A 109349-nucleotide genomic window follows, 5' to 3' on the forward strand; every position below is an offset into this window, starting at 1 on the left:
CGTTAGCCGCCACAGCTAGTATCGGAATACTTGGCGTCGATATTTTAAGCCTCGTTCAGTTCCGCGGTCAATTGGAAGGCAAAGCTAAATTGCCATCAAAAAAGCTCGGTCTGCTCAGCAAGGCAAGACAGTATTTCACGTCGGCCCATCGCCTAAGACTATACAAGGTACAAATTCGGCCACACATGGAGTACTGCTCTCACCTCTGGGAGGGTGCTCCCCAGTACCAGCTCCTTCCATTTGACCGTATCCAACGTAGAGCGGCTCGAATTATCGACGATCAAGCTCTTTCCGATTTGCTCGATCCTTTGGCTTTGCGTAGAGATGTTGGATCGCTCTGCATATTCTAAAGAATTTTTCACGGGGAATGTTCCGAGGAATTGTTTGGATTAATCCCAGCTGCTGAATTTCACCTTCGGACATCTAGTCAAAATTCCAAATATCACCCGCACCACCTAGATGTCCGAAAATCCACAACAGCGCGATTTTTAAGACATTTTCTGCCTCGCACAACCACTCTGTGGAACCAGCTTTCGCCGGCGGTTTTACCGAACCGATACGACTTGGGAACCTTCAAGGAAAAGAGCGTAATCCTTCCTGAAAGGCCGGCAACGCACCTGCAAGCCCCTCGGTGTTGCAGATGTCCATGTGCGGTTATAGTCACTTTCCATCAGGTGAGCCTCCTACTCGTTTGGTACCTATAACATAAAAAAATAAATGAAAAAATTTAAAAAACAAAAAACTTCCGGTAGCAGGTTCAGAGCAGATAAAAAATAAATAGGATATCTTTGCACGTGCTGCTGAGTTATATAGTTCCTGATACTTTTTAGTAATGGTTTCGGCAATTCTACAGTTTGTATCGTTGAAGAAATATTTATAATAGGATCGTAAATAAAAAACAATATTAATCTAGACTATAGACAATTTAAAACTCCTTTCTTTCCTTGCTCGGAATTGCAACATGGAAATAGAAAACCCGTTTACGAAAATATTATTTTATTGCATGCCCGCCCAGACGCACATTTAATTTTGATCTGCTGGACACATAAATCAATGTGTTCGGGCCACGTCCAGTGCGTAGTGAATTTATATCGTTGATATATTAATACATTAATTTTAAATTAGTTATTTCATTAGTCAATGTTTTTAGCGTGTACAGTGTAATTGAATTTTGTACTCGGTAATGTGTTAATTAGAAATGCTTAGTACGTTTAAAGGTTTAAGTAGAAAATAACTTTATATTTGATAAAATCGTTGAAGACAATATGACTTATTTCGTTTTGTTATGTAAGTTTTTTTTTTTAATGTTTTTGAAATGAAAGATGTGTGTCGTTAGCCTTTATATTTTAACATATATATATATATATAAAAAAACTTAGATTGAATTTATATTAGGTAGCTGTTAGTTATTGGTTTTTTTCCACTATATATAAATGTATATGTAGTATTACATTTCTATGGCGATTATGACGTAATAGTAATATATTATGATCACTACATAGTATAAATCAAAGTAGCTTCCCGCTGTCTGTCTGTCCCTGTGTGCATTTAATATAGATCAATATGGCCTTTCACAACGTGTATTTAAATGAATATTTTCGAAGATATTACAGACTGGCTTCGCACGGGTACAATTCTTATACTAAATATACTACATAATGTTTTTATATACAATGTTCACAGCTTTTTTTGTCATTAGACAATACAAACCGCTATATCCCTGCACTTTCAATCTGCAGTATCTTCGAAAATATCCATTTAGATTTAAACCGTGTAATAAAAATAATGATGAAATTCCAGGTCTTGCGAATGGTGTTTTCTCATCGATTCCACCCATTAACGAACGTTTAGAAGCATTCACTCATTCAATTAAGAGAAGTACAGATCAGAAAGAATATAAAAAAGAAAATATTCTACCTCCTCTTAAAGATTTTAATGACAGATACTACCAGGATCAGATTCAAGATGGTTTCCGTAAAAGAGATAACGAAAGGCGAATATTGGATTGGATTAATAATATAATCACGAGTAATGATTCAGAAAAAACAGTTGAAAGTGCTAAGGAACCGAAAACTGAAGACGCTGCTGATGTAACGAAGAATTTCCGTGATATAGAACGTAACTTAACAGTTACTCTCACAAAATTGAGTCACGTTTTGACCCAAATACTAAATATAGTCAAATATACGAAACACGGTCATTTAAAAAGTCTTAATAATGTGATGAAATCATCTATTTATAGTAAAAATCGTTACAAAAGAGACGTTAATGAAACGATCAAAGAAGAAAAGAAAAATTTAAATAATACTAAGGAACGTGTTGAAAAAGGGAAAGATGTTGAGGATAATCAGGAGTTAGAAAAGGATGGAAGACGAACGATGCAAGGGAACCCTTTTGTAAGCAATGAAGTCAAAGAGAGACTATTACATTATATCAATGAAGGTTTTGATGAGATTAAAAATAAAATCGAATCTCTTCGACAGTTAAAGAATATGTTTTCAAATAATGTCAATTATAAAATCGGTTACATAATAGCCAATCTTGATTCCTTGGATGCTAATATGAGAAAATTGAATGAACATCTGAATGTTAATGAGCGTACGTTGAACGATACGAAGATATTAAGTCTGTATGATACTGTGAAGTCATCAACAACAGCTGTCAGAAATTTAATGGACGTACTTAAGAAATACGTTAATACAAATGTGAATTAAACTGTGAGCATCGTTTTGTATTTCATTGTTTTTTTATATGATGCAAGCGCACGGGTAAATATTCCACCTGATGGTTAGTGGTCAGCACCGCTCATGTACATTAGCGTTGTAAGAAATATTAATTAATACAACGCCAATGTGACAGGAACTTTGAAGCTAAGATGTTATGTCCCTTGTGCCTTTAGTTACGCTGGCTGACTTACCTTTTGAATACAACAATACTAATTATTTCTGCTTGGTGGTAGAATATATGGCGAGTGGTACCTACTCAGGCGTGCTTGCACAAAACCCTTCCAAGTAGAAGTTATGTAGATTTCGTTTTCCTCAGTCATATCAGAGTTGAACTGAGATTGGATGATACAATGCTTAATCTTGCAAGAACTCGTTTCATATCGAAAATGCCTTAAGATGATTCCTAAAAGTATTGTATTGAAACGTCATTGGACAAATGACCGTAAGATGATTATTTAATGTTAGCTTAAAATTTTGAACATGATTAGTGTACTATCAGTAGTTCGGGATGGCAAAATAAAATTATGTTTTACAATGATTCTCCAATATCTCTCTATTTCTTTACAATGCCTCACAATCATCCAATTATAAACACAATTAATAATTTTTAAAACAAAAAGTAGTGTTACATTCCAGTATTAAATGTTATTCCATATCTGGACCGGACAATAATTCTCCTATATTATTCCAGAGTAATGCACAGAAACTATCATTTCCCTTAACTTTAATATTCAATATGTCTCTAAAAACTGGAAAATTCCCTAATCAATGTAAGGAAACCAATATCACACCGATTTACAAGGACGGTGACAAGTCTCTTATTACTAACTACAGACCAATTGCTATTCTGTCAGTTTTAGCAAAAGTTTTTGAAAAGCTCATATGTCCATTTCTTACTTGGCATGTATCTCAGTTAATAATTGAGGCCCAGCACGGTTTTTACAAGGGGCGATCAACTGCAACTAACTTGACTTCATACGTCGAAGACCTAATTGATGCTGTAGATAGACGAATCCAGGTAGACGCGGTGTACACCGACTTCAGTAAGGCCTTCGATACCGTAAATCATGTTATTCTATTAGACAAATTAAAATCTTACGGGATATCGAATCCTTTGCTTAGTTGGTTTGATTCTTATCTGATCAATCGCAATGCTAGAGTAGTGGTAAATGGTTATACTTCCAATTCCTTTCAGTTTTTGTCTGGTATCCCGCAGGGTTCCCATCTAGGACCACAATTGTTTACAATTTTTGTAAACGATATCGGTGAATGCTTTAAAAACTCACAAATATATCTTCGCATTCGCAGATGATTTAAAAGCTAAGGCTAGGATTAAGGATACTTGCGAGTCTATTTTATTTCAAAATGATTTAGATAGACTTGCAGAGTGGTGCACAAAAAACAAAATGGCTTTATCAAAATGTAAACATATTAAATTCACAAAAAACAAATATAAAAAACCGACAGTATATAATATAAACGGGGAAGTACTTAAAGAGGTAGAAATTTATCGGGATTTGGGTATAAATTTGGACCAAAAACTTAAATTTGATAAACATATCGAAATTTTAGTCCTCAAGGCATCAATAATACTAGGATTTTTAATAAGAGAATCTAAGAACTTCAAGCAAGCAGCTACAAAAATTGTTATGTACAATGCATTGGTGAGAAGTAATTTAGAGTACTGTAGTGTAGTTCGGTCTCCTAAATACAAGAATCATATCGAAAGACTTGAATCCATCCAGAAGAAATTCATTAGACATTTAACTTTTAGTTGCAAGCTTAGCAAAGTTCTAAAATCTTACGATGAACGTATTGAATTTTTCAAACTCTCTCCATTGTCGAAACGTTGAAGTCTGTTTCACTTAATATTTCTAAGTAGAATCGTTACTGGGTCTATTATTCATTCTGACCTATTACAAAAGCTTACTTTTAATGTTCCCACCAGATTACCTAGGTCAAATAATTTACACTTGTTTAATAAAGCAAAGCATCGCACAAATCTGAAACTACATAGCCCACTTTCACAAATGTACAATGCTTATGATGAATATCAAAACAGTGTCGATCTAAATGTTACGTCCATTGCTTCCATGAAAAAGATCGTCTGGGCAGCAAAAATAATGTCTGAGTTGATACATCTTTGTATTTTTATTACATAGTTTTTTTTTTTACTTTTATTTCCTTTTAATTAAATACTTATTTAAATTTTATTTAAATAATTTTCAAATTAGGTTAAGATGTTGATTGTTTTCTTTTTGTGCATGCTGTGTTCTTCTTTAAGTAATTGTGACACTTAGAATATAATTTTACTTTGTTATATTATATTATTATAATCAGTGTACACATTGTTGAAGAACCAAATAAAATAAAATAAAAAAAAAAAATAAATATAAAATAATATTAATTAAAGTTGTACAAATTATTGATCAATTAATTACAATAATAATTGTATATATAATAAAGTAAATTTAATATAATTAATTATATAATGCAATGACAAAACACCATATTGGAGGCTAGGGCTACTTGCTAACATTAGTTTAATTGGCCCTTAAATCTATTTTATTTAAGTGAATTAGATTTATTTTATCGTTGTAATAAGATTAAGAATCACTTGTATGAACGAAAAATAAAAAAGGGCGTAGAATGGAACCCTACGGAACACCTATTTTTTACCCATTTTTAGTACAAAGCCCGATAACTTTTCTATAAAATAATTCCTGAACTACGACCACGCACTAGAGATTACATTAAACAGTAAAGTTTGTTTAGATAAAACAACAATTTAATGTGTTTTATGTACGAGCTCAGACAGTCTAATGGTTAGATCACTTGGATTTTAACACATGATTACAGATTCAAGCCCACTCAAGCACTACTGGATATTAAAGTGGTTAATTGTGTTTATAATTCATTTCGTACTCGGTGATAAAGGAAAACAACGTGAAGAAAACGGCATGTGACAAATTTAAATTAAATTCTGCCAAATGTGTGTCTACCACCCGCATTGGACAGCGTTGTAGAATAAGTTACTGTATTTAAAGTAACGTTTTGACGCAGAAATTTACCCCACCGACTACGTTCTGAGCCGAGGTGCGATCTCATAGGAGGCACCCTCAGGACGAACGTCACTTTCGAGCCCAAAAGGGTTTACCTTAAGGCAGAGTCTTGCACTCGCCTCAACGTTCGATGACGCTGTAAAGGCCAGTAGGGCCAACAGCAATACACAACTACAGATACAAAAAAAAAAAAAAGCAGAAATTTATATTTATTACACAACACTCTTCGGAAACTTGTCACAATATTATTTTTCCAAAAAACTAATTTTGAAGTATGTTGTAATATTATTATTTACTGTATACTCTATTCCAACTATAAAAGGAAAAAAGCCAAATAAACAACATTTGACAGTAAATTGCAATTGATGCGATATCATTGGTTTTATCGACAAAATAGCGTTTTGAATGAAACTGTTATCGGAATTTTGGAAGTATAATTAAAGTGGAAATAAGTTGTTAAGTGCGCTAGTGTTGTATTATAAATAAAGATATATTAATCATAAACTCTCAGTAGTGCACAACATAGCTGAGTTATTAGCGAATCGCATGAAAAACGTAAATCAAAGGTTTTGTTTATATTTTTTACCACTTCCATTGGAATAGGCTATTGTTAGCGAGTAGCCCTAGCCAATACGGGGTTACGTCATAGGATGTCATAATTAATTGTATCACATTAATATATATAACGATCATAATCGAATCTATTTATTTTACATGATTATGTACTTGTACAATTATTGTTATGATTAGTTGTTTAATAATTTGTTAAACTTTAATTAATACTATTTTATTTGGCACACTATTTAAGACCGGCACAAATACGTATACATATTTTTTTTTTTTTTTTAAAAGTTTGATCTGTCACGTGAAACAATGAGATCGCAAGTTATTGAAAGATATATTTGTTCGAGAATTATTATGAAACGTGATTTTACTGTTATCCAAAGCAACTCAATAAACAGATTAATATAGATGCTTGTAAATTTTAGAGAATATTAGTGCGGAAATATCAAAAATAAATACGAGCCGTGTCTACATCAATCAATAAGCTTATGTTTCTTTGAATCTTGCCAATATAATATGATTACGATGGTCCCATTAGAGATTAGAATTTATGATAATAACACTGAATTGTGTTCTTTCCAAAATATTTAACGCTTCCCCTTTTGAAATACACACCAGATATCCTACATACGGTAATTTAATTGGATTTTGTTGCGGTAACATGCGAAAACTAACCTGTGATTAAGCTTTTAATTTATTAAGCTTTAAGCTCAGAGCCGCATCTACTGTATGGCTTTTTGGGCTCCAGCCCAGGGCCCCGTGGATTCAAGGGGCCCCGGGCGGGTGGGGGCATGCAGCTAAGTCAAGTCAAAGTCAAAAATAGACGATGATGCGAAATAATCCATCATTCTATTAAATTAATCAGATCGTATGGTTTGCAGCCCTGCGAATCCTGCAATTAATCAAACCCATGCAATTAATTTAATTCAAGTCAACGTTCAGGTGCGTCTTATGTGGGCCTCTAAATAGTATTAGCCCAGGGCCCCTAAACTCACGGTCCGGCTCTGGCTTTTCTCAACTTAAACAATTTCAATATTAAATAGTTCAACTTAGATTAGTTTAAGTTGTGACTTCTGTCGGGCGTCCCGAGACCACACGTATTTTTTTATTACATTAGCTGATACTTATTGTATTAAATATTAATACATTTTCTACAAAATAATAATTTTTTTATAGAATTGACGCCATTTTGCCCCACGTACCGTAGCTGTAAACAGCCACGTTAAAAAAAGAATATCCCATCGTAAACAGTTCACTGGCGCGAGCAAATAAAAAGGTTTAATGTCTTTAATCGTGTCGAGCTTACTACGAACAGACAAAATTATTCTACTGTAATATTTTCTTCGACTGCTCGACAGATATTTCCTGTTAGGAATATGGTCATATACACATCACATGTACACATCTGGTGACCCATTTTCCCGAAGAAATGTCTCCGTGGCAAGTTCTGTAACGGCGGTCAACCTCAAAGTTTTCGATATTACAGGACAGTGTGTGCATAAGAATATGTGCTCTTTAAGGTCGGGGCAGGGATGTGGTCAAACCGGAACACAACAATACTGAGTACTACTATTTGGTGGTAGAATATATTATGATGAGTGGGTGGTACTTACCCCGACGGGCTTGCACAAAGTTTTATACCAAGTATAATGTAGTGAGGTTATTATTTAACGTTATATAATTAAATTGTGGAACCCTAAGTTCTTACGGAACCATTCAATCCCAAAAACTAGATCTGGTGCCTCGCAAATTTCCTTTAACGGATAACGGTAAAGTTTTGTTAACGCATGCGCGATAATCAGCTGCCCTACATCGTGGTCCGGTGACACTTTTAAGCTAAACGAAAGTTCAAATGATTTGACATTATACTTGGCTTAGTAAAGCAATGGGTAGAATTGTGATAAAAAAAATTCCAGAACTGTTTTGTTTATTTGCACTATATTCTGATTTAACTTTATCGAAATTTACGGCAAGAAATAACTTAAATGATATCACATAATATTTATAAAATTCTATTCGAAAAATTATAGCACACAAACGATCCTAGAAAAAAATAAGCAAAAAAAAAACAATATACAAATCGAATGAACTTAGAACCTTGGTCCCTTTTATAAAAAAAAAAAAAGATTTTATGTAATATTTGTTTATTATCTGTACTTGAATTACGTTTAGAGAAATAATGTCACTTGCCAGTTAGTGTTCTTAACGCTAATTTTAAGTTAAATAAAACAAATATTATTTGTGAATTGTGTTTTTACGAATTTGTTACTGTGACAAAATATGACGATGTTTTTTTAGACCTCGACATAATAAAAATTTCAATTAGGCTGTATGATTATTGCAAGCGATACTTTGACAAAGATCTTTTAAAAAGTATCCTTATTGGTTGTGCAAGCCTTTCTGGGCAATACGTAGCAATCCTTAGTTGTGTTCCGGTTGGAAGGGCGAGTGAACCACTGTAATTACTGACAGAACAGACATAAAATCTTAGTTCAAAATATTCGTGCGTTGGCGTTGTAAGGAATAGTTAAGATTTCTAACGGAGGCCTGTTAAAAAAAAATATTAAAATATTTACTAATAATCTTCATCTAACTTTTACAAGTAAACGATACTAGGTAATATATTTCTTATTCACTGTATTTACAAGCAAAATTAAAGTTTTAAATGTCACATGAAGTTTTTTATAATTTGATATGACAATAATCTCTACATGGCGAAATCGCTTCCCGCAGTCTGTGCGCTTTGCTCTTTTAAAGTATGCGCGCGGTTTTCATCAATAAACAGACCGACTCACGAGGGAAGTTTATATGTGTAATCATTGCATACTATAGTAGAGCAAAGGCCGAGAATTTCATCTTTGCTAGCCAGAAAAAACAATAAGTTTTCTTTTTTTTGGTTTGTTCTTTAAATTAAACTAGCGACACGCCCCGGCTTCACACGGATGTGTGCTGAAAGACCTTTTAAAGGTGTACAATACTGTAGAACATAATTTTTATCTATCTCGTAGGGTTCAGCCAGCGTTTGCAATTTAAGCGCAAAAAAATGTCTATTTACGACATCACTTTAGAAATCTCTATAATTATCAGTGTTTCTCTTCTATATTGTACATGTATTATACATATAAACCTCCCTTTTGAATCAATCTATCTATTAAAAAAAACCGCATCAAAATCCGTTGCGTAATTTTAGAGATCTAAGCATATATAGGGACAGACAGCGGTAAGCGACTTTGTTTTATACTATGTAATGAAGATGTATAGACCTTTATTAAACCGGTGTTAAGTCGGATGGATACCTAAAGCATAATAAAAATAATTGTATTATTTAAAAGTGTATATATACTAAATTTTATTATACGAATAAATTAAAAAGAAAGCTTAAACTATGACATTTAGCTGGCTATTAATAGCGTTAAATTAAACAGGTTAGTAATTGTGAATTTTGTTTACACATCACAAGAGAATCACTACTTTCACAAACACTGTCCTCTAAATAACTTGTGCCGTGCGGAGTGTAACATGTTGTTATAATGATAGAAAGAGTTAGATATAAATATGACATACGAACTCTTGGAATCGTTTTTATATATTTATAGATAGTAGGTAAGTTATTTAAAATTAGGTAGGTCATTGATCATCATTGACAATTGAGTTATATGATGGCTGTATACGGCAAAAACAAAAGAAAAAACAGCCCATAGACACTGATACTGTACGAAATATTAATCATCCTTTATATTATAGTTAATAGTAGCCTTGAGAGCTATGATTGCTACCGACTTTAGATATTTAGATTTATAGCCTATTCCAATGGAATAGGAAAAAAATAAACAAACCTTAGATTTACGTATTTCTTTCGATTTGCTAATAACTCAGCTATATTGTGCACTACTGAGAGTTTATGATTAATATATGTTTATTTATAATACAACACTATTGCACTTAACCACTTATTTCCACTTTAATTTTAATTCCGAAATTCCGATAACAGTTTCGTCGTCGATCAAAACGCCATTTTTTCGCAAATCCATAGTGAAAATTATAGATTAATCAAGCTCTCGACCAATAATATCGCGTCATTTCGCTGTCAAATGTTGTTTATTTGGTTTTTTCTTGTTATGGTTGGAATAGAGTATAGATACATTAGTTAATAAAGCGTAAATATATAATATTTTAACAAATCACAAACTATATCCTACAAATATTTTAGTATTTCAATTGAATCTTTTCCTTTAGATTAAAATATTTAATTTCATTGATAGTATGGTTTTTATTTTGACTCGAAGTTAAGCTCGTAAAAGTCGGAACCAGACATTCGTTTGGTTAGATACGAACAAGAAAGATGTGCTGTCAAATAAATACCTATTTTATAAAAATAGTGTCTTTAATTATAATTAAAAACTTATCGTCCCCAAAGTGTAATAGTGAAAAATAAAGTGTTGTGCAGTTTGTGCGACTAAGATAATAAGGCCGTAACATGATGTTATGTCCTTAGTTAGCCTTGTTCACAAACCCTTCAAACCGGAATAATGCTAATTATTGCTGTTTGATGGTAGAATATCTAACAATCTGTTGTTTACACAAGGCGGGAGTGCACAAAGCCTTACCATCAAGAAAAGTGGCTAAAAGATGGGAATTTTAAACATTGATTCTGAATCTGTACCCGGGCAAGCTGTATCGGTACTTGTGCTCAATGGTGAAGGAAAACATCGTTAGAAAATCTATATGTGGTGGACGACAATTCGCCACATGTGTCCACCAACCCGTGTCAGAGCTCCGTCATGAAATGAGCTTCAAACCTTCTCCTCTAAAGAGAGAGATTATAAATTAGCCCATATAGATTTACAGGCTGTTAATTCTAATTTTTTAGGTTAGTCTCCAGTGTGTTTGGTTTTCGTGACTGAAATCTTGCGATGAAATCTTCTCTGAAAAGGAGGACATCATCAATGTATTTTATAAATAATTAAAGTAATACTAATAATATCAAATGTATTTGTTACATGTACATAATAAATGATTCAGTCGATAACAAATTCATATAAACAAAGTTAAATCAATGAACGCAATCTCGTGATGATTTGAATCAAGAAAATTATAAATGAAATTATAGATAGATATTTAGATTCGTATTCATTAATATAACGGCAGTGAATAACTACACAATTTCTTACTAATTCGTCTCTGTAGAATCTACAAACGATTTTAATATTTAATTAGACGTTCCGTCTTACGTGGTTACGTTTTACGTGGTTTCACAAACCTAAAGTGTTACTGCCAGGATCGGATTTGGAGGTCTGGAGGTTCTGGGGCCACAAAGGAGTTTGGTCCTGGGCAACAGAAGATTGGAGGCCCCTTATTATTATTTCACTAATTCATTTGAACAATGTCATTTCCATCTGTCAAAATTTTCAATAATTTATTTAATATTTGTATCCGTGTCTTTTAAAACAGTAATTAGTAATGTTACTATAGTTTAACTATATCCAGATATCTGAATGTATATTACATTAAAATTCTTAACTCTTCAGAACCTCTCTTGTGGAGGCCCTAGTGGTCTCCTCTAAGTACGGTCCTGGTTACTGATCCAGTCCCGTGGTAGCGTAATGTTGTATCGGTTAAGACTTGTCTTAGTAAATGGATGGGGGTAAATTCTACTAATAACTGTGATGATACGTTCCGTTTCAACTTCCTCGTAAAAATTAAGCTCAGTTTGTTCGTAACTAAATACTTATTTATATCGGTTACGATTATATATCGATCAACTTTGTCAGAACCACTGGATATTTGCGTTTGTAGAATACGAACACGGCTGAACGACGTTTCGATTGCGATAAACTGTCAATTGATTAGAAGAATTGAGGTCCTGGTTGATCCTGAGATAATGACCTCCAGTTCCATGACATCGACAATTTCAGCCAAAACCTTAATTTTTGTCTTTCCGTAAGTCCTAAAAAATATTATTTTATTTTTATTTTTAGTTCAATAGCTGATTCTAATTTTGAAGTCTGTTTAATTTTTTTATAATATATTTTTATGTATATGCCGATGGGGTTTCTTATGTACATAAATAAATAAGCGTACTCAAACAAATAAGGCCTTTAACTTTGTATTAGTATACATAGCTTTGAGGTACATCTAGAGTACATCCAATTATTTAATTCAATCAAAAAGATAGAAAAATACACTTCTCTTTTTTTCGAGTGGACTATAAACGAACAAAAATATATATTAATTTAAATTACTATAAGTCGATACTAATATTATAAATGCGAAAGTAACTCTGTTTGTCTCCGTGTCATTTACGTTTTTACGGCCAAACTACTGTATAAATTGCAAGGAAATGATTAGGCTAACCTAACACCTGACGACCAACCCATAACACAACTAATTTAGTATAAATAACAATTGAAGTTCTCATGAAAGCCTACTCTATTTTATTGTAATATTTTGATTTGCTGCGCTCAGCGATTAGTTACGGTCAATTTTTCTAATTGCGTAATCTGATTTACCGATTACTACTAACACCAATTTTGTGGTTTTTTTACGTTTAAGATAGGAGATGTTAGCGCACTGGTACCGTAATCGGGTAGGCATATGACTCTACTCCACCACATGGTAAGGGGTAGTAGAGTCCAAACGCGAAGACGGCCAGTACAATCAGAGAGAATGAACTGTACTAGTCGCCCTGGCATACTACATTTATACTTTAAAAAATAGTTATTCTTCAAATCACCAACCTTGAGAACTCAGAAGATATATCCCTTCTCTGTAGTTAAACTAGCTCACAAACTTTTCAAATTAGAACACCACAGTACTATTGCTATTGTTACGGTAGTATCTACCCAGGTGGGCTTGTACAAAACCCTAGTAACAAGGAATATTGTGGTATATTCGCTTTAAAGAGCGAGTGAGCTAGGTCCATAGTATAAGCCGAGATAGCCCAGTAGCTTAAATAATATTCTAACATAATACAGAAACATAATTATACTGAGTATTTCTGTTTGTCGGAATATACGATGAAGTCTGACGAGACGGAGAGGGTACTACTGGTTTTTTAGTGGGTATTCCGGAATACCAGGGCGCACAGGGTATGTGCCAGGGTGTGTCGACTTCCTGGGCACCGGCGAGTCACACTTTCACTTCCACGTGGGGGAAACGCGTAACGCGTTTTACCAGCGAGACAAAACAGGACGGGTTGGGTATGGCGGTTTTATAAGTAAGTCTACACCTATGGGGCAGGCGCAGTGCCAAATATCAGATATAATATACTATTTCTCGCCCGCGTTTACGTTTTAAATATAAAAAAGCCTATGTCCTTTCTTGAGGTTTAAACTTGCATCCCACCAAATTTCTTCAAATACGGTTTAGTCTTTTAGCCCATAAAGCGTAACAGACAGACAGATTATCTTTCGCATTTATAATATTGTTATATATTATACTGTCACATATTTCAATAGAAAGACAGATGTATTCATTGAAACGAGACTATCTTTCGGTCTGGGATGTGATGACCGAGAAATATTCGCAGATTTTATTGAATACTAGCTGTGCCCGCGGATTTAACTGCAGCTATTTCAGTTTGTAACTGTAAGAATCTTATTGTTACTGAATTTTGTTTTTGGATAATCGGTTCAACAGATTCAGATTTTATCTATTAGAAACAAACAAATCTTTATTTATAATATTATTATGTACGATTCGGACCGCACGGTCCACGCTAAAATATTTTTTATTGTTATAATAAAACATCCCTCCTTATAGTAAGTAGTTGTGTTTAATAATTCTTATACTTAAATACCATTTAAAATACTTCTGCCATGATTACGTTAACTTCAATAACATTGGACTTTCATACAAACCATGCTCGTTTTAACCCCAAAAGGGGGTTGATTTCTAAAGATAAACAACACCTCCACACCATATATAGAGCATACATTTTAAATTTCGAGTCTCTTACTTCAAAAACGTAGGACTTTCGTACAAACTTCTAAGCCCCGTTTTATCCCCTTAGGGGTGGAGTTTTGTAAGATCCATTCTTAGCGGATGTCTACACCCTATAATGTGAACACACTTCGAACTTCCATACTCCGGGCTTTAACTGAGAATTTTTGGATAGAAAAAATATACCCGACCTGGGGTTTAATCCGGCATTTCGGGATCTGCGGCCTTATGTCTAGTTAATGTCTTGCTACTACACCAACGAGATTAAGTAACATTAGTGTTATTGATAACTTATATAAGTAGTTAATATAAATTTCGTAATATTACGTAAACAAACGTTATTTTTGGGTAATAAACTTCTATATATATAAAAGCGAAATACCACTCACTGATTAATCACGAAAGCTCAGAAACTGTAACACATACAAACTTGAAATTTGGCAGGTAGGTTCCTTATAACATAACATAAAAACATAATCAGCCTGTAAATTTCCCACTGCTGGGCTAAGGCCTCCTCTCCCGTTGAGGAGAAGGTATGGAGCATATTCCACCACGCTGCTCCAAAGCGAGTTGGTGGAATACACATGTGGCAGAATTTCGTTGAAATTAGACACATGCAGTTTTCCTCGCGATGTTTTCCTTCACCGCCGAGCACGAGATGAATTATAAACACAAATTAAGCACATGAAAATTCAGTGGTGCCTGCCTGGGTTTGAACCCGAAATCATCGGTTAAGATGCACGTGTTCTAACCACTGGGCCATCTCGGCTTTATAGGGTATAGAAATTTCTAAAACCGGATTTTACGAAACTCCTTCCCTAAGGGCTTAAAAAGGGGGTCGGAAGTTTGTGTTTTATATATTACGCGCGGGTAAAGCCGCAGGTTCACCTACTGTCTCTATAAACCTAAGGTTCTAGATTTAAATCAGTTAATTATATTTATTTCTTGTTAGGTGATGTTCCAGTACCACGAACACCATTTAAAACCGTTAGTCTTCAGCTTCTCCAGTGTCAGATCGATTGAGAATAAAAAAAAATCTTTAAAAAGACATGACATTACACTGCCATATTCGCAACTTTGAGATTGACCGCCGTTACTGAAAATGATACTTGGACGGACATATGAATTATGTTTCTTAGATCCGATCCGATCGAGTCTATAATTTGTCAAAATTTTCTTCGTATGAGAGATTCGTAGCCCTGTTTTTATTATTCTTATTTTTATAATATAGTTATTCGGACGGTCAAACGGGCCACCAGATGGTAAGATGTCATTAAGGGTCATATACATTGGCGCTGTTAGAAATGTTAACCATTCATTACATCGCCAATGCGTTACTAACTTTGGGAATTTATCGTTTTCGTTAGATCTTCTGTCCCTTGTACGTGTAGTTATACTGCCTAACTCACCGTTTATGCCGGAAAATCAAATTAAATCAATTTTATTCAAGTAAACTTCACAATGAAGCGATTTTAATCGACAATATTTAAATACTACCACCGTTAGGCAAAGCAGCCGCCAGCGAGAAGAAACGGCAAGAAACTCGCATAGTTGCTCTTTTCAAATAAACAGATTTACAATGCTGTTTTTTTTACAATAATTAGTGTCCTGTGATGGAACCCGAGCCTAAATCCAAGCGTTTTTTTCTAAAAAGTACTCTTTTAATTAATAATAAGATTTATTTATTAATTTAGTCTTAATAAACAATACAATATTTAGTATCGGTGTTTGGTGGTAGAAAATATGAAGAGTGGGTGGTACCTACCCTACAGGCTTGCACAGAGCCCTACCATCAAGTATGTTTTGTATGTCTGTACTTCAATGTATACGTTTTATATCAACCCTTATTCTACCTGAAAGCCCGGACGGTTAGCTATTATTATTAATAAATGAATATTTTAAATTGAAAATGAAAAGATTTATTACATATGACATTTACAAATAAACCTGTAAATTAAATAGTCATAGTCTGTATAAAATATGCAATAAAAAAAAAAACAAAGTCGCAGCACGCGCGGTCCATGCTACAATCCTGTCTCCAAGAATAACTGTTGTTGAAATTCGTTTAGTCGAGCAAAAACCGTCGTCGTGAACGTACGTGCATTTAACACGAACCCGTTTTGTTTATTTACGTTTATTTTAAAAATACATAACATTAAATAGTTAGTTAAGTGATGTTATATAAATATCTGTAGTGATTATATTTGGGGTGAGTTGTATTTATTATAATTATAGAAGTGTTATTTAAATTACAATTTCCTTTAAACGGTTTTAATTGGTACTGCATAAGACATTCTACGGTTGTTTTCTTTTTAAATTTTTAAATGTAGACTGTATAGAGATCAACTTTCGATGTAGTTTTAAGATTATCAAAAGCTGTATAATGTTTAAATTAAAAAAAGAAGTTATATTAGGTACTTATGTTATAATTTATTTATTAATAACAATAAATCAAATGTTAGTAACAATATTTTAACTTTTGAATATTTACTTAATCATAGTACAATTTAGACAATTATATTAAACTATTTTAATAAATGGAACATTTTTTGTATCCAAAGTAATACATAATAAAAAAATTTAGACTTTAGTACCTTTCACTTGACCTATCAACCGATTTTAGTTCTTTTTTTTTAGCCTTTGACGAGCTTTAGTGTTGTCAATATTTTAGACATCTGTATCTATAAAAAAATATCGCTGTTTTTTTTAACGCGCGTCACGCAAAAACCGCCTAAAATTATGAAATGAAATTCGTACCATTATATTCAGCGTAGTTCAAAGGCTAAAAATTATCATACATTATATTTAACGTAGCCTAAATGGCGATCGTACCCTGAAAATTTTTGTACATTATTTTGATCTATCTCGTAGGTTTTAGCCAGCGTTTACAATGTGAGCGCAAAGAAATGTGTTTATATATGACATTACATTAGAAACCTCTAAAATGTTCAGTATTCCATTATGCATGTATTATACATATAAACCTTCATCTCGAATCGCTCTATCTATTAAAAAGAACCGCATCAAAATCTGTTGCGTAATTTTAAAGATCTCAGCATACATAGGGACAGACAGACAGTGGGAAGCGTCTTTGTTTTATATTATGTAGTTATGTTTATTAAATACTAGCGACCCGCCCTGGCTTCGCACGGCTATGATGTTGATACTAAATATACTACAGAATATCTTACAACGTTCACAGTTTTTCAGTCATTAGACAAAACAAACCGCTTCAAAAAAATATTTATTTAAATTACATGCTGTAAAGGGCCATATTGATCTATATTAAATTCACAATGTATTTAAGGTACTTAATTGGATCCGGATTAATGCTGTACTGCTTAAAATTGCTTCGAATATAAGCCATTATTTCTCGTAAAGAGTAAAGGATAAAAATAGTTATTGAGGGTTATCCCTATACATACACATAAACCATCGCGGACTTTTCTGTAGACCTTTTAAATGTGTACAATACTGTAGTACATTATTTTGTTCTATCTCGTAGGGTTCAGCCAGCGTTTACAATGTAAACCATCCTCTTGAATCAATCTATCTATTGAAAACCCATCAAAATCCGTTGCGTAGTTTTTTAAGATCTAAGCATACACAGGGACAGACAGCGGTAAGCGACTTTGTTTTATACTATGTAATGATAATGTAGTTACGTTTATTAAATATACAATTGTATTGTTGAATAATTTATATCAAACCGTATTACATGAAGCGGTCTTGACTTTTTTTTTTATGTAGAACGTATTCGAAATGGCGTATGAGCCACCTGATGGTAAGAGGTCATTTCATTCATGTCAGCCGAAGGACGTCCACTGCTGGACATAGGCCTCCCCCAAAGATCGCAACAACGACCGGTCTTGTACAGCCCGCAACCAACGCAGAGGTCACCACCGCCCAAAAATCATTCCTTACATCGCGCACCACCAACTTTGAGAACTAAGTTATTATGTCCCTTGTGCCCGTAGTGACACGGACTCACTCACCCTTCAAACCGAAGCACACCTAAACTAAATATTGCTGTTTGGTGGTATAATATATGTGGGTGGTACCTACCCCGGGCTTGGACAAAGCTCTTAATCTTTAGTGCATGGCGAGACTACCTATAAAAAGAACATTTGTCAAGATAATTTTGAAATGTATTTTTTTTTTATTTTGATGTGATATTGTATCTACTGTTGGTTGTCCTATCAGTATAATTACACAGTATAAAACAAAGTCGCTTACCGCTGTCTGTCTGTCCCTATATATGCTTAGATCTTTAAAATTAAACAACGGATATTGATGCGGTTTTTTTTTAATAGGTCACTGCTAATTTTAGAGCTTTCTGAAGTTATGTCGTAATTAAACACACTTTTTGCGTTTACATGGCAAATGGCTGACTGAACCCTACGAGATAGATCAAAATAATGTACTATAGTATTGTACACCTGAAAAAGGTCTTATATACATATGTATATCTCTTAGGGATAACCCACAATAAACACACACACACAATATCCTTTACTTTTACGAGAAACGATGACTTATTTTCGAAGCGATTTCAAACAATACAGCATTAATCCTTATCCAATTAAGTATATTTAGTACATTGTAAATTTAGTATAGATCAATATGGCCCTTTGCACTATGAAATTTAAATGAATATTTTTATAGATATTACAGATTTAAAACGCAGGGACATAGCGGTCTGTCTAATGATTGAAAAACAGCATACGTTGCACCCGTGCGAAGCCGGGGCGGGTCGCTAGTTGAAAATAAAATAAAATATCATGAAGGGAGACCAGTCAACTACTTAGGACATATTATAGGGCAGGTGTGTGCAAAAACACTGGCAGGACCAACAGCTGTACTTACCGAGGGAGGGATACATACCATGGATGTTACTTTGAGGAATTTTCGACAGAAAACAGGACCCAGGACCTTGGGACCTGTGGCTTTGTATCTGTATCTAGCCACTACTAAAGCAGTCGAGCGAGTGAGATACGAAATGACTTCTCACAGTGTCACGGCTGATACGAAATGTTTTGCGGTTAGAGAAAGTATATGGTAAATGTCTATGGTACTAAATCACGAGCTTGTGACTTACGATTTCATTGTGAAGACGTTGTAACGCTCCTAGATATATTATTGTTATTTAAACACAAGCTACGCGCCCGGTTTCGCATATAGAATAAGAGTCTACATTAGTAATATGCTCATCAAAACTTTGGCCGACTAACCGACTATTCGGCAAAACCGATCACGGTTGATTTTTTCTTTGCAAATGTCAGAGCGTTGTTTTTGTGTAAAATTAAATAAAGTGTTATTGTTCATTAATGTGAAGGAGTTTAAGATGATTAAAATAAGGCTTGAGAGCTTGAGATAATTAACATTTAATCATGTCAAAGAGAAAATTTTATCAAGATATCATTACATAGTATAAAACAAAGTCGCTTACCGCTGTCTGTCCCTGTGTATGCTTAGATCTTTAAAATTACACAACGGATTTCGATGCGGTTTTTATATTAGATAGATTGATTCAAGAGGAAGGTTTATATGTATAATACATGCACAATATAGTAGAGGAACGCTGATAATTTTAGATGTTTCTAATGTAAAGTCGTAAATAAACACATTTTATTGCGCTTACATTGCAAACGCTGGCTGTAACCTACGAGATAGATCAAAATAATGTACTACAGTATTGTACACCTTAACAAGGTCTACAAAAAAGTCCGCGATGGTATATGTCTATCTGATAGGGATAACCCACAATAACAATTTTTTTATCCTATAATTTTTACGAGAAATAATGACTTGTTTTCGAAGCGATGTTAAGCAATACAGCCTTAATCCTTATCCAATTAAAAACATTGTGCATATAATATAGATCAATATGGTCCATGCAATTTAAATGAATATTTTCGAAGATATTACAGATTTAATATGCACGGACATAGCGGTCTGTATTGTCAACTGAAAAACTGTGAACGTTGTAAGACATTCTGTAGTATATTTAGTGGCTGCATTGCACGCGTGCGAAGCCGGGGCGGGTCGCTAGTAATCAAATACTATCAGATTTAGACAAAGAAAATTTAACTACTTATACTTAAATCACAATACTTAGTACTAGTCTAGTATTAGTTCAGCGTTATAACCTTCTTAGAACTTCTTAGAACTTCTTAGAACATTCTTAAATGAAAAAAATATTTCTTAGAACGTAACTAAAATACGATACGCTTATGTCGCAATTAAAATAACAAATATTATTTAATATGCAAACGAACGAATACGGGCTATTGTTTTAAAATTCACATTCGTGTAAAATATTCGAATTGGTTCCGCCATTTTGAATTACCGTATTGATTATGTTTATCAAAGATTACAATTGTTGTATTTGTTTTGAAACATTAATCCGTTTTTGATATGTTTGTGTGGTTTAAGATTTTATTATTCAACTAGCTAAGCCGGCGGCTTTGCACGCAACTTATAAAACTTTCACACGAACACACGTCCCATTTTTACCTTTCGAGGGGTGAAATAAAGATGTCCTATGACGTTCCCTGCCACTCAATTGTATGTTTAATAAACATATCATTATATAAGTAAGTATTAGAAATGTATTCACGATTGTTCGCTAAATTGTTAAAAATATGTGTACGTACGCGCGTGCGAAGTTCTACGTTTTGGACGTAATTAGAAATTGTTTTTAATTACTAGCGAATAATTTTACATACGGCTCGTAAATTTCCCACTGCCGGGCTAAGGCCTCCTGTCCCTTCGAGGAGAAGGTTCGAGCATGTTCCACCACGCTGCTCCAATGCGGGTTGGTGCAATACACATGTGGCAGAGTTTCGTTGAAATTAGACACATGCAGGTTTCCTCACGATGTTTTCCTTCACCGCCGAGCACGAGATGAATTATAAACACAAATTAAGCACATGAATATTCAGTGGTGCTTGCCTGGGTTTGAACCCGAAATCATCGGTTAAGATGCACGAGTTCTGACCACTGGGCCGTCTCGGCTTAGTGGTTTTAAATACATTACAATAAAATAATCATTATTGTAATTTCTTACACTCACACGCAGATATAAATATTGACAATTTAAATTTTGTAACAAAATAAAAATTGTTAAATAAGCTAACGTGTAAAGTTGTCTATTTCGAGGCGACTTGACACCACCTCACACACACCTGTTCTCAAAATGGAGATGAGGTCAGTACGTCAATTCATATTAATTAAAATAGTTATAAATTTTACACAAGGCGTATTTTTTTTTTATTTTCCATAATACGACTCGCATTGGACTAGCGTGACGGAAGTTCTTCACGTTTGGGAAATTTACAAACTGTTAATAATTTTCCTTGCCTGGTAGTGCCATCTATTGTTAGATATTTGAACTTATAAAGTTTGACCTCTTTTTAAAAAACCCGGTCATATGGAATATACACAAATAAAGACTTTAATGTCCGTTCACGTAACTCGTTACGTTTTTAAGGTTAATCAATGAGATATTGTATTTTTGCATGTCGATCGATTATTTGCGTTGAGAAATGTCGATTTTATTAACTCAACTTGCGACCCGCCCCGACTTCGCGCAGGTTCAATGCTGATACTAAAATATACTACAGAATGTCTTACAACGTTCACGGTTTTTCAGTCGCTAGACAATACAAACCGCTGTGTCCTTGTGTTTTAAATCTGTAACACCTTCGAAAATATTCATTTAAGAGGACTACAAGAGCTAGGTGCCCTTGAAAATCGCACGCACACACTTACAAAATCGACAAAAACGGCAAGCCCGTGAACTAGTGGTTAAGCGAGGAGACGAGGTTACGCGCGAATATTCTAATAGATGGCGCCAACCGAGCGAAGTAAGATCAATCATAAATCTCATAAAAAATAGATAGGACAACAGAATTGTTTTTATTTCTTTCGATGTTAGTTAACAAATGATTATAAAATAAAACTGACTTAATTTAGTAAAAAATAAATATATGTTAATAATTATATTTTTATTAATTATAAAAGTATGTATTTAAAAAATATGTATCTAAATATGCCCCATAGTACTTTTATTGCATGTTGTAAAGGGAAATATTGGTCTATATTAAATATACAATTTACTTCAGGTTCTTAATTGGATAAGGATTAATGCTGTATAGCCTAAAATCTCTTCGTAAATAAGCCATTATTTTTCGTAAAAAATAAAGGATAAAAAATGCTTTTTGTGATTTATCCCTAAGAGATAGATATATACCATCGCGGACGTTTTTGTAGATCTTTCTAAGGTTTACTGTAGTAGGTACATTATTTTGATCTATCTCGCAGGGTTCTACCAGCGTTTGCAATGTAAGCGCAAAAAATGTGTCTATTTACATCACATTAGAAAACTCTTAAATGATCAGTGTTCCTCTACTATATTGTGCATGTATTATACATATAAACTTTCCTCTTGAATCAATCTATCTATTAAAAAAACCGCATCAAAATCCGTTGCGTAATTTTAAAGATCTAAGCATACATAGCGATAGACAGACAGCGGTAAGCGACTTTGTTTTATACTTTGTAGTAATGTTTTAGTAATATTTATAAACGGAGAGCAGTTTTTTGTAATACCTAACTGTAAAACTAATAAACCGATGTACATAAAACTTATACAAGAAGGTAAAGCGCGTTGCGGTGAAGGTTTTGGTATATAACATTGTTATATAAGGAGCTTTCAGTTTTACCTAATTTAAAAAGACAAGCGTGACTTTCGTGTTGTCGTGTGTTATGTAACTGTATGTAATAAGGAAATGTTTTTATTTTATGTACGAATTTAAACAATTTTAACCAAGGAGGTCACCCATTCGTTTTTTTTTTTTTGACAGTGATCTCAATTTACTCTACCAGGTAAAGCTAGGCAAAGGAACTTATTTGATTCCAAAATGTTACGAATTTGCTCAATTAATTTTACTAACGTAATAATTTTCTTTGGATTTGAAAATGATGAATTTGCGAGCACTTTAGAATCATTTTATATGATTAAAACTAATGCTACCACCGGTTCGGAATGTAGATTCTGACGACAACCGGTATGATACTCAGTAGACACTTTTCCGGCAATAAATTACAATACTATGAAACACAATAATTTAATTATTACCTACTTATTTTAGTATTTATTTTATTATATTAAATTATGTAATTTGTCTGATAAAAGTATCTACTGAGTTTCTTGCCGGTTCTTATCAGTAGAATCTGCATTCCGAACCGGTCGTGACATTTAATTTTTCTTTTAATATTACTATTGAAAAGTGCTCATATTTGTTTGTTTGTTTGTTAGTTATTTCTTTCGTTCGTCCGTTCGATACCCTCCCATAAGAAGTTATCACTTCAAAATTTTGCAAAAACGAGGGAAAATGATTATAGCTTTGTGCAAGCCCTAGGTAAACCCTCTAGGGAGGTATCATCAACTCATCGGTTCTACCGCCAAACAGAATTACTCAGTATTGTTGTGTTCCGGTTTGAAGGGCGAGTGAGTCCCCTTGTGCTTGTCCAAAGACAGGCACAAGGGGCATAACTTGGTTTCCAAGGTTGGAACTTAGTGCCGCAGTGGCTAAGTAGGGAATGATTATTATTTCTTACAGCGCCATTGTCTATGGGCGTGGTGACCAGTTACCATTAGGTGACCCATTTGCTCGTCCGCCTACCGATATCATATAAAAAGAATGTGTGTGAGACCGCGTCTCGGCAAACGTAGTGTAGGACGTCAGGCACGGTGGGGTGACGATTTGAGCAAGACGGCTGGCAGGAGCTGGATGCGAGTTGCCGAAGAAAGACCACAGTGGCGTGCATTTGGAGAGGCCTATGTCCAGCAGTGGACGAATGCGGGCTGATCTGTGTGTGTGTGGTACCTAACCAGACGGACTTGCACAAAGCTTCAAGTGTCGTTGGTCACAAGTAGTGGTAACAATATCCGTTTAAATTGTACATTGTCATACGCTAAGGTAATTTAAGGTGCTATAAATGATAGTACAAATACGTTACTCATGTAATTTAAATTTTCACAGGATTATAAACTATATTAAAAAAATAATAAGGACCACCTATATAAAAAAAAAATGAGCCGCCAGTTGAGGTATAATTTGATTCATTTCATTTAGAATGGCGGCAAAATTTAAATCTTGCTGAATCTCAATCAGTCACAGAATACTTTCGCTAAATTCTCAGTAACAGCTCGAAGTCTGGAAGTTGGAAGTATGTACACTCCCGTGTTCCAACGTTCCACCAACCCGCATTGGAGCAGCGTGGTGGAATATGCTCCATACCTTCTCCTCAACGGGAGAGGAGGCCTTAGCCCAGCAGTGGGAAATTGACAGGCTGATTATGTACACTCCCGTGCCTCGGGAAGAGCGTAAAGCCATTGATCACTTATCATCAACTGGACCATTGCCCGTGCCTATACAATAATAAAAAAAAAAAAACATAAATCTTTATTATAAGTAACTACACTCATTGCTTATGTCAAATTACTTTTTTGTCCCATTTGCTGTCGAAACACTTGGTCCTTGGAGTAGTGGTGCAAAAAGCTTCATCAAAGGTATAACACCTCGCCTCATTGCCTCCACTGGTGACACGGCTGGTTCGTTTTTAGCCCAGAGGAACGGAATTGCGATTCAACGGGGAAATGCTGCTAGCATTCTTGCCACCATTCCACGCGGTCAAGATTTATACAGTGACTATTTTTAATTCATATTTGTATATATTTAAGCACTTAATGTTATTAAAAGTAATAAATTTATTTTATTGCTCCAAACAGCTTGACACTTTGTCCGGTTAGTATGAATTAAAAAAAAAAAAAATGTTTTATTAAAGTCGTTAAAGTCTAAACTAGAACGTTCGCCCCTGAGAACCAGATTCGACGTAAATTATTTAAGGTCTCAAAATATATACTAGGTGACATTGTTATATGTTAGCTTTTAAGGCCGCAGAACGCGAGGTCCTAGTTTCAAACATGAGGTTAAGTCAATGAAAAAGTTAAAAGGATTTTTCGGGCCATAAGCTAACACTACGGAGCTTGAACTCGTTCCTTATACGAAACCCTTAATCGTAAATTTAATATTTTTAGAGCGTCAATAGCATAAGGGTAAGTGCCAATTACGGGCCAATGTAAAAAGTCGCAGGATCGATTCCGACCTCATGGGGTATTGTCGTCCCCACTCACACACAAGTGATAAGTTTAAAGGAGGGGTAAATAGGAATAATAGTGATTCCTTAATTAATTTGGGGCATTGCTAGTATACTTTAAAAATAATCGAAACGTTATCCGGAACGAATTTGGAGGTCCGGAGGCCCTAGGGCAACAGAGAAGTGGGGGGGGGGGGCTAGTTATTTTTTTTATATGTCGCATCCTCCGCACGTTCGGGCTCAGATCGCTCTTCCTCCGTTACTCGGTGCTCAAATAAACCCGTTAACGAACTTATCAATATCTTTTTTTACGGAATCAAATCGGTAATAACAAATGAAATGAATGACAGCTCCATCAAAAATGCAGTGTTGCCGTATCGCAGAATCGATTCCATCCAATTGTCCACTTGACATTACGATATCGAGAATTTATTAAATAGCAACACCGAGGCATAGTTCTTGATCGTATTAGCAAATGGCGTTGCTCGTTCCTCGACAATATACATTTTAAGAAACTCATTTCTGTCATTAAGGTTTCTTTTATAATGTATCTATTCTTTGTATCAGTAACTTTTAAAACAGCAATACTATAATATAACTATTGCTATCATTTGACTTTATCTAGATATATAAACATATGTTATTATTATTATCTCTTGTGTAATGTAATGTAATGTAATGTAATGTAATTAAGTGAAGCCACCGTTTCGGAATGTAGATTCTAACGAAAAGAACCTGCAGGAAACTCAGTAGTCACTCTTTAGCAACATTTAAAATACAAAGTTAATTGATCGCAGCGAATTGTAATAATATTTTAATCTTTAAAAATGCTTATTCTCTTTTGAAGATTTTTGATAATTTATTTATTTCCAACGACGGTTAACTTATGACCGACGCTGATCCAGTCGCTGCTCCATCTACTTCACTTAAGCGTACTAAATATATACATATATATATTTATGTAACGCTTATATATAATTATGTTAACGAATGCAGAATACGTTAATGTGCACATTAACTAGGTAACCTGCAGATTTCCTGATACCATCCGTTAAAGTGTGAAATTTAAATCAAAAAGAGCTTATATTTCCACTTTATCTAGCAGGGTAACGTAAAAATAATACATCGTCAAATTGCGAAGACTGTCCTAAAAAAATGTCGACTTAAGCCTGTCAAATTCAGACAGAGAGTTTTTTCTAGTTGATTTAATCTGTTATATATTATCATTGGAGTAACGTTTTAGTTAAAATTTGATATTTTGTCTCTTCGTTTTACGTCCTAAAAATTATATTAAATAATTGCCTAATTTACATGTTTTATTCAAACGATAATCTGATTTATGCAATTTATCGTATGCACGGTCGTTAGTCTGCGGATTACATTGGTATTCTGCAGATTACCTAGTTGATGTGAGAATTGAATAATTTCTGGATACTATATGGATATGTATGTATATGTTTTTTTTTATGTAGTTTTATATAAGTATGTGCATATATTGTTATATATTGTTAATTAATTTTTAATTAAATTTAATTACCGCCTTCATGGTTTTTCTGTTTGACCTAAAGGTTGACTGGCAGAGAATGCCTTCAGGCATTAAGTCCGCCTTTTGTCCGATTAACTTTATGGTGGTCAATAAAGCATTTAAATAAAATAATTTTTTTTTTTTCACTTTAACTGACTTGGCCAGGTAATCTGCAGAATCCCTTGTTGATCTGCACTCGTAACTGATTTATGCAAATTAACGGTAACATATATTTAAACTACCACCAAAATTTCTTACTGCTTTTATCTTTGAGAATGATTCAAGACGAATGTTTATATGTACAATTAACAAAGGTATTTTTATTTAAACCGTACGCAGTCGAAGCCGCCATTTTGATTGTTGATAATTATTACTGTTGATTGTTTTGTTTTTTAATCGGACAACATCACATACATTACTCTGATCCCAATGTTAGTAGCTAAAGTAGTTGTGTTATGGAAAATCAGAATTAACGACGGTACCACGAACACCCAGACCTGAGACAACATAGAAAACTAATGAACTTTTTCTACATCGACTCCCAATGAACCCGGGACCTCGGAGTGGCGTACCCATGAAAACCGGTGTACACTTGACCACGGAGGTCGTCAAATTGTTTAATAATTTAGTAAGATAATTGTGGCAAGTGTTACTGAAAATGAGAACACACTAAGATATCAAAGTCACAGTTACGGTTAAACTCTACCGTTATGGAATTTAAATATCTGAAGCTAGGTATTTTAAAATAATTCTAGTTTTAAATACCAAGCTTTGTGCTACATTTATAAATAGCTTTTATTTTATAAAACGGCATAAAAGCTTGGAAAAAGTACTTTAAGCTCTAAAGCGAAAGGCATACGGTACAAAACCATTCAACCTTGCCTTTATTCTTGTGTAGAAATTTGTGATTCAAAACGAGAATGTGATGGCTTTGAGTCTGCGTTCCGGACACTTCCAGGGCTGGATTTAGGGGGACGGTGCCCCGGACAATCGCACCGGGTCTCCACCACGGAGGGAGCCCCATGATAGAGATAAAAAAATATATAATTTCGATGAGTTAATTTAAGTAAGTTGCTTTTACAAAAATAAGATATTAATTTGTAAAAAGAAAAGGGGCCTCCAGTACACAGAGCCCCAAAGCCTCCATCTTTGAATCCAACATCCATTCCATTAAATAAGTTTGGATATTTAAGAACACATAGATGGAGTGAGAGATGGATGACGATCAGATGACGAATAATAGAGAAGAACTAGCTGTGCCCGCGACTTCGTGCGCGTTTCAATTTAACGAAAAAGTTATTTTTGTAGCTTAAGTTACTCCTTCTTACATCAGCTATCTGCCAGTGAAAGTCCCGTCAAAATCGGTCCATGCAGTACAGATATTAGCCGGAACAAATTTACAGACAAAAATTGTAAAAAATATTATTCTGGTATATGTACCGCGTATACATACATACATATGCATTTCGTAAAAAACGGGATATTAAGTATTTTAATATTATAAACAGACACTCCAATTTTATGATATGTATATAATATGGCAAGCGTATGATCTCTTCCGACCGAATGAATGTCGTAAATCAAAAAATATTTTTTTTTACATAAAATTTCTTACGAGTCGTATTTGGGCGATAAGCAAATTGCTATTTATAGACTCCATCCCGAAATCCTTACGTGTGACGTCAGTGTCGATAAAAGAAAAAATATCGACGGGTCAACGGGTCGACTGTTGACATCATTGTTTCTCAGTTATTTTAAGTTGATTTAAAAATGGAACAGGATCATATATTTTTACGAAGTGAAACTTTTTTAGAATAGTTGTTTTGAAACGGAAACTAGTCAAAGATATAAATGAAAAAAATAAATTGACGATGATAGAATTTAATAAATTTAAAAATACGAACGTTTTTTTTTTTAATGTTTTTAATCTTTTGTTTTATTAATTGAAGTCGAAAGAAATAGGTCCTTCAAAATAGATTGTTGCGTTTATTTAATTTGAATTAAAAAAAAAAACTTCTGACAAATAAAATTCCTCTATTGCTAAACTTATTTTTTAATAGTTTCTCTGACTAAAAATTACATCAATGCATATATTGATAATAAAATTAACAGTCATGTACATACTTCTACTAGCTGCGGCGAGATATATGTATTAGAGGCAGCCATTTTTTTTAAAATCTTAACTGTCAAACTCAAAATAATCCATCAAAATCAGTCCAGGCATCTAGAAAGTCAAGCTTCGTACAGATGATTGTCTAAAGAAAAACTACAACACAGCGCTGGCCTTATGCAAATAAGTAGCAGCCGTTTTAAAAAAAAAAAACTATTTTGTTCCGAATTTATGGTTTTAACTTTGATTATTTATACATATTTCTATAGACTACACAAGATTTTATTGATGACAAAAAAACGTGGAGTTAATGCTCGTTGACTTCCAGGCAGAAGACACAAAATACATATATAATTGTATTTAACTAACATGACTGTATTTCTAGATGTTCAAGAAGAGTAACTACTGAGTTTCTTGCCGGTTCTTCTCGGTAGAATCTACCGACGAACATATTATTAATTTAATGATTTTAAAAATAGTAATAATATTTAAAAAAAAATACATATAATACAAAAGTCCCTAAAGATTCAAGCGTTATCCGAAAATATTGCTTCAAAGTAAATTTTAAATAATAGACGTTTGTACAATGTTACATCGGTCGGACGGTAGGGACACGAAAGACAGTAATTGTTCCAAATATTGATTACAAAAAATCATTATAAGATCATTGTTAAGTTATTGTTACGAACGGAGGGTCCTTTTGGTTGGAGTCTCTTTAGCTCGTATAACTCTTTTTAGAAAAATAAGGTAAAAAAAATTGAATTCTAATTTGAATTACGAATTCCATTATTCCATCGACTGTTATATATGTTATATTTTTCTGTTTCCCATCACTAGCCCGTCTGTCAAAAAGATCAAGCTAACTTGAACAGGGTATAGTTATATTTTTTGATGTATGAATAGTCTACATAAGGTCTTTGTTTTCATTTCTTAGGGCAATCATTAAAACTTAAATGTTCATTATAATTTAAATATTTTCATTCTATCAAGCTGGTGAGATTTATTTTATTTCAAATATATTCATAGATATTTATTTTAACATTGTATTTTTGACATAATAACTTTTTATTCTCATATGCACAGATCCAATCGTGTAAGGTCTAATTTTATTAAATGTTTTGAATCGTCAGAAATGAATGATTTCAATTGGGCGAGTTATTTGAACTCTTTGATTACTATTTTATTATTGACTTTTGATGAGGGTGATTTTTTTTATGACGCGCGCGCACACGTTGACGTGTAAACTACACGATGAAGTTGCTCGCTAAACTGACAGTTAAGTGTCAAGTCGCTCGAAATAGACAACTTCACACCTTACCTTATTGTACAATTTTTATTTTATTACAAATTCTAAATGTCGCCGAAGATGTACAACATCTCAACGCTACTAAGTACATGCATCATTTTTCTGGTTAATATTTCTTACAATACTTTAAATATATATATAAATATATTGGACAACATCACATACATTACTCTGATTCCAATGTAAGTAGCTAAAGCACTTGTGTTTAGGGAAATCAGAAGTAACGACGGTACCACGAACATCCAGACCCAAGACAACAGAGAAAACTAATTAACTTTTTCTACATCGACTCGGCCGGGAATCGAGCCTGGGACCTCGGAGTGGCGTACCCATGAAAACCGGTGTACACACTACTCGACCACGGAGGTCGTCACACTTAGTAATCAAGTAAAAGATTTTGACATATGTCACGATAGCCGCCCTCGGTTCAATCGAAAAACAAATAATTTTATCTGTGGTCATTTCTTAGTTTATGGTAAATCTTATTGGTTTTATTATTTATTATATTATATTTAAAAAAAAAATGTTCAGTATAGTTCTCATCTCGGATCATTGATTATGTTTAATTTATATAGTTATGTGATAGTCCATGGTGAGACTACCTGTAAATAGAAGAACATTTGCCAAGATAATTTTGTATCTGTTGTTGGTTGTCCTACTGAAAAAAAAAACACCAAATGTCTATGGGCGGTAGAGTCCACTTGCTATTAAAGATAAACGGACTGACCTTGAAAATTGTCTCATAGCGAATGAGTTTCTCTAAGCCTAGCACATATATTATCTGAGTCGGGCATCGAACCCAATACGGATGCGAGATGCAAGTAGAGCATAGCGTCAAGACATAACTAGGAAGAAATTTAAGATGAAACCATGCATGAGCGGTTTCGTTCATGCTTGTTGATATCACGTATGAGAGAAGAGGATAGAACGCTGTTTGTCCGTTTCGTTTGAACGATCTTGTGATTGGTCATAATTTTAGGTTTTAAAGTCTTTGAACGGCTTTGAAGGAACCTGTATGGTTGATATTTGAATTCTATGATATAGGCCTTCTGTGAAAACTTCAGGCGAAAGATTATTCCTTAGCCGGTATGTTAACAACATGCCAAGCAACATGTTAAGTAAAAATAACAGTCTATAAACATCCCACTGCTGGGCTAAAGCCTCTCCCTACACCTCGGTTTCCTCGCGATGTTTTTCGCACAAAGCACGAGGTGAATTCTTGCCCCGGGTTTGAACTTAGAATCATCTATTAAGATTCTACTCTATTCCAACCATATGAAATAAATATAACAGACACCAAATTGACGCGATATCATTGGTCGAGAGCTTGATTAATCTATAATAGTCTATCAATCATCAAATATTGAAAAAAATATACACAAGTAACAATCATATACAGCCAAATAACAAAAACATTAAAGAACTCGTATCATAAGCAACCGACTATTCAATTCTATCTATTCTGTCAAATAAAATATGGCTGCCTCGCCGCCCGTCTGTCATATATTTTCTTCTTCCACGTCGTCTGTCCGGTGACGTCACTTCCCCGGCGACGTCACTCAAACTTCGTTCAACAATACTATGATATTCACTATGGATTTGCGAAATGGCGTTTCGAACGTCGATGAAAATCGTAATTATGGAATTAAAATCAAAGTGGAAATAAGTAGTTAAGCGCAGTAGTGTTGTATTATAACATTAACAGTAAGCATGGAGCATGTTCCACCACGCTGCACCAATGAGGGTTGGTGAAATACACATGTGGCAGAATTTCGTTGATATGCAGGTTTCCTCACGATTTTTTCCTTCATCGCCGATGACGAAATGAATTATAAAAACAAATTAGGCACATGAAAATTCAGTGGTGCTTGCCTAGGTTTGAACCCGAAATCGACGGTTAAGATGCACGCATTCTAACCACTGGGCCATCTCGGTTGTATTATAAATAAATATATATTAATCATAAACTCTCAGTAGTGCACAACATAGCTGAGTTATTAGCGAATCGCATGAAATACGTAAATCTAAGGTTTGTTTATCTTTTCTCCTACTTCCATTGGAATAGGCTGTATGATTAACAAGATCTCGTACCTTACCCAGAACTCGTGGTAAATTTAATTTCTTAAATAAAATGTAGCGACCAGACTAGCGTCATTATGCAGGTAACACAGATGTGACCGTAGCGTAACAGCGGTGTAACGTTACAAAATAATAAGTTCTCACGATTCCTAAAGCGATTTCACGCTGCGCTGAATATTCGCACGCGTGTTACATGTAACTGTTGTTCGTATATAATATATATTATTCTATGTGACATATATTTATTTCATCATATATATCCCGTTTTATATATAAGGGAATATATTTACTTAAGAATTAAAAAATAGTTACTGTATAAATCTTGACCGCGTGGAATGGCGGCAAGAATGCTAGCCGCATTTCCCCGTTGAATCTCAATTCCGTTCCTCTGGGCTAAAAACGAACCAGCCCTCCTGTCACCAGTAGAACCAATAAGGCGAGGTGTTATCTATGCATTAGCATTAGCAGCCTGTAAATTTTCCCAGTGCTGGGCTAAAGGCCTCCTCTCCCTTAGAGGAGAAGGTTTGGAGCATATTCCACCACGCTGCTCCAATGCGGGTTGGCGAAATACACATGTGGCAGAATTTCGTTGAAATTAGACACATGCAGGTTTCCTCACGATGTTTTCCTTCACCGCCGAGCACGAGATGAATTATAAACACAAATTAAGCACATGAAAATTCAGTGGTGCCTGCCTGGGTTTGAACCCGAAATCATCGGTTAAGATGCACGCGTTCTAACCACTGGGCCATCTCGGCTCTCATATTACAAACAGACACTCCAATTTTTTTATTATATGTATAGATATCGATATTAAATTTTTGTTTCAGATAAAAGATGTTCCAATACGAATATGAAAAGCGTCCGCCATCGCGCGACAGTCGCACGACGGTTTCGCCGCACTGGCATTCGAGACCGCTACCGCCAAGACCTGAAGACATCCTGCCCGCTAAAACCAGTGTAAGTTGACGTTGCACCTATAGGGATCAAACAAAAATTTATGTGAAGATTTTAAGAGGTCTTAGTGCAAGCCCGTCTGGGTAGGTATCATCAGATATTCTCAGGGCCGGATCTACCATATGGCTTTTTGGGCTTCAGCCCAGGGCCCCGTGGATTTAAGAGGGCCCCAGCTAAGTCAAGTCAAAGTCAAAAATAGACGATATGGCGAAACAATCCAAATACAAGATCGTATGGTTTGCAGCCTTTCGAGTCCTGCAATTAATCAAACCCATTCAATTAATTTAATTCAAGTCTACGTTCAGGTGGGCCCCTAAGTAGTGTTAGCCCTGGACCCCTAAAGTAACGGTCCGGCCCTGGATATTCTATCGCCAAATCGTATCACTTAGTTGTTGTGTTCTGGTTTGAAGGGTGAGAGAGTTTAACTACAGACACGAGGGGTATAACGTAATGACGCCCAAGGTTGGTGGTGTTTTTCGCTATCAAAACGCAAAATCTAAATATACTTTATTCGAGTAGGCCTTCACAGGCACTTCGTCATTTTACAGAGTTAATATTAAAAGTAATGCTATCACCGGTTTTGGACGTAGATTCTGCGGTACCGGCCAGAAACTCAATAGTTACTTTTTTCCAACATTTGAAATACAATATGCAATAAGGCGTAGGACCAAAGATTTAACTTATAACTTTTTAAAATAATAACTATTAGTAGGTAGGAGTTTTACGTATAATAATGTTTCATACAAAATTACATCAAATTAGTTCACAGTTTTTCAGTCATTAGACAATACAAACCGCTATGTCCCTTCGTTTTAAATCTAATATATCTTTTGAAAATATTCATTTAAATTACTTACTATAAAGAGCCATATTGATCTATATTAAATGCACAATGTATTTAAGGTACTTAATTGGATAAGGATTAATGCTATATTGCTTAAAATCGCTTCAAAAATAAGCCATTATTTCTCGTAAAATGTAAAGGATAAAAAAATTGTTGTTGTGGGCTATCCCTAAGTTAAGATTTAATTACCTCTATTTCTTAACTCGGTAAGATACTATTTTTAAGTTATAATAAATTCGTCATCAACACACATTAAGTTGAAGGCGAAGGTGACAATATTACTTTACAAAACCTTTAAACGAAACTCACATAAATTCTCTTTAAGAAAAACCTTTGTACTTGCGAGGATTCAACGAGTAACCAGTAACTATTATGTAGCATGTCCAGACGTACCGTATTCCCGGGACGTCCCGTATTTCAGGCATTATAATAAATGTCCCGACGGGACATACTCTGTATTTATTTCAACAATGTTGCAATACATGACGAATTTTAATAAAACATAAGTTATTTACCTAATTGTTACAACTAGAATATTTATATAGGCGACCAGTTCTAGACCGTGGCTTCGCTCGCATTTAGGAGTTGTTCATCAGGTTTAAGGTAGAAAAATGTCTTTGGGATTTAAGCTTGCTTCCGTTCAGTGGTTTGGCCATGAAACAGAGAGACACTTTCGCATTTATAATATTTGCTAGCTGTGCCTATGAATCAACCCAAAAAAAATTGTTAGTAATTGCACTTGTAAATGGTCATGTTAGTGTTGATTTAAATGTAAAGATACCACCGGTTCGGAAAGTAGAAGAACCAGCAAGAAATTCAATAGTTAATCTTTTCCACCATTACAATTACAAAGTATGTCAATGAAGTACAATTAAATTTATATAATACCCTAGAAATGAACAAATACTGAGTCCAATCTAATTTGTCACTAATTTGTGCCCGTGACTCCGTGCGCGTGACTTTAAGCCTCAAAAGTAAATAAAAAAATACCCCCAGGTATTTTGGTTGACATTTCTATGTATCATTGCGCCTGTCGTGGCATTGTTGTTCCCAAATGGATGAGAGGTAACAGTGCCTGCGTTCTGGGTACAATGCCACAGGACAATCTTTTGGATGGCGTGTTTTCTCTAGAATTAATGCCCGTTAGTTCATGGGGGCCATTCATTTATTACGTAAGATGATTTAGGGGGAGAGGGGCGTGGACCATGTCTTATGTTTTCTTACAAGGGGGTGGGAAGGAGTTTCGATAGTTCTTACGTAAGATCAAAAAAATTAAAATTATTTAAAAAAAACGCGGGAAACCGCGCGATTGCTGAGGTTCGCACGGATGCGAACCTTTAGAATCTTTGAAATTACAAATAAACACATATCAAAAGTTATTACTTTGACAAATAAACAGTAAAATAAACCAAACGTGTATTCATTTTCTCCTTTAGATTCTTACGTAATAAATATTAAAGAGGGAGGGAGGGGATCGGCCAGTTCTTATTTTTTTCTATATTAGGGGGGGAGGGGGTCAAAAACTAGCGAAAATAGTCTTACATAATAAATGGATGGTCCCATGCCCGTATAGTTATTCAATTAATTTAATTTAGTTTTTTTTTATTGTTGCTAAATAATACATTTAAGTCCTCTGTAAAATGTTATATAAATAAATATAAATAAATATTGGACAACATCACATACATTACTCTGATCCCAATGTAAGTAGCTAAAGCACTTGTGTTATGGACATCAGAAGTAACGACGGTACCACAAACACCCAGACCCAAGACAACATAGAAAACTAATGAAGTCTTTCTACATCGACTCGGCCGGGAATGGAACCCGGGACCTCGGAGTGGCGTACCCATGAAAACCGGTGTACACACTACTCGACCACGGAGGTCGTCGATATAAATATGTTTATTGGCAATTTCTATTGTACTAACTAGCATCGAGAATTTAAATCAACGACCCCAACTCAAATATCGTTCCTCCCGGGTAAACCCGGTTCGCTTTTAAACGGAGACTTGTCCCTGACATTTTCAAAAAGTCTGGCGACTCTACTTGTAAGAGAACTCCAAGTACGCGTTACCGTTAAGTAATTATGTGGTAACGATAGACGGAAGCTGTTACCGTCGGTTTACAGCGGTCGTTAGATTCTAATAATGATACTACGCAAGAGGTTTTATTCATTAAAATATCATGCTTATTATTCAATGATGATTTTTGATTTATTTAACTTCAAATACCTACATTTAAGCCCACAAACTAGATCTCTATTGATGTTTATTAGAATTTATTTATTTGGTATAAGATTTTTTAAACCACATATCAACAAAAACATTTATAAATATATAAACATATAACTCCATACAAGATTATATTAAGAATAAAAGGGGTTGATTTAGTATTTGTTGACTTTCTTTGATATATAAAATTAATTGTTGTTTACATATATTCTAATTATACTCTAATTAAATGGTGGAAAAGAGTTACTACTGAGTTTCTCGCCGGTTCTTCATCTCTGTAACTTGACGTTTCAGAAGTGCTTTTATAAGCATACTTCGATAAAGAATATTTTGACTTTGATTTACTTGAATATATGTGTATATATACGTACAGTATATATGTTACTGTAAAAGCTCGAACTAAGGTAAACCTTAAGATTTTCTAGTAAAACCTAAGATTTACCGACTAGAGTTGGTAAATGTAAGTAATTATTATAAAGGGACGACTTTTTCGGACTTTTACCATTCCAACCTAACCTAACCTAACATGTAAATCCTGAGATTTACCAAGTGAATGATGGTAAAAGTTCGAATCCAAAATTTTTATGGACATTTACCATTCATAATCGGTAAATCTTAGGTTTTACTGGAACATCTTAAGATTTACCGTAGTTCGAGCTTTTACAGTAACATATATATATGTAATATATTCCAATTGAAGAAGGAATTAATATAAACAACCCTGAAAATCACGTATTGCATTTGCTAATAGGACAGTTATTTGCATAACAAATAATTCTCGATGAATATATCTGTTGCGGATTTTGATAGTATTTAACGAGGAGACATTAAAAAAGGCGTAGTTTAGTTGCAATGAAAATTTTTATTTTTTTATTGCGTTACATATTTTATGACGGGATAGATAATAAATTACAATAAATAAAGCGCCTTATATCTAAATCGTTCCGTAACGTCCATATACTAAATTGCTTCACAATTTTAACAGGCGCTTGCGCCAACAATATCTTTATTTATACTACAGCACTATCCCGCTTAACTGCTTATATCCACTTTAATTTTCACGTCCAAAGTTCCTTAAAGATACTTAATGAGCCGGAATAAATGAAATTAATAATACTAGAACATTCTAAACGATTTTGCTTTGTTATGACGAAGGCACGCGACGGGAAAATGGGCCACATGATGGTAAGTGGTCACTAAATCCCATAGACAGTACTGTAAGAAATATTAACCATTCCCTACATCGTCAATGCGCCTCAAACCTTAGGAAATGAGATGTTATGTCCCTTGTGCTTGTCTATAGTTACACTGGCTCACTCCGATACACAATAATACTAAATTATGCTGTTTGGCGATAAAATGTCTGATGAGTGGATGGTACCTACCCTTGCACAAAGCCCCCCGGTGTTGCAGATGTCCATGGGCGGTGGTAGACACTTTTCATCAGCTGAGCCTCCTGTCCACCACCGATCACATAAAAAAAACCACCTGTTGCTTAAAGGACAGCGATTATTTGATTACAATATTTCGACTTTCCAGGTGCCTTTGAAGGTCTGGATTATAGCAAGTGCGTCATGCTTTGCGGTATGCGGTGCGCTGGTTCTTGCGACCATCGTTATCACCAGATGGGGCACCAGTGAAAGCTACGCTCCGAGGGAAGTATATGCTGAAGCCAGGGTTAGTGATTGTGTTATGTTATCCTAGTCCCTGCAGCCTCTCCAACCCGTGACGACAACGGCCATTTAGTGGAGAAAATCCATTTAACCATCCCCAGGTACCCGGTACCTTTCCGAAGGTTTCCAATTCGTGGATAAAAAAATACATTTGAATAAACTGAAACTCCCATGTCGTGGTTTTACACCAGAATGGTATATAGATCAGTTAAGTGATTATCCGTCACTGTGGCTTATCAGGAAGTGTAATATTTGGTATTTAATTTTGAGCTGATTTTCATGTAAATTAGTAAATATATATATGTTTTAAATTTGCATCAGAAAAGGTCAGAAGCTCTATTCTGTAATTCGAAACTAACCAAACTCAATCGTGAATTGTCAGTAATATCCGAGGTTGACTGTTATCGTATTTATCTCACTGTTAGTCTTTCGACATTTAACGAGCAAGATAGATTTATGTAAATTGTTTCAGAATAGTTCTATGACACTAATACTTTACTATGTTTCTGGGTGTGTTTTGCTTGGTGTAAGGTTTTGTGTAAGCCCAGACACTCATCAGATATACAGACAGCAATACTTAGTAAAATTATGTTGCGGTTTGAAGGGTGAATCAGCCAATGCATAAGGCACATGGGACTTAACACCTTAGTTCCTAAGGTTTTTTTTTTTTTTTATTATTTATTTATTTAAGCACGCTAACAATATATATATTTAACACACTTACATAATTTCAGAAGTAGACAATCATGTTCTTAATATATACATCAATAACTAGCGTTCATGACTTTCACAAACAACTCGACACGGAACAATTATACATATATATTAAATTTATTGAATATAAAATTAGAAAAATTAAAACCTAATAGAAAATACCTAAATAGAAGTTTAACAAGCTAAAACTATTTAAATAAAATGATTGAAAAGTTTTCTTTTAAAAGCATTCAAGGAATCACTAAATATGTCAATGCCAGGTATATTTTTTTTAATGGTGTTGTAACTTATGCATAACCTTGCGATAGGTGCTTGATTTCCCATTTGTGTTCTTGTTTTCGGAATATGAAATGGTTGGGGGTGCTTGGGTTATATAAGGATGTCTCGGTTGGTTAGTGGTGACCACTTACTATCAGATAACCCATTTACTAGTGTACCAACCAGTTTTAAAAATAAAGTCCAAAAATCTGTAAAAAATAATTATTTTTAAATTTTAGGAACCAATATACGCAAATCTTCACCCTGAGCGACGACCAACAACAACAGAGGCTGAAGTCTCAACATCCCAAGAGATAGACAATGAAATCCAATTCCCCATCCTCGAAAAACTATCCATATTCAAGAACATAGTCGCAAACCGGGGTAAAAAGAAACCAGACGACAATCTTATAACCAAACCGCAACTTCATCCCATTCACGACACATCCCTACATCACCCCGAGAAGAAAATCGAGAAGAAGGACCAAGCGAAGTTACCGCAAGAGTTTATCCATGCAAACGTGCCAGAATTTAAACCTACACTACCGGACGTCTTCGTAGACGATTCGGAAACGAAACTCTCCGACAACTACATCGCTGGTCTGAAAAGAACCGAATATAACTACGAAGAATATTATAACGACGATAATTTATACGACGATTACATGCAAAGTAACACAATGACCAGCTACTTGATAGAAAAAGTACAGGAACTGCACGACTGGATCACAACTGATCCGGATTTCGAGGACAAGAGTGCAGATAAACCAAAGACCGGTAACGAATTTGGACAATTGCTTAAAGCTCTGAACGAAAGTCTCATCGAAGGTAACGTTACGATCGTAATGAGTAAACTGAAAGATATATATTTGGGAGAGGATTTCACAATATCGAATCAAAGCAGGAAAATGATATTAAGCAATAATACGAATTTGCTGTCGTTTGGTATACTTACGTTGGACGTGATGCTGCTACATAATATACAACTAATGGCGTGGGAATCTCAGGTAAGCTCATCTGTCGACTGTGACTCCCGCACAGATTAAAAAGTTTTTGATTAGGTCGGCATTTTTCAGTACAGAAATTAGTTTACATGGCGTTGGTTCTGTACTTCATCTAGTTGCATTATATGGTCGGACTCCAGACTATGAGAATGAATAGGTTCAAATAGCATTAAAAATTACACTCACTTGTTTTTTTTTGGAACGAATTCCTATAACGCGGCTCACAGTAGAGTGAACTGGGAGAAATCGCCACGTAGGAAGGCGTTATGCCTCCTCCAGTTGACCTTCTTTGTTTCTTTCTAATATATGCGGTTTTAAAATTATATTTTGTTATTATTTAAATTGGTATTCTCAAAACATTTCATAATTGTCTAACGTTGTTAATTAATAATTATTGTTAATTAATAATTATAAACGGAGCAGCGTTATGGAATATGCTCCAAAACTTCTCCTCAAAGGGAGTGGAGATCTTAGCCCAGGAGTAGGATATTTACAGGCTGATAATGTAAAAAAAACCTATGTAAAACACTGTTTTCACATAAAAAATATAACAGATGACGCAGTGGATCTCGAAGATGGTTTTAGAATATCCAGCTGCGGTTCCCAATTTCAATCGCTTCAAATTAAGTCTATTGACGTCAAATGTGTTACCAAAATTTGTATTTTCATTGTCGAAGGAGTCAGCTCGTTACAAAATGTTGAAAGATCCCGATGTCTTTGCGTTCAATGCACTTTTCATGGAGCCCAGCAAAGTCGAAACGAAGCGCAATGAAATTTTCCATCAATACGATAATTCGGCTGCTTTTGGGTGAGTACTGGTTTTTAAAGATTTAAAATATGTATTGGAAAACGTGGTTTCGACACCAGGCAAGTATCACTGACTTTTCATACGCTTAATTTTTGTTTGTAATTCCTCTTGTAATCTCGTCGTGCACAAGATGATTTATCTTTGTAACAAGATAAAAGTACACAAATTTTGACCTTGAAATAACTTGACGTCATTGGTTAAGATATTAATAATTTGCGGCCTTTATTGAAAGTGGCGTTTTTATATAATATTTTTTATTAAAGATTGAGTTTCATAAATATAAAAATCAATCTTAATATGATTTCGTTATTTTATTTCTGTCGTTTCTTTCGCCTTTATAAAGTAACGCAGGATAAAAAGCAAGCACTAATAAAACTCCATTAATTTTTGTTTATAATTCATCTCGTGCTCGGTGAAAGAAAACATCGTGCGGAAACCTGCATGTGTCTAATTTCAATGAAATTCTGCCAAGTGTTTATCCTACAACCCGCTTTGTAGCAGCGTGATATAAGCTCCAAACTTCCTCATCGAAAGGAGAGAAGGCCTTAGCCCAGCAATGGAAAATTTACAGGCTGTTACGTTAAATTAAAGATATTTACCATCAGCGACTTCAACCGCGTGTGTGGTTAACTCTGGTGTTTAGTACCCTTTATACTTTATATATTTTCATGATGTGAGAAAAATTTAAACCACCTTACATTAACAGCCTGTAAATTTCCCACTGCTGGGCTAAGGCATCCTCTCCCTTTGAGGAGAACGGCTCAGAATTTCGTTGAAATTAGACACATGCAGGTTTCCTCACGATGTAATCCTTCACCGCCGAGCACAAGATGAATTATAAACACAAATTAAGCACATGAAAATTCAGTGGTTCTTGCCTGGGTTTGAACCCGAAAAAATCGGTTAAGATGCACGCGTTCTAACCACTGGGCCATCTCGGCTCTCCAACTAGAAACTTGTTATTAATTGTATAAATCGAAAAACTTAACTAGGCCATCGTCATAAATAACATTGCCAATGCCTCGCAAACGCTTGCCAAATATTTCCTTTGACTTTTTGCACAATGCACCGATACTCATCCTAGTCGCAAAGCTAGAGAAGGATAATCAAAAGCTAGATCCACACATTGGAGTGTCAGTAAGGATTTCCCAAATTTGGCAAGAGTGTGGATATGCCATTAAGATCACCCATAACAAACTTTAGGCTAGATACAATAGTTGTTCACGTATAACAAGTTTATTGTTACTGTTGAATAAGAATATTTTGATTTCGTTAAAGGAAAAGTGTAAAGGTAATTTTAACCTCGTATTAATTACTTGTTAAATTTACAGGAAACGTCAAAATCGTCTAGACAATGAAGATCTTGACATGGGAAAGAACCTTCTAGAAAATGTATTGGAAATAGGAATGAGCACCGCCCGTGCTGCGATACATTTGGGCAGAGCATTCAAAAATACAAAGTACGTTTAAGTCAGCTTGATCTTCCATCAATTTTCGTTAAGCATTTGATTATATCTTGCAAAATTTTTTTCATAGCTTTACAGTCCATTTTCATTCTTGTGTTTTTATCTTTTTACACAATTGAGAAGATTTATCTTCAATACAGTGATTAATCTTAATTCCTTCAAAATATCCGAGTAGGGAGTTCCTCAAGGGTTATATCTAGGTCCTATTGAACCTGAGTGTTTTATTTTGGTCTCAACTGAATTATTGTAGTAACACAACGCTGACTATCAGACGACTGTAACTGTTTTGTAATGGGTATTTTTACTCTGTTTTATAATATGACTAGCGAATCGCCCCAGCTTCGCAAGGGTTAATTAATAATTAAGAAAACGATATAATATAAAAATAATGTACCCTATCATAGCAATCAGGAATAACGAAATCCACGATGAAATTTTCTTTAGAATTAGATCATTAGTTCCATAAATTACGACCTACACACAAACAAAAAAAATTTAACTATATAAAATCGAATGAGGCGTGTAGTTTTGAATTTCGTTTTACTTTCTTACAGAATTGTTCTAAATCAGCTCTCGAACAGAGAATCGTTAAATGCCAACATACAGAATCAAATATCTCGCAACATTGATGCCAACACTCACGCGCTGAATCACCTTCAAACGTCATTCAACAAAAATGACAGTTACAGTGTTGCCAGCAATAATAACGGAATTTACACTGATTTGGATTGCGTTTGGTTGTTGTATTGTAAAAATCTTGTCGCCACAGCGAAATTAAGTCCTCCGTATGGAACAATGGCTAGGATCAATGGGTACGTATTTGATATGAAGTTATTTTATTAAAAATATTAAACCAAGCTCGATCATCACATGATGATCGTGGTCGTCACCGCCTATAGACATCGGCGCTATGAGAAATATTAACCATGACATCACCAATGCGCCACCAACCTTGGAAACTAAGATGTTATGTTCCTTGTGCCTGTAGTTACACTGGCTCACTCACCCTTTAGTTATCTTACACTTTTTTTAAATATATTATTATATACTATCACATACATTACTCTGATCCCAATGTAAGTAGCTAAAGCACTTGTGTTATGGAAAATCAGAAGTAACGACGGCACCACATACACCCAGACCCAAGACAACATAGAAAACTAATGAACTTTTTCTACATCGACTCGGGAATCACACCCGAGAATGTGGCGTACCCATGAAAACCGGTGTACACACTACTCAAACACACTTAGAAGTTATAGAAATAAATTAACAAAGTGATCTGTTTATTGTCTTTTGCTCTGAAGTTATCTATCACCAGATTAATACAATGAGTCACAATCTTCGGCTAATTTTAGCAATAATTTTTTCGTCATATTTTTCAATGATTGCTTACGTAATTAAAGCGCGTTAATCGTGCATCCTCCGTCGCCTATCAAATCAGTAAGAGACGAGACGTCACTTCTAACTGACCTTCAGTACTTTTCCCAACAAACATAGGACACCGGATGAAACTTGGGACTTGGGACGTTATTAGTAACGCCGAATCCAGTAATTTGGATGTCGTACCTCTTAAGCAAAAGTCTGGCAGTGCCATAAATTGTTTCTTTAGTTTTTTAATTATTTCGAATGTTCTAGGTTAGCTCTACGCATGCTCACCGGCGAACTGCCAACCGATCGTGCGCTGGATACCATGCTCAATGAAGTACTGACTGGATGGACGGAGCTTAATTGTTCAGAAATGTTTCCAAGGTAAGGCAAATCATCGTCGATGGAGCCGAAAGCAGAACCGAGATTGTTTGAATCGAATTTCAATGCAGCAACACTGAATTTTCATGTGCTTAATTTGATAATTAAGGTGTAGGAACTCTTCGTGAGGTCAACTTCATACGTCTAATTGCAAAAAAAAATTGTCACACGTGTATAATCAACCCGCATTGGAGCAGCGTGGGCAAGCTCCGAAACTTCTCCTCTAAGAGAGAGTCTAGGCCAGCAGTGGAATGTTAACAGGCTGTTACTTTTACTTCACATCTGTATGCTTGGCATGTCGGTAATTTACGTATCAGCTGAGGAATCTTCCTTGAGGTTTTCCTGGAGGGCTTTAATATGGGAGATTTCTAACGTCAATTGTACAGGTACGTTCAAAGCCGGCAACTGTCATTATTTTGCAGATGTCCTTGACCATCAGTACGTACTCTTCTTATACGATAAAAAAAAACAATAACAATTTCCAGTCCAATTAGTTCACAGCGAATTACTTAAGCGATAACAGCCATCACGTTATAATGTAATTAATATACGAAAAGAGTTCACTTGAGACAAACGAGAAAAAAAATCTCAAACTCGTGTGTCATATTTGTCCACACGATTCAATAGTAGTTTCAAATTAAACTGATGTTAAAACTACTTAATGTATTTTTTTCTTTGCAGATGCAGCAAAGCAAATGCAGCGAACGTCGTTTTAGAATCCATCATTCAGCCGCTAAGGAAATCTCAAACGAATAATAGATTATAATATTTAAAAATAAATATATAATGTTGCAACATTTATTTTGACGTCTAATGTCAAATTTGAAAAGCAACTTTTCGCGCCAAATGTTATCCAGTGACATATTTGATTATGGGACCAATGTTTTTTAGTACTTTTAACATTTATTATCTGTTTTATTTTGATATATCTATCAAATATTATTTAAGGAGTACAAAAGTAAAAGTTTAGTTTTATAATTTTGACTGTTGTAGAGAGGCAATTTTTTAAGGTTATATTTAAGTTAAGAATTATAAGACATTAAAATATGATGTCTTTTTAATTTATTTAAATTTAAAATCGAATTTTGGTGTCTTTTAAATGCTATTTTTTTTATGACCATAGACTTCTTTGATTGTTATATAATCAATGATATTCGTTTCTTTTTTAATCTAGCTCATGAATTAAATATACATCTATTTTAACTAGAACAAAGTCGGATCAACAAAATGAAACTGAACAAAAATTAAAGTTAGTCTATGGTCAAACGTTATGGTAAGGAGGATTTATATAATGAATTTAGTTTTTTATACACTATTTTATCATAAGCGAATATGTGACAAGCGTGAGCTGAATTGTTATAGACTGATGTAATAAATAGTTTTTATATGTTTATACGTCTTTTAATTTAACTACGATATTTATACAATGGTATACACTAGATCAATTAATTTATTTAAGAACCAAACAATTATAAGAACACCTCTTTAAAGAATAAAAAAATAAATCAATTAAGTTTGCACTTAAAATGTATGCAAATAAATGACAACTTTTATAAAATAAAAATAAAAACAGAAATCATATAAAACATCGAAATTGACATATGGTTTGGTACACTTGGTGGTAGGGCTTCGTGCGAGCCCGTCTGAGTAGGTGCCACCCACTCATCAGATATTCTAACGCCAAATTCTTAGTTGTATTCCGGTCCTTCCTCTAGGATGAGTGATCCAGTGTAACTATGAGCACAAGGGACATAACATCTTAGCTCTCAAGTCAGTCAGTTCATTAATTCATGACTACCTATAATAGAGGACTTAGTAACCCGCGCTCAATAATTCGTCCACGTGTAAGAGGGAGCGGTTATGCAGATGTTTGGTTCATTTTTCCGGGATAAAAAGTACCCTATGTGACTGCACTATAATCTATCTCTGTGCTAAATTTCATTCAGACACGTTCAGCCGTTATGAAGTGATTGAGTAACAAACACACAAACCAAATTTATAATAATACTAAGTTTACCTTAATATCTTAAATATAGTGTAATTTCAGAAGTTTAAGATGACAAAATTACATCACGTTTTATAATAATTCTCCAACAAATGTATTTTTCAATCACTTCCAATCATCTCAATATTTCTCGTGACAGATAAATGTTTTTAAAAAAAGAATTGTGTATATGTATTTGTGCCAGTCTTAAATAGTACCAAACAAAATAGTATGAATTAAAGTTTAACAAATTATTAAACAACTAATCATAACAATAATTGTACAAGTACATAATTATGTAAAATAAATATATTCGATTATGATCGTTGTATATAATAATGGGGTATAATTAATTATGACATCCTATGACGTAACCCCGTAGTGGAGGCTAGGGCTAGTCGCTAACACCTAGCTAGGATAGCCAATACTTGACCTGTGTTTCGTTTGATGACCATTTTGTTATACATTAGGACTTTTGTCATAGTTCAACTTTGTAATTGTTTTTAAAGATGATTTTTGTGTGGAATAAATGTTATTATAATTATTAATATAATCAAAGAGAGCCGAGACGGCCCAGTGGTTAGAACCTGTGCATCTTAACCGATGATTTCGGGTTCAAACCCAGGCAAGCACTACTGAATTTCATGTGCTTAATTTGTGTTTACAATTCATGTCGTGCTTAGCGGTGAAGGAAAACATCGTGAGGAAACCTGCATGTGTCTAATTTCAACGAAAGTCTGCCACATGTCTATTCCACCAAACCGCATTGGAGCAGCGTGGTGGAATATGCTCCAAGCCTTCTCCTCAAAGGAAGATGAGGCCTTAGCCCAGCAGTGGGAAATTTACAGGCTGCTAATGTAATGTATGTGATAATCAAAAAGTATAAACCATTGCTAACGATGCTTGGCTTACTTTGTGTTCTAAGGTGTTACGTACATTTGCCTGTAATTAAGTTAAAAAAAAAACACAAAACTTACCTCGCATGTGTGGGTGGTACTTACTCAGACTAGTTTGAACCTCACCACCAAGCAACTTAAATAAGCTTATAGTTCGTCCATCCCATAAAGTAATACAATTTAAAATACTAAAGCCCATTCCACGAATCAAACTCCTAGGGAACAAATACTGGCACATCATTGGTCGATTTGCGCGGCTACTCGATAAGTAATATTATATTTATCCAATGAAAGCAATTACAGCATAATGGCAATTCCCTTTGATAGTTCGTTCCGCGGAATGTAATTTAGTCCGATTATAAATAAAAGCCAGTTAGAAGTATATCAATAATTTTAATTCTGTTAAAATAATTTAGTTTAGAAATAGTGTACATTAGAAATGAGCGCGTCGCACACTAACCGTCAGTTTCTGAAACGCTGATCAGTCGTGATTGGTCGTTGGCAACAAATGACGTAATATTCGACCAATGAAAATTTAATATTTTGACAGATTTCAAACATCCGACGTTGATCATTGGTTCAGAAACATTTGGTATATAAATAATACATGATGATTTTATTTAAACATAACAGTATCTTAAGACACCACACATCGATACATAACCTTAAATAAAATAATTTTCTTCTTCTAATTATTTCTGAAATTATAGTTGGTTTTCCTTGAGATCGGCAAAGGTGGTCAATCTCAAGGGAAAAACCAACTATACAGGACATATTAGTGCTCATGTGTGTGTCCACACAGATACACTCTTTATTCCAAAACATAATTAATCCAATGATACGCTATGGACGCTTCTGTGCGAAAGGTTATTACACAATTAGTGAGTTTATGATTACATATTATAGCACACCTTGGGAATGAAACGATCGCCTCCTGGCTATTTCTATTCGTATTCAATATTTGTAAATAATAAAATTGACAAAAAAAAGACCCGCTGAGTTCCTTTCGCCGGTTCTTCTCAGGGTGTTTCCTTTTCCGAACCGGTGGTAGTGTTTGATTTGACTATCAATAAGTAAGTGTAATGCTTCTATTTTGAATTAAGGAATTTGACCGTTTTTTTTGTTTTTTTTTTAATGCTTTTTTAAGTCCTTTCCGAGGCACGGGAATAAACACCCCCAACATCCATATCGACGATAAATAAAATTCTGTAATTTTTAAAAGACAATACAATAACAATCCAATAGCATACAATTTTTTTACATGAAATATTACAAAGTGTTTAAATCTCATTTTTCAAAAGCATCATTATGGCGCTTAAGCTTTTCTTTCTTTGCACAATCAAATATTTTACTAAAGTTTAATTCAAAAGTATTCTTCATTGTTGTATCTTAAGATACTATGATATTTGTTTTAAGATATCGGAACTTAAAATCCTGATTATAATTATAATGATAGTGGTTAGTGGTGGTGCTGATGACGGTGGTGGTGGTGTTGGTGATGATGATTCGTGTTAGTGATGATGGTTGTGGTGGTGATGATGACGGTGGTGGTGGTGGTGGTGGTGGTGGTGATGATGGTTCTTGTGTTAGTGAAGATGGTTATGGTGGTGATGATGACGGTGGTGGTGGTGGTGGTGGTGGTGGTGGTGATGATGACGGTGGTGGTGGTGGTGGTGATGATGACGGTGGTGGTGGTGGTGGTGATGATGAAGAAAACGATGATGATAACCTATATTTGAGACTAGACAACAAAACTAAAGATATAATTGTTCACAAGTGTGTGTGAACTATTCCTTCGCTCCGATAAAATCTTATATCAAACTTACAAACTCCGACCTTCCACTGAGACATATCTCAACATGAAAAAAAAATATCACAATATAATTAAACCATATAATACTATTATGGCGCGTGTTTTTGTGTGCGACACGCTTCGGCTTGTGCAAATAATATTAGAAATCTAATTTGATTATTAATTCTAGATGGATGACAATACAATTACAGAACTTAAAGACTAATTATTTATTTATAATTAATTAATATCGCAGGTGGATTTATAAAACAACACATTATCGAACCAAGTCCCCCCCCCACAGTCTTCCTGCCTCAACGCGATGGACTCAAAACCTACCGAAAACATTGTCATACTATTCCGACCTATAAAAATTAAGATATATTTTGGTTCTTTCCTGTTCTCATTGGAATAGAGTATTGGTATAATTTATACGATTTTGAATAAATTATACGCGTACTACGCTGTAAATGTTAATAAATTAATGAAATTACGAGTTTGTTTTAGAGTTTTTAAAACTGAACGCATCCGTAGGAAGACGAATATGTATGTAATTTAATTCATCAACTTTTATAATAATACTCTATGTATAAATTGGCAAAGATTAGGCAACAAAGGTAAAACGGTTTAGTGCCGTTTTCACCGTTTTAAATGTTTTTTTTGCACGTTGGAATTTGACTTGAAGACTGCATTATGAAATTGCTGAACCGCCAGTTAAGCGTATTTTTTCTTAAGCTTAAATAGTGAATGTTTACATTTTCGAATGAGTTTTATAATAATAGTGAAAAAAATAAATTTCCTGTATCAGAATCATAATTATTATCTTCTTGTAATTCATTATTTGAACGCAATTATAAACTATTTTGAATTACGCCAAGGAAGTAGATCAACACAAGCACGATTATTAAATATTTTTTATAGTACTTTAGAGTTATCAATAAAAATAATGACATATGAATAGAAAAAAAATGTTCGAAACATAAAAAAATAATATTCTCTTCTCTCCAAATATTCAAAAATGTTATGGATTTGAACAAAACAAGGACGAGAAAAAAAAATCCTTTACTATAATGCCAAATAAAAAAAAAATACTATGGATGAGTCATTCCATTTATTTAATAATCATCAATTCGATATTATGATCAAATTCGACAATCAAGAGATATTTTAAGATTCCTAGGGTTACGTTAAATTTGAACTCAGCAAGGTCGGTTCAAGGTAGGCTTGCCAGGTGCCCGGGAAATCCGGGATTGTCCCGGAATTTTGCGTCTTGTCCCGTGTCCAGTAATTAGACCTTATTGTCCCGAATTCTGATAACCTACCAGTTTTGTAATAATCAAAATAAGTTTTAAGCCTAAACTGCATCTTAAAATTATAACTGGCGTTAATTACCTGCTATGTACGTAGATACCTATCTAATAAAAGTATGTATTTGAGAATGAATGGCATTTTCCTTTTCAAATACAAATATAAATCCTTTAAAAATAAAAAAAAACAAGATACTTTTTACTATGGCCACGACCCGACACCGTTGTCCTAGAATTGTCCCGGATTTGATAAGGTTCTATCTGGCCACCCTAGTTCAAGGTCGAATTTCGACCACCAAGCAAGTTCAAATACATTTTTCTACCATGTAAATTCACTTTTATATTTAATATATATTAACAATCCTCTTGATAGATTTAATATAAATATTCTACCGACTACTGAGTAACTACTGAGTTTCTTGGGTACTGAGTTTAAACTGGGCTATTGTCGTCCTCACTCCTAGCACAAGTGATAAGTTTGAAGGGGTAAATAGGAAAAGTAATATTTAAAAACAAAACCAATCCAAACCGATGGTTTCTTTACTTTCAACAAAGTTCTGTTAAAATCACGATTCAAAAGTGTAAAAGCGTACTTGAATAAATTATATTTTAGTTTTGATCGTGTTCCAGTTCAGCTCAGTGCACACGTAACTGCACCAGGAACATAACATCTCAGTTAACAAGTTTGATGACGCATTGACGTAAGGGATCAACATTTATTACAGCGCCGATGTCTATGGACGTAAACATTTGCCCCTCTGCGTAACAATTAAAAAAAAAAAAAAACTTGTTTGATATTATAAATGCATCCTGCTTGTGTCAAATCGTAATATAATTTACACATTTGGGATATAAAAATACCATCCCCTAATCAATAATCACTTCAAAATCCCACTACGATATCAACAAATTACTTTTTCTAATTCTTATATACAAGTATACACTCAGATGAAAAACTACACGAAATCTACATTCCAATTTCTACCTTCTCTCATTTCCATTCCAAAGTCGCTTACACAATAATAGCACTTTGACATTGTCCAAACTCCAGTTTATGAAACATCAATTAAAAAACTATTAAGATAGAAGCACACCGTTAAAACATCACGCTGTTCAGTTATGTGCGATGTCGTGACGGCAAAATCTCCATCCGCTCTCTACCATCTTGTTACACACAAGTACTTATCTATACTAATATTATAAATGCGAAAGCAACTCTGTCTGTGTTCAATGGTCTGTCTGTATAAGAGCAACACATGCTCTTTTACAGACAGACCATTGAACGAAATTTGTTGAAATTTGGTATGAAGTCATGTTAAAGGTTGCCTTTTGTCTTACACGCGAGCAAAACCGCGGGGCACTATTATAAACTCCGTTGTTACATATTATATAATAATAATAACAAGAAAATAGATAAATTTTAGTAACGAAACTATGTCTTTATTTATTTATATTTTTTTTTCAATAACCATCCGTTTCGATGTTATACATCTAATGGCGGCTACATTATTCCATTCGATATTTCAATTTGTTGTGTAAATAATGTATTATTTTTTTGCAATTCAAGCGTCAGCGTAGAGTGTTTGTGATTTAAAACCGGCCTCGGTTATTTGAAGTATGGAGAGCTAAAATTAACTTCTTTGACGTCGCTGGCTAGAATCTTACCTATATTCAGTCATTTTGCCGTAAAAATAGATTTAATATTCATACAATATTTAGTGAGATAGCTCAGCGAGTGTTTATTTTTCATGCAACATAAATACATCATAAGGAAACCTACATGACCTCCAGATTGAACGGAGAGTTCGTTTGCCCGACAGTGGGATATTAACTGGTTCCGTTATTATAATCCACGATGAAGAGATTTTATTAAAATTTCTTTAATATTTGTTTTTTCATGCAGCGTGTCGTTTTAACAGTATGCATCCACCTTTACATTTATTACACCGATACACTTAGAACATTTAATCAAAATATCATTAACTATAAACTACTGTTTATGATAATAATTTATTATAATAATTTTGAAACGTTCCGAGATGAGGTCCGATGATTTCCTTTTAAAGATTTCAAACATTAAAAAAAAATATCCATTAAAACCTTCATGTCGGTCTATATCGATTAAAATTCGAGTAAAATTAAAATCAATTAGTGAGATCTGTTTACAGGCGTACGATGAATGCAAATTAATCCATATTATCTTTGTATTTGCTAAAAATCAATTCGCAATCCGGTCGAATGCCTCGGAAATTCTCCGCGCCGTTTTCGCTGATGTTTGTGTCCGTGAAATCGATCCTCGTCAAATTCGGAGCGGCTGTCGCGAGGTGAACTAGACTCCGATCCGTGATATTCCTATAACCGGTAACGGACAGAAAACGTAGATTCGACCGGTCCGGTCTAGAACCGGTATCGTGACCGACGACCATCGGACCATTGGGACCGATGTGGATTATGTTAACGTCCTCCCCGTCAGCGCGACCGAAACGTCGCATCGCGAAATCCGTGACGAGCGAACTCGAGTCCACGTGCGTGGAACGAAAGTTCAAATTCAAATGGCGATCTAATTCGGACGAATCGCGGGGAAAGCGGTACGTGTTCAGTTGCGGGCCGACGCTGACGTACAGGACGTGGTGTCGCGGCTCAATCTGGTACTGGATTGGCGGCAGCGGTTCCCGCCTCTGATTCTGCTGGTTCTGATTGGCCGCATTCTCGGGCAGGCAATTCACGTAGACCGGCTCTTGATTTTTCCGAAAACAGACATACTTCTCTTTCGGTTCGTCGGATTTCTCTCCGTCCTTCGAAGTCGACGCGCCCTCGTTAACGTTCTCATTCGGACGTTTTAGATTCTGCTTGGGTTCCGGATCGTTCCGTTCATCCTTTTTTGGCTTCGCGGCTTCCTCAACTTTAACATTATCAGCCTGCCCGGCCTCCTGTTTCTGGCCTCCTGGTGTGGATTGGTGACCGTCCTCCTGGCGAGCTGTATTGTTCACTTTGGCTCGCGATGTACTCGCTATTACGATAACTTCGTTCTGCCTTCCACATCTGAGTTCCCCGACGTCGATTAACTGATCGATTTTAATACAATCGACTATACAATCAGGACTGCCGCCTCTAGCGTTCTGCATACGAAAATTTTCATTCCGAGCATTATCGTTGCCTTGAGCTTCTCTATTTAAATTTTGAACATTTTGCGCGTTCGGTTCTGCACTGTTACCGTTTTCGTCATTCCTCGGGTTATCGTTCTCGTTCCTCGGTTCAGGGTTATCGAATCTATCGATATCGTCCTCGTTTATCGCGTCGGGATCGTCACTATCGGTCTCGATCACGCCGATAACATTTACGTTTATCTCGCAGTTGATCTTCATAATCCTGTTCTTGGGATATTCTTCGTTTTTCGAATCATTGCTCTGATTCTGAGCATCATTGGCGACGTTCATTGGGCCCGCGTTTTGTGTGTTACCGTTCTTCGTTTCATTCGAATCATTATTGACCTTCTGACGTTTGCTCAGCGGGGATTTACCGTTCACATCGGCGCTTTCGCCGCTACCGTCTTCAGGTTTTCTCTTCGAGGAACCTTCTTTATCCCTGTCGGTCTTAGTGTTGGACGCTTCCGATCTGAAAGAATTATTTTTTGCACATTAATATCTACTTTTATTAACTAATATTACAAAGCGAAAGTTAATCTGTCTGTCTGTCTGCCATACCACTGTCAAACCACTGAATTAAATTTGAACAAACTTGAACTGAAAGGCTACATTTTTTTACCTAACACCAAATGACCAACCCCCAAAAACGCAAGCGAAACCGCAGACGACACTTAGTATTAAATGAATGAGTAAAATATTTATAATGTAAACCCATATATAAGAAGTTTTAATATATAATATTATATGTATATAAGGACCTGCGATTCGCAGATTAATTTGCCTTAAATTAAGACTATAGACATGACGAGAATTTCTGACTTGGTAGTGGTTCTTAACCTAAACACAATCAGACAAACTACTGACAAATGCATCATCTAAATAGTGCTCGATGTAGGAAAACATCGTGAAGCTGTCGCTCGCGTTGAATAAATAACGTATCATTCTAAACAATGTTTAATCAAATTCAATCAATATAATTTTTAAATTGGACCGTTTCCAAAAAATTCAGAAAGTAACCGATCTTTATCGGTATTATTCATATATCAATAAAGCAAAAAATTCCAAGACCTGGTTATGGTTCTGTTATTCTAATGTTTTAAACAAACCGTATTAACACTCATGTTGGTTATTAGCAGATCGTTAAAACAAATCGTACTCCTCTGCATGGGTTAACGGTGTTTCCATTAGAAGCAATTTTACGCAAACTACACTTGACCATGAAAAATTTCTTTTGTGAAAAATCTTTACCCTTCCTAAGGGTATCCTCCCAACAATTTTTTATACGGGGTCCGCCAAGGCACGCTACGCTTTTGGTTTCCCAGCAGTGGTCTCACTCATGGGCCGTTATGTTATACTAAATTAAATTTAAATTCATAAACAAATACTACCCTACTATATATATATAATCTTAGGTTTTACTGGAAAATCTTAAGATTAACCGTAGTTCGAACATTTACAGTAACATATATACTATATCTTACCTGTTAACTGTGACGATATGTTTTGTGTTCCATATTTAAAATAATAATAAATAAATACGCAAATTTGAAGACTAAGTAACATTACGTCCGGTGAGCTTATAAACGCAAGATCTAAGTATAAATTAAACTACGTATGTGTTAGTTTACATCTATGTGTGTGTAAGTTTATATATTTAAATAATATATACTTATAATGTACCTTGGTTATATATATAATAAACTATAATTTACTAACGTTTCGTTTTTTGCACGACCCCCAGCGACCGGCACCGCACGGCTGCTCGACGGCTGAGGATTGTCCATCTCGGTGCATTCGCTCGAATCCGAACTAGATTTCGATTTGAAGTAATCCGGTTCCTGTAAAGCGTAAAAACATTAAGAAATTACAACTTCAATGAACTTATTGTAGGATATATACGAAGGATCGTTTGGCAAACAATCGAGATTAAACGACTAGACGAATGTCAGGAGTAGTGGGGGGGGGGGGGGATTTAGTTAAGATTTTAGTTTCCTCATGGCCTTTTTTCTGTATTAAAATTTATGAAACTGGATATTCTAGATGCAAATATTAGCCTCAAATATCAGCCTGCTACTGAGAATATTTTGTCAGGATTGGATTTGAATGCAGAGCGTCTCACGAGCTAGGCACTCGGGCAACGACGCAGCCGTATAGCAATGACGGGTGCATCTGAAAGGCAAGCGGTGTCCACCCACCCGCGCCTCCCAGCGGTCGAGCTGGTGGTGCGCGACGCGAGGGTCGTCGGCGTAGTGCGCGTGGTGGTGCTTGAAGCGCACGGAGCGGTGCCGCCGCGCCGCCAGCCACAGGTTCTCCAGGTTGGGCAGCCAGCCCAGCGCCGACACCTCGGAGTCGCCCACCGGCGAGCCGCGCAGGTCCAGGGACTGCAAGTCGCACGGGGTTCGTGAGAGTTGGGCCCCACACATAAGTCAAGTTGTTTTTGGAACGAAGTTCTTTAACGCGGCATACAGTGGAGTTAACTCGCGTAAGGAAAAAGCGTATACCTTCTCTTTCTCTATATATCTGTCTCTTTCCATTATACACGATTTAATATAACATTATTTAAACTTTCAACGAGATTTTAACACTGACTAAACCAGCGGCCTTATCCGTGCGAAATTGATAACACGCAAACTTCCAATCCCCGTCTTACCCCCTCAGGGGTGGAGTTTCGTAAAATCCCTTCTTAGACATCCTCTACACCCTATAAGGAACCTACCTGCCAAATGTCAAGTTTGTAAGTGTTATAGTTTCAGAGATTTCGAGATTGATCAGTGAGTGGTATTTCATTTATGTATATATAAATATATAAAATATAATATCTCTTGTCATTGAATTATTCTCAAACATTGTTAGTTTATTTCATTGTATCTGTTATTTAATACATAATATATAGAGATTCAAGACAACATCGTCCTAACCGCGTGTCCCACGACAATTAAATAAAACAATTTGTCGAAATCACCCACCCTCAAAGTCCTGAACCCGTATCTGGATGTCAGGGAAGCGTACGCCACGAACTCGGCCAGCTTGGGACAGTCACGCATGAACAGCTCTTCGAGTTTCGGCATCTTGCTTAGCGGCAGCAGCGTCGCTGGATCCATCCACTCGCACTCCGAAACGTTGAGACTCTGTAACCAAAACAATAGTACCACTATATTCCACTGGAAGTAGGAAAAAAGATAAACAAACCTTAGATTTATATATTTCATGCGATTCGCTAATAACTCAGCTATATAGTCCACTATTAAGAATTTATGATTAATATATCTTTATTTATAATACAACTCTATTGCACTTAACCACTAATTTCCATTTTAATTTTACTTCCAAAATTCCGATAACAGTTTAGTCGACGTTCGAAACGCCATTTTTTCGCAAATCCACAGTGAATATCATAGATTAATCAAGCTCTCGACCAATGATATCGCGGCAATTTGCTTTCAAATGTTGTTTATATAGCTTTTATCCTTTTATGGTTGGAATAATACTTGTTATAAATAAATAATACTTGTTGCCGTTCAGATAGGATATATTATATACATATATAATTGCATTTAACTAACACAATTTTGTATTTTAAACTATAGAAAAGAGTAATTACTGAATAAGCTATTTGACAATGCGAAAAATAAAGCGTCAATTATTGTAATCAGCATATATTATGAGTTTAAAAATGGTTATTTAATAACGAAAGTTGAAAACTAATTATTAATTTATATAAAAATCCATAAATAAAAATGCATTTGTTTAAACGTTTGTCACGTGACACAAAACGACCCTGATTGGTCGGGTTTATGATGACGTCACTTGCTTGTTAACCACGTTTGCCTACTGTACGTGGATTATATGTGTCACAGATTACAAAACAGGCAAGTGACGTCACCGACCCCATTGCAGCGCCATATTGTCAAAGTAGCGTTTTCGCGCGCTATTTAAAAATTGAATTTTTAATTTGATATTTTTCAGCAAATATATACTAGAATTAAAAAAAAAAACAACTTTTATTAGGTTCCTTAACCTCTACTAAAGAATATAAAATTTTAAAAACCAGTCAAATAGCCTATTTTTGACGTTTCTTCTCGATGAAATCTACATTCCGTACCGGTGTTAGTTTCATTCAACATAGTTCTAGTAAAATTACGCTTGAAAAGTGTTTGTAAGAACCTACACGAATAAAGTATATTTAGATTTTTACTCTCACCCGCAAAAACGTCTGTCTGAATACCGAACGGATATTAATACTATTTTCAACAACGAACGGAGTGATTCATAAGGGTTTAATCTGTTTATTTTTTTTTTTAAGAATAGTAGCAATGCCGCGTATCAATTAAGGAATTTACGACTTGTGTTAGGAGTGGGGACAACAATAGCCCAAGGGGTCAGGATCGATCCTACGAACTTTTACATCGCATCAAACCATTGCGCAAACTCTTCGACAATCAAAATCAAAAATCAAAAATCAAAATAAAAATCTAAATCAAAAATCAAAAATCAAAATAAAAATCTAAATCAAAAATCAAAATCAAAAATCAAAAAACAAAATCAAAAATCAAAATCAAAAATCAAAATCAAAAATCAAAATATACTCTATTCAAGTAGGCTTTTACAAGCACTTTTGAATCATCATTTAACAAACTGTTTAAAGTAAAACTACCACCGGTTCGGAATGTACATTCTACCGAGAAGAACCGGCAAGAAACTCATTAGTTACTCTTTTTCAACGTCTAAAACCACAGTCATTAGTTAAATACAATTATATATGTATGTCATGTCTCCTGCCTGGAAGTCAACGAGCATTAACTCCACGCTTTTTTATCATCAATATAATCTTGTATCGTAATTCGTATAATCACTAAAGTTTTCGTGTAAAATGACTAAAATATTACATCGACTGTGAGCCTTACTAACGCCGCGTAAACCAAATGCTATACGTATTAAAACGAACAGACTACAAGGCTATAAATAACAATAGTCAACTCACCTCCAAAAACGGTAGATGATCTTGAATCTTGAACAGGAACGATTTATCGACGGTCATATTGAAGCACCTCGTCCCGCGGAGCGAAAGCTTCTTCAACATCTTCGGAAAGTGACCGAGGGTCGTCTGGAACAGAGACGAAGAACGAAATGTCACTGAAAAATTCTTTACAATCTCTCTATAATCTCAGTCCGATTAGCATATTGACGACGACCTCCGTGGTCGAGTAGTCTGTACACCGGTTTTCATGGGTACGCCGCTCCGAGTCGATGTAGAAAAAGTTCATTAGTTTTCTATGTTGTCTCGGGTCTGGGTGTTCGTGGTGCCGTCGTTACGTCTGATTTTCCATAACACGAGTGCTTTGGCTACTTACATTGGGATCAGAGTAATGTATGTGATGTTGTCCAATATATAAAAAAAAATAATTAAAAAATGCCATTTCAAGGTATGTTATGACATTGCAAACGATACCATACCCTCTCCTCCTCTAAACTTTAGAGGGAGCCACTGGTAAACTAACTCAAAACAGCAACCAAATACCTCTTCAAATTCAAGATTGTAGGCTAATCCCCCCCCCCCCAAACACACACAGACCGTGGACGAAAAGTGGTAAATAATTGTTAATTCAAAAGAAGTTGATTAGTAGGAAGGTATAATTAATAATTACCCGATTACAATCAATATTACAGTAATCCACGGCGAGCGTGGTCAACTGCGTGCAGGTGGCGACCAGCTGCTGGAGGAGCTTCGGCGAGAACGAGAACTGCGGCCCGTTGCACCGCTGCGGCCCACTGCGGCCCAGGTCGGTCTCGTCGGTCCACGACGGGAAGCCACGATATCTATAAATAGAACATTGACATTACAAAATGACACCAATGCTTCAGTAACTAAGTAAATATCCCACTGCTGGGCTAAGGCCTGCCCTCCCTTTAAGGAGATGGTTTAGAGCCATTCCAATGAGGGTTGGTGGATACATGGATGGATGTGGCAGAATTAGATTAAAATTAGACAAGAGCAGGTTACCTCACTATGTTTTCCGTCACAGGAAACGCGATGAATTATAAACACAAATTAAGCAATCGTAGGTTAAGAAGCACGAGTTCTAACCATTGGGTTATATCTCGGTTTGTCAAGGGATGAGTGAGCCAGTGTAAGTAAGAGTTGGGAGAACGTAACGTCTTATAGTCCATTCCACGAAACGAGCTCCCAGGAGAAATTGCTCATGTGCGCTCATTGGTTAATACCCGATCGTGATTACATTCCTTAGGATTGTCTTACATGCCGGTTTGGTCTTTCTTATCGGGTACATCGACCAATGCCATGCGAGTATTTTCTTCCCTAGGAGTTCGACTCGTGGAACGGACCAATGTTATCTTCTTATATACATGGTGTCTCAAAATTCAACGACAATTTTGAACCAGGTAAGCAGCCATTTTATGTCTAAAAAAAATACATTTTTTTACATTTATCAATACTACAGATCTGCAAATTTTGTAGTCACGATTGTCCCTAAAAAAACAGCTATTGAACCATACCGCGCTACACTTCTGCTGTAAATTGGTGACGAGTTGGAGATCCTGCTGGTAAAATGGTCATAGCATCGGGTCACGACCATGTTATTGTGATATCATTAAAGTCAAGTCAAAGGGTACATTAACAATATACACATATTTTACACTAAATAAGAGATATAAAATAAAATACGTAATAAATCCTTTACGATGCCACAAATACACTTATTAAACTCATACCCCCAATCTGGGGGGGTTTAAAAATTGAAACACTCACCTCGGCAGATTTGGAGTCCTCTGGGCACTGATGAAGAGCCTCGCGTGATGTCTCTCCAAGTGCACCGGGATCGGGATTTCGTGGATCTGTTCTGAAGACAAGATACGTATTCTTAGAACGATCAACCCATTATTTTCTCGTACTAGTATCGCCAATAAATAAATTCATCAGCTGTTTAAAGAGCTAATTTTATAAACACCTATTGGTGATTTCTTGGGTTTCCGCAATCATCGGTTAGACCGGCCAAGTGCGAGTCGGAATCGCGCACAAAGGGTTCCGTACCATCTATAAAAAACGGCAAAAATGTCTGTTGTACGGAAGCCCACTGAAATATTTATTTTATTCTGTTTTTAGTATTTGCTGTTATACCGGCAACAGAAATACATCATCTGTGAAAATTTCAACTGTCTAACTATCACGGTTCATGAGATACAGCCTGGTGACAGACGGACAGACAGCGGAGTCTTAGTAATGGGGTTCCGTGTTACCCATTGGTTACGGAACCCAAAAAAACACTTAATAGTTCTCAAATTTACGTTAAGCTAACTAATATTAACATGAGTTTGTTAATTCGTTTGTTACGCTTTAACGTTTAAGCTACTCAACCGATTGACATGGGGTGTCTACCACCGTACCCCCCCCCCCCTCCTAACTATAAGCAGCTTTTTAATGGCCCACTGCTGAGCTATGCCCTCCTCTACCTTTGAGAAGAAATTTAACTTTGCTTGCCTGATTTTGAATCCGCTGACACCGATTAAGATGCACGATGTTCTAACCGCTCTGCCATCTCAAGAGATTACATATAATAAAAAACTCACCACATATATTAGGTTCATTGTTCGTACCTGCTTCGCTTTCGCTGGACTCGTCCTTCTCCTCGGCGGCTTCCTTGCGCGTGACGTTTATGAGTCCAAGACATCTAGGAACAGCTTGAAAATTAATCACGACAACCCTGGATAGGGCCCGACAACTCAAACGGCTCATATTTCATATACCGATTTGAAGACCGGTGCCAATGTAACCGCCGAACATCAATACTGAGTATTCTTGTGTTCCGGTTTGAGGAGTTAGTCAGTTTAACTACAGGCACAAGGGACATAATTCCCAAGTTTGCTGGCAAATCGTTTACGCAAGGGACGCTTGATATGATAACAGCCAATGTCTGTAGGCGATGGTGACCACTTACCATCAATTATATTACCTCAAAAATCTTCGATCACAACCGCTAGGTACATACATACAACGATAAACAAACCTTAGATATATACATACCATTAGATTTGATTCAAAAACAGTTCTTGATTAATATATCTTGATTTATAATACAAAACTATTCTAATTGACTTATACAGACTCAAATTCTTCTTCAAAAGTTCCAATCAAATACGTCGACATTCAAATCGCCATTCACGAATCCAAAATGAAAACCACAGATCATTTAAATATCGACCAATGACGTCGCGTCGATTCAAGGTCAAAGTTTATTATTAATCATGAGTCATCCTGCCATCGAAATAGACCACACTCACCCGTCAGCGTTCCTAGCGTATCCAGTGATCATTAATGCACGGGTATCTTGATGGAGGGTGTTATCGAGGAGCCATTTCAGCCTCGCTTGGCTGCAGGGTACCGCGGTCGTGTCGACTCGCCTCCACAACGAGCGCTCACGAACAAGACGCCCGAGACGAATGCACGAGCTATGAAATACGTTCACAGATATCAGCTTGTGAATGTCCCACTGGTGGGCTTAGTCTTACTACTGGGAAGGCTTGTATGTTATTACACCACGCTGCTCCAGGTGGCAGTTTTACAATAAAAATTCTGGCTTCGACTAGCAAGGGATGTATTTTTAAAAATAATCTTCTAAACCACTCGGTGGTAGGGCTTCGCGCAAGCCCGTCTGGGTAGGTAGCACCCACTCACTAGGTATTCTGCCGCCAAACAGTAAAACTTGGTATCGTTTTGTTCCAGTTTGAAAGGTGAGTGAGCCAGTGTACAATGGTCATAATATAATATTGGCGGTGTAAGGGATGGTTAATATTCCTATCAGCGCCAATGTCTATAGGCGGTGGTGACCACTTAAAATCAGGTGGCACATTTGCCGGTCCCCCTACATATTACATTTAAAAAATAACACAATCTTATCAAACGTATTCGGTTGCTTTAAATAAATAAATAATAAATATTGGACAACATCACATACATTACTCTGATCCAAATGTAAGTAGCCAAAGCACTTGTGTTATGGAAAAAAAGGAAATAACGACGGCACCACAAACACTCAGACCCAAAACAACATAGAAAACTAATGAACTTTTTCTACATCGACTCGGCCGCGAATCGGACCCGGGACCTCGGAGTGGCGTACCCATGAAAACCGGTGTACACACTACTCGACCACGGAGGTCGTCATACATTTGCTTTACATTTCCTAATAAAACTAACGAGATTGTAAGGCGACCTAAAATTATGAGATTCAATACATCTGAGCTGTTTAGTTATCAATAAACTAAAGCTTATCTAAACCAAAGGCAGATTCATCAGAGGCTTTAGCCTGGGAAGGAAGACTCGACAGGCAGCGAATTGAGGAGTTTTATTTTTTATTTTTAGCAAGAAGGACATCGTTCCAATTATACTATACCTTTATAGTAATTATAAAAGTGGTAGATGGTGGAAAATGGTAGACATAAAAACTAGCTCAAGTATTTCTTTGGATTTCGAGCTCACTTTATAATAATTTTCATCAAATTCTGTTCAGGCTTTCTGCCGCGATAGTGAGATAGACAGACACAAAGTTACTTTCGCAATTATAACATTGGACTAATTAAAAAAAACTTATAAAATTGGAAGCTTTACATAAATGACAATGGTGCATGTTCCTACGTATGTGTTATTGGGAAAGAGCACCAAACCTTAAACTCGGAAAATGTGTAAATCCAACATTTATAGTCCATTCCACGAGTCGAACTCCTAGGGAACAAAATACTCGTCCATCATTGGTCAATGCGCGCGGCTAGACATAAGCGAGATTAATCAAATGTATAAGACGATCCAAAGAAATGATTTGGCCAATGAAAGTCAAGCGTATTAACCAATGAGAGGACAAAGGTAATTCCCTTTGGGAACTCGTTTAATGGAATGGACTATAGGTTCTAATTTGTTTATAGTTCATATCGTGCTCGGCGATGAATGAAAATTTTCTGCTACCAACAAAACCTTCAATGGTCATAACATTTTTAAAAGTTCTTATTATTTCGCCAAATGCTATATATACTACAGGAACGCGAGCAAGGAGTACGTGTCACGCAACAAGTCGATACAGATTGCGCTATTGACGTATATACTTATAACTAATATTATATATGCGAAAGTAACTCTGTCTGTCTGTCTGTATGTTACGCTTTCACGACCAAATAACAGACTTTAATGTAATATGATATGGAGCAAGCTTGAACTCATAGGAAGCCCATAGGCTTCTTTTCACCTAAGAAATACGACCTACACCCCTAACAGGCAGGCGAAAGGGGCCATTCATTTATTACATAAGACAACTTAGGGGGGGGTGAAGGTTTCAACCACGTTATATTTTTTCTTACAAGGGGTTGGGTGTCTTGATATATGATATAGTCTTACGTAAGATCACAAATATAGACAAAGTTAATATTTGAAAAAGCGTCGGCAACTGCGCGATGGCCGAGATGCGCTCGGATGCGCATAGTTAACTGTTTCCATGGCAACCTCGAACGTCGATACAAAACCAACCAAGCGTATATTCATTTCTATCCTCTATATTCTTACGTAATAAATAGTAAACGGGGAGAAGGGGTCGGCGTATTCTTATTTTTTCTAATTTAGGGGAGAGGGGTTCAAAATCTAGTAAAAATCGTATCATTACATAGTATAAAACAAAGTCGCTTCCCGCTGTCTGTCCCTGTGTATGCTTAGATCTTAACTACGCAACTGATTTTGATGCTGAGGTTTTTTTTTATTGATAGAATGATTCGAGGGGAAGGTTTAGATGTATAACACATGCATTATATAGTTGAGAAATACTTATAATTTTAGAGGTTTCTAATGAGATGTCGTAAATAAACACATTTTTTGCGCCTAAATTGCAAACGCTGGCTGAACCCTACGAGATAGATCAAAATAATGTACTACAGTATTGTACACCTTAAAAAGGTCTTCAAAAAAGTCCGCGATGGTATATGTCTATCTCTTAGCCCACATTGCACCCGTGCGAAGCCGGGGCGGGTCGCTAGTTACGTAATAAATGAATGGCCACAAATAGGTAAAAGGGGGGCTGGATTAGGTAAGATCTGGATATATTTATACATCACTATAATTGAAAATAAAATCGAATTATATATTATATAAGCCCTTTCCAAACACGCCAATTAACTCATTAACTTTATAAACACTCATCCGCACGGAATCTTGGTCAAATACTTATTTCTACATGGCAACAATTTTTAAATAAAAAAAAAAAAAACTTTTTTGAATTATTTCTTATGAAAAAGGTCGGATAAGTGTTTAGCATAATTTTAAATTGGTAATTCGTTACGTATAAGTGTTTATATATATGACATTTGAATGTTAGTTAAATCGCATTGCACCTTTATGTGCATGATGACACACAATTAATGCTATGAATGGGTGTGGTACTGATTGCTCTCACCATCCAGTTCGATTAAATAGTATCAAAATTTTAATATAAACAGTGTTGCCAGCGAGATCGTAGAAAATCAAACAATTATTATAGATATAGAATTAAAAAATATAATATTAACTAGGCAAAGTATTAACTATACTTACAATCCAAGCGCTTTCAAATCTCTTGGTGAACAATAACGTAGAACGTACAGTAGAACATCATCGGATAAATCCAATAAATTTATTTGATTGTAGCTGTTGTGGACGAAATCTGTGGACAATTCATTAATTTGTAAAATTGGCTTTATGCTGGCTTTTTGCAAATCTGGGTGGTACCAGGTACATCTCATCATAAATTCTACCACCAAACAGCAATACTATTTATGTGTTCCGTTTGAAGGGTTAGTGTGCCCATGTCTTAGTAACCAAGGCACATTGGCAATAAAAGTAATTGTCAAAATTTCTCACAGCACCAACGTCTATGGGCGATAGAGAGCCCTTACCATCAGTTTGTCTGAATATAAATTAACATATTTAAAAAATATATAAATATTATGTATATTTTCCAGTATGAAAACCCACCTATGTGGATTAATAACCCTTCAATATGAATGCCTTTAATATTAAAACAGTTCAATAACATTTTAATATATCTACCTCTTATATTAATAATACTATAAGTTACTTGACCTAATGTAATTATACAAGGGATATAACATCTCAGATAGCATAGTCGATTTATGCCCTAACAACACCAAACCTCTTTGCTTAAGGACATTCAATCAAGCCTATTTACTTTGATTATTGATATCTATAAATGTATAGACTGTCAACGGTCAAAGGACTGAGACCGTGTCGAGAAAATTAGTGGCCAACAGTTAGCCACCAAATACACCAAACAGTTGGCTCCTTTGGTTAAATTCTTTTGTAAAGTACTATGTAGACAATATAGACTATATAGACAAATAAATTATCTTTGCCTATATAAGAAAGAATTAAAGTTAATTATTTTCCTGTCGGGTAATATCCCAAGCAACTCATTAGTGTTCAAAAATTATTTCAGTAATATTCAGAATGAACTTGGATGGGTAAAGGTATCTAGCATAGTAATTTCATAATTATGATGTTTATGGTATTTAATTATTGGCAATTTTTTATTATCTGTGCCTCAGCAAAATTTTCTTTGTGTATATTGTCTTGTATGATTTACAACACAAATTATATGTTATCAACTTTTGAAGTAGACTGTGTAACAAATATCATTGGCCACATTAGTTAAAAAAAAAATCAAATGTTTTATCTTTCCAATTTTTTTAATTAATCATTCAATATAGTATAAGAATTCCTTATCATTAAAACGTCAGACTTAATGATTGATAAAAAAATAAAACAAAGTAGTAAAAGAAGATATAACTTCTAGAAAATGAACTTGTAAATTCTCCTTCACAAATAAAAATAAATTAATGTCACCAGTACAATATTAATATATATTTATATGGAGTAACTGTGCCTATAGTTAGCCTATAAATAGAAATTTAGCTAAGAAAATTATTTATTAATTAAAAGAAAACATTTTACTTCACTTCCATATTTATAGGAAATTTGACAACAAATTAGTATAATTATTGTGGCAAAATACTTAGCATAGCACATTTTAATAATTAATGTGCACAGCCTAATCCAATCACAGGACGAGTACACACACAAACAACTTTAACCTCGATTTTATGCAATATCATTGGCCGAGATCTAAATAATCTATGATATTAACAATAGATTCGTTAATAAATGGTAATTTGAAAATTGCAAAGCTGTTAATGAAACTTTAAAAGCAAAATTAAAATGTATATAAGTAATTATGTAAAATAGTGCACTATATTGCAGAGCTAGTAGCAAATAGCATGGAATATGTAAATCTATGGTTTGTTTACACTTTTTTCTTTTGTTTTCTATAACATGCAAAGCAGACTAGCACAACTCTGGACTATACAGCCTATTCCAATGGAAGTAGGAAAAAATATAAACAAAACTTAGATTCAGGTTTTTAATGCGATTTGCTAATAACTCAGCTATATTGTGCACTACTAAGAGTTTATGATTAATATATCTTTATTTATAATACAACACCATTACACTTAACTACTTATTATCCACTTTAATTTCATTTCCAAAATTCCTAAACAGTTTCGTCTATGTTCAAAACACAATTTTTTCACAAATCCATAGCGGATATCATAGATTAATCAAGCTCTCGGACAATGATATTGCATCAATTTGCTGTCAAATGTTGTTTATTTGACTTTTTTCCTCTTATGGTTGGAATAGAGTATAGATATCAGTTTCATAAGAAATTTTAAGTAAAATGCCACCAATCTTGGCAACTAAGATGTTATGTCCCTTGTGCTTTAATTATGCTGACTCACTCAACCTTGAAAATAGAACACAACAATACTATGTAAGTATTGCAGTAGAATATCTGATTAGTGGGTGGTATGTACGGTGGTATACACTGATGTATGGGCTTGCACAAAGTCCTACCAACAATTGAATGAAAAAGCTAAATCTCTTCAATTGGAAAGGATATTTGATTATATTCACTAAATGATAAAGATTCTTATTAAATATTATTTATTTCAATCAATAGAAATGTATTCAAATTAAATATAAATTTTCGAAAATAAATAGAAATAACTTCATTGAATTGTTTCGAAGTATTTGTTTGAACATAATTTTAAAATAACTGGCCACAAAATATTTACACTCAAAATGACTAAACATTTGAAAATAGACTGTTTTTTTTCGTCTATATGGATACAATAAGTGTTATAGCTATAGTCATAATATATACTGCCCACCTATAAGCATGGTTTGAAAAGATATTCAAATAAACAAACTTATTAAATTAAGTAATTTTGAGGACTATAAATATAAATAGAATAGAAGGAATAATGTGTAATAATGTAAAAAGATGAATAAAATTAATATTTTACTAATGTATGTGCAATTATTTGCTTTTTTTTTAATAATCGATCATAAGGACCAATTAATTATGTAAATATTGTGCAAATAATTGTTCAGTTTTTAATTGAATTTGATCTCTATTTAAAAAAAATATCTAAAGAGGATATTAAGAATGGAGTCTGGATATAAATAAAAAATCAATAAAACATACTAATAACTTATTACGAAATTTTAAACATATTATTTTAGATATGCATTGAAAACAAGTTTTTTTTTTTATTTCTTGTGCAAAATAGACAAAGATCACTTCGTAAAAAATAAAAATAAATAGATAATACACCAAGGAGGACGACTATTTAAAACAATATAATCGTTTCATATATTTATTTATACTTTTCCTATAAAATCAATACCAATTTGTTTTTATTGATTATCGACAGCGATCTTTTAAGTCAAAGAAAACAAAGGTTTTAATTGAGATCTATTATACTACCATCTTGTACGCAGCCGCTATCATCCAATTCGCGTTTTGTATCACATTCTATGTGCACTGAACCCATTTTAAAGCAGAAATACTGGTATAGGACCCACAAAATACAACTATTGACTTCCTTCGAAGTCAATATTAAAATACGCACGACACAAAGGACTGCGGATTCATAACGATGACCCGGTGAGTAAGCTTAATCTTAAGAGGTAAACAGTTTATTTTACGAAATTGGAACGATTCCAAGCTAAAGGCAATATCATCCCCAAATACCCGAAAATAAGAAAATTATGACAGCACCCAGCAGTCAGCAAAAAACAAGAATTGATATTCCGATTTCCGATTACAGTAATAGACAACAATAATATCTTTTTAGTTTATGGCAGTTCAGGAAGTAACGATCAACTATTTTGGAAAAATGTAGTTGTTTCATTAATAATATTAAAAAATATTTTAAATAGAACACAATATTTAATTATCATTTAAGTATTTCAATAAATACCTAATATATAATGTGGCCTACTCAAAAAATGAATATAAAGTCGACTGGCAGCACTTATTTAGTAATTTGTTTTTAATTTTTCTTTCACGTGTTACTTGACAGAAGTCAAGTATTTATTTTTAAATAAAAACAAATTTTAAAGCAATGGCAAAGTCAACCAGAAGCAAATGGAAGAGGAAATGCCGGGCAATAAAGCGAGAACGCTATGCAGTAAAAGAACTGGCCCGTTTAAAGAAAATGTTAGGCATTAAAGAAGAAGAAAAAGTTAACGAAAATGAGGTTATGGAGTCTGACCAAGTTATATTTTTGGATGCAGGAAAAATTGGTAAAAAGAAGAAAGAGGAAAAGCCACCTGAAGAGGAAGAAGACGTTGAAATGAGTTCAGATGACGAAAAAGTAGAAGTCGCCGCCGATAATGGTAAAAAACGGATCTTCAGCACGAAAACATTAAAAGACCAAAACGGCCAGTATCCAGTTTGGCTGCACAAGCGAAAAGTTGCGAAATTAACTCAAACAAAAAAAGGTTTAAAGAAAAAATCAAAGAAACGTCGACGGTAGTTAAGTCCCATAGGTGTATAAAAAATGTGTTTTTATTTAACAATATTTTACCAGTTCAATTGCTACAAAGTGCATCAATGTTTTTATGAATGTGGTTATACAAAAAAGACCTGCTGAAGGTTGAAAAATGTACTATAAACGTAAAATTCCAAACCACATTACCTATTCCTTACATTTCATGTAAGATATGTTTCTAAGTAAAAAAATATAGTCTTTAAATTAACAAGCTGTATATTTTTTTTAATTCACCTTTTCATTTATGTGCATGATCATAATCATAAATCCTAAAATATCAATAAGACTCAATATTTATAATAATATTAATGTATTTTTATTAAGAATTACATAAACAAAAATTGAAAAACATTAATATATTAAGCTTATATACTATTGTTGTTTACATCAAGAGGTTTATAAGTGTCAGCTCTTAAAATGGCTCTGTTAAGTTCGTGGATATGTTCGTCTGTCCTAATATGAAGCATTACTGATACAGATCCCATGGTTACATTACAAATTGTGCAATAACAATTTATTTTGTTTATCTGTAACAAATCATGAATTAAGATGAATATAGATAAAAAAATATATATTTTAAATATTAATTTCTAATTTTTAATTTGTTGGAATAATTATTAATTGTATAATTTAATCTAACTATACTAATATTAAACAATGGTAATTTTTATTTGTATGTAATGAGTAATCTCTGGATGTAATCATCCATTTCCAAAAAAAGTTCACTGGTAGAATGGTGCATTATTCTTGATATATATGTTTTGATATAAATTATATTTATATCAAAACATATTCTTTAATAATAAATCTCACCCGCGCGGTGCCGAGATGGGTCACTAATATCAACTTGGTGATATGTATCTTAATAAAACCATTATCTACTTGAAGAAATGCAAAGATTTGTTTAATAATCTAATTATATTTTATTGAAAAAATACAAGCACCTTTAAATTATTGTTTTACCCAAAATAACATTGCAACTTCATAAATAATAGGCAAGAACTTATTTTAAATGATTTGTTTGTATTGATTACTAAACCAATGAACAATTTTTTTTTTATTAACGAATATTGATTTTAGACATTTATTAATGGACATATTTCGGAAGTAATAAGCTTTCAATTATAATTCCAATTTCAAAAATACTGACTGAAATATACTGTATTATAAAAAATATTACACATAAAACAAAACAAAAATGTATAAGAAATTAACATACCTGTCTTATTAAATTTTCAGAAAATTCTGTAACATATGGAAATTTGTTTAATAACTTTTTGTGTTCAACTAAACTCTTATGATGTTCTTTGAATGCATGCTCTATTTCCACGTCACATAACACGCACCGATATGTTTTTCCTATCATGAGAATTCCATGGAAACTGTCTGAGGATACCACTAATTTCATTCCGTTCTTTAAAGTTAATATTATAAACTGTTGATCAACAACATTCTTTTTATCCGATCCTTTTAAAAATTTAGGTTTTCGTAAAGCTGGTGTAGACATCTTGAACCATTCCCGTTTCCCTAAGTTAATGTTCATTGAATTCAAATTTATGGAATTCGAATCAGTGAGGGTATTTTTCAATATTATGTTCAAAAAATAAAAAATTGAATTAAACAACTTTTATGACATTCAAAATTATGTTATGCTCTATAGTATGCCCGAGATACCAAAAATATATTGTTATGTTTTAAGAAAATCACGCAACCTCAAATTGATCAATATTTAAAATTTATTTTTGATTTAAAGTTATCAATACAACTATTTTATTAAAAACATAAATAACAAAAAAAGTAATAGATGATTCCAAATGTTTTTAATTGTATAATATAATAATATCTATTCACAAATATAATAATATTTAAATATATTCAAAAACATATAACAAAATGACTTGTAATAAGTTAGTTCACAATATATTAAAATGTGTTTAATAGATTGTGCAAGACAAGGATCGAAGTCCAATTAAAAACTGCAAATGCTGATAAATTATAGCAATGTTGGCAATGATGTTCTTTTATTAGAATATCATTGAATGTTAGTATATTATTTATATAAATGCTTACAAGGCAATATTAAAAAAATAAACACATCGAAAATTCAACTATGATGCATTAGCATTATGGCATAAAGTAAAGCGCGGTGAACTAAAATATTGACGAAAAAGACAACACCGTTTAGTACTATTGTATAACTTAACTTCTTTTCACAAAAATACATTGTTTTGTGCTTGAGAGCGTCCACCACATATGGGCCCTCCTACGTGAGTTCTACCTACATGAGGTGCCGATTGCGACGGACAGTGAGAATTTTATTAAAGAGCTGGTTCTTCTCATATAGTAGCAAAATTGATTCATAAACAGGCGGAAATTCCTGTAAATGACTTTAAACTACAGATACAGAGAAAGGATCTCCTTCTACTAAGTTTTTCTAATTTGCAGGCACTCGAATACCAACATACCTCTTTAAGGCAGTTTGTTAGAATAAATTCTTATTTGTATTCCTCTTTGCATAGATAGAGGAGCCCAGCCGTGCGACACTTACGGACTGTGTTTTTTTTCAACAATTACAAAAAAGCACAGTCCACGCTTAGGAAAGATGTCGTATAGGAAGTGCACACTAATAATATTCACAATAAAGATCTTGCATAATAATACTAATTATTTAAAAAGATAAATATGAATTAAAAAAAAATCTTCACTGTGGGCAAAAACTGTAGTATCCAAAGCAATAAACAATAGAAGAAAAAAGAATGTATCAAAACAAACGATGGTATGTCATAAATCATAATCGTAAATTTGTATATAATTGTAATGGCATGGCGAAACACGACAAACTAATTCAACTATTTGTTTAAAATTTAAATTATCGAGACATACAATTTTTACTCTTCTTGTAATCGAATAAGGTAAGATATGTTTTTATTATTTATTTCATGAAATGTTGAAACCTTTCAAAGAAAGTATGTATAAATCTCTAACAAACTTTACTTATTTGTAAACAAAAATAATGATCTGATCGCTTCAATTTATACTACTAGCACCACGGCTAGTATACAGAGCGGCAAAATTAAGATGAGAAGAAAATAAAGTTATAACTTTAAACTGATATAAAAGCTTAAATGCTGTTAAGTCTAAATCATTCCATATTATTTGACATAATGTTTTTTATAAGTTTAATAATTAACAGCATTTTTTACACAATAAATGTACCTGTGTACTAAGAAAACTATACAATTTTTTTTTTTTTAAATCACTTGTGCATATGATCCATCTCAAACATCCTACACTTAATTTACTGGTAAATAAAGTATCCAAGAGCTTTGTTCTTTATGTCTGTATTAACTGGCCATTATAGGTATATGAGTAGGATAACTGTTAATTTGGTGCACTAGAAGTGCTCACAGCGATCCTTAAAGTATAAAGAGAACAAATTTACACTTGTTAAGTTTTTAATAGTTACTCACATGTCAACTTTTTAAAACTCAAAAAAGAGGCAGACACCTCATAAAAAAAATATTACTAAATTGAATTTTTGTACATCAATTACATTTTCCTGCCTATTGCCATGTCAATAGTCCAAATTCACAGGGGAAATAGAAGAGCAGCTGCTTAAACAATAATAATATATACTGCACCATTTCTTAGTAAAGATTTATTAAACAAAATTGGAATAAAACAAGCATTCTTTTTTTAAATAATTTTCTGTGTCGACTTTCAATGTTGAACAAATGCTATCTGTGTTAATAAAGACATTCTTTTGCAGTTAGACTTAGTAATAAATAACAAAATGGAAGATAAAACGAGTGACGCGCCAATATTCATAGAAGTGGCTGAGAATTTGAACAGCAATGATGTTGAATACACAACGGTTGCATCAAAGTAAGTTGATTTAATACTAACAGTACCTTGCCTGTTTACTGTTTACCGATGTTAAATTTCAATTCAATTCTTAGTTTAATGGCTTTTAGTTGTGCCGACAGGGCACGGATTATTTCGCCAATGTCACGTAGGATGGAGAAGACACGAAAGAGATTGATCGGTACGGTTGAGGTAACAGACTCAATTAAATTTTGAAGACTAGCATAGAAGTAACAATTTCCTTGTTAATCCTTAACGTAGAACAACACAAACATGATGTTAAATTTGTATTCTATGCGAAACCTGCTGCGAAATTTATAAAACCTTTAGTACATAAACCATCTGTCGCAATTTTCACCTCCTCGAGAGGTGAATTAAAAAAAATACCTTTTTGTCCTTCCTCCGGATTCAAACTATCTATCTGAATTTCTATTAAATCGGTGCGGTGGTTTAATGCAGTGGTAACAGACGGAGTTACTTTTGTTTTGATAACATTGATATATAATAAAAAATATATATTAACAGAAGCAAAAGAGTCTCTTTTATTTTATATGGATCTTTAAAATAAGTTCTTAGTCCACTATATTATGGAGACTTTTGACGGCAATTTTCAAGAATTATTCATTGTGCATACCAGAGCTATTAGCAAATTGAATGGTTTATGCAAATCTGTTTATATATATCGACTCGCTTCATTAGAATAGGAATATCTATGCTAATATGGCTGTACTATTATTAGCTGACAGACTTGAGTTTATGAATTCTCATGGTTATAGAGCATACGCACCAGTCCCTCAGAAAGTGGTTAATTTTGTGCCCGAACTGTTTCTCCTTATGTTGAATTGGCCCTCCCATCGATATTCCTTCATTGGTGAACCATTAGAGTACACTTGTGTTTGCCCACACACTAGTACACTGTGATATGTCCTTTTGAGTTTGGTCACTATGGTCGAAATCGGACAGGACTTGGACAATTATTTAATGTATTTTTTTTTTATGTAATAGGTGGAGACAGGCAAACTGGTCACCTGATGGTAAGTGTTGACCACCGCCCATAGACATTGTCGCTGTAATGTTAACTGTTCCTTACATCGCCAATGCGCCACCTGTAGGGACAATGACCCACTCACCATTCGAACTGGATCATGCTGCTATTGCTGTTTGACGGTAGGATATATGATAAGTGGTACCTACCCAGATTGGCTTGCACAAAGTCCTACCTTTTCGTAAAAAAATATTTCAATACTCAAGTTATTGATGTTTAATTTTTATTTTTTTTATTTTTAGACGTATACAGTGTCCGGAGTGTAACCGATACACGGCCGAAAATGAGGAACAGTTAATTCGTCATATAAGAAAAATACACAGAGGAGAAAATCCGTTCCAATGCGCGATGTGCGACTACAGCACATGCAATAAGGTACTGTTTGAAGAGCACGTGCGAATACACCAGGGCATAAAGCCGTACAAGTGCTCCTTCTGCCCCCACACGAACGTCTCGAAGAAGAATTTGAAGAAGCACGAACTAATCCATCGGCCGGATAATCCACTGAAGTGTCCGAATTGTCCCTACATCGCGAAACACAGACGGGGCTTAGCGTGTCACAAGAGGAAATGTCACGTGACGGATAAAAACGTAACGAAATGCGTGACCTGCGATAAAACGTTCGACGATAAAGAAGCGTTGGGCGTGCACAAGAAGGCACAGAAAAAGTGCGGCGAGTGCAACCACAAGACGTGCACGAAAAATCTGTTGACAGTTCACAAGATAATGGAGCACGGGAAACCGGACAGGAGATATAAAAAGGCAAAGAGTGACACGTTTAAATGCGCCCTCTGTGATTGGTCGTCGAACAGCAAGCCCAGGATCCTCTTGCACCTCATACACCACCCGAACCAATCGGTTAACGAGAAGGTCATAGATATATCCATATTAAGGACTCACGGTATCATGTCGTGATAAGGGATAATCCGCACTATTATTTAGATGTACAATGTGTCTGTGACGTCACGTATTAAATGATACCCCCTAATATGGCGTTTTAAGACTAAATTTAACATTAACTTAACAGGACATTTTTTATCATTTAATTATTTTACAACAACGTTATCGGAGATATTGTTACTTAAATACTAAAGGGTCAATATCGGCCTAAATATGTCAAACGTTGCCGTTCCGAACTATTCATTCGAAAATTATTAACCTAAAGTAATGTCCGCTGAAGTCAAAGGGGTCTGTTCGGTGAGCGGGTGAGCGGGTGAGCGGGTACGTCAAGCGATATATTTACTACTCAATCGATCATCATAAAATTTGGCCTACACGATTCCAAGGGAAGAATTCCTAACATTGACACCCTCCCCCCCTCCGACGCAAGTGAAGCCTCAGACGGTTTCCAATGTGTTTAATTATTATACTGCAATAAAAACAGTAATATTATTAAATTAAATTACAAACAACTTATAAATAACTTTTATTTATACCAATGCTCTTAACTCGCCGCTCGAAGTAACTGCTGACATATGATAGAATATTATTTATATAGCTTAAAAACAAAAACTGACAAAAATGTTACCCTTGCTGAACTCCTTTTTTTTAGTACCTCTGTTAATTCGTAAGAACTGAGGGCTAATTCTACTAAAGAAAAGTTACTTTATCGCAATCGAATCGAAACACAAACGTTGCTATCAAGCGGTTTTCCAATTTTAGTAACATAAAGATTCAGGGTTGAGTAGCCTTGCCTTGTGCTCATTTGTAGGCGAGGTAATTGCCAGTGCAACCCTGTCTGAGTAGCGAATTATGAATTCTACCACCAAACAGCAATATTATTGTTGTTTCAGTTTGAAGTGTTAGTGAGCGAACTACAGGCACAAGTGACATACCATCTTAGTACCTGTTGCTACTATAAAAATTAGTAAAAGTATTCAAATTGTCTATGTCCTAAATCTCATTGTCTTTGAACTTATATTTGACAGTACGGCAGAAAGGTATGTAATATTAGGGTCTATGCCGGAAGACTAATAACAATAATAGGTATATAAGTAGGTAAATACGACTCAGTACTTGATTAGTGGTAATTATGCAGTTGTATTTAAGCAAATTATTTATTGCAGTTGGTAGCGTATTGGTGACTTGAGAAATGGTTAATGTTTCTCACAGTAGTTATGTCTATGGGCAGTGATGAACACTTCTTATGAGCACTACTTTTTCAGAATAGAAAATGAAATATATTGGCAGTTATAGGGACTGCCGATGAAAGTGAAAAAATAAAACTTAGTATTACAATTTAAAATTACATAATGTTTAAATTGCAAATAATCGAGCAAAAAGAACGTATACAAAGCAGAAAATTTGCACAATATGTCAGTGGATTGATACCAATTCAAATCAAATCAAAAGTTTTAAATCAGTATTATGGACAATGCAGTAGCAACATTTATCAATCCAAATATTTGGTAGCAACAGTTGTTATGCTCTAACCGTAACAACCCCACAGGTGTAAAGCTACAGATATACTGCTATTAAGAATTTTGGTGACGCGAACACATGAGATTCATCTATCCAAAAAGCGTCCAAAGCGCACAGCACCCCAAAAAGATTTTCCCCTACCAATACGTCCTCAACGCGGCTAAAGAAGTATTCACTACAAAAATGGCTGATTAGCTAAAATTAAAACACCATCAATTAACATTTCGTTTATTTTCTTCACCCATAACCTGGTATTCGCTCGTGCGGCTCTACGATGTGAGTTGGACTGAAAAAAAACATCAAGTCACAATCTCTTTAACGCCTGAGGCAAACATACATATACTATAATAGAACCGTAAGTAAATTTCCCACTGCTGGGCTAAAGGCCTCCTCTCCCATGAGGAGAAGGTTTGGAGCATATTCCACCACGCTGCTCCAATGCGGGTTCGTGGAATACACATGTGGCAGAATTTCGTTGAAATTAGACACATGCAGGTTTCCTCACGATGTTTTCCTTCACCGCCGAGCACGAGATGAATTATAAACACAAATTAAGCACATGAAAATTCAGTGGTGCCTGCCTGGGTTTGAACCCGAAATCATCGGTATATGCACGCGTTCTAACCACTGGGCCATCTCGGCTCGGTCATCTCAGTGATTCATTACGCAAAGTTTTAATTGTTTATATTTATATTTATAGTTTTAAATTCTATGATATAAAGTGATTTGCGAAAACAACTATCTTGTTTTGCAGTGAGTTCCTGACAGTATCTATATTCTACTGGGTTCAAAGTCCAGTGGAGCTATTGCGGTTAGAGCGTAGCAACTGTTGCGGATTGGTAAACGTTGCAGTCGATTAGTATTATCGAGTATTACGCTACTGCAAGCTCCATTGATTTGATATCAATCCGTAACAAATATTTGATAGCAACCGTTGCTATTGTCTAACCGTAATAGCCCCACAGGTCTATAATGACTTAAATATAAGACTAACATGACATAACATACCTGTGATCACCAGCCAGCCAGCCATAGTGGCCCATCGATGACGTCATCTCGGTGAACCTTGCGAATTGAATGTATCTAAAATATAGAATCTTAATAAGTATCTAAACCCGTTTTGGGGGGGGGGGGGCGTCTTGCTGATGGTCTACGTCCTCGGTCTCATGGAAGTCTTATTTTGGAACACCAGAAGACTGCTTGCATTTGATGCTTGTAATGCTTAAAAGAGGGTTGCTAAGTGCTTTATAAAAGAAAAATATCCAGCTTATAGTTGCAGGTAAGTAACAAAAAAGTTTGTACTTTTTGTTTCAACTAAAGTATATTTTAAAAGTAGGATTGATTACAATGATAAATAATCCAATTTTCGGTAGTTTATGTTTGAAAGTAAGGTAATCTCATCAATGTTAAGAGAATCAATTTGAAATAAAAAATATGTCTAAGAATGTTTAGTAAACCTTATGTGGTTTACTAAGCATTCTTAGACATATTTTTGAAAGAAAAAAGCACCCGGTAAGGATTTTTGCAAGCCCGCCTGGGTAGGTACCACTCACTCATAACTTTTTCTACCTCCAAACAGCAATACCTATATTAAGTTTCTAATCTAGTATTGACTACAGGCACATGAGTTATTAGTTCCCAAGGTTGGAGGCGCTTTGTAGACGTAAGGGATGGTATTCTAGTAATATTCCTTTCGACGCCAATTTTGATGTGCAGTGGTGACAACTTGCTATCAGGGAAATTCTACTAATTTACAATGATTACGATACGTACCCAATGCTATTCCGATGCAACTTCGACCGAACTAAAACTGGATCTGTTTTTTAGTAAAAATAGGAAAATCGATAAAATTACGTTTCGTAAAAGTGACTTTTTGGAAGTGGAATTGATCCCAAGTAGCCGATTTGTCATCAATCCATTTTATATAAAATGTAACGAGCGCTGCTCAACCACAAGGTTAAATCTAACTACCATAGTAATATTTAACTTGCCTATTTGCTGCACAATACGACCAGCTCAATGGTGAACTTTTTACCATTTCCTCTTCATCAGGCGGCGGGCTGAATTCTCATAAAAAAAAATGTTAAAAGGTTATAAGCTCTGTATGGTTGTTTAGTTTCCGTTCGATAGGAATATAACAATTAGTAAAATCGTCTTAGTGTAAATCTCATTGACTTTGATTGGACCGGAGATTATATTAAAGTACGCCAGAAGGCTATGTATGAACTCTATTTTAGATTAATAAGTAAATAAGATCACTTTTACTACCACCTGACGTATTCTTACAGCATTTCCTATAAAGGCATGCAATTATATGTATAAAAATAAATCGTGCTAATTTTGAAAGAAAATAACATATAGACCTCCATGGGTACTGGGTCGACTCCAATTATGCCACAGATGTATCCACGACAGCATGTTCCTCCTAGTTTAGGAGTACAAGGCCTCTTTGGTATATGTAACATATTGTAAAACAATAAAAACATTATTATTAATAATAAATTAAACGTTGGGAAGATGACCTCAAAAGACGTGGAGGAGGCCAGAATGGATCTGAATTGCATGATACCAAGGATAGGAAGTCTTTGGAGGAGGTATTTGTAGAAGGACCTCATTTAATTGAACACTAACATGATGATTCAGTGCTTTTATGAGCCAACTTGAATAAAGAATATTTTTGATTTTGATTTTAGACAAACTGTTCTTCGAAAGATTGTCAATAATAAATGTAATCACTCATTTACTGTAAATTAATGCTTATTTTATTTATTTATTTAACTTATATTTGAATACTTACCTCTCCAGTTCTTACAATAATACAAATCGCCGGAACAGTGATTAACGAACGTATAGAATTTGTAATACAAGCCGTGGCCACGGTTCACGCCGACGCACACAGGGCTGTATACGTTCGGACAAGACATAGGACAGATGTGGAAATCAAATGCCGTGTCTATTTCATAAAGAGAGCTTATTGTTGTTTCCGAACGTTTTATTTGTTTCTTCATCACTAAAAAAATGACTGTATGATGTCAAGTCTATGCCTAAAACCTAATCATATGTTAAATTTATTAAAAACTACCTGTTGACAGCGGCTTCGTTCGTCTAAGTCTATGTCTTCAAACTTGTTTCATACCAATTTTCATGTAAATTAAGATGATTTGCGGTAAAAGCATCAGTTAGACTGACAGTTATTTTCGTATTTATAATACCAGTAAAGATAAAACTATTAATTTTAAGGTTAATTCAATGTTTTTGTACTTATTTATTTTTCAATGACAAATTTTGAATTGATAACTATGTTTATGTATTTTATTGATTAATATAATATTAAGCAATTATAATGTTAGTATCTGTCGTTATTTAATCTGTAATAATCACTAGTTTAATTACTACATATTTAAACTTTTAATGTAGGTAACATTGTGAAAAATCTGGAAATCTTTAATACCAACTTAAGAATACGGACTATATTTAAGAAAAAAAAAGCAATAACTGCAATTCAAAGACTTAAACAACTTTTTCAGTCGATTAAGGTTTGTATTTATAATTGCAGATAAAATTTGCGTGTTGGTGAACTTGACGGTTGAAAATACAAAATGTTGGTGAATGCAATGTTAAAATCAAGCGCCATATTGAATTATTTATATATGTACAAAAAAATTCTAAAGAAAGTTTTGCAATATTAATATTTTTCTATGGAAAACCAACTGGGTTAAATTAGTTTACATATTCTTTAAAAATGATTGTTATAGTCTTTGATTATATATGTCTAGTCTGTCAAGGTGAGAACGAGTCAAAAAAATTGTTAAACAGTTGACAACTAAATATACCCGCACTCTAGTAAAGTAGTATGACGTTTGGCTAGTGTCAAGCGTAGTTGACAGCTGTCACGCGTTCCTAGATAATAAAGTTGGCTCGTTGGTTTTATTATTTTGTAGTGCGACACTATATCTAGATATTTAAATAATATAAGGCGTGATTAATTTACCCGCTGTCGTAGTATTCGATGTGACAGCTGTCTTAGTTTTATCACTACTAGTGTTCACGTTATTTTCATTCTTTTTTAGATCACTTCTTCTATATTTGAAATAATCTGAACATCGACCAGTCGTAATAATCGAGAACTCTAAAAGATTATTTTATAGACTCAATAAATTATTTCCTTCTCCGGGTTTTATAAAATTAAGAACGAATGTTGTGAATTTAAATCCAGTCAAGTGTGTGCCAATTTTTTTATTACTTGTTCGGTGTTGGTGGGCTTCATCGTGGTGACACCTGTTTTAATCTGGATGATAATTTGTAAAAGCATTTGCCCAGCTATGGGAAATTTACAGGCCCCAGTTGTGAATTAATGAGCAACTGATTCTACTAAAAAAAACAAAAAAAAGAAACAAACAAGAAATAACTTAGTCCAATGACAATTTTTGCTTTAACATTTTTTTAAATCTATAATGTCATTCTTTACAAATTTATAAAAAAAAACATAAATAAATTATAAAAGTAAGACTTACCTTTACCATAATTATGACACATGTTATTTATGAATAAAAAACAGGAGTTTTCAAAATCTTTGTATTCCATTTTGTCATTAATAAATCTCGTGGCACAAATATTCGAATCGTTGCTTTTACAAATTGCAACACTATTCGAGCAAATATTTCTGACATGTTCGAAATTCAAATGGGCATCAATATCATTGCTTCCCGCTATTTTCGACGAATTCGTATCAATTGGAATGCTCTCTGTTTTCAATAAAAAAATACTAAGAAAAATATAGTTGAAATCTATTTCACGAATCATTGTTTTATAAAGTTCGAAATCTTAAAAAGAATGTGAATTAAATTGAATTTCAAAGCTATAAAAAATAATTACAAATCACAATCAATCACGTCTTAAGTCTCTTTACCAGAATAAAAAAAAAAAATCTTTTCCTCATATTTTATTAAAAGCTGTAAAAATGGTACAAATAATACATTTGTATTACAATCATAACATTTCATATTTGGAAGATAAATATATAAATAGTTCTTAATATAAAATATATTATTATTTTCTTAAAATTTGGTATAAAAATGGCTATCGTACAATTCCTTTTTATCTCACATATAGTCCAAGGTAATTTCTAAGTTTAAAAAAAAAAAGTATTTTTTTAAATAGCGCATTATTTAAACATACAATTAAATATTATCATGTTAAAAATGTTTAGTTTATGATTAAATATATAATAACAAACTAAATACAAACTAGAAAATATTTACCAGAAATGATATCATTTTTTTTTTAAATTCCTAATTTGATATGACAAAGGCATGATAGACATCTAGTAGCTTATTTAATTATAATTAATAATAAAACCTTAAAAATCAGAATAGCAACAAATAAAATAGTTTACGAGACAAAAACACACTTTTAAATACATATAAAACAAATTTATTTTGCTTTTGCACTGCTCAATAGGTTTAATAAAACATAATTATAATCGAGTTGAAATATTTTCCTCGCAATATACATAAAAGATTGTATAAAAAATGTAAATTTATTATGGATTCATGTGACGGACGGTTTGGCAGAATGTCAAAATATTGGCGCCATTTTTTTTTTTTCTATTACTAAGACGAAATTTACAAAATTCATATTGCTCGATGTTATCAGGTCTCGAAAGTTAATTTTCCTAAATGATTATAATGTGACCTTACTGACGGCCATCTTTATTAGCATCGATAGGTCTGAACCTATTTAAACACGTTTTCAAAGTTAGATATATGGCTATATAGATTAAATATGTAGAATTTCGACCAAATATACTGCATATCAATATTCAACGTGGCATTTTGGAAATTCACTAAAGAAAATATCACTCTAAACTACCATTATTTATTATTCATATCAAGTTCATGTAAGTTATCAATATAAGGTTCTAATAATTAGTACTGCGACCAATTCTAATAAAAAATAGTTACTATATCGTAATGATTAACTTTCATAATCGCAGTTCGGTGGAAGTTGTATTGGAATAGAATCGGGTATCGTAACCGTTGAGACGTGTGACGATATTTTATCTCTTTCTTGCGTGTAACGATAAAAAGAGATAGCAAGTTATTTCTATCTCTATTCTCTGAAATCGTGTATGAAAAATTTTGTTTTTTTATTATTGTTAAATTAAGCTCAGATTGTATAATTATATTGTACCAATTATTTTAAACAAAATGCATTATGTTGAGCAGTTTTATATATGGAGACCGCTCTAGTAATATTTATGTATATAATATAAGATAAAACGTGTCCTTGTATAAAATAATAAGTATAATATATATAAAATTGTAATCATCTATTTTATTAGAAATGCATATAAAAAAATTCAAATAGAGCTGCCTTAGGGTCCATTCGACTTGGCGTATAGTGACCTTTATGAACCAAATAGAAAATATTTAGGCTCTATCGTCATATTTTAATACAACTTTAGCAAAACTATGCTAGTAACACTGGAACGACACTCCGAGGCCCCCTTCAGGCGGCAGCCTTAATAAATTGTAAGTTTTATAAGAAAAAAATATTTTACTATCTTTAAATGCGACAAAATATATATCTAAAAAAAATTGCTCCGATTTAAATATGGAAATATTAATTAGTAACAATTTCACCACACACTTCAAAGACAACATTCGTTAACCTTAAAAACGAAATTAAGATTTTCTAAAACATCTTTGGACATAATTGGGTGATTGGGAGTAACAAAAGGCTATTTGACAATGCGAAAAATAAAGTGTCAATTATTGTAATCAGCATATATTATGAGTTTAAAAATGGTTATTTATTGACGAAAGTCGAAAATAATGATTATATTTACAAAAATCCATAAATAAAAATGCATTTTTTTAAACGTTTGTCACGTGACACAAAACGCATCTGATTGGTCGGCTTTATGATGATGTCACTTGCTTGTTAACCTCGTTTGCTTACTGTACGTGGATTATATGTGCCACAGATTACAATACAGGCAAGTGACGTCACCGACCCCATTGCAGCGCCATATTGTCAAAGTAGCGTTTTCGCGCGCTATTTAAATATGGATTTTTTAATTTGATATTTTTCAGCAAATATGTACTAGAATTAAAAAAACACAACTTTTACTGGGTTCCTTAACCTCTACTAAATAATATAAAATGGATTTTACAAACCAGTCAAATAGCCTACGTCAAAACTGTGTGCAACGTTTAAATGTAACATTTTTGACACAGATTCCAGATTAACATAAGTACGTATAATCGTAATGAGTTCCTTTCGCCCGGATCTTCTCACGTCAGGGTGTTCCTTTGCCGAACCAAACGACACCAAACACTACCAAAGCGTTTCATTTGACTACCAATAAGTAAGTGTAATGCTTCTGTATTGACTAAAGGAATTGGAGTTTGAGTTTGAAAAATATATACGGTAGTAAAAAACAAAAAAATACAGTCATAACCGTTTCCGACGACATCGCTTAGGCCCCCAGGCCTAGTTGCGAGCGAAATGCTACGCATTAGGCGAAACTATGGAGCCGATTAATTTTTAATATTCACAGACATGTCAAAAAAACCTTGATAAATAAGGCATATCACTCAATACAGGATTATATTAAAGATAAAAAACGCATGGATTTAGTATTTTTTTTATTCGGTTTTTACGACTTATATCCCTCCGATCTGAATGAAGCTGATAGAATATGTTTTTTACGCTTAATAAACGATATAAAACAAAACATAAATCAAGAATCCCTCCGATGTCGTTATAACATATTTTGACTGTATTTTCGATATATAAAAATATATTTTTAAACCTTACTACTAGGCAAGAGCCTCATTGCTTCCCTGAAACCCGAGTCGCTAGCTCCGTGGACGGTTGAGAAATGCGTCAAATCTGTCGCTTCACCCGCGAACAATACTTTGGGAGCCCCCGAATCGTCGACGAGGGGTTCCCCGAGGATGGCCCTCGCGTTCGGATACTCGTGCATGAGAAGATTATCGTGAGTGTAACTGCCTCTCGTGAATGGATTTGAAAACCATGTCGATCTGCAAGAAATATATATATTTTACTTGATGGTAGGGATTCATGCCAATTCCATTGTAATAGTCTACAGTTCCAAACATTACAATGGAGGGTTAATAAGGGGGGTGGTTCTCTATGGGCAGTTGTTGGACAGTTGCCATCAGATAAACTATTACCGGTCGCGGCCATTCTTACATTTAAAAAACAAATAATAATATAAACAGAGTAATAGTAAGTAGAGTAATTTTGTATGAAGTCGGGACGTGCAATTACAGCCCATTCCACGAGTCGAACTCCTAGGGGACAAAATACTCGCACGTCATTGGTCGATTCGCGCGGCTAGAGATAAAACAATCCTAATAAATAATTTGGCCAATGAAGGTCACGCCGCACGCGTTTTAACCAATGAGAGCGCAAGCAAAAAATCGTTTGGGAGTTCGTTTCGTGGAATGAAGTATAATTATTATTAATAAGCTAAACTTAATATACCTTATCATATCTGTTGGTTCCGGTATCGTCATATTTTTCCCCATGAACTTCCTCAGGAGCTCCATCACTTTCCTCTTCACAACGTCTTCAGGTAACGTTTCTACCTATAAATAACACGACGTAATTAATTCGTCTGCATGTATTAATATATTATAATTACAAAAAAAAAAAATCGATATCGTCTAGAACAAAAACAGGCACACGTATTAAAAAAACCGACCTTCAACTATTGGAGAATTTTGACGTTTTCGAAATTTAAGTTTTCTTTTATTAAATTTTAAATTACTGTTCACGACAATTTTTTATATGTTTTTAATCTATGGAAATTTAACTGTCCTTCAAATTGACAGTTCTCGTCTGACAGTACAGTTACAATGTCAGAATAAATTGTAATATGACATTTAATTTGGAAATAATTAGTTAAGAAAGACCCAATTAAGACATTTAATACCAATACCCAGTAATTACATGCATTTATGAATATTAATGTATTAATGAATTAACAAAACCCCCGATTAAGACTTTATAACTAACTTATAAACCAGTTCCCGCCATTTGTTGCAACGCGTCTTTCTGTTTTATTTAACCGTTTTTTATGACAAAGGCTTAACATCTTGGCTTTGTCATATCACTGATTATCTCGTCTTGAAGGTCCAAGGTTATTCAAATTATAATTTCGTATACATATTTGTATTAAAATATACTTTCGTATTAGATGGTTCGATGCTGTCTAGAACCCAAGAAAATCTTCAATTATTCCCACAGCACCGACATAAACATATATATACAAAAGAGTTTACACTCAAATCGAATTTCTCAATTCCAATTCCCGCGTAAATAATTAAACGTCAAAAAAGACCACAGATAAATCAACATTTATAGTCAATGACATACCATTTTACCGACATCGCCGCTCGTCCAAAAAGTCAGAGCAGTTTTCGAACCCATGGGTGTCGAGACCCCGAAAATCCTCGTCGTCCAGTAATCATCGTTACTTAGTTTCTTCTTATCCTCCCCCTTCCAGATGAACCCGAAGAAGGAACCGTTGGGTAACCATTGCTTCTCGAAATTCAATATCACTTTGTCCATAACACCTATCGACATCTTCTCTATTATAGTAATTTTTTCCTGCGGCAATGACGGTAAGAAAAGATGTGAATGTCTGCAAGCGAAAATTTCGTTTTTTTCCTTTTAATTTTTTTTTTTTAAATATGGCAATATTTTCGTTTTGTTTTTAAATTTAATCGTACTTCGCGTTTATTCTTTACATTATTCGATAAATCACTTTTGACTGTTGTTAAGTCACGAACCAATACTTAAATCAGTTATTAATCATTTAAATATACTGTTTACTTTAAACAAATTCTATACCTTATAACTTTTCCTTTAAGCAATTAACCGTATTAAAAAAATACATTCTAGACATTTTATCAAAAGTCCTATTCGCCATGAATGAGGAAAACATTTCTAATTATTCTTTTCGACAACTTTTAAGATACCGAAAAAAAAAAAGAAAAATCGGTTGCTTAAACAGAGAAAAAAAGGTAGTGTAGTTTTCACTTTTGCCTATAATTATATATTTTAGACGATGAAGAAGTCATAGGATCATCAGTCACTTTTCGTTTCGACATTCACCATGGTAGCATTATTAGGTTACTCTGTCGATTTATTTTTCGAATACCTATTATTGTTGATCTCCCTACTTCGTTCGGTCTAGATATATGGCCGCAGATATAGGTTTGGCTGATAAAATTTTAATGTATTTTTCTATCGAAAAATTCTCAGTCTCACACTCCTGTTCCTCGGAGAACACGAAGTCGTTGGTCGTTGGATTTATCGACCTGCTTTTCTATGTTGGATTACTGTGCATCTTCCACCACATTTTTTACGAGTAATGTTCCCAGAAATTGTTTGGATTTATCCCGGCTGCTGAATTTCACGTTTAGAAATCGCGATAGAATTCGAAGTATCATCCGCACCTTAAATGAACCAGCTTTCGCCGAACCGAAACGACTTGGAAACCTTCGAGAAGCACCTGCAAGCCCGCTGTTGTTGCAGATGTCCATAGGCGGTGGAGTCACTTCCTATCAGGTGCTCACCTGCTCGTTTACCAAATCCTAAGTTCTCAAAGCTAGTATTGCATTAACGACATAAGCTAAGGTTAACATTTCTTACAATACCTTTGTCTGCTAATCTGCCTACCAAATTATATAAATACCATTATAATATACATCACTAAACATATATATGTATTTATGTAGATATATATGTATGTGTGTATATGTGTATATATATATATATATATATATATATATATATGTATGTATGTACAGGTATTTGCATGTATGTTTATTTTACGTATGCATCATAATATAATATGCACTACCCTCTTTACAGAATATGTTGTCCTCATCTGTTGGGTTGCCTGTAAGAGATCGCTTTTAGTGATAAGGCCGCCCTTGCCTTCAACTTTCTGTAATTAACCATTTTATATGTACTGTTATTTTATATGATATTGAGTGCAATAAAGTTTTTTTATTTATTATTATTATTATTATAAACATGCAAATTTAACACGTTATCCCGTTTGAATACAATTTTAATGCAAATGAATGAAACCTTGTGTAATCAATTTAAATTAAATTTTCACAGACTTTTATGTTAGTTAGTCCAAACCTTGCTTAATTGGAGGGGTTTCTTCCTTCCCTACGGCTAAAAATTTACATTTTCGTACAGATCCAATAACAATGCACTTTTATGATAAGCCCAACCTAATGCCACGCCCAGGATTGACTCCAAGGACTCCTCAATGATCAACAGCGTAGACGTGCATATATGCTATGGTATGGCAGATTTGAAGTGAAACTTCCTGATAAAATTTAAAGCTCGAGAAAAAATTGACATTAAAATTTTAAGCATGCGTCACGTTCGATCACATTTTTTAAAGAGTAGAATATTTAAGAAGTTTCACTTCTGTTATGGGGCAGTACTGAGCGCGAAATTTACTTCTTTTTCAAATTTTTTTTTCGGTTTTAATGCATGTCATTCTCTGAGTGACTGTTTAGTGTGGTATCGAAGCAACTGACCAATTTGGTTGTATCGCCAGAAGTCCAAAACGTCATCGTGTTACTCGATCCGGCTGGAAACGACATGTGCTGCAGCTTGGTGACCCAGTAATCATCGTCGCTATACAGTTTCCTATGGTCACTCTTCCAGAGGAATACGTAACTGTTGTAGTTCCACCATTTCTCGGGAAACGACAGAATAATTTTTCCTAATACCCCTATTGATAACTTATCTATCGACGTGATTTTCCCTTCGGGTAGAGCCGGTGAGAAAAGGGATGAACATCTGTAATTATTTTTTTAATCAAATCTAAATTACTGGAGTGGTGTGGTGGAATAAACTCCAAATCTATCCTCGAATGGGAGGGGCTTCAGCCCAACAGTGGGACATTAATAGGCTTTTACTAAATCACTGAGGATTCTGGGTGAAAGTCGAAACTATCTTATTCCGTAATAATTGTCTTTTTAAGCATTTTTTCAATACCAGGAATTCATCTATTTATGGCAAAAATATATATGGTGGTAGGGCTTTGTTTGGGTGGGTACCACCAGCTCATCAGAATTCAACCGTCAGACAGGAATAATTGATATTCTTATAGTCCGGTTTGAAAGGTGACATGTTATTAAGAATATCTTGACCAATTCCACAAATCTTCGGTGGTTCCGCAGCTTTAAAACCTAGCCATAGACCAACGAAACGGTTTAACCTACTGCGACGATAAAATGTCTAGAACATAAATTAAGTAACAATTTATGATTTTAATTTATTTATAAGTATACAAAATAATCGACACCCCCCCCCCCCCCCTTAAATTATTCAATACAGCATTGATACTTATCCAATTAAGTATCTTAAATGCATTGTGCATTGAATATAGATCAATATGGCCATTTACAGCATGTAATTTAAATTAATATTTTCGAAGATATTACAAGATTTAAAACGCAGAGACATAGCGGTCTGTATTGTCTAACGACTGAAAAACTGTGAACGTTGTAAGACATTCTGTAGTATATTTAGTATCAGCATTGCACGCGTGCGAAGCCGGGGCGGGTCGCTAGTAGATTATAATCTAACAATATTAACAATTCCACGTTGATATCTACATTAGCGAAGATTGTCAAAAAAATATTAAATAGATATCTCGGATAACAGGGGTCGCCGGATTAGTCAGGGGTTGGGTTACCGTGCGTCCACTGTAATTATAATTAATTTATGATTCTTAAAACATTTCTATTTAAATAAATAAATATCGTACAACATCACATACATTACTCTGATCCCGATGTGAGTAGCTAAAGCACTTGTGTTATGGAAAATCAGAAGTAACGACGGCACCACGAACACTCAGACCCAAGACAACATAGAAAACTAATGAACTTTTTCTACATCGACTCGGCCGGGAATCGAACCCGGGACCTCGGAGTGGCGTACCCATAAAAACCGGTGTACACACAACTCGACCACGGATGTCGTCGAATACAATTAAATGATTCTTACCTTTCTTTCAAGACCCCAAGCGAAACGGTAACTATAACATTACTTGCTGTATAAACGTCGCCATCTTTACATACAACTTGGACTTTGCCAGTTGTGTTTTTCGGCCATTTTATTAATGTTACCTCCTTGTTTAATTCGATGTCTAACGTTGGTAAGCCTGTGCCGTTGTTGTACGTATTCTGTTGGCAGCATTGATTAATTTGATAACGCTCGCTCTTAAACTCGATTCACTTACGTAGTTGTTTAACGTATAGTGGTACTTGTGTTTCTTATTTACTTAGTGGTAAGATTTATCAGATATTCTACTACTAAACACCAATATCTTTGTGATCTGGTTTAAAGGGCGTGTGAGCCAGTGTAACTACCGGCACAAGGGACGAAACATCTTAGTTCCCAAGGTTGGTGGCACATTGGTTATGTAAGGAATGGTTAATATTTCTTACAGCGACATTGTTTATAGGTGGTGGTGACCACTTACCATCAGGTGGCCCATTTGCTCGTCCGCCTACCGATATCATTAAAAAAAATGTAGCTTACTACCAGTAAAATATTTTTTTAGAATTTGATCATTAGTTTCGGAGATAAACCCCTGCAAAACAATCAAATGTCATAGAATTTAATTTAATTCGTTTTAAGCACATAGTCGCTTGCAGTACTGGCGTATTTCCTCATGACGTTTTCCGTAGCTCGGTAGTTACTTTTCACTGACAATTTGATTACAAAGGCAATGAAATACTATTGCGTGATTATCTATCCCGTATGCAAATCAATAAATACTAATCCTAACTGTGTATATGTTACTGTAAAAGATCGAACTAAGTTAAATCTTAAGATTTTCCAGTAAAACCTAAGATTTACCGATTATGAATGGTAAATGTCCATAAAACTTTGGGATTCGAACTTTTACCATAATTCACTTGGTAAATCTTAGGATATACATGTTAGGTTAGGTTCGGTTGGAATGGTAAAAGTCCGAAAAAGTCGTCCCTTTATAATAAATACTTACCAATTCATATCGGTAAATCTTAGGTTTTACTGGAAAATCTTAAGATTTACCTTAGTTCGAGCTTTTACCGTAACATATACACTCTAATCCTGGGCTTCCTTAAAACCGACACTTACTAAGAGAATTTCAAAGAAGGTTTTGTAGCCGTGTCTGTGCCAGCTAGTGTGCTGATGCCCAGCGAGTTCCTCGTAGTTCGTCTGCACGCTGACGTCATTCCAATCGTTCGACGCCTCGTAGTTGTTGATTAACAGGTTCATCATTTCCAGGAACTCTGCGATGAAATCCTTTTCGTTCAACAGTTCTGGATGTTTATCATTTATATATTTCATTAATCTGAAAACATAGATTAGTTTTTACGTGATAGTCAACGCCCGCGGCTTGGCTCCGCAGCTTAAGCTTAACTCAATTTTCATTTTATTTTTATTTATTTATTTATAGATTTTCGAAACACCATCGGCATATTCACAATTTTTTAAGAAAAAGTAGGAAATAAATTCGTGTACGGTGTGATACACCACTGCAGGCGTTTACATTATACATTTTAAATAACAAAAAAAAAAAAACAAAAACCACACTCCTACATTAATATATCTTTAAAATAAAAACAAAAATGTGAAAGAACAAAAAATAATAATAAATTACTCCATCTCGTGCTCGGCGGTGATGAAAAACACCGTGACGAGACCTGCATGTGTTTAATTTCGACGAAATTCTGCCACATGTAAATCCATCAAACCGCATTGGAGCGGGATTGGTGGAATATGGTTCTAACCTTACCCTCAAAGGGAGGCGGTTAGCCCAGCATTGGGAAATTTACAGGCTGTTGCTATTATATACCCCTCCAATTAACCTTAAAGCTTGTATTAGGAGTAGGGACGACAATAGCCCAAGAGGTCAGGATCGATCGAACTTTTTACATCACTAGGCGGCCCGTAAACCATGGCACTATTGACGCACTGCTCCATCTGACAACACCGATTGAACTAGACCTATCATCGGTACTAGAGCAAGCCCGTCTGGGTAGGTACCCACTCATCAGACATTCTTTCGCCAAACAGCAATGCTTAGTATTATTGTGTTCCTGCTCTGAGCCAGTGTAACTACAGGCACGAGGGACATAACCTCACAGTTAACAAGGTTGGTGGCGCATTGGTTATGTAATAAATGGTTTAAATTTCATACAGCGCCAATATCTATGGACTTTAACCAACACTTACCAAAAGGTCCATTTTTCCGACCTATAGCACACCCACCCAGACGCTTGCAAAAAGCCAAATCAGCTAATAAATAACGGAGCTCTGAAATAACAAACACGATCGAATTGATCAACGCCATCTTGTTTTTATGTTGATAAAAATCTACTCACTGTCTAGTAATAAACTTTCCGAGGGGCTCGGGCTTCTCCGGCGGTTTCTCCACGGTTTGTAAGCAGAACTCTATGAGCTCGTTAACGAGCTCCTTGTTACCGAGGCTCCCGTCAGACATGTACACCTGGAAGCTCAGGTCCTGGGGTAAGACCGAAACGTTGTTCTGAATAGCCGTCTGGTAGACGCGACTTCCTTCCGTTCCATGTATCCTATCAAAGAAAGAAAATTAATAGTGTTTATGGACATTTTTTTTTTAAATAGACGGGTAAGCTGGCCAATCAACGGCCTGATGTTAAGTCACCATCGCCCATAGACACGTGAAACAAAATACGTGCTCGTCTTATATTTGCTCCAATTGACGCCTCTCTACTGACGACTTATAAAACTTTAGTCACGTCTTGTGTTATTGTCATTCTAATAAACGAGGTCGTATACCCGTGTAATTTCATCGTCTCTTACATATATAATTATATACACGCGGTAGTTACCATTCAGCCCCAACTTCGACAACGCCATCACCGAATGGGACGGTCATAACTCTCCCTCCAATCCGGTCTTGAGCCTCAAGGGCAAGGACCCTCCTGCCGGCATTCGCGAGGGTAGAAGCAGCTGTCACGCCAGCCGAACCGAGACCAACCACGATAGTGTCATAGTTATTAGGCATAGTGGAACTGCGGAATGAAATACTTTATTTAGCACGATTTTCTGCGTGTAAAAAGGGGGGAGGGGGGTCGATGTGTTAATTACCCTTTATCCTACCCTATAATGAAAGTGTTTGCAGAATTTCATAACGATCGGTTTATTAGACGTTGAAGGGTAATGGTAAGGTAAGATACTTAATTGGATAAGAATTAACACTGTATTGCTTAAAATCACTTAGTAAATAAGACATTATTTTTCGTAAAAAATGGAATAATGGATAAAAAATGGTTATTGTGGGTTATCCCTAAGAGATAGACATATACCATCGCGGACTTTTTTGAAGATTTATATTGACTTTATAAGGTGTACAATACTGTAGGACATTATGTTTATCTATCTCGTAGGTTTCAGCCAGAGTTTGCAGTGTAAGTGCAAATACGACATCACTTCAGAAACCTCTTAAATTATCAGTGTTTCTCCACTATATTGTGCATGTATTATACATATAAACCTTCCCCTTGAATTAATCTATCTATAAAAAAAACTGCATCAAAATCCGTCGTGTAATTTTAAAGATCTAAGAATACATAGGGACAGACAGCAACATTGTTTTATACTATGTAATGATGTACAATACCGCACTATTTTACTAAACTGTTTATATCTTATACAGGGTTATTGGTAATTCGACGTATTCCCGTTAGGAAGTAATAGGAGTGTCTATTTGCGGTAATTTTAATCCCCATATGTATAATGCAAAAGTGAATCATTTTTAAGTTATCACGTTTTTTAGATTTTTTCAAAATAAGTCCAAAATGCAACTTCAAAAATTTTTTTAAAAAAAAAAGTAACAATTACAATCTATTTTCTTCTTCTGATTTATATACGAATAAACACTGGTTATTTGTCAATATTAACACAATAATTAACGGTCAAAATTTAAAAATGCGAGACGGAAAGCAGTATTATTTCAAAACTATTTTTTTATTCCACAAAAATGCCTTAAAAACAAAATAAAACATTATGAAACTTAAAAATTTTATTTTAAAAACATAACCTTATTCTTAGCTCTCCAAAAATGTATAAATATTAGAAATATTATCGCAAATAGTCACCCCTATCACCTCCTAACGGGAATAAGTGGAATTACCAATAACCCTATATAAAAATATACTAACTATGGAAGTGAAGAGTTGAGTTTGTATGTACCTTACAAAACTCAGGATTATTCAGTCAATGTAGAAAAAACTTTTGTTTAGTATTACCGAAAGGAGCAACTGGTTTGAAATAAAATTAAATATTCATACCTCGTCGGTAACACATTAGAACTCTCAGAATTAAAAAAAGTAATTTTTCGTATACGGAACATTTTAAAATATTTAAATTTCATCAAAAACATTGTCACTAGCAAACTGATGTATTAAAATTGAATTGCTTCTTTTTTTAAATAGTGCTCAAGTTACATTTGTGTTGTAAATTATATCAGTTGTGGTAATCACATATGTATATGTTACAAAATTATGCATTAATAAAATTACATTATAATATATCTAACGTGTTGTCAATTATACATTTAACGACTTGATAGGCAGATTGGCACTTGGGTCACCATTGCACATAGACAAAAGCACTTTAAGAAATATTAATCATTCCTTATGTTATCTAAATGCTGTATCCCCAGTGACTATTGAGATCTTAAACGAATGCAATATGATTTGTTGAGAGCCTGAATTATCTGAGATATCACATTATAGATTTAAAAAAAAACCTCATTGAATGTCAACTAAGCTCTCATCAAAACTTTGGAAGTAAGATTAAAGTGGATATAAGTAGTTAAAAGGACCAGTATTCTATTATAAGCTAGCTGTGCCCGCGACTTCGTGCATGTTTGAATTTAATAAAAAAATGTGAATTTATTATTATTTTACATATAATTCTAAAATAAAAGTAAGCCTAAGTTACTCCTTATTACATCAGTTATCTGCCATTGAAAGTCCCGTCAAAATCGGTCCAGCCGTTCCAGAGATTAGCCGGAACAAACAGACAGGCAGACAGACAAAAAATTGATATTTAATACCTAAATATGTACCTTGTATACATACATGTGCATTTAGTAAAACGCAGTTATTTTAATATTACAAACAGACACTCCAATTTTATTATATGTATAGATAAAGATATATTAATCAAGAACTGTTAGTTGTCCATAATATAGCAGTTATTAACAAAATGCTTGGAATTCATGAACCTAAGGTTTGTTTATCATTATTCCTTCTTCAATTGGAATAGGCTTAAGTAACATTGATGTTTGTATAATGTAAAAAGTATTAATTTAGGCTAGAACTGGAAGGGTAGACGGGGCAAAGCATAATTCGAGTGACTATAATTTAGTTCATATACTATAACTGTTATGTATGAGGTGCAACGTTTATTTTTACTGTTATATATTATAATATATAATAAAAGTAATGACAATAGGCTATTTGACTGGTTTTTAAAATACACTTTATACTATTTAGTAGAGGTTAAGGAACCCAGTAAAAGTTGTATTTTTTTAATTCTAGTACATATTTCTTCTCTTCTGGCACTTATCTACGCCAATTGAGCGCAAAATATTCTGCCAACGGATATAAAAAAATATATTATCGATTTTTATCACACTTGTTAGATTAATATTATTTAGAACCTTATATAGATATATTTATAAATATTATCTAATAGGTTTTGTAGCAGTCGTGTTTAACAATACGTAAATTATAATTATAACGTCGTTATACTGTTATGATTAGCGTTTTAACTGCCATTCCGAGAATAAACAAAGACATAACGAATCGAACAATAGCGTTTATTCCAAGCGTGATAATAACCTCGGTACTTATTTAATTCTGCATAAAAAAATTAAAAACATACCTTAAATATGTAGTAAGATATTTCGTTCTACGCAGAATAATACTATATACTCGTAATAATCCAATATTCTTGTGTTACGCAACCATATACGCGTAATCTAAGTATTATAAAATTATTTTTAAAATGAAAAATCACAAACACACCACTTTATTTGATTATTGATAACATTGACGTTAAATGTCACACGTAGCTTACCTTAGCGTTGCGACGGAGACAGCACTTATTCGATTATGATATCATTTTACATTTCGTTTCATCATTAACGTTCTTATCACAAGATAGTTGTTAAGCGAGACGGCCTGAGTATTAACAATATACGATTATCACATAGTATCATAGTAATGCAATCCTATTATCAGCAATTTTTTTTTTTATTTAACATAAAAAATAGTTTGAGACTCAATTTAACTCAATTAGATCTGATTTCAGAACGGAGTAATTTTTTGATTTATTCGTCATCTTTAAATAGTAAATAAATTTAGTAACGATATTCATAATTAATTATGGAAAAGAAGTTAAATCCACGTCTTTTACGGACCATACTTGTTGACTTCCAGGCAGTATTTGTGATATATGTATATATAATTGTATTTAACTAACTTTGTATTTTAAGTGTCAGAAAAGAGTAAGTACTAAGTTTCTTACCTGTTCTTCTCAGAAGAATCTACATTCCTGACCGGTGGTAGCATCACTTAATACAGTTTTGTAAAATGACGATTCAAATGTGCTTCTAAAAGCCTACTTGAATTATGTACATATGTTATGATTTTGATATATGGCGGTATATATATTATCGATTTCACTTTATATTTTATTTGGTAATAAAATAAAAAGTGTTCTTAAAATGATTGTCTAGTAACTAGCTTGTAAGGCTGCAAATTAAGGAATTATCGGTATCTGCCTGACAGGAAATCAGGAAGTTAACAGTGCTTGCAATCCCGTGCCTTAGAAAACATTTAAAGCGTTGTAACTCTTTTAAGTTGTATCGATTTCATCACCTCATCGGATTTTCAAAGCGAGGGAAGTGTACCCGTGTATGTACACTTTAATTTCTAAATTTTTTTTTATTACAACATGAAAACCGTAAACGAAGCCCAATTCGGTCAGGACCTAATTAAATTGGTAATAAAAATTAAATTAAGGCTAATGTCATAATCGATTGTATATGTACATTATTAAAGGCGGGAAATATAATGGCACGCCCATCCCTAATTCCTTTGACGTAAGTTATTGCGTCTAGAAAACCGTAATAAAAGCTTGTTGCATTGTTATAAATTAAATGAATAAATAATACACACGAAACTCCAAAAAAAACATCTAAAATCTTTACTTGGCCTATTACTTGGTTTCGTACAAGTCCGCCTGGGTAGGTACCATCCTTAATTAACTGTCATATTCGAATCCCATTCAGGAAAACTGAGATGTGGGATGTGATTTGAAGAGTATCTGAGTCAGTGTAAATATACGCACAAGAGACTTAACATCTTAATTTCTAAGGTAGGTGATGCATTGAAGATGTAAGATGCTTAATATTTCATACAGTGTCATAGTCGAAAGGGATCCATTTTATAGTCTACTTACTAATTCTTTATTAGCAAAGAAAATATTAAAAAATACTACTACTATGCGCGCGGTGTAAAAAGCCTTCATACAATTAAAATTTCATCAATTTCTTAACTAAACTCTAAGATCTTAAGTTAAGTTAAGAGTTAAATGACAAGCGTAATACGAACGGCTCTACTTGTTATCTAAACACGAGAGTGTACACACTTCCAAATATCGGACTGCGGGCTGTTAGTGATTTTTTTTTTAAATGTTTGAATTTTGTAACCAGCAACTTGGGATCTTTGGTCTTATTTAGCCACTTAACCAACGCGTCAATTATTACAATAACATTTTGGATTATATCTATTTGTTTATGTAACTAAATAACATATTTATGTCTAATTAATGTATAACCTTGGCAGTATCTCTCACCTACGACCACAGATAAAACATCATCGGCTGTTTGAACGGCAGCCAAGTGCGAGTCGGACTCGCCCATAAAGGGTTCCGTGGAAGCAAGTAAGGTTTATGTTTATGAAATTAAATGTTTGTTTGTTAGTTTTTTTTCTATTTTTATGTAAAAATCTTAATGCGGTTCACAGAATACATCTACTTATCAAGTTTCAACAGTATAGCTCTTATAGTTTCGAAAAAAGTGGCTGTGACATACTGACGGACAGACAGACAGACATGACAAATCTATAAGGGTTCCGTTTTTTGCCATGTTACTACGGAACCCTAAAAATAAGGTGAATGTCACACACTATCTTATTTACGAATTGCTTTGAAGTTTCTACATCCTACTATAGCCTATTCCAATAGGAAGCGGAAAAAATATAAACAAACCTTAGATTTACGTATATCATGCGATTTGCTAATAACTCATCTATCTTGGGTAGTGCCCAAGATAGATGAGTTATTAGTATAAGAGTTTATGATTAATATATCTTTATTTATAATAGAACACTATTACGCTTAACTACTTATTTCCACTTTAATTTTAAACTTCCGATAACAGTTTCGCTGACGTTCAAAATGCAATTTTTTTGCAAATCCATAGTTAATATCATAGATTAACCATCTCTCGACCAATTATATCGTCTCAATTTGCTGTCAAATGTTTATTTGGCTTTTTTCCTGTTATGGTTTTAATAGAGATGTAGTCGGTATATGCTATTTTATTGAATATTTCATGGAGTTTGATTTTTTCGCGCGAAAATATATATATTTTTTTAAATAAATGTATCCTAAGCAGCCTCATATCATCAGCTATCTGCCAGTAGAATTCCCGCCAAAGTCGGTTCCGAGATTAGCAACAAATAGAGAAACAAGCAAAAATATAAATAAACAGTATATACTTGAATCTGATATGTATTTATCAATTTCAATCAAATATTGCAGTCGATAAATCAGTATTATGGAGTATTATGTTACTGCATAGGTCCAAAATGATTATTTATAATTTTTTGATTTCATTTGATTTGATATCAATCCGCAACAAATATTTGATAGCAATAGTTGCTATGCTCTAACCGTAATAGATTTGTCGTAACAGGTTCGTTCGTCGTTTGGGTTAGGTTTTAGCAAAGTTAAAAAACGTACACAACACTAGCATTATTTTGTCATAGTTAGTAACGGCTAAAAGTCTAATTCAAATAATAATAATAAAGTTCAGTTTTAGATTTGTATGTTGCTTAAGCCATTTTAACATGTTCAGAATCAGTTCAGAAGAATAGTGTTATAATGACATTCAATCTATCGACTATCGAGTGACACAAGCGTCAAATAAAAATTCAGCAGTATTTTTGGTTAACGGCAACTTTTTTTTAAATTTTAATAAAAAAAAGGTGATTTTCAATTAGTTCGTTACCGTCATTTATGAACCGATTCGTATTTGGATTTATTTTTTTACTCTGTTTACATTCTGTTTGGTCCTATTATAAAAGAAAATATACATTGCAAAAAAAGGGATTAATTATTAAATGGATACTATATATATTCATAATTATTATATTATAATTAATAGTATAATAATTATTAATATTCTGTGTTGGAAATATATATATTTTTGGGACCCGATTCAATTTAATGGAAAAATACTGGTGAGTTTTTTAAATGGCTCGAATTATTTCTAGTGTTTTAGTATTATTTGTAGTGAGTAATTTTTCGTTAAAATCTTATATTATTTTTAATAATTTCAAAAGCGAAACTACATTAAACTACATTATATTAAACAAAAACACACTTAAAAAATAAGCCGTCATATTTTCTATAATCTTCATTTTCATAGTAAATTTAAAAAAAAAACTTACACATAACAATTTGCGCTTCCGAGCACACATAGCACCAGGCACCATTTTGTGTATTCTTTCATGTTTCATAAGTGTTAATAACGGAACTCCTCAATAAACAGTTTATATATACAGGCCTATTATCTCATCTGTGGCTCCCTTCGAGTTAAATAAATTTCACGTGAAACGTTAGCTCGTCGTTGGTTACGGTGTGTGTCAAATTGATTGTGTATAATTTGACACACACACGTTTACAAATCTGTCAAGATTTGAATACCTACCTAGTTGAATACCAAAGAGTCTACAATAACTACAATTTATCGCATATAATAAGTGCGCGATCGAATGGGTTTGATCTTTTTGAACTACGAATTTTATCTACGAATTACGCGCGGTCCACCGGCAGCGGCGGCAAACTCGCGTCGATGCTCGCGAGCGGCGAGACGTTATTACATATGTCAATGTGAATTTTTTTGCTCGTGATTTGTTTCAGCTTTATTGTATATTTATAGTTGTACAATTATTTAAGAATTAAGATTTTTATTAGTTTAGAATAATCAGTAGAGAGGTAACATATTTACAAATCATACACGAAATCATTCTTGCAATTGAACCTCATTGTCATCATCAACATCATCATTATCTTTACATAGTATAAAACAAAGTCGCTTTCTCTGTCCCTATGTCCCTTTGTACGCTTAAATCTTTAAAACTACGCAACGGATTTTGATACGGTTTTTTTTAATAGATAGAGTGATTCGAGAGGAAGGTTTTTGTATGTAATACATAGACAATATAGTTAAGTAACACTGATAATTTTAAAAGTTTCTAATGTGATGTCGTAAATTTATAATTTTTTTTGCGCTTACATTGTAAACGCTGGCTGAACCCTACTAGATAGATCAAAATAATGTACTACAGAATTGTACACCTCAAAAATGTCTATAAAAAAGTCCGCGATGGTATATGTCTATCTCTTAAAGATAACAGACAATAAACATTTTTTATCTTTTCTTTTTACGAGAAACAATGGCTTCTTTTCGAAGCGATTTTAAGCAATATAGCATTAATCCTTATCCAATTAGGTACCTTAAATAAATTGTGCATTCAATATAGATCAATATTGGCCCTTTACAGCATGTAATTTAAATGAATATTTTCGAAGATAATACATATTTAAAACGCAGGAACATAGCGGTTTGTATTGTCTAACGACTGAAAAACTGTGAACGTTTTATGACATTCTGTAGTATATTTAGTGGAAGCATTGCACCCGTGCGAAGCTGGAGCGGTTCACTAGTACCTAATATATAAAAACACTTACATAGACAATCTTGTAAAATCTCATTTTCGTTTTGGATTTGTCAGTGTTGGATAATTATTGTTCAGAAATTTGTTACTAACGCTTCTTCCCTTGAGAACTGCCATTTTAGACAAAGTTTCATCTCATTCTCATAGCGCGCGGACAATTCTTCTATTTTCTTTTGTCTAGCTACACATAAATATATCGCATTTTACGTTCCATCTGATTATGAGAGTGGGGAAATAAAGTGTATCTTGTAAACTTGGTGGTAGGGCTATGTGCCAGTCCATCTAGTTAGGTATGACCAATCAACAAAACTGTTGTGTTCCAGTTTGACGGGTGAGTAACATCTTAGTTGCTAAGGTTGTCGGCACATTGGCGATGTAAAGAATGCTTAATATTTTTTACATCGCAAAAGTTTATGTGCGGTTGTGATCACCTGGTTGGCATAGGGTTGTCAGGCGTCTGGATAAAGCCAGACATAGTTAGGATTTTCATTGCGTGTCCGGCCAAAATAAACGGTGTCTGGCTTTTGTTAGGCTTTTTACCTTTGACTTTATTTATATTTCATAAGAATTTAACAAGATTTATGGTAATAATCAGAAAAGCTTGATTTTACATACAATTTTTTTATCGTACCTATTAAAACTGAGACATAAAATCTTCAATAATATGGCGTGTTCGGCTTTTTTACCCAAATGTCCGGCCAAACTGGCTGGTCTGTCCTCCGACTATCTGGTTTACCGACCTGGCAACCCTAGCTATATATAATAAATAAAATATATCCTATGTTTGCGAATACACTTATGCAGTATGAATAAGGTCAATTATAAAATAAATCACTTCCGGTTCCTAAAATTAGCATATATTTTACGGACATTGCGTTTATTATCAACGACAATTTCGGCTTTGAAATAAAGGATTACCGATTATTAATTCCATATGTATAGTACATTGTATTAATCTTGCTGAGGTTCAAAGACATACGTGTGAGGAAATTGTAACTGTTGTAAATCATTGGGTTGCATTCCAAATGTTAAATAAATAATTATGCAACAAAATGATTTTAAAAGATATTGTTTTGCGCCATCTTGGTTATTTATACTTGTCGGATAAAAGTGTCTATGGGATTTGGGCAGCGCTCTAGTGAAGCGTCACGTGGATAACAGCGGTGCGGCCATCTTGGATCGACGGTTACAGTCGTCAGTTACATTCAAGGTTTCCCGCGCACCACGTTTAGGACGAATCGCTAATTTCTGATTATCTTTATTCTTTTATAGTAGTATGTATGTGTTTATATATATGTTAAATTAACGAAACGATATTGCTGACTATTGTAAATTGATCTGTGTAGTTGATTCGTTTGATAAAAAACTTACTGAATTTATGAATAATACGTTGAATATATGCCCGCTGATCACGAACAATCCTGATATTGGGAATAAAATGTCTATATATTGAACCAGGGCAATGTTATTATATAATTATAAAACATGACAACACTGATCTTGCGGTACAGTTTTTCTTAGATAATTGTAGTTACGTTGTCTGTTACTGAATACTTTAATTCAATAAATATAATAATATATTTATTGAATTGACACCTTGATACTAATAATAAGATACTATTTTCTATTAAACCTTTTTAAAAATAAAACGAACTGATTTGAAACAAAGCAAATGCTATATAAAAAAATCAAAACATATCTTATCATATTTGCTTTGACAAATATTTCCTACTTCCTTTCCCTGACTACACATAGCTATATAAACTATTCCAATGAAGGAAGAAAAAAAATAAAATAAACAAACCTTAGACCTTTACGTATTTCATGCGATTTGCTAATAACTCAGCTATGTTGGGCACTACTAAGAGTTTATGATTAATATATCTTTATTTATGATAGAACACTATTGAACACTTAACTACTTATTTCCATTTTAATTTTACTTCCAAAATTCCGATAACAGTTACGTCGACGTTCAAAACGCCATTTTTAGACAAATCCATAGTGAATATCATAGATAATCAAGCTCTCGACCAATAATATCGCGTCAATTTGCTGTCTAATGTTGTTTATTTGGCTATTTTTTTTGTTATGATTCGAAAAGAATATAACTATATATTATTAATCTGTGCCTTGTCTTTCCATTTCGCATTTACCATACCATTGGATTATGAGAGTGAGGTAACAAAGTGCTCCTCTGTTTGCGGACAATCTCATGCATTATGAATGAGGTAAATAATAAAAATAGAAACTTATACAATTAAAAGTATATATATGTAGATGTAAAACATATGCTTTTAATAATACGCAAGAAAATTTAACTATTTTCATTTAAATAATTATAAGTTTAATAATTAAAGGCGAATGATAAGTATGTTTTTAACATTTTGTTTTTTTTTTTATTGCCACATGGCATAAAAATATAATTCCTTAATAATATTTTAAATGCGAAAGAGTTTGTTTGTTTGTAATGCTTTCTCAAATTAACGTTTTAACATCAATAAATTTTGCATAAACGTCAGGGATACTGAAAAGGATACAGGGTACCTAACATTCCACTCCCAATCTAGTACTAATGAAAACTATTATAAGTTATCTGTCGCTTTTATATAATTTAAAATAATATAATTCCATTAAGAATAGTAATAAAACAATAAGATCTTTATTAATAATAGATATTTATTTACAATTAAAATTTATGATACAATAATAGGAAATAAATTTATTTTATACTTAATATAATAAATTTAATGTTGACAGACTAAAAAAATATTTCATTAAACATTAAAAATTAAACTTATAAACGAGATCGTAAATTTAAAATTAATTATAATAACTAATTACATATAATAAATTCGTTCTCGATACTTTTCCGTTTTTTATTTTAATACATTTATTCGTTCAATTTTTATTATCTGTGATTGTCGATAAATCACAAGACTATTCCAATATCAAGAGGAGGAAAGATAAACAAACCTTAGATTTACATATTCCGTGCGACTTGCCTATATCTCTGGTATATTGTACACTATAAACAGTTCTCGATTAATATATCTTTATATAATACAATTCTATTCCACTTAACCACTTGGCATAAGAACTTCGGCAGTACTTTCATTTCACTTCCAAATACCTTAATTTTTGAAGCGATAACTTCTAATGGGATGGGTAAACCGCTTCGTTACGTAACGCGTTACGGCGCCTGTCTAGACAGGCTTCCCTTTATTTTGCGCAAACGGCAGCGGTAAGCACCATATTAATATACATAAATAAAATTTAAGTAACAACTTAAGCTTTTGTCAAATTTCAATATTAAATAGTTCAACTTAGTTTAAGTTATCACTTCGACACTGACGTTTTGCGTTTGAACTCCTCTACCACTTAGCATCAGGTGGAGTGGGGACATATGGGCCCATAAACCAGGTTATATAAAAAAAATGCACAATGAATAGGATAGTTAATTTGAGCTCCACTGATGGCATGTCTAGATCAAAGTGGTTTGTTTTTCTTTACTGGTCTTCCCATTGGAATCGACTGTCTGTCTGTATTTACGAAATGGTAAATAATTGATTCAATTTATATAAAATAATACAGATTACTTAGACTTATTGTTGTTTATAACAGATTTTTTTTTTTAAAAAACACTTTCAAATAAAATATTTATATATTTATACAAAATCGATAAAAATGAAATCGATATATAGAAATAATCGATTTTATTTCTTCATATTATGTAACTTTATACAATATAGATTTATTTATAATTAATTTAATATTAAAATATCATAATAAAATTTACATTTTTAACCGTCCGTTGGCGGTTGCCACGTAACAGCGCGCATTTTCCTATTAATCTCAGATAAGATCAATCTACACCGAGCTAGCTGTGCCGGCCTGAGCTGCGGGGTCGGATCCCTCGTTCTGTCGACCTGGGGGGGCTCCCTCTGGGCTCTACGGAGGGCACGACGACGTCTGGCCCGCGCTGTTGCTAAATATATTTTGAAAAATCTATAAAATTTGTATTGTGACTTATATTATAAAATGACTAATCTTAGATAGAAAATAAATTGTATACACAGTTTGTACACAACAGTGAAGAACGGTAAACAGTGACGAACGAGGTTAATCCACATAAAAGCGATACGAAAGAACGCGGACGGACGCAGGAAGAAGCGGCGTCATGTGGACAGTTACGAACAGGACAGTGAGGAACAGACGCTTATAGTGAGGAACAGACGCCGATAGTGAAGAACAGACGCCGCCATTGATGAACAGACGCTGACAGTGACGAACAGACGCCGCCATTGATGAACAGACGCTGACAGTGACGAACAGACGCCGCCATTGATGAACAGACGCTGACAGTGACGAACTGACGCCGCCATTGATGAACAGACGCTGACAGTGACGAACAGACGCCGCCATTGATGAACAGACGCTGACAGTGACGAACAGACGCCGCCATTGATGAACAGACGCTGACAGTGACGAACAGACGCCGCCATTGATGAACAGACGCTGACAGTGACGAACAGACGCCGCCATTGATGAACAGACGCTGACAGTGACGAACAGACGCCGCCATTGATGAACAGACGCTGACAGTGACGAACTGACGCCGCCATTGATGAACAGACGCTGACAGTGACGAACAGACGCCGCCATTGATGAACAGACGCTGACAGTGACGAACAGACGCCGCCATTGATGAACAGACGCTGACAGTGACGAACAGACGCCGCCATTGATGAACAGACGCTGACAGTGACGAACAGACGCCGCCATTGATGAACAGACGCTGACAGTGACGAACAGACGCCGCCATTGATGAACAGACGCTGACAGTGACGAACATACGCTGACAGACAATACGCCTGAGACAAAAAAAAACTCTATTCTCTTAATAATATAATAATTATTGTTATATATATAATTGCCCAGCAACTTATGACCTTTTAAAGATTCACTTACAAATAAACATACCACTTTCGATTTTTCCCTTCCCCTTGTAATCTTCATCGCTGTACGTTTTTGATATTATCCTCTTCTTCGGTGACTGAAATTGAATAAAATGTTATCCAGTTGATGTCACAAGATATTTGTTGCTCAATCGCGCCAACACGGAACGGACTTGGATGAAATTATGAAAAGAGATCTTATATTTTGACTTAACATAGAACAACCACTCAAACCGGGCGTCCCATCACGATATTTTTTATGTATTGTTATACGTTGTCTTTAATTTGTATTTAAAATATTTTAATGCCTGCATAGAGTATGTTAGCATCATAATCTAAATTAAGCTAACTAGAAGTTTTTTTTTATGGTATTGGTAGGCGGTCGTGCAAATGGGCCACCTGATGGTAAGAGGTCACAGCCAAAGACAATGGCGCTGTGAAAAATATTAACCATTCCTTACATCGCCATTGCACCCCCAACCTTGGGAACTAAGAAGTCGTGTCTCTTGTGCCTGTAGTTACTCTGGCTAGCTCACACTTTAAACATCTTTTAACTTTTTTTCTTGGTGGTAGGGCTAACCCATACGGCGGAGCACAAAGCTAGCCCGTATGGGTAGGTACCACCCACTCATCAGATATTCTACCACTAAAAAGCTGTACCCAGTATTGTTGAGTGAGCCAGTGTAACTGCAGGCACAAGGGTCATAACATCTTAGTTTCCAAAGCTGGTGGCGCATTGGTAATATAAGGAAAGATTAATATTTCTTACAGCGCCTTTGTCTGTGGGCGGTGGTGACCACCTCACATCAGGTGGCCTATTTGTTCGTCCGCCTTCCTATAACATAACAAAAACCCCATCAAAAATACCTATCACCTAGTAACCCGATTCCAAAGTAATAACCTTTCTCTTCTGTTTCTGATAGTGCTGCGCGTCGTAAAACTGTGGCTGCGAACGCCTCACTCTACCGGTTCTGCGTTTGATATCTTCAACAGCTGGCAGAGTGTCGGCTGCGCGCCTCGCTGCGAAGAACGTGTGGCCGCATTTACACGACTTCGACGCAACAGCTACCTGCGTTATGAGCAATGAACAAATTCGTAACCTTTATGGCAAATGAGCAACGATTTGGTATGTTTTCACCTCAACCATGATGACGTCGTTCTGTCAGATTTCTGCCACGAATGCTGATCTCAAGAGATCCTTAAAAAGCAAAAACAGTCTCTACTTCCTCATTCTCATGGGATTTCTCCGATGGGATAGCAAATCTGAGCAATAAGAGTTGAAGAGCACAATCAACGGCTGTAAGTGCTTCCGGACCTTCCAGCCCCCGAGCTGATGTGAGAATATTTTACCAACGTGACAGGACTTCGAAATCTGTTGCCTTATATCTAGACACTATAGCCATAGATATACAATAACCAAAGCACTGTAAGGCAAACAAGATGAGGCCTTTTTATGTCTACCCTTGATTTCAATATATTTTTTAACAATAACATTATAGCATGTTGGTTATATCCTTGCTCTATTTATATTTATAAATTAACTCTAAATTAAATTAAACAAGATTTTCTAGTAACATGGCTTCGCTCCGGCGAAGTTTTGTTAATAATTAAAATAATATGATTTATTTATTATTATAATTCCCCTTTATCACACAGGAACGTAACTTTCTACCAGTGAAAACATTTTTAGTATCGAATCATTAGTTCCAGAGAATTTACATACAAATAACTAACTTTTACCTCTTCGTAATATTAGTAAAGATAACCTATTTTATTGTACAATTATTAACATGATAATATAGATAAACGTCTTTCACGTGTGCCACTATGACTTGGGTTATGTTTGGTTTCTTAATTGGACGTAGTTTCTCTAAAAGGATTCAACCCACAAAATGTTACATCTGAGTCATTCAAGTTTAAAGTTTTAACTGTATTTGGTTATACTGTTGTACTTGATTGTATTTATTGCTTCCTGGGGAAATATTTGTATAAATGTACCATATAATAAAAATAAGTTAATCTAATCGAAAATATCAACCTTTACAACTACTGTGGCATACTTAACTCATTTTGGATCAGGTTGTGGGTTGCATCCTTTTTGAGAAACTATGTCCAATTTATATGATCTTTGCTGTTACCCACATTTTAAACTCAATACACTCCCTATTTCTACAAAATGTATATTTGTTATAAATATAAGTAATGATGGAGAGGTGAGTGTTTGTTAAGCCAGACTGACTGCTATAAATCTGATAGAAGGAAATACAATATTTTCATACATAAAAGAGGTACAGGATGGTTAAATGAGCCACTTGATAGACCCCATAGACATTGGCGCTGTAATGAAATATTAACCATTCCTTACTTAGCAAATGCACCACCAATCTTGGGAACTATGATGAGTCCTGTGCCTGTTGTTACACTAACTCAATTACCCTTTAGATATGAAGACAACAATCCTGAATATTGTTGTTTGGTGATAGAATATGTGATTAGTGTGTGTTACCTACCTGGACAGGTTTTCCTAAAACCCTACCAGCAAGTATCACCTTACATGTATACCCTAAATCACAATGACAAGTGTAAGAATATTTATATAAGCTACATAACTTAAGTGGATACTTTTTTGTGTACCATGGTAATATATTAGCTCTTATTTTTTTTATATTTAGTCACAAGGTTGTTCCCTTGTTTGTGGTGTTAAATAAAAATATATGCTTATTGTTGGAGGTTGTAGCAGTTTAATATCATCATCTGTGTCCCCTAAAACTAGAGTCTAACAAACAGATTTTTGGATTCATTTAAATTTTACGCAAGATTTCTTTATTGCAAGAAACCTAACCTAACAGAGTGAAAGTATTTCAAGGAGTTTTGGTAATATTAACATTACCAAAACTCCTTGAAATATGAAACATAATAAAAAACCCTAAGTTTTTTGTTAAATGTACGGCCTTCGGCTCTGATGGAGGTCCAGTGTTATTAAGGATATATAAAACCTCTGAATGAATCCTATCTATTAAAAAAAACTTCATACCGACCGAACTTCTAAGTATACAAAAATATCGTATATTAAGTTTTGTGTCTTTGTTGGTAAGCTTTTTTTTTCAAATAAATATTAAATAATCAAAATCAAATCAAAAAATAATTTAGTCTTTTTACCTGTAATTCGCATTTCGGACAGCTCTTCGCTATCATTTTGTTTTTTCCCATTTTGAAATCGTTAAAACAATTTTAACCTAAGATACAGTTTCAATAATTAACAAATAGTTTTTAACACATCACATATTATGAAAGTAAATCATCACGTAATTATACTTTTTCTATATTTTTTGTAATTATTATTAAACGTCATAAACAAAAAAAAAAGAAATGTTATTATCAATGTTGCCAAGGCATGAAAATTTAATACAAAATAAGAATATTACAATGTTTTTATAACTGGTTCTAATTTAAATTCAGGAAGGCGCCTATTACAATTTTTAACTGACAAAATGTAGAATTCAAGACTGTTTTAAATACACTAAAATGCAAGGCAGTAAAAAACACGATACTTGGATTATCTGATTAAGTAAAACATATTTAATAATAAAATATAACAATAATATCGTTGTAAATATAATGTATTATTCGAGTTTGCCCATCTCGATGTAAAT

The 109349-nt window shown here is 34.3% G+C and overlaps 7 protein-coding genes and 1 long non-coding RNA gene across 12 annotated transcripts; 3 read left to right on the plus strand and 5 right to left on the minus strand.

Annotated features, from left to right (window-relative positions):
• The first annotated feature begins 16367 nt into the window (after positions 1-16367).
• On the plus strand, positions 16368-45577 carry LOC113396830 (uncharacterized). The gene is made up of 9 exons (XM_064220182.1): positions 16368-16502; positions 33310-33439; positions 38054-38191; positions 39399-40166; positions 40841-40971; positions 42303-42431; positions 42992-43249; positions 44076-44189; positions 44868-45577. The coding sequence occupies exons 2-9, from the start codon at positions 33317-33319 to the stop codon at positions 44950-44952; spliced, it is 1746 nt and encodes a 581-aa protein (XP_064076252.1). The 5' UTR covers positions 16368-16502; positions 33310-33316; the 3' UTR covers positions 44953-45577.
• A 6488-nt stretch (positions 45578-52065) lies between these two features.
• Positions 52066-68514, minus strand: LOC113396840 (uncharacterized). Of its 2 annotated transcripts, none has more exons than XM_064220181.1 (11): positions 68185-68514; positions 64893-65001; positions 61607-61774; positions 60923-60996; positions 60078-60168; positions 58957-59128; positions 58293-58415; positions 56278-56439; positions 55507-55692; positions 55028-55149; positions 52066-53780 (listed from the first exon to the last, which is right to left on the minus strand). In XM_064220181.1, the coding sequence occupies exons 1-11, from the start codon at positions 68249-68251 to the stop codon at positions 52352-52354; spliced, it is 2703 nt and encodes a 900-aa protein (XP_064076251.1). In that variant the 5' UTR covers positions 68252-68514; the 3' UTR covers positions 52066-52351. The 2 variants fall into 2 exon arrangements, with proteins under 2 accessions (XP_064076251.1, XP_064076250.1); XM_064220180.1 differs by having other exon boundaries at positions 60896-60996.
• Positions 68515-68745: 231 nt separating this feature from the next.
• LOC113396845 (protein LLP homolog) lies at positions 68746-69464 on the plus strand. Its single transcript, XM_026634908.2, has one exon. The coding sequence runs from the start codon at positions 68825-68827 to the stop codon at positions 69236-69238; it is 414 nt and encodes a 137-aa protein (XP_026490693.1). The 5' UTR covers positions 68746-68824; the 3' UTR covers positions 69239-69464.
• Positions 69465-69657: 193 nt separating this feature from the next.
• On the minus strand, positions 69658-70962 carry LOC113396844 (uncharacterized). The gene is made up of 3 exons (XR_010309807.1): positions 70473-70962; positions 70067-70131; positions 69658-69780 (listed from the first exon to the last, which is right to left on the minus strand). It is a non-coding gene; the product is annotated as an uncharacterized LOC113396844 (long non-coding RNA).
• Positions 70963-73026: 2064 nt separating this feature from the next.
• Positions 73027-75321, plus strand: LOC113396843 (gastrula zinc finger protein XlCGF49.1-like). The gene is made up of 2 exons (XM_064220106.1): positions 73027-73138; positions 74405-75321. Exons 1-2 carry the CDS (start codon positions 73047-73049, stop codon positions 75075-75077), a joined length of 765 nt encoding a protein of 254 aa, XP_064076176.1. The 5' UTR covers positions 73027-73046; the 3' UTR covers positions 75078-75321.
• A 1476-nt stretch (positions 75322-76797) lies between these two features.
• LOC113396835 (uncharacterized) lies at positions 76798-81503 on the minus strand. The gene is made up of 6 exons (XM_064220049.1): positions 81098-81503; positions 80575-80679; positions 79381-79605; positions 78575-78650; positions 77592-77666; positions 76798-76869 (listed from the first exon to the last, which is right to left on the minus strand). The coding sequence occupies exons 1-6, from the start codon at positions 81384-81386 to the stop codon at positions 76821-76823; spliced, it is 819 nt and encodes a 272-aa protein (XP_064076119.1). The 5' UTR covers positions 81387-81503; the 3' UTR covers positions 76798-76820.
• Positions 81504-83554: 2051 nt separating this feature from the next.
• Positions 83555-99613, minus strand: LOC113396842 (spermine oxidase-like). 3 transcript variants are annotated; one of them, XM_026634902.2, is made up of 8 exons: positions 99449-99613; positions 92528-92710; positions 92039-92248; positions 90789-91005; positions 89667-89845; positions 88187-88451; positions 85101-85204; positions 83555-84634 (listed from the first exon to the last, which is right to left on the minus strand). In XM_026634902.2, exons 1-8 carry the CDS (start codon positions 99508-99510, stop codon positions 84397-84399), a joined length of 1458 nt encoding a protein of 485 aa, XP_026490687.2. In that variant the 5' UTR covers positions 99511-99613; the 3' UTR covers positions 83555-84396. The 3 variants fall into 3 exon arrangements, with proteins under 3 accessions (XP_026490687.2, XP_026490686.2, XP_026490688.2); XM_026634901.2 differs by lacking the exon at positions 88187-88451 and adding an exon at positions 85995-86262 and having other exon boundaries at positions 99449-99612; XM_026634903.2 differs by lacking the exons at positions 88187-88451; positions 99449-99613 and adding exons at positions 85995-86262; positions 95592-95779.
• Positions 99614-103478: 3865 nt separating this feature from the next.
• Positions 103479-109084, minus strand: LOC113396824 (UPF0547 protein C16orf87 homolog). 2 transcript variants are annotated; one of them, XM_026634880.2, is made up of 4 exons: positions 108856-109084; positions 106598-106765; positions 105710-105794; positions 103479-104726 (listed from the first exon to the last, which is right to left on the minus strand). In XM_026634880.2, the coding sequence occupies exons 1-4, from the start codon at positions 108904-108906 to the stop codon at positions 104542-104544; spliced, it is 489 nt and encodes a 162-aa protein (XP_026490665.1). In that variant the 5' UTR covers positions 108907-109084; the 3' UTR covers positions 103479-104541. The 2 variants fall into 2 exon arrangements, with proteins under 2 accessions (XP_026490665.1, XP_026490666.1); XM_026634881.2 differs by having other exon boundaries at positions 103480-104726; positions 105722-105794.
• Positions 109085-109349: the final 265 nt, after the last annotated feature.

This window comes from Vanessa tameamea, chromosome 31, assembly GCF_037043105.1.
Source record: "Vanessa tameamea isolate UH-Manoa-2023 chromosome 31, ilVanTame1 primary haplotype, whole genome shotgun sequence".
In the NCBI taxonomy this organism is placed as follows: domain Eukaryota; kingdom Metazoa; phylum Arthropoda; class Insecta; order Lepidoptera; family Nymphalidae; genus Vanessa; species Vanessa tameamea.

Bases quoted from the DNA above. Each gene is read 5' to 3' on its own strand.
- LOC113396830 (XM_064220182.1), top strand. From the start codon at position 33,317: ATGTTCCAATACGAATATGAAAAGCGTCCGCCATCGCGCGACAGTCGC. The intron at 40,972-42,302 runs GTGAGTACTGGT...TTAAATTTACAG, and splicing joins GATAATTCGGCTGCTTTTGG to GAAACGTCAAAATCGTCTAG. The intron at 43,250-44,075 runs GTACGTATTTGA...CGAATGTTCTAG, and splicing joins ACAATGGCTAGGATCAATGG to GTTAGCTCTACGCATGCTCA.
- LOC113396840 (XM_064220180.1), bottom strand. From the start codon at position 68,251: ATGGGTTCAGTGCACATAGAATGTGATACAAAACGCGAATTGGATGAT. The intron at 65,002-68,184 runs GTAGTATAATAG...AATTGTCCACAG, and splicing joins TAGCGGCTGCGTACAAGATG to ATTTCGTCCACAACAGCTAC. The intron at 59,129-60,077 runs GTGAGTGTTTCA...TTCTATTTATAG, and splicing joins AGGACTCCAAATCTGCCGAG to ATATCGTGGCTTCCCGTCGT.
- LOC113396845 (XM_026634908.2), top strand. From the start codon at position 68,825: ATGGCAAAGTCAACCAGAAGCAAATGGAAGAGGAAATGCCGGGCAATA.
- LOC113396843 (XM_064220106.1), top strand. From the start codon at position 73,047: ATGGAAGATAAAACGAGTGACGCGCCAATATTCATAGAAGTGGCTGAG. The intron at 73,139-74,404 runs GTAAGTTGATTT...TTTTATTTTTAG, and splicing joins TACACAACGGTTGCATCAAA to ACGTATACAGTGTCCGGAGT.
- LOC113396835 (XM_064220049.1), bottom strand. From the start codon at position 81,386: ATGATTCGTGAAATAGATTTCAACTATATTTTTCTTAGTATTTTTTTA. The intron at 80,680-81,097 runs GTAAGTCTTACT...GTCGATGTTCAG, and splicing joins GTGTCATAATTATGGTAAAG to ATTATTTCAAATATAGAAGA. The intron at 76,870-77,591 runs GTATGTTATGTC...GTTTTTTTTCAG, and splicing joins TGGCTGGCTGGTGATCACAG to TCCAACTCACATCGTAGAGC.
- LOC113396842 (XM_026634901.2), bottom strand. From the start codon at position 99,510: ATGAAAGAATACACAAAATGGTGCCTGGTGCTATGTGTGCTCGGAAGC. The intron at 92,711-99,448 runs GTAAGTTTTTTT...TTCATTCCGCAG, and splicing joins GGAAGCGCAAATTGTTATGT to TTCCACTATGCCTAATAACT. The intron at 85,205-85,994 runs GTATGTCATTGA...TGTTATTTATAG, and splicing joins GCGGCGATGTCGGTAAAATG to GTAGAAACGTTACCTGAAGA.
- LOC113396824 (XM_026634880.2), bottom strand. From the start codon at position 108,906: ATGGGAAAAAACAAAATGATAGCGAAGAGCTGTCCGAAATGCGAATTA. The intron at 105,795-106,597 runs GTTATTACTTTG...ATTCAATTTCAG, and splicing joins ATCAGAAACAGAAGAGAAAG to TCACCGAAGAAGAGGATAAT. The intron at 104,727-105,709 runs GTAAGTGAATCT...AAATATATTTAG, and splicing joins CGAAAGTGGTATGTTTATTT to CAACAGCGCGGGCCAGACGT.